The sequence below is a fragment of the Rhipicephalus microplus genome, chromosome 3 (assembly GCF_043290135.1).
Source record: "Rhipicephalus microplus isolate Deutch F79 chromosome 3, USDA_Rmic, whole genome shotgun sequence".
Classification (NCBI taxonomy): Eukaryota; Metazoa; Arthropoda; class Arachnida; order Ixodida; family Ixodidae; genus Rhipicephalus; species Rhipicephalus microplus.
In genome coordinates this window covers 89045087-89189265 of record NC_134702.1, presented here as the reverse complement: position 1 = coordinate 89189265, position 144179 = coordinate 89045087, and the positions used below count along the sequence as shown (strand labels likewise).

General features: G+C 44.8%; 3 protein-coding genes and 1 long non-coding RNA gene across 5 annotated transcripts; 3 read left to right on the top strand and 1 right to left on the bottom strand.

Annotated features, from left to right (window-relative positions):
• The first annotated feature begins 20913 nt into the window (after positions 1 to 20913).
• LOC142803254 (uncharacterized) lies at positions 20914 to 28168 on the top strand. The gene is made up of 3 exons (XM_075888374.1): positions 20914 to 21061; positions 21742 to 21911; positions 27920 to 28168. The coding sequence occupies exons 1-3, from the start codon at positions 20983 to 20985 to the stop codon at positions 28025 to 28027; spliced, it is 357 nt and encodes a 118-aa protein (XP_075744489.1). The 5' UTR covers positions 20914 to 20982; the 3' UTR covers positions 28028 to 28168.
• Positions 28169 to 48613: 20445 nt separating this feature from the next.
• Positions 48614 to 50640, top strand: LOC142803824 (uncharacterized). The gene is made up of 3 exons (XR_012894316.1): positions 48614 to 48707; positions 48776 to 49049; positions 49346 to 50640. It is a non-coding gene; the product is annotated as an uncharacterized LOC142803824 (long non-coding RNA).
• A 36839-nt stretch (positions 50641 to 87479) lies between these two features.
• On the top strand, positions 87480 to 117820 carry LOC119172491 (uncharacterized). Of its 2 annotated transcripts, XM_037423624.2 has the most exons (5): positions 87480 to 88035; positions 90238 to 90352; positions 100208 to 100353; positions 116145 to 116277; positions 117209 to 117820. In XM_037423624.2, exons 1-5 carry the CDS (start codon positions 87611 to 87613, stop codon positions 117419 to 117421), a joined length of 1032 nt encoding a protein of 343 aa, XP_037279521.2. In that variant the 5' UTR covers positions 87480 to 87610; the 3' UTR covers positions 117422 to 117820. The 2 variants fall into 2 exon arrangements, with proteins under 2 accessions (XP_037279521.2, XP_037279511.2); XM_037423614.2 differs by lacking the exons at positions 116145 to 116277; positions 117209 to 117820 and adding an exon at positions 102606 to 102795.
• An 11176-nt stretch (positions 117821 to 128996) lies between these two features.
• LOC119172501 (uncharacterized) lies at positions 128997 to 137865 on the bottom strand. Its single transcript, XM_037423637.2, has 4 exons — positions 137741 to 137865; positions 136971 to 137068; positions 134654 to 134742; positions 128997 to 129493 (listed from the first exon to the last, which is right to left on the bottom strand). Exons 2-4 carry the CDS (start codon positions 137032 to 137034, stop codon positions 129377 to 129379), a joined length of 270 nt encoding a protein of 89 aa, XP_037279534.1. The 5' UTR covers positions 137035 to 137068; positions 137741 to 137865; the 3' UTR covers positions 128997 to 129376.
• Positions 137866 to 144179: the final 6314 nt, after the last annotated feature.

The following is a 144179-nucleotide window of genomic DNA, read 5'->3' as shown; positions in this document are numbered from 1 at the left end:
AAGAAATCGTGCTAATCTCAGCCGCAATGTTTCTTGCGCCCATGTGGAGCCAAGCCAGGGAGTCCGATCATAACAACGCCAGCCGAGCGATGCCTAGCCTTATCTTGTATAGTACCTGAAGCGGGTGGGAAAGTAATCCTAAATTGAAGGACAAAAAAAATTAGGATGAGTAGAAAGCAAACGTGAACGGGAGCGAGTAAAGCGCACCATCGAAATATCAAGGTAGAGAGAAAAACAGAGAGAGAGAACAAAAAATGTCCCCACCTCACCCAAAGGGAATTGTGAGGAAATGGGAATGCATTGCGTAGCGTTCATAATGGCGTTTCGCACGTCTGAACCCCGCGTTAGAATAATATTGTTTTCTTTTATTTTTTCTACACCGTGCAGCCAATAGCATCGTTTGCCACACGTGGTGTTTTTCTGTCGCGAAAAACGCGGTGAGTGTTTCCATCTCCTGTAGCTAGCGTGTAAGATAAAAAAAAAATTGCCCGCAGCTTCCCTCGGGGGAACACTGAGGAGGATGCGGAAATTGGTTAACGGGTGTTAAATTGCGACTTACTTGGGTCTATGGCTAAATTGGTTAACGTGGTTGTGAAATGGGGTGTTAAATGAGTGAACACGTACGGCACGTATGCGAAAGGGCGGTGTTTTATTTATTGCGACGAACTTTGAGGACGATGGCTTAGGGACGTCGATCATTCTGTTTGTGGATTCGTTGGCATTCATTTCACGGCGACTTCGGACGTCGACGCACCGTACAAACCAACGGACGAGCGGCAACTGAGCGAGCGAGCGCCGACCTTGAGTATATATACAGCGCGACGGCGCATGCGCTGTCAGCTGTCGAATGTTCTCGAAGGAGAAGCGCGCGCGGCACAGATGGTGGGCGACGGCGCGACGGCGCATGCGCGCGCGTCAGCTGTCGAATGTTCGAGAAGCGGTGCGGACGGCGCACTACAAGGTGCGAGTATAAGATGCTTCCGCATCTAAAAATAGTATGAAGTAAACAAGCAGTGTTCTCGGTTCAGCGTTGCAGTTTCCCCGCAGCGTCTCGAGCACACATTTCCGTATGTTCTTGAGAGGCGCCCAGCAGCGAACGGTCCAGAGTGAAGTGCGAGCGAACGGGAAGGGCCGTTTCACGTGCTTCCCGCACAGCCGTAACGCACGTGCCGGGTCTCCTGCCGCACGCAAGTGGGGGACAAATAAACCAAGTAGAGACGCTCTTTCACCATCTGCAAGTGCGAGCGAACGGGAAGGGCCGTTTCACGCGCTTCCCGCACAGCCGTAACGCACGTGCCGGGACTCCTGCCGCACGCAAGCGGGAGACAAATAAACCAAGTAGAGACGCTCTTTCACCATCTGCTTGGGTGCGGCAGGTGTGCCAGAACGTGCGTTGCGGCTGTGCGGGAAGCGCGTGGAGTGGCCTGAAAGTGGGGCTCGGGGAGGAGAGAGAGCGCATGGCGAGAGAAGTGGTGAAGCACTACATCTACTCTCTCCCACACTCTCTCGCACCACATGCTACAGTTGTTGAGAGAGAGGATAAGCGCGCGCGCCCGCAGCAGCTGCTATGGGAGAGGGAGTGAGAGTGGAGAGCAAGATGCTTGACGCCGGATGCCTGACATAGTTCCACTAAGAAAGGCCACTGCCGATAGATAAAAAAAACATGCATTTAAGAATATTCGCTAGACACAAAGACCAACGAACCCTACATATAGTCTGCACACCCGCTCACTCCTCCTTACTCGCCAATGAGACTGTACACCAGACAGCTAGAGGACTCACAGACAGAGCCTTTGGATTGCTCTGGTCGAGCTGGGAGGACGATGAGAGATTTGAGCAGATGACCACTTACAGAGATATTATGCTGTATTACAGGCTAAGCAGGAAAATTTATCCTGCTGCACACTCGTCATTGAAGGACAGGCGGTTGCGTGGCGCCTACTTCAGACCGATATGTTCCCTAGACCGGTAAAAATGAACCGCTGCGTGCCAGAACTTTATTTAGACAAGTCTAAGATTTGTAAAGACAGGGCGGACTTGAGCCACATTTTATGGGCATGGCCGCAGGCCCCCGTGAGAGGCAAATTTCTAGACGGGAGTGGATGGAATACCGCTCTCCTCAGCTCTGACTGTCAATTACAAGCCCACTGAATACGTCAGGCCGAAGACGCCACCCGGGCCCACGGGATCATGGCCATCGCCTAGGTTTGGTCCTCTCCCCTCCCCGCGCCTGAAAGGGGAGGAGGGCCTTCCTGCTAATTAAATAAAGTTATTCAACATCATTCGCATTTAAAAGTTCTTAAAAAGTTAGAATACTTGGTACTCTACTATGGGAGAGCAAAAGCCCGTCCCGTGTACCTCACACAGACAAGACAAACAGACCACATTGATTGCATAACAGCGTACAGACGGCGTTATGCAACGCTTCATTCATTTTTTTTGCCCATAGCCACCGCAGCTGCATGTCTGATTTTTTGTCTGCATTATAAAGAAAATATGTTCATGCAAGTCTATGCTTGCGAAGTCTCGCAAATCAACTGGCATGCCTGTTTTCTAACGCATGCAGCATTCAAACAAGTTTTGGTTATACATTAAGATAAGCCCCACTTCACCTCAGTAGTCTCAGTAGGATCACTAGGCCCAATCAGCGGAACAGCCCAGTGCATTGCTTCCCCCTAGGCCAAGTTTGCAATCAGTGTACATCAATGAATTTCCGGTCAATTATCCACCTCTAGAAGCGAAGAAGAAATCTTGCTTTTGAGTTCGAAGTTCTCAGCATAAAGACAAGACTATTTTAGAGTGTTCAATTAAAAAGAATACGCATAAAATTCGAATGCACTTTTTACAGCCTACAGTTTAGCAGAGAATAAAATTTATTTGAAATATTTGCCAAAGCATGAAGAGGTAAGTGTTTAAAAAGTACAAGCTGCTCCGCAAGGCATTTATCTTACCCCCCCCCTCCCCCCTTCATGGGATATTCTGTTATGTCGGTGGTGAACACCGATAACATACGCTTGTTTTACATTCGACACGGCCTTGTGAGCTGTGAGGCCCACGGAACGGCTTCTTGCTCTACCATAGTAGAGTTACAAGTACTCTATATCGTTGGCGACTTTTTCTAAACACAATGATTGTCGAACTTTTAGGACGAAGCTCCTTCAGCCATGGGTCTGTACGCGCATGTCTCTCTTGGTACGTGACCGCCTCGTTACATTACTTACTCAGCAGGTGCGAACAGATAGACGCACTGACATACTGACGGGCAGAGAGACACACAGACAAACGGGAGATTCACGGTTTACCGATAGAACTCTCCGAAGCTTCACCACACTCATCATCATTTGCTCCATCGATATGGTGTAATTTTTTATGCAAAGCTCTTCCACGGCGTAATGTTTGTCGTTGCGCCCTCCCCATCATGTTAGGTTCATGTAACGGCCTTATTTTCTTTTATAATAGGGTATACTTGCACTCTGAATTGTTAACAGCTTTTTCTAAACACACTCCCACTCTAGATTAATCCTGGCATCGTAAGTTACTGGGACACCTTATGTGTCTTCCATAGTACAGTGCCTATAGTGCTCTAGAGCGTTCACAGTTTTTTCTAAACACACCTTGTACGTACTGGGGCGGCAACGCTGTTTAGCGAAAGTACGACACAAGCCCCATAGAGGAGCGCGTCCCACTCTCCGAAACATATGGCTCATTGTATGGAATTATCTCGATGAGCAGCCGGAAACGCATGGCATAAGAGGCTTTACTTCGACGATGGCACAGCCGTTTATTCAGTGGAAGGAAGAGACAGCTGGAGTGCCCAGTTGTTCCGTACTAGCCAAGCGCCCTCTCTAGTATGCATGCATGCGTGGCTTTTTCCGAAATGTGAGCAATTCGCTCCATTTTATTGCTTCTTTAACTTGTCACATTTCGACAAGCCGAGATAAATTATTTTTGTGCTCATTTGCCAGATGCATAGACTGTTTTTACTTATTTTACTTGTTTTCCTTGTTTCGTTTGTGTTTGTACAAGACACGTGTACTATAAAACTTCCTCAACTGTCTATCTTTCAACAATGTAGTCACCAAAGGGTTTCCCGTGCAAAAAGAAGTGAGACAGGGCTGTCCGTTGTGCACAATACTATCCATTTTGTCTTTAGAACCTTTCTAAAGAAAAGTTGTAAACTGCAAGCGTGGAGTGTGTTTTCCGACGCAATGCAGTGAAGCTTTCAAATATGTCGTATACGAAGATGGTATTTCATTTGTTTTTTTTTCTGTAAGTTGTCTAGCAATAGTACATTCTCTGACGTTTCTGTTGATTTGGAGCTATATAAAATACAACCAAATGTAAAGCATAGTGTAACTGGAGCTTTAGATAACTGTTGTCAGGAAACTTCGAATGTTGAAGCTATTAAGGTATTATGTGCTACCTTTGAAGAAGGGGATACCAAAAAAACACCTGGCAAGAATTACTTAGGAAATCCGCCGTCATCATATCACCCAGAAGAAAGTTGAACTTGTCACTAACGGTGAAAGCAACTGTCATCTAGACGCATGTAGTACGCACTTTTGCGTAATACATAGCACACATTGCCTGTCTACCAGACCATGTCACGGCACGCCTGGCCTTCGTTCTGGGAGTCTTCCTCTGGGAAGGGAAACCATCAAAAGTTCAAAAGAAAATTTTACAGCTTCCTGAAAGCCGTGCATGGAGGCCTTGGTCTCTTGAACATACCAACGTTCTTCAGAGCGTTGGCTGCAAAAACAACACTAAACTTATTCGATGATAGCAGTCACCCCGGGTACAGGCTATTCATGCACTGAAGCAGTACACTAAGGTAAGTTTTACGGAAGCTCTGTACATTGGAACGCGAGCATAAATATTAATAAAGTTTTGCAAAGCTGCTAGTGGCTTAAAAAGAACAGTAGAACCAATATGTTCATGCAGTCTGGAAGCTGTTCTATCGCAAGAAATAAGAGAAGTAGTTAAAAGTAGCACACCCGGAAAGGCAAAAGAAAAAATTCGGTATATCCCTAGAACCACTTGAATCGATGTCATGCGAAGCATGTGGAGGGAATGTGAGTGTGGTGTAATTTTTCTTTTTGCCCAACTAAACCTTGCGAAATGGCACTAAAAATATATGCAATTGTTACTCGCACAGAAAAGTACGTCGAGCAGTGGCATATATGCTGCTTAGAGTTTCCTAACGATGCCAGGAGCAACATAGGTTTTACGAGATCATTGAAAGAATGTGGTACAGTCAACAACGGAAGCACTATGCTCGGTACCTGTGGAGGTGGTAGCCCTGTACAGTGCTTCGTATACCGCTGAGCTACAGCTGACGTTGACCTGACAGGATCCCTGTATTATTGGGGCATACATGTAATGTTTATAAAGCTTCCCAGTAACCATATTTCACGTTTCATGAACACTACGTCTGCCAAGAGTACATTTCCAAACTATAGTTCCAAGACCTGGCCTTGCTCTGTGGAAGAATACTTGATAGCCACGCCTACTTCCTGGGTTTGATTCCTACTGCGACTATAACAATTATTCTTTGCATTCGTTGGGCTAACGCTGCTGATATGGCTCCTTCTTAACGCTGTCGCATTCAAATTATCAGTGTCTGTTCTCGCCATTCCATCGTAGACATAAAATGTAAAACACATGCCGCTCATGCCCACATACTCATACTTGCATGCGCAACACGTGTCTGGAGAAGAAGGTTTGACATCGTATGTGACGGCATTTTCACATAATATATGTCACGATCAGCGAGTCGTAATCATCACTCCCTCTTACCCTCCTATACTAATTTCGGTTTACACTAAGATAAGGAGGTGATCACGGGAGCACGTCGATGTAGGCCGCTAGATATACGTAGATAAACGCTCAAAGTGTCTGCCGTACTCAGAGAAATGGTTCGCGCTTAAAAGAATCCATCACGAGAAAATAGAAACCATGGCATGCAATAGCGTTCTTGACGAAGTGCGTGATTTTGTCAGGTTGAAAAGGTGGAGGGCATTGCCTCCGCGTGAGATGTTAGCACAGTGAGGAGTCGTTCCGAATGACCACTGTCGCAACTGCAGCAGAAGTGGGGCGGCTCAGCATGCTATGATCGAGTGATCACTGGCGAAAGGCATCAAATAGTGCAACGTCTCTTTGGATTTCGCACAACCCGCGAGAAACAGAACGGCGGTTGTTCACAAGACTGATATTAACAGTGACCTTTCATGTATTACACGGTGGCGACGCTGTGTAGCAGTACGCCGCAAGCCTCATAAAGGCGCCTAATCCGCCCTCCAGAAAATACGCCTCGTTGTGCGGAATCGCCTCAAAGAGCAGCTGGAAACACACAATGAAGAGGCTCCCCTTCGACGATGGCCCACACGTTTCTTCGGAATAAGGAAGGGACTTCTGGAGTTTCCAGTTGTTTCGTAATAACGAAGCGCCCACAAATAGTACACATGCATGCGTCGCATCCTGTGAAATGTGAACAATTCGATATATTTTGTTGTCCCTTTAACTTGTCACATTCAGATACACAAAGCTAAGCACATCTCTTAGTGTTGATTTGTAAAATATATTGACTGTTCTTACTTATTTTCTTTGTTTCGTTTGTTCAAGTGTAGTTTACATGTAGAATAAAACTTCCCTTTTTTTCCTAGGCTCAGTTGTTGGCAGCGTTGTGGAAGGTATGAATGCCTTTAGCCAATCATATTAGATCGCACTACAATATTACGTCCCTATGCCACGTCGCCTTTATGAATTTCACAGGTGCCCCCATCTCTGTTGAAAAAGAAGTTTACTATAAAAATGAACAATTTATATTTTGTACCAAGCCCTACCTGGCACCTTGACTCTTTTTATAATTATATATAATCACCTTTTTTTCTTCTTAAAAGCCTCTGGGCGCACGCAGGCCCAATGGTTTGTATGTCATAGGCATCTAATCATTCACTCAGCGTTTTCTTACATGAGAAAAAACGTTACACCTATGCCGAAAAGGCGAAACAATCAAAGCGATAGCAACAAACTGGAAGGCCACGCGCCGAATGGCAAGCAGATTGAAACGTGCCCCGCGTCTCTCACCCACAAACGACGCACGAAACGTACTCACAGGTACAGATGAACGCGAATAATCGTCTCAGTTGTTACTTCGCTGTGTCTGAAAAGCGCACCCTTTTCGCGAACGGAGGCTGTGCAAAGATTGCCGTGACCTTTGTGCACCCCGTGACTACAATAGAATCGTTCTAGTGCAAGCCCAGCACCAGCGGAGACGTATGACTCTGCTCCCTGAGAGATAAGAGCGCGCTAGAGGTCGCCCACTCCCCTCCTCTTTGCTGGCCAAAGTACGCGTGAAAGATGAGAGCAGCCGCGCGCTCATTGCGACATCTTGCTGATGATGCTGAAAACACGATAGTTCCCCCCCCCCCGAAATGCCCGCCAACAGCAGTAAGTGGTAGAATAAATAGCTTGCCGTTTGAACGTTGGAGGAGGTGTTCCTCAGTGGCTCAGTGGCTAACGCCTCACATTCACGACGCGGAGGTCCTGTGTTCTATTCCGCGTGCCGGTGTATTATCTTAGATTTTTCTGTCTTGCCTTTTCATATTGTTACTAATAAATATAACGCCTTGAACTATAAAAAACTAGTGATATAGGGTGATCTTGCGCCCGTATAGTAAAAACTAAATAATCGGACAAAACAATTCACGGCAGATCCACGAGGTGAATGATGATGAGATTGGGCGAAGCTCCTGGAAGTAATACCGTGAAATTTTCTTCCGCTAATTCGCCTGGCAATATGCGCACTTCCTCGCCGCTTCCCATTGTCGAACGTTTTCAAGATCTGCTTCGCGACGTTGACGTGCTGCCTCGGCCTCTCGTTCCCGTACGGAAGGATCTTGCCGACGCTGACGTACCGCTGCAGCTTCTTGTTCACGTACGGCAGGATCTTGCCGACGCTGCCTTGTTGATGTGGCTTCTTGTTCCCGTACAGCAGGATCTTGTCGACGCTGACGTGCTGTTGCAGCTTCTTGTTCACGTATGGCGTGATCTTGCCGACGCTGCCTTGCTGATGAGGCTTCTTGTTCCCGTAAAGCAGGATCTTGTCGACGCTGACGTGCCGTTGCAGCTTCTTGTTCCCGTACGGCGGGATCTTGCCGACGCTGCCTTGTTGATGTGGCTTCTCGTTCCCGTACAGCAGGATCTTGTCGACGCTGACGTGCCGTTGCAGCTTCTTGTTCACGTATGGCGTGATCTTGCCGACGCTGCCTTGCTGATGAGGCTTCTTGTTCCCGTACAGCAGGATCTTGCCGACGCTGCCTTGCTGATGTAGCCTCTCGTTCCCGTATGGAAGGATCTTGCCGACGCTGACGTGCCGCTGCAGCTTCTTGTTCACGTACGGCGGAACCTTGATTGATTGATTTGTGGGATTTAACGTCCCAAAACCACCATGTGATTATGAGAGATGCCGTAGTGGAGGGCTCCGGAAAGTTTGACCACCTGGGGTTCTTTAACGTGCCCCCAAATCTGAGTACACGGGCCTACATTTCCGCCTCCATCGGAAATGCAGCCGCCACAGCCGGGATTTGATCCCGCGACCTGCGGGTCAGCAGCCGAGTACCTTAGCCACTAGACCACCGTGGCGGGGCTACGGCGGAACCTTGCCGACGCTGCCTTGCTCATGCGGATTCTTGTTCCCGTACAGCAGGATCTTGGTGGCGACGTCGCGCACCTTCCCGGCGCACTTCTGCCTCGCGTGCTCTCACTTCAGGGTCCTGTCTGCGAGTGCGCGCCGCCGCTGCCCTGCACGCCCGCCTTTCGGCATCCTTATCCATACGAGCACACACCGACGGCAACGAGCTTCGACAACTACAAACCTGTATCGATATGGTTTTGATTATAAAACCATTGCTTTAGAAATCACCTGGCGTCTTTCGTTAAGCAGCTGACGTCTTCTTTTTGTTTTGCTTTAAAACATCTGGCGTCTTTTTGTTTTGCTTTTATAAAACATCTGGTGTCTTTCGTTGGTTTATTTCATCAATCAACGGCGTTTTGAACCAAAATTTTTATTGTTTATTCACGCACAGGAGAAATCTCACCAGGCACTACCTTGGAGGTAAACAATGGCTGCTACTGGGTAGAAGGGACAGCAGAAGTCGGCTTTTAACACTTCTACTTCTACTAATGTTTTCTACTGGAACATGCCAATGGCTGATAATAGGGAATGAGAGACATGAGCATCCGGCTATTAGTTAGCGTGCAGGCCATGAACTTTTTTTTGTTCAACAAAGCACAGGAAATATCTCACACCGGCACCACCTTGGAGGTGAAAGCGTAAGACTGGTTACACACTACTGCTACTACTACTACTACGACTACGAGGGACGAACGGGTGCTCTATAGGGAGCTTCGCCCCTAAAATGTCCCTTGCTCACTGTCTCAAACTTCTTCTGTCTCATCTTCTTCACCCCTCGAGCCTCATACTGGTCTCGTGGCATAGCATCGTGGCGTGTTCGGGACCACGTTCTATGGCACGGTTTTCTTGCCACTTGTTTTGCGGCTTTTACGAACGCGAATTTTTGCACGCGTCTTCTGTGACTGTCGAACTGTTGGATTAGAGTCCCCCTCCTAGCACGCATCGTCTCGATGCGTACAGCCGACTGACAGTTTCCAAACAATGGGACTTGTCTGGTGATATAGGACGTGAGTCAGTTCGGTTGTTCAGTTGTTTTCGTAGTACGGTTTCATATGTACAAATTCCGGAAGATTCTTGCGTCGTGCTGTGCATACTTGACCTTTAGGGATCTTTTGTAGTTTATTGGGCCCAGCTGACAAAGAACCTTGTAAGGGCCAAAATAGCGTTGCATAAGCTTTTCTGATAGCCCACGTGTACGTACGGGTGTCCAGATTACACTTGGTCTCCAAGGGAGCACTGAACGTCCCTTCGTTTTAGATTGTAACGGTGCACGTCGACGTCCTGCTGTTGAATGATGCGGTACCGTGCTAGTTGTTGTGCCTCTCCGGACCTTTATAAATAATCACTGATGTCAGGGTCCTCTTTGTTCATGTAGTTGACAGGCAACATCACGTCTAATGTCATTGTTACCGTCCAACCATAGACAAGTGGAAATTGCGTGAAATGGGTTGTCTCTCGTAGTGCGGTATCGTACGAAATCGTAGCATACGGTAATATGGTGTCCCAAGTCCGATGCTGGGCGTCCACATACATCGTGATCATGTCAACAAGCGTCCTGTTCAGCCTTTCAGTTAAACCATTAGCTTGTGGATGGTACGCTGTTTGCTTGCAGGAATGCCTTGCCCAGAATTGCCTCACGTGAACATTCGGGGAGAACAATGAAGCTGCTGACATACCCGAGGCCTCTTCATCCTACTTTCACTGTGCACAATCCTACGGGGCTGACTAAGTGCCCTCCGGCGGTGCGTATCAGTGGTCCGGTCTAATGAGTGAGCACTTTCGCCGCCTTCTTTCCGAGCATATTACTTATTACTGAGTAGTGTACACCAGTGTCAGTAGTCTGCAACAGTGCCATCATCGACTTGCACAAATCTTAAGTTTCTTTTTCTACCGAGAACGCTGTTGCCGTGTGCCATGTGGAGCAACCAATTGTTTCGCCTCTTCGTATTGTGGATGAAGGTGTGACAGCGCTGCTCTGACAGAAGCGTGACAGTTTCTGTGAAAAGCGATGTTTTTGGCGAGTATGCCAGACTAGCTGATAGAAATATCGGATTGATACTCGAAAAGAGAATATGCGTGGCGAGAGGTCTTGTAAACCTGCGTGATGGATATACGGATGTGCTGTTGTCCAACTTTACCAACAAGGTACAGCATGTGGCAAAGGGAACAGCAAGAGCATCCCTTCATTAGTACGTACAAATCTCGGATGTTTGCACCATAGAAAGAGTACCTCAACTACCTAAATAGTAGACAATGTCCTTCAGAAAACAGATATTGACTGAGGACTGTCATCTCTGCAGAATGATCAGATTGTGGGTGGACTTGATCAAGTAATTTGCTGAGTGTTTTTCCTCTTCGTCGAAAGTCAGACCTACTGCCGTAGCGAGCACCGCATTGTAGTCAAAGGACATGTTAGACCAGTACGTCAGCATCCGTACCGAGTTGCTCCGAAAAAAAGGGAGGCGATAAAGAAGCAAGAACAGGAGATGCTCGACGACAATGCATGCAAAAGCCCAGTGGTAATCACCGGGTGTACTTGTCAAAAAAAAGGACAACATCATGCAGTTCTGTGTTGACTACAGGAAACTGCACCCCGTCACGAAGCGGGACTCCCACGAGTCGATGACACGTTAGGTAAACTGTGAAAGGCTGTTTTTTAGGGGCGAAGCTCCTTAAAGTGACACCCGCCTGTCCCTCGTAGTAGTAGTAGTAGCCGTAGTGTGCAACGAGTCTTACATTTTGACCTCCAAGGTGGTGCCGGTGGGAGATTTCTTCTGTGCGTTGTTGAACAATAAAAAATTCGCAACGTGCGCGTTAACTAAAAGTCGAATTCTCCTGTCTCTCACTCCCCCTTTGCAGCCATTGGCATGTCCATTGAGCACTATCTGACAAAAAAGGGTTGCTACGTTATACTCGCCGGGCGTAACCTCCTTGGTTTTAGAAATGTTTAGCGAGCGTTGGGCCGCAGTGTCACGAATACAGTGAACTAGTATATACCATGAACTCGAGGTGGTTAAAGGTGGGAAGTAGACACGAAGCGCAAGCCGTAAAAAAATGTGCGTGTGTCTCTTCTCGTTCAGTCCTTCGAATATCCGCTCGATGGCGGTGCTTTTATATGAGGAATATATGATAAAAAGATGCGAGATGGTGGTACTTGGAGTGTTCAATAGGTGGACGAACGGACACACACACAGATGCATGGACGGACGCATGAATGCCTGCACGGATGAATTTACGCATGGACGGACGCAGGAGTGGATGCATGAACGAACGCAGGGACGGACGCACAGATGGACGTGCGGACGCACGAACAGACGCACGCTCGGATGGGCGGATGGACACACGGGCGGCCACAGAGACGCACGCATGGACGGACGGAAGCAAGAACGAATGGGTGGACGGATGCTTCTCCCCTCTCTCCATCATTCACTCCGTGGATATGCTGCCATTTTTCATCGTTGCAATTAAAGAGCGGGTACTGGCAAATAAAAGTAGACGGACGAGATCGTGAGAAGACGGCATTCGTGACACCCGACGGACTCAGCGAGTTTAAAGTGTTCCCATTTGGTTTGTGTTTTGCTCCCGCTACCTTCTAGAGGATGATGGACAATGTGCTCTCCGGCCTCAAATGGCAGTCATACTTTGTCTATTTTGATAACGTAGTAATTTTTCCACTACGTTCCAGCAGCGCTTACAAAGATTGAGAACTGTGCTGGACGCCATTCTCGTGGCTGCACTCAAGATCAAACCCGAAAAGTTCCACTTTGGATTCCGTGAGCTTCTGTTTCTAGCGCACGTTGTTAGCTCTCACGGTGTCCGCCCAGACCCGGATAAGATCACTGCGGTTGAAAATTTCCCAAGGCCAAAAGACAAAAAAGCTGTGAGACGTTTCCTTTTCCAACAAGTACGCGAGGGAGACGTAGGGACGGCGGCCGCACCGCCGAACCGAGAAGCGCGTACCAACGCCTCGTCGCTACCTCAAGACTCCCTCAACTTCCGAGGGACACATATCGCATAATCGTAAGGCCCCGAGATGGCCTCAACGTGGCTAAAATCACGCCGGTGCAGTTTGAGCAAGCCCTGGCGATGGCCGCCGCCCTGGCTCCTCAAGACCTCATGGAAGACTCTATATGCCCAAATGTCACCCAGAACATTTTTGTAGTGTGTACCCCAATCGAACGAAACGCACGAGCTTATACCATGGTACAGCAACTACGTCTGCGAGACACTCTGTACCGAGTTGCTGTATATCCGGCTCCACCCGACAACACGTGCAAAGGCGTCATCCGAGGCATTGACATTGACCTCACCGATACCCAGCTCCGAGAACTGATCGTCACAAAGCGCAACCCGAGTGCCCTGGAGGTGAAACGCATCAAGAACACCACAGCCGTCACCATCCTGTTCCAAGGAATGCAAGTTCCCAATTATGTATACTGCGGGGCGAGCATAGTTCGATGCACGCTTTTCCGCAGACACACGGAAGTTTGTTACAACTGCGGCAGCCTCGGCCATCGTGCAGACGTTTGCCCTAATCCTAACACAACGTGGTGCCGAAAGTGCGGACTCAAAACCCCACCCGAAAACCACCAATGTAAGCCCCACTGCACCCTCTGCGGTGGACCACACCCCACTGCCGATAAGGACTGTAAACGTAAATTTCAAGTTCCGTACATCGTACGCCAACGACGACGCCGACGCCGTCGACGCGGTCGTAGCCGCTCCCGAGGATCGAGTGGAGCCAGCTCCCGCGATTCCAGCGCCACCTCGAGCACCTATGCGACATCCAGGCGAAGCCGCTCCCTCACACCGACAGCGAGACGTCGCAGTGCCCAGCGCAGCCACTCCCGCTCCAGGAGACACTCCCCATCTCGCCAGGCTGAGCTGACATGGGCGGACCGAGTCCAAGGGAAGAAACCACCGCTACGGAGCACGCCGCCAGTCACAAAGGTAACGCGGCCCTCATTGCCAGAGCATGAAAGCGAGGTAGTTACAACTCTACGAGAAGAACTAGCAGGTCTTCGGGCAACCATACAACAGCTCACCACACAACTAAATGAGGCGAGGCACCAAATACAAACTCTCACAGCTCCTAAAGATCCCCCCTCATCCACTGTAGATGTTAGCAAACCTAAACGCAGAGCCCCACCACTCCGCGAAGCGGACACGAATGACAGCGACTCACCAGAAGACACTCTAAACGAAATCTTACGTCTCACGCGAGAAAACCACGATAACATCGACACGCTGTCACGCCGGGTGGAAGCACTAGAGCAAAAAGCCACCATAAAAGCTAAAACCAAAGCCAGAACAGTAGTTTCTGTGGATCCTACGGCAAATCTGCCTGGGCCACCAAATTCAATGTAATCATCATGGCTTCCACAACCCAAAACACGTTAGAAATTTGGCAGTGGAATTGCGCTAGCTTCGCGACCCGTAAAACCCCACTGCTGCAGTACATTAAAGCGCAACCCAAGAAGCCTCATGTAATATTACTGCAGGAGACCCTTTGTGATACTCTCACATTATCGGGTTACCACCCCATCTCACAACGAGGGGATACCAAGAGAGGTATAGCCACGCTGATTAGCAAGAAATTTGCTCACATAGTACATGAGGTATTACCCACCCGCAGCCGCCTGGAAGCGATACTCGTCGAACTCGTACCAAACCGTTTTTTAAAACAAAGCGTTTTTATCCTTAACGTTTACAGCTCCCCGTCAGACTACAGACAGTCCTTCCACGCGCTCTTAACTAAAGCCACAACGCTCGCGCGAAACTCTCCGCTTGTTATAGCAGGCGACTTCAATGCCCCCCACCCGTCATGGGGTTACCCCCAGGCAACGGCTAAAGGCACTAACCTCACGCGAGCAATTGACGACTTGTCCCTCACACTCATCACAGATCACCGATTCCCTACGAGACTTGGAACATCGGTACAACGCGACACTACGCCGGACTTGGTATTTACCCGTAACGTCACAGGCCACACCTGGACCAATACGCAGGAAAATCTGGGCAGCGATCACTTCATCATACGAACCGAACTACCCAACGCATCAGCCCCACCCCGTACATTCACGCTGACGGACTGGGATGCCTTCCGCACCCTCCGCAAAAACAACACAAAGGAATACAACACATTCATCGAACTACTCACCTCACTTCAGGAAGACATAGCCAAAACAACGAAAACAATACAAACAGAACTCGAGGTCCCGAGAATGGACCCACACCTCGCACATTTGCTCGAGGCAAAAGCGTCAATACTCGCGCGCTGGAAAACACAACGACTAAACAGACGCTTACGAAAACGTCTATCAATACTGAACCAAGACATTGCCAAATATTGCACGGAGCTCACACGACTCCAATGGCATGAACTCTGCTCGGCGGTCGACGGCCGCATGCGAACTGGGGGTAAATGGAACCTCCTAAAATACATGCTGGACGACTGCGAAACAAAAAACAACCAGAGTCATGCCATAGACCGGCTCCTACACTCGCACAAAAAGATGGGAGGAACAAACTCATCCTTTCTTGAAGAAATCTCCAAACGTCACCTCCCCTTAAACACAGCACAACCCACCGACTACCCAGAAATAGAATGCGAAACGATACCCGAACTCGACGAACCCTTCACGGAGTCAGAAATTCGGGAGGCATTACACAACCTCAACAGCAGATCAGCCCCCGGTCCTGACAAGGTAACCAACCGCCTGTTGCGAAATTTAGACGACCAAGCCATCACACTACTCACAAAAGACATTAATTACATGTGGGAAACTGGCCAGGTACCTGAACAATGGCGCACGGCCACGGTAATCCTTCTCTCAAAGCCAGGTAAACCACTCAACTTTGACAATCTACGCCCGATTTCCCTAACCTCATGCATAGGAAAAGCAGCTGAACATGTCATCCTAAATCGTGTATCGCGCTACATAGAGGATCACGAACTCTTTCCGTTCAACATGGTCGGGTTCCGTCCGCACCTTTCAACACAAGACGTCATGCTATTACTAAAGAAACAGATCTTCGACTCAAAAACGAGAGATGTTCGTGGCATTCTCGCCCTAGACCTCACTAAAGCATTCGACAGCGTCTCACACCGCTTTATACTGGAATCCATTGCCAGCCTTGGTCTCGGTAAAAGATTCCAGGCGTACATTCGTTCTTTTCTGCAAAATCGAACAGCTCAGCTGCATTTATCGCAACTTACATCCGATACTTACACATTAGGTTCCAACGGGACACCACAAGGGGCAGTCATTTCTCCACTCCTTTTTAACATAGTAATGAAGGGACTATCTGACAAACTCCGCGACATCCCAAACATAAACCATGCTATATACGCAGATGACATCACCATCTGGTGCCCAGGAGGCTCATTGGCGGAGTTGGAGCAAGCCCTTCAAACTGCTCTCGATACCACAGAAGCCTACTTAAAAAACACTGGACTTCGTTTGTCGCCCACAAAATCAGAGTTGCTACTGTACCGGCAATCTCGCCAAGGCGTTCGTAACTTAACACCCTTAGGTGATCTACCCATAGCGCTACACGCCAAAGATGGGCAGCGAATACCCCGAGTGGACTCCATACGCATTCTCGGCCTCCTCGTCGAGGCCACTGGCTGTCATGCAAGAACAATTAAACATATCACAGCAAAAACAGAGAACATGCTCCGACTCATTCAGCGAGTCTCGGGTCGTAGACGAGGCCTTGGAGAGGCCAACCTTCTGCGCATATACCACGCGTTCCTAATGAGTCACATCAATTACGTCGCCTCTGCCCACAACTGGACGAAGGTAGAAAAGACGAAACTAAACACACTCATGCGCAAAAGCATTAAACAAGTCCTTGGTTTGCCTCAAAACACGAGCACTTCCCGTCTCGACCAACTAGGCATGCACAACGGCATCGATGAAGTGATCGAGGCCCAGACCACGGCCCAAGTGATCCGCCTCTCCTCCTCCAAGGCAGGCCGCCGACTTCTAAGCGAGGCCGGCATGTCCCCACACCCCTGCCTTGAACGCGCAGTAACCCTCCCCAGAGTTGTCCGAGCTACTTACATGGTAACCCCATTTCCGCGAAATGTCCACCCACAACACAACGAAGGCAGACGGCTGGCCCGCGCTCGCGCGATCCTAAACCGTACCGCCGCGAATCGCAACTCTACCGCATTCGTCGACGCAGCGCAATACGGTAACTCCTCCTCTTTCGCACTCGCGGTAGTAGATGGCGACGGAGCCCTACGCTCAGCCGCCTCGGTTAGGCTATCAACAAGCGCCATAGCCGAACAAGTTGCTATAGCTTTAGCGATGACCGACCCCTCACTCACTAATGTCTTCACAGACTCTCGCGCCGCCATTCGGGCTTACGAAACCGGCAACATCGCTCCAGAAGCAGCCCGCATTTTACAAACACGGAAATATACGGGCTCGCACTACCTCTCTTGGTTCCCTGCCCACATGGGCAAAGACGTTCACCCACAACAACCCAACCTCAACGAAATGGCTCATGATCGAGCACGAGAACTGACCCGCCGTGACGATCAATCAGCCACCGAAGAGCTGGGCCCAGACGTGCAGTTTAATGACCCACTACTCACCTTCCATGAAATTACCTCCCACTACCGACACAACAGAAGCCGATACCCTTTACCCCATTCAAAACTAGAACGCGCGCAAGAAGTAGCCTTTAGAATGTTACAAACGAGATCGTACCCATCACGGGGCCGACTCAGCCATTATAACTCAGACATAAATTCACAGTGCCCAGATTGCACAGAAGTGTACTGTTCACTCGCGCACATGCTCTGGCAATGTCCCGCGTTACCTCAGGGACCTCTCACCAGTGAGTCCGACTGGGAGGAGGCACTCAGGAGCCCCAATCTCCGAAACCAACTTAAGGCAGTCCAGAGGGCCCAAGAACTGGCGGAACGCCACCACGTTCCCGCCCCGACTCGGGCGTCGCCTACGGTAGCGGCTGCTAGGATGTCCCACGTGGGCACCCTGGTGGCTTAAACTCCTCAGGACCATATATTAAAGTTCTTGACTGACTGACGTTTCCTGGGGCTTTGTGCTTACTATAGGCGCTTAGTCAAAAACTTTTCCAAGGTGGCGGAACCCCTGACTCGGCTTACGAAGGAAGGTGTACCATTCACCTGGCCGCAAGAGCAAGAAGACGCCTTCTCTGAGTTACGACGGCATTTGCAGTCACCTCCCATACTTGTTCATTTTGATGAAGATCCCAAAACAAACATTCATACGCATTCCAGCAACGTTGGCCTTGATGCTATTCATGTTCAATGGCAGAATGGGCAAAAAAAGTTAGCCGAACTCTCTCGAAAGCCGAGTATGTCTCGCAGGAATGTCTCGCAGTTATATGGGCCATTGGTAAGTTCCGTTCATATTCATACGGTTGACCATTCCGAGCAATCAGTGACCATCATTGATCGCATTGGCTTGCGAACCTTAACAACCCATCCGGAAGACTTGCTATATGGAGCCTGCGTCTACAGGATTATGACATCACCGTAGTCTACAACTCCGGCCACAAGCACAATGACGTGGATTGCTTGTCACGGGCACTAGTCCAGACCTCGTCTCCTCAGCATGGAGAAGATTCCACATTTTTTGGAGCTGTGAATGTGTCGGAGATAGCTCGTGATCAGCGAATGGACCCAGAATTGCTTCTGCTCATTCAATACTTAGAGGGGCAGCAAGTCAATGTATACCGCGAGTTTTCGTCCGTGGACTACGTTCCTATGTCTTCCGCAACAACGTTCTCTACACGAGAAACTTCGAACACACCAGTGAAACGTTCCTACTTCTGATACCATCGTCACTGCGAGCGGCAATTTTAGAAGCGTGTCATAATCACTCATCGACAGGTCACTTGGGCCTCAGTAGGACTTTTAACTAGAATCCGCCAGAGATATTACTGGCCAAAATTGCTGGATTCAGTACAGCACTATGTCAGATCATGCAGAAAATGCCACAGGCGCAAAGTACCCCGCACCTTCACCAGAATTTTACCAATAAATACAACGTCTGGAACTATAAAAACTATTTATTTAGGGCAAAATTGTGCCCATAAACTCTAAACAGAATGGTCGGCCAAAAATGTCCCTTGCTCGCTTTCTCGAACTTCGTCGGTCTCTTCTTCTTAACCCCTTGCGTCTCGTGCCGGTCTCGTGGCATAGACATCGTGGCGCGTTCGGGACGGCGTTCTATGGCGCGGTTTTCTTGCCACTTGTGTGGCCGATTTTACGAATGCTAATTGCTGCACGCGTCTTCTGCGACTGTATAACTGTGGCAATATGTATAGATACGTATACATATACGGCGAGTGACGCCGACGCCGGCGACAAAATCCAGCCGAGAGAGTTCATATTATTTATACTGCAATAAAAACGTATATATGTGTTCGTGCTGTCACGGGTGTCCTTGAGGGGTCTCTCCCCACTTTTTCGATCTTTATTTGATGAAAAATTAATGTTTACAGACAATTGAATTGAGGCATGCAATTGCGCAGGACTCTATGTTGGCAACTACGGTCAATAAAAATTTTCTGTTTGGTATGCCTAACTGCGGGCATATCTTGTCTAAACAATCATATCTACCGATCGTTTCCAATGAAAAACATTGGCCCCGTATCTGCATGCAATCTGCAAATGTCGTCGAAATACGACAGTCGTGCGTGTGGAGAGAGGGAACAAAACATTAATTTGATGTTCTGTGCAAGAAAATTGGTGAATGGTATTCTGGAGGCGCTGCGATAGAGTGCCTCGAGCGCGCAGTGGAAACGACCGAGCGCAACAAGTGATGCCACACGTGAGACATGAGTGCCATCATGCAGTTTTCTTGGAAAACGAAGTGCGTGGCTCTGAGACGGGCGTGCCTGTCCCAGAGCCACGCACTTCGTTTTCCAAGCCACCACTTAGAGAGCCACCACTTAGCAAAGCGTTGGAAACACTCGCCTTTTCGTGCAAGGGTTGCATGGTAAGCGCAGCATGATAAGCGCTACGGTCCTTAAAATTACTTAAGTATGCCTTTTCTAGTAAACGACGCACATGCAGAAAATATACGTTTTGTTATGGTGTCCCAGACATGCGCAGTGAGTGATTTTTAATTGACAATTGCACAAGTATGAACGCTGAATCTTGAGCAACTTTGGTGGGCGCTGCGGATGGGGTCAACCGTTTCAAATACCCGGTGGTGTTAAGAGTGGACAAACAGACAAATGTACAGACAGACCAAAATATGTGCGTCGAAGGTCCCTAAGAAAGACTATCGTCAAAAAAAACAGCTGCTTTCGGCCATCCACTAGTTACCTTTCATGAGATTATTTCACACTACTGTGGTATAAGACGATTTTCTTTCACCCTCATTGACTTACAAAACTACAGTGTAATACGCTCATGATGGTCCCAGTGGGTTCATGTCTACAGAAGCCTCCTGATTATGATGCGTATGGAGATGGATCCGTCACATTCTCACTGTGGAGAGGTAAACCTGTTTGACACACATGCTCTGGCGATGCCTTGTGTTGGAGAACTGCAGTCAAAAAGCCTGATGGGACGCCACTATCAGTGATCCCTGCTTCAATTCCAGCTCTATAGTTGCCTGTCAGAAATGCCTTTCGACTAAGGCGACTCTAAGGCGAAAGCCATCGGATTTCACTATCTCACGAGAAATCAGGAAAATAAGAAAGTGAGAGATCTCAATTACTTCATAATTGGTTTTTTGTTACTTGCATTACATATCCTTTTTTGTTTGTGTCTAGTTATTTGCGTTTCTGACAGCAATGTTGCCAATGCAAATTTTATATTTACTATTGTTGTAGGTACTATAGTTTTCTGTGTGTTTTTATCATCAACAGAGTTTGAGAAGTTTTTTGAATAGCTGCCACATTCCTATTCAAATTAACGCCATACTAACGCCTATTCTTATTCCCACCAACCCGTTTCGTTCAGTATAGGCTTCAATGGGCCTATACTCTATCATATCCTTCGCCGCGCCAGATTCACCAATTCATGGCATGACAGAATTTCAAAATATTCAGCGCCACCACTTTCCTTCAAAGTACTGGAATCAATAGCATTTTTTTTAAACACCGATGTACTAGTGTCTACATTGCAGGATGTGGCGGCGCTAAATTCTCCCACTGTCGGGATTGTTGTCTCGCACATGCTTGCAGGCCAGATGTTCGAAGAAGACAACGAACAACAGCGCTCGTGGTCTCGTGCTATTCCCTTCAGCCACGTATTTCTCTGCGCCAGGTCGATGTCCTGGGCCCGTTTGGCCGAAATGTTCAACGTTGACCCCAAGGTGAACCAAAGTCAAGAGGAGGGGGCTCAGGAAGGTAAGGTCGCCCACCGTCACTCACATGCGAGTTTCTTATTATTCTCAAAGAGAGCGAGAAAAGACAGGAAGAAGGCGCGACGTATGACGGAGAGCTCCGTCTCCAATTTTTTTCAAGAACTTTTTTGTTGTATCTGAGCATCCCAATGCAAATAATCGAGATAAGCATTCAAGAACTGCTCACAAGGCTTTGTATGTATGTACAGGGAAAGGGGTGAAAAATTCACAGGCTACTATCATGAATTTCTATTCATGTGTGGCTAGTCAACTTCTGAGCAGATGATTGATTGATTGATTGATTGGTCGATTGATTGATTGATTGATTAATTAATTAATTGATTGATCGATTGATTGATTGATTGATTGATTGATTGATTGATTGATTGATTGATTGATTGATTGATTGATTGATTGATTGATATGTGTGGTTTAACGTCCCAAAACCACCATATGATTATGAGAGACGCCGTAGTGGAGGGCTCCGGAAATTTCGACCACCTGGTGTTCTTTAACGTGCACCCAAATCTGAGCACATGGGCCTACAACATTTCCGCCTTCATCGGAAATGCAACCACCGTAGCCGGGATTCGAACCCGCAACCTGCGGGTCAGCAGCCGAGTAGCTTAGCCACTAGACCACTGCGGCGGGGCAACTTATGACCAGGACCGCACCTTATTGCAGGAGGCGTTGATGTGCCGCCTCGTACCGAATCACCTCATCGACTTTCTTCGGTGTACTCGCTTCGTTCCTTCAGCACTGCGCTCGACGACTACCAGGAGTGCCGGAGCCTTTCGCACCTGGACATCCTGATGCCCGTCTACTTAATCCCGCTGCTCGCTCTGGGACTCAAGGTACCGCAACATGCTACCTAGTATACTATAGCAGAGAGTACGTCGACCTTTACTGGATTCGCCCTGTTGGCACGCTAACTTGATTGCCCGCGTTACGGGGAGCTTATTCGATCGCAATGGGGCCAGACTTTAATAAAGCTACCATATGGCTGCTTTCAATCTAGTTACGCTTTCGTTCTCACTGCGATGGCACACACGTGTGATTATGATGTGATGCATAATGGTGCGAAAGTATTACATGCTGCAAGTTTTACACAAATTTTATGCAATACTTACTGCCATACTGTACATCTCACTTTTTTGAGGTGCGGATTTATTTTTCAGTGTTGTATTGTTTTGGTTTTTCTTACATATTAATTCTTCAGTAACATGAGAACTTTTCGCATCGTAAAAAGTTTATGAATCCTCCTACGTAACAACCACAATATGTTATAAATTATACCCCGTGCTCCATCAACGCTATATCGCTCTGTGGGTCTGTGAGATATTGCCTAAGTAAAGAATAAGCACTGCCTATGATGCAAATAGCTACTTTCCGCAGCTTGGCAATGAAGCCAATGTTAACCGAGCAAGTGTATCCCGGTTAGTTCGGGTGCGATAAAAGTGCAATGTGCGACGCATATTGTGATGGATAAGTTAAAAAACGGCTGTAGGGACTTGTCTGTAACAAACCCGCCTGCATGCGCGTGGGCGTCCCGGAAGTCCGGTGTCGCTCAGTAACAATTATCAAGCACAACTCGCGAAGTAACATCGCGTTACCGTTTTTCTTCTTATATTGGTATTCTGTTGCTTGCTTCATAAAGAAAGCAACAGAATACCAATCAAGAAGGGTGTAAGGCAGGGGGATACAATCTGCCCAATGCTATTTACCGCATGCTTACAGGAGGTTTTCAAAGGCCTAGGATGGGAACAGTTGGAGATAAGAATCAATTGAGAGTGCGCTTCACCGATGACATTGCATTCCTGAGTAACTCAGGGGATGAATTGCAACTCATGATTACGAAGTTAGACAAGGAGAACGAAAAGGTGGGTGTTAAAATTAATCGGCAGAAAACAAAAGTAATGCACAACAACCTCGGAATGTAGCAGCGCTTCGAGATATGTAATAGTCCACTTCAAGTTGTAAAACACTATGTCTACTTAGGGCAGGTAATAACCGCGGAGCCGAATCACGAGACTGAAGCAACTAGAAGAATAAGAATGGGGTGGAGCACATTCGGCAAGCACTCATTATGACAGGTAGATTGCCACTATCCTTCAAGAGGAAGGTATATAACAGCTGTATCTTGCCGGTACTTAGCTACGGAGCAGAAACCTGGAGACTTACAAAGAGGATTCAGCCTAAATTGAGGACAACGCCACGAGCAATGGAAAGTAAAATGATAGGTGTAACCTTACGAGACAAGAAAAGAGCAGAGTGGATTAGGGAACAAACGGGGGTTAAAAATATCATAGTTGAAATCAAGAAGAGGAAATGGACATGGGCCGGGCATGTAGCGCGTAGACAGGATAACCGCTGGTCATTAAGGGTAACTAACTAGATTCCCAGAGAAGGCAAGAGGGTTAGGGGGAGACAGAAGGTTAGGTGGACAGATGAGATTAAGAAGTTTGCGGGTATAAATTGACAGCAGCAAGCACAGTATTGGGTTAACTGGCGGAACATGAGAGAGGCCTTTGTCCTGCAGTGGACGTAGTCAGGCTGATGATGATGATGATGATGATGACTATGATGATGATTACGACGACGATGATGATGATGATGATGATGATGATGATGATGATGATGATGATGATGATGATGATGATGATGATGATCCTTTTCCTCGAAAGGCCTCATTAAAAATAATCTTTTGACCCTGTAGCACTGGAACCCCGACCAACCAATGCCACAGTCTATCGCATAGGCTACGCACTTGACAATTAGGCACGAAGTGTTTTTAAATGTATTTGCCTAATATAAATATACAAAAAGCACTGTCTCCTTTTTCCGGTGCATTATCAGCGCTTCCATGGAGGTGAAATGCCAAAGGCCCGTGTATTGTGCGGTGTAAGGGCACGTTGAAACGCATCGGATTTTAAATATTTCCGGACAGCTGGTATTATTATTATTGTTGTTAATATTATTATTATTATTATTATTATTATTATTATTATTATTATTATTATTATTATTATTATTATTATTATTATTATTATTATTATTATTATTATTAATATATTATTATTATTATTATTATTATTATTATTATTATTATTATTATTATTATTATTATTATTATTATTATTATTATTATTATTATTATTATTATTATTTATCAGTGCACAACTAATATATTTCTTTGCCTATACGACTGATTCGGCACTTGAGTCTCACGGCATTCTTTCCGGGCGGAAGCAAACACTCAAGGCTTGTTAATTTTTAAGCCAGAAGGAAAGTAAAATTCGCACCGCTACATATACCATCTTCTTAGAATATATTAACGTTTTGTTTCAATTTTTAACAACTTCTCGCGATTCCTTAAATCAACGTACTAAATTTGCAGCACGGAATGAACGCCAGGGTCTCTCCATGAGTGAATCGAAAATGTTGTTTATGTACGTGAATTAGTGGGCCAACAGCGGCACGCTTGTAAACATGAAACTACTTCTATACACAAGTACAACGACACATATACTCATTGTTTGCCTCTATTTGGACTCCTCCTAGAAATACGGGTAGAAGTCAGTCGTTTTTCAACTATATCATTTGCGCGGGGATTTCAAAATATCATGGTAAAGCACAACTTTAACCTGCTACTAGATAAAGTCAAAAGTCACGTGCCACAGAGGCCTATTGACTCATACATACAATGCTCAGCTGCTGACCCGAAGTTCGAAGGTTTGATCCCGGACGTGGCGGTCGCATTTATGTGAAGGCGAAGTAGTAGATGCCCGTGGACTGTTCGATGTATCTGCGCGTTGAAGAACACCAGATGGTCAAAATTTTCAGAGTCCTTCACTGTGACATCTCTGAACTTAAACTTTATTTTGCATCTATAATTGGTACAGATTACAGGAACACAGCCAAAAAGCCACATAATGGCTTGATTGGATCTGTGTCTCCCCCCCCCCTTTTTTTTTTTGGCAACAAGCAGTAGAAGAGTAATATCAATGGTACAACGCATAAACAGGTTCATGTTCGCAGAAAAAAACTATGTGCCTAAAAGACATGACTCCACATAATTCAATCCAAAGAAACGTGTTTCTGCAGCCTTCGGGAAAAATTTAAGAAACGCAATGTAATAAAAATGATTAAAGAAATACTTGCATCTGAAATATCAAAATTGATTCACATACAAAGTTTGAACATCGTCTCTACATACCTTAACCATGCAGTGCCATGCTAGATTTGGCCAGCCTACCACGCTGAAAAAGAAGCAAGCCGCATGGCGCGTGATGCGCAAGCCACGAGGAATTTAGGACGGCTTAGCTTCTGAACCTGGCTGGACGCTGTAGCCGATAGCGCTTCGCTATGCTCTCGCCCAAATAAAAGCTGCGACCACGGCACGGCCTCACCACCACCGTATCGTCTCGACTCTCATCCTAAACAAACATAATAAACAAATATGCATATCAAACCAAACATCTGCACAATAAACATTCAAGAATAATAGAATTGACTAACGAATCTACAACAGTTCGAGCCCACGTCACCATGTGCTTTAAAGATAAGATGCATGTCTATTAGAAACAATAAGAAGTATGATCGGCACATCCACGGAAAGAATTCTATACGACCATGCTGAAAAGTAGAGATTTGAAAGTTAGTATAGTAGTATGAGTAAGATCTTACAGCACTGAACGGCGCAGGTTACTCTTAGCAATAGAACGCCGCCTTGTCTTTTATCGCGTCGGATAAGGTAATGTGTAACATGACCAGATATTTGCAATACATCCTCGTTACGATGATCACGTTTCGCACAACACTTCTACGTCAAATTCAAAACCAATATAGGGTAGTCCGAAAGGGTAGATAAGAAAAACTTAGACTACCCTCTTTTGAATGGGTTACCAAAAAAGGATCATTCTTATTGCATGTCGATTGCATTTTTAAATGTACGAAAGACGTACATTTATTTCTCTTAGCATAAAATATTTTGCTAACGTCACTAGGTGTGAATATAGTGTATCGGTCATGTTGAGGGCCGCAAAAGGGGAGACGCCTGATTGACAAATAAGACCACTCCATTTCGTCAAGGCCTTGAATGACTGATATGTGAAGTACACGGGAGTTCTCACTTCTCCGCGCGAAAAGTTTACCCTCCCGTGTCTACACGAATACTTCTACTGCATTTCTTTCTCTCACGGTACAGCTTGTCCGAGGAGCTTCGTTAGCGTTGGGCACAAGTGTTCATTTATGAAAACAGAAGTGTGACTGAAGTTAACCAGATCAGTGGCAGATATGCGCCTTTTCCACGCTTTTCCAATGAACCCATCTCGCTTCGTATATGCGAACGAAACTCGATGATGACATTCAGGCATCCGCCATCCTGTCGTGATACATGGTGACAGACATCGACATTGCTGTCACACACGGGTCCACCTACAAGACTACCGATCTTCCCCAAAACTGCAGAAAGGTTGTTCCTTTTTACAAACGAGAAATTTTTATTTCAACGTTTTTTTTTTCATTGAGTACTGCTCTTGGGTTGTCACCCTCTTCCAAACCAGCCATTTGCTGCCTAAGATCTCGACACTCAGCTCTCAAAGCAATGTTCTGCGTTTTTAGAGAAGCGTTTTTTTTTAATTGCTGAACAGCGTGTCACCGTTGCATAAAACTGAGTACTGAAAAAGTCGATACACTGTTTTACATCTTTGAATTCCTTCCTGTGTTTTTTTTTTCCGATAGCGCTTCGCATGTCACGCATTTCTTGCCGGGCATCTTTGAAAAACTTTGTGAGTTCAGCTGACATCTGAGTACTGGGCATCTACACTCTTACTTTGGCAGCAGCGGGGGAGAAAAAGTTCAAGAGGGATACGAAATTCTGCAGATTGATTGATTGATATGTGGGGTTTAACGTTCCAAAACCACCATATGATTATGAGAGACGCCCTAGTGGAGGGCTCCGGAAATTTTGACCACCTGGGGTTCTTTAACGTGCGCCCAAATCTGAGCACACGGGCCTACAACAATTCCGCCTTCATCGGAAATGCAGCCGCCGCGGCCGGGATTCGATCCCGCGACCTGCGGGTCAACAGCCGAGTACCTTAGCCACTAGACCACCGCGGCGGGGCTAGATGAGCTTCCTGCCGTTCACCTTTTGTGATAGTAATTAATAACTACACAAACTGCCAGGAACTCACCCATAATATATCTTCGTGAACATCCCTGTTCTCCGAGGGCCAGTCGCAGCGATAGTCAATTCACTGTAATCGATCATATTCTCTAAAAGCGCCAATTTCTAAGACTTTTCAATTTTCAATTATTTACGGTTCGCTACAATGAGAAGTTGATATTTTTAAGATGCAGTATTTTGAGCGCCTACACGTCCCTAAGCTTGTAATGAGGTAAAATAATACTTCAAGTACTATTTTATACCAAGCTACTCACTAAATATCTTCGCGCGTATACTACGCACTTTAAATACGTGAATATGACCAGGTTAGCTCAGTTAAATATGCACTCTTCCCCGTGTGTTGGTCCTGACTGGAACTGCATAATTAAAGAAAAGTACTTTTTACAGCGGTTCATTTTTATTACTCTATTGAGAAGCTGAACTGAACTGATAATTCCTTTGCGTTTATTTGAGTTGTACCGCAACTGTTGTATCAAGCACCAAGCCTCTCTCTCTCTCTCTCTCTCTCTCTCTATATATATATATATATATATATATATATATATATATATATATATATATATATATATATTGCTTGTCGACATCACTCTCTTACAGTATCACTCATGGGGATTCCATATTTATATACATACAATGAAAAATGCAGCATTATCATGTTCTTTTCTCCCACAGCTCCTACTCGGTCTTTTCCCCAAAATCGTGGTGATGAGCATGGTCATCGTCTCCGTCAACGTGGCGGAGAGGGCTGGCTTCCTAGGCGGGCAGACGGCCGCGCAATGACACGCCTCTACGCGATACTGTGGACATGGTGTGTCTGCGATGAATTGTGCTTCCGATAACGCTTATGCGTTAATCTTATTTGTTACGGGAAGTTCTCGAGAACAAGGCGCTGTTGAAGCACTAAAGCTTTTGGAAACATCTCTTCTCTCTGTGCACCTATTTCGACTGAACGAACTCTTTCCATACATTTTATTCCTCGTGTATTTGATTTAGACAACGAATATTGTGGTGCGCAGCTTGCCTTTCGATACCATTAGTCGACGAATTTCAACATAAAACGCATCAAATGTGTATGCTTTGCCACTGTTGAGATTTCGTTCGGTCCTCGATGATGACCTCTCCTGAATTTCACCTGACGGGCTCCGTGATGTGTTGCAGCAAGAACCGGAAGTGCAATATCCCGTGTGCAACAGTTGCCATAGTAGCCACAGCAAACGTTCACGTGTACAACAACGTTTTCTGTTCAACTTATTTTTTCTGTTCCATTGAACTTATAACCCGTAGGTGTTTTTTTTTAATCTAGACAGAGCTCGATCGTCCGCAGAACAGATTTAGTTCATACGGCATACATGCCCCACGATACCAAGCTACTTTTGTATAAAACGTTGATTCGGCCTATTTTAGAATCTTCACTTTTGGTTTGGTGCGCTCTCAAACAAAGTGACCTCAAGATACTTCACAGCGTCCAACGTAAAGCAATCAGTTTCATATGCCGTAACTAAAGTCAAAACGTCTTACCATCAGAGGCCCTACAATCGCTAAGCATTGCGTCATTGCATTCTCGTTACCTAACTGAATTTTTAAAATTATGATATGCGGTTATTAACTCTTCTACAGTCATCCTTGGCGGTAACAACATAGAATCTATCAAGGAAATTTCCGCCCGCAGCTCCCACAACGTAAACATAAAGCCTATATTTGCTCACACAAACGCATTCAGATTTAGTTTTTTTTTTTTGCGTGCTATAGAGCTTTGCAATCCCCTACCGAGGACCGGGAAGACTGCGCTCACTAACATTAAAAGATTTCATTGATGCCGCTACTAACCACTTAGAACATATGTCAGTTCTTGTTTGTAATATGCAGATTGTTGTTTTCTTGCGTATTGCTCTAATTGATTTTAGTTTTACACTGCTTTTTCTAGGTTGCTTTCGTCCTGTACTACTAATCCACTCTCGCTATAGCCCTGAACTTGGACTGCAGTATATTCAAATAAGTAAATAAATAAATGATTGACGATTGATTGATATGTGGGGTTTAACGTCACAAAACCACCATAAGATTATAAGAGACGCCGTAACGGAGGGCTCCGGAAATTTCGACCACCTGGGGTTTTTTAACACGTACCAAAATCTGAGCACGCGGGCCTACCACATTTCCGCCTCCATCGGATAAATAAATGAATAAATGAAGAGATAAATAAATAAATAAATAAATAAGGCTTGCGGGCCGATTTGTTTTGAAGGTGACTTCGCTTGAATTTTTAACAGCACGCAAACACGTGACCACAAGAATATATGCGCATCTGACATTGTTATCACTTTTCTCGTGAAAGCGTCGAGCCATTATTATTGGGTAGATGTGATTCTCAGATGATAATGCCTCGCTAAAAAAAGAGAACGTCTGCATTGTCTTCGTGGATGCAACTAATGACGGCAAGTCCGCTTGCAGAAACGTTATTTCCATTCACACCGTGTTCGATTTTTTTAGGGGGGGGGGGGAGGCGAAACTCTATATAACGACACTTGATCGTCCCTCGTAGCCGTTGTAGTGTGTAACAAGTATAACAGCCTAACCTCCAAGGTGGTGCCGGTGAGAGATTTCTTCTGTTCGTTCTTGAACAATAAAAGATAGTGTTCAATGTACGTGCCAATGGCTGCTAATGGGGAATGAGTGGCAGGAGCATGCGGCTTTTAGTTAATGCGCACGCTGCAATCCCCATTAGCAGCCATTGGCATGTACATTGAGCACTATCTGACAAGAAAGGGTTGCTACGTTATACTCGCTGGGTGTAACCTCCTTAGTTTTAGAAAAATGACAGCATATCCACGGAGTGAATGATGGGGAGTGGGGCGAAGCATTCGTCCGTCCATTCGTTCTTGCTTCCGTCCGTTCCTGCGTACGTCTGTGTAACCGTCCATGCGTCCATCCACCCGTCCGTGCGTGCGTCTGTTCGTGCGTTCGTTCCTGCGTTCGTCCATACATCCGCGCCTGCGTCCGTTCAAGCGTCCATCCATGCATCGTCTGTGTGTCCGTTCGTCCATCTATTCAACACTCAAAGTACCACCATTTCGCATCTTTTCATCATATATTCTCCATATAGAAGCACCGCCATCCAGCGGACATTTCAAGGACTAAACGGGAGGTGGCACATGCACACTTTCTTACGGCTTGCGCTTCGGGTTTACTTCCCACCTTTAACCACCTCGAGTTCATGGTATATACTAGTTCACTGTATTCATGGCTATGCGGCCCAACGCTCGCTAAACCTTTTTAAAACCAAGGAGGTTACACCCAGCGAGTATAACGTAGCAACCCTTTCTTGTCAGATCGTGCTCAATGTACATGCCAATAGCTGCTAATGGGGATCGCAGCGTGTGCCACTTCTCGTTTAGTCCTTGGAACGTCCGCTGGTTGGCGGTGCTTCTATATGGGGATTATATGATGAAAAGATGCGAGATGGTGGTACTTAAAGTGTTGAATAGATGGGCGAATGGACGCACAGACATATGCATGGATGGACGCATGAACGGACACAGGGGCGGATGCATGGACGAACGCAGGGACATACGCACGAACAGACGCACGCACAGACGGGCGGATGGACGAATGGACGGCCACACAGACGGACGCAAGAACGAATGGACGGACGAATGCTTCGCCCCACTCTCCATCATTCACTCCTTGGATATGCTGCCATTTTTTTCTTCGAGCTCCCATCTTCCCCTGTACATTTGCCGTTTTTATTTATTTTTTGATTACCTTGGTAAGTAACACAAGGAAGGATTATTGCTAGGATGCGAAGTCGGGCTTGCGAAACCAACCTATCAGAAAAGATCGGAGAAAGATGCCGTGCCAACGGCGTTCGTGTACACCGAGCAAAGTCAAGCACATTACTTACCAGGAAAGACTGAAAAGCGCCAAAAAAGCTAGGCGAGTTGTATTCCTACACGAATTCGTCGCTGGCAAGTTCGGACGACCTGGCACATCTTGATTTAATGTCTTAAGACATCGCCAGCTTTCTTTTTAAGCGATAGGACAATCACTTGCGCTATGGTGGCGTGGGGTGTATTTGGTGACGTCATCGCCTACCTAGCATGAAACGCTCTATTTTGGTACCGGTTTTAACGCGACAGTGGTAGAGAGCTCCCTGTGTGCGAAATACGGTGGCGGTGTCAGCGTGGGCGTCGTTGGTTCTGAGCAAAAAACTGATCCTGTCCGTGAGCGAAAACGATACAAAGAACACATCAATTCGGGGACGCTTAAGCTCGCCATCAATAATAGATTACGTATTTGGGCCTCACGCTCATTGCCTTATGAACTGCTACCCCGCTTCGGTTCTTAATGGGTGCCCTGAACCACATCATAAGAAACCGAATGACTGTACGTGTAACATTGGCCGCTTCAAAGTATCATTGATTGACTGTTGCAAGCAAAGCTGTTAGGTTCGCCCTATACGCCCTAATTATCCATTTCGAGAATTAGCGGAGTGCCACTTCACGTCGGCAGGGCAACACGCAAACATAAGCATCTGTTCATATTAATAATGGTTCTGCCGCTGACAAAATATGCGAGCGCTTTGTAATGGGTGCGACTTTAAAAACCCCTACTCGTTGTTCAATTCACATCTTCTGACGCCTGGTGCAATTCTACGTTTCTGCCACGAAATATATGATGTATTAAGGCGACTCATTCTACTGCATGACATTGATATATAGTGTGTTTTTTTTTGTCAAAGCATTTTCAACAAGTTTCTCTGTGATAGAACACCTGCTTGCCACGCAGTGAGCCTACAGGTTGCGTCCTTGAATTCAGCGCCACCTAAAGTACGGTTTCTGCGTAGCTGCGAAGATGGCCACGTTGTAGATTAACAACTTTCCCCCTATACCAGTCGAAAGAAAAAAAAAACGCGTCACGTGTGTTGGCATTTCTCAATTTTGCGGTTGTGCACAAGACTATTTTTCGCTCACAACCAACGACGCCCACGTCGACACCAATGTCTCAATTCCTGCAAAACAAGTTGTTGATTGCCATCGTTTTTCGTTTCCCATAGTAGCATGTTGTTATCAGTGTGTACAATTAAGTCGCCCTTTAACATCTTAGTCAAAATCAATAACAACAAATGGGCAGGACTCGGGATCGCATGCGAACCTGTGCTTCACGACCTGCCCCGAGGCACAGCAAGCCCCCTCCACAGAGACGGAAACCTCGAGCTGACAGCATTGGGTGGTTGCTGCAGCATGCTCATTGTCTTGCCTTTAGTAGTTGCGACAAGCAAATGTATACAGGATGCAAACGTAAAGAATGTTATTCCATGTCAGAAAAAACGTCCACATCGTAGAGAACTCCACGCTAAGCTTCTCTTATGTTAGAATGCCTCTACTCCACTACTTTTGAAAAAAAAAACTAATGTTTTGATAAACGTTCACTTCAGTGTTCGTGATCTCGTTATCACCGTCTTCCAATAATTTTGCAATGTTTTCCAATGCCGATGCGCGCAAACGGCCCAAAATTAGCACCTCGATTGAATTCTCCAGCGTGTCCGCGTTGCTCCGCGACAGTGTGGCGAAAATATGGCGCCATGCGCAACACGCAGGTATGGCGGGCAAAGAGAATTGAGGAAGAAACCCGCACTTGGACGAGACAGAGATCAACTTATAGGCGGCAGCATTGTCACGGCGATAGTGTGGATAAGCGGCCGGCAGCGCGCAACCAACCAACCAACTGGAAATCTATCTGCAGCGGTGCTTTTTTTGTAAGCTGTGTGAGCATCGGTGAATAAACTTGTTGACTGATTGATTGATTTGTGGGGTTTAACGTCCCAAAACCACCATATGATTATGAGAGACGCCGTAGTGGAGGGCTCCGGAAATTTCGACCACCTGGGGTTCTTTAACGTGCGCCCAAATCTGAGCACACGGGCCTATAACATTTCCGCCTCCATCGGAAATGCAGCCGCCGCAGCCGGGAATCGAACCCGCAACCTGCAGGTCAGCAGCCGAGTACCTTAGCCACTAGACCACCGCGTCGGGGCAAAACTTGTTGATTGCAGCCTACTTGTAATATGTATGTCGTTCATCCGAATGAATGCACGAAACTCGCAGAACGTGCGAGAGAAATGCAATCTGCCATTCAGACAGATTTTCAAGCTTCACTGTGGGCGTTTTAGCATCATGTCACGTATCTTGTCTTTTTATTCGTAAGGGTCGCGCTCGTGGCCCACCCACTAAGTACTGCTGCAATGTCACTGAATTCATTATTTGCTTTGTGCATACAAGTCTTGAATATCACAAAAGAGAGAGAGAGAGAAAGCGAGAGGTCTCGTGTTCTAGGGCAACGAGCTAAATTAATTGGTTATACGCATCCGCTTTTCCCTCATTCAGTTTCCCACGAAGTCAATTGAGGACCGTTAATAAGTTTAGTCAAGAAAATTACGTGGATCACAGCACTTTAGCGCAATTGTTCTTACTCCATAAGAATATAAAAAGGTTAAACTTTCGTAATCCTGGGAGTTCGGGACACGGCTACCCCGAGAACCCCTCAGGGAAGAGGCAGAGACAAAGTGGCATCCACGTTTGTTGATCGGAGCGCCGGCCGCAGCTGCCCACTTGCAGTTTAAAATACCACCAATCCGAGATTTATCAGTTGTAGGGGAGCACACCACAAGCTCGCGTGACTTTCTGCGCACATTGTTACAGAATTCATCCACTATAATATCATTGACGAATGATATGCGAGAAAAAGAGGCCCCCTATCAACTGAGAATGCCAGACGATCACATTGAACTAACTATATAATACGTGGCTTCAAAGAACGTCGGTAAGCTGCTATGTGCTCGAGCTGTCACTGAAAGTGCGGCTTGCCTCGTATTTCGTATTTTACATGGAAACTTCACTTCTCGAATGAATGAATCAGATTTCTGGTGTCACGGGTCGCCACGTTTGTCCACTGATACAAGAAACACGCAAAGTCATAATGCTCCTTTTCTGCCAACGCGTTTACAATCAGACTAGCTGTCACACCTGTCCCGTTATTAGGGAGGCGATCGCCGGGCTAATTCCAAGAGCCGAAGTATCGGCCCCCCGAACCGCACCACGAAAGCGTGGACAATTTAGAAGTGGTCCTTATTGGTGCGCCAGCGGACGCCGGCTGTGGTTCAAAGAACAAGACAGAGCCGAGAGTTGATAAACCAACAAAATTATATTCTCATTAACGGCAGATCAAAAATAATACACACGTATGCACACTCCACAATAGTTACATACAATACGTCACCAAACAGACAATGTACTACACAGTACAATCAACCACACTTGAAACAACGGACACAGACAACAATACGCACTACAATGCAGTCGCATGCATTGAACAACCAAGACACTTAAAGACTAAAGAGATATAAAACCTATTCAGTCCAAAGTCCTTGGAACAAAAGTCTGAATGATACTCTTCCGAGAATCACTCACTCAAAGTCCAGCGTTGTTGTCGTTCCGCAGCTCTCGAAGTCTCTTCCAGGAAACCTCCCGTCTTCAATTGGCCACTCTTCAAACTTCAACTTCTTCGCCCGAACACGTCGGCTTCACACACGCAGCTGTTGCCACGCGTCCTCGCTCAATAGCGGTAAACCCACGCTCTTGCCTGTAGCTCGAGCCTTCACCCACAGGTGGAATTCCTCTCTATCTCCTGCTTCGTCACTACGAACGAAACCTTCGCCGACTACACGGCGGAATCCCTACGCGCTCTGGCGTTAACTTCCGTCACCTCCTGCTTCGTCACTACGAACGAAACCTTCGCCGACTACACGGCGGAATCCCTACGCGCTCCGGCGTTAACTTCCGTCACCTCCTGATTTCTCGTCTCGGCTGCTCGGTTAAATACCTTGCGCGCGACTTTCCAGATCTTTCTCGTCATTTCGTCGGCGCGATACGCAGCGAAGGCTGGGGAGAGGCGAGACGGTTTGTCTGCCCTCCGCGTCGGATGACTCAGCTCGGTCTGACCCCGCCCCGTTCGTTCGAGAGAAATCGCGGTCTTGCTGGGCCGCAGATGTGGGGTGAGGAGGATCGTCTGCGAAGCCGTGCTTCTGCGGGGAGAGCGCGCGCCCGGGAGCCCTGGATGTTTGCTTTCTTTTTTTTTTCTTTTTACCTCGCGGCGTTTCTGCCGCCCGTTGTCGCAAGGATTTGGCGGCGCGCTCTTGTTTAGCGCTCGTTCTGTGACACTGCCCCCCACTTTAAGAATATTATCTCATAATATTCAAAAACCACACAGACGAGCGCGAACAGTCACCACACATTCTCACAGACTGTAACACAATCCGTCGCTCATGACACTTCACATTCACAATATATCACTCAATACAAACGTACATTGTAGTTCAATTCCACAACACATGAAATATAACCACAGGTACATGCCTACAACACTTCATCACACATTCTAAACAATACAAACGTACAAAGTTCTGTCTATCCAACAGTTATACAACACTATACATCACACCATCGCACAGAACACTGACTCACTCGACATACACTTGAGACACAGGATAACAAGAACATTAACTCAACATATGTCACTCAGCCCTGCCGAACACATTCTGATTCCACCTCAGCACCTATCTTGAGTACTTCGAACAGCGCTTGCGCCCCTTTTTGCGGTGCTCACTCGATCTATTCTTGTGTTTCCACGTTCTTTTTCGGCGAGCCCTTTCCCACGACGATATCTGAGGCGTCGTCTCAGCCATCGTTGTCTCTTCCGACACCGTTAACGCGTCATTACATTCGACGGGTCCTGTCTGTTTATTTACCCGCTTGATCATGCCTCTACATCTCGCCCGGCTGGCCCACTGCGTCTCCTTTACGCTGTCGGTCGGTTGAGGTCGTGTCGACGTAAGTCCGGTTGCTCGGCCCGTGAACTTATTCGACACGATCGTCTTCTCCTTCGCTGTCTCTTGCGCCGCGGCTTCGCCTTGGGCTCTAGTGAGATCCGTCACGGGATGCTCCTCCACTGTATTTCGCGGCCGCTGTGTTGGCGAGGGCTCTATCTTCGGGTCTTCTCCCAAACATTCTGGATCACTTGGCCCTCGCGCCCCGTCGATGTTTCCGATGACAAGGTCATACAGGGGGGTCGTCATGCATAACGCAGTAACCTTCCCGCTGAAGTACGGGGTTTCAACCTCAATTTCTGCTTCGGGAAGCATACGGACCGTACGGTCAATTAGGCAAACCGGTTTCGTTCTGCCTGTCAACTCTCTTTCCCGTACCAAATTTCTCCTCACGATAACCGTGGAGCTACCGGTGTCTCTTAGAACCGTAATCTTGCCTGCAATCTTTCCAGGAAGCGTTGGCATTCCCTTCGTAACACCGGTTGGCTGTTTTGACATTACAGCCCCCACAATAGGAATTTTCTCCCCATTCTTCAACTCTACGAATCCATCAGTGACGGCATTATTATCAGATTTCGGTGCTGCTTGCACACAGGATACCTGGTGAGTTTGACTCACTCCGTTCCGACATGCATCTGCTTTGTGCCCAGTCTGACCACACTTGAAACATTTTACTGCCGTAGGGCTCGTAAAGATCGTTCGACAATTTTTCGCGCGATGACCTACTCGGTTGCACAGAAAACATCGCTGCATGCTCTCTGGTGCACGCTTCTTTTCTTCAGGAGCCAATTTCTTCGAATCATCGGGACAATCCTTCTTGACCTTGGCCAAATTAGTTCCTCCTTGCGCTTCTAAGAATTGATCAGCCAATTCAAGCATTCCTTCAAATGACTCCGCCTTCCTCTCTTTCAAATACAGCGACAGGCTTGGGTGGCAACTAGTAAGAAATTGTTCTTTAATTAGCAGCTCTCTAAGTTCATCGTACTCCTGTGCTGTCCCTGAAAGTTCAATCCATCTGTCGAAATAATGGCAAAGTCGGGCGGCATACTGCGTAGCCGTCTCACCATCAGCTGGCTTTCCTGTCCGAAATCTGTCCCGGAATCCTTCCACAGTGAATCTAAATCGCTTCAGCAAAGCAGCTTTCACCTTTGCATAGTTGGCTGCATCGGTCGGCGTCAGCCTACCGTACACACTGAGCGCTTCACCACTCAAGCAAGTACTCAAAGCAGTTGCCCATTGATGTTCCGGCCAATTCTGGCTCTTCGCAATCGTCTCAAATCGGTGAAGGTACGCGTCAAGGTTGTCCTTCCTTTCATCAAACGCTACGAGCAGCTTGCTTGGGTTCAAGCGGAAGCCATGGTCTTCCCGTTCGCTGCTTTCAACTGTAGCTTGGACGGGAGTTTCGTTTCGCTGTTGCAAACGGAGCCGCTCGAGTTCAATTTCGTGCTGCCGCTGCCGTTCCCTTTCAGCCATCTCCGCTTCCCTTTCTTCTTTCAGCTGGCGCTCCCTCGCTTCTCTTTCTTCTCTCGCCCTTTCGGCTGCCAACTTCTCTCTCTCCAACTCAGCTGCCTTTTCTTCCTTGGCCCTCTCTTTTTCTTCTTTTTCCTTCTGGGTGACCCACTTCCGTAGTTCGGTGCCAGAAAGACCCATCTTTTCACCAAGAGCAACTAACTTTTCGAGATCCATTGTGTCTCGCAACTCGCAACTAAAACCTTGCCGCGTGCAAAAAGTATCTGCCTAAATCAGTCTATCGGAACACTCCCCTGCACTCGTTAACGAGAACACTGAACAACACACAAAATCGTTCCGATAGCACTATCAACAACTCGAGGCTCTTTCTCACTACTTTGGACACACTGTGCACCAAAAGGTCCTGTATCGCGGACGCCAGATTAATTGTCACACCTGTCCCGTTATTAGGGAGGCGATCGCCGGGCTAATTCCAAGAGCCGAAGTATCGGCCCCCCGAACCGCACCACGAAAGCGTGGACAATTTAGAAGTGGTCCTTATTGGTGCGCCAGCGGACGCCGGCTGTGGTTCAAAGAACAAGACAGAGCCGAGAGTTGATAAACCAACAAAATTATATTCTCATTAACGGCAGATCAAAAATAATACACACGTATGCACACTCCACAATAGTTACATACAATACGTCACCAAACAGACAATGTACTACACAGTACAATCAACCACACTTGAAACAACGGACACAGACAACAATACGCACTACAATGCAGTCGCATGCATTGAACAACCAAGACACTTAAAGACTAAAGAGATATAAAACCTATTCAGTCCAAAGTCCTTGGAACAAAAGTCTGAATGATACTCTTCCGAGAATCACTCACTCAAAGTCCAGCGTTGTTGTCGTTCCGCAGCTCTCGAAGTCTCTTCCAGGAAACCTCCCGTCTTCAATTGGCCACTCTTCAAACTTCAACTTCTTCGCCCGAACACGTCGGCTTCACACACGCAGCTGTTGCCACGCGTCCTCGCTCAATAGCGGTAAACCCACGCTCTTGCCTGTAGCTCGAGCCTTCACCCACAGGTGGAATTCCTCTCTATCTCCTGCTTCGTCACTACGAACGAAACCTTCGCCGACTACACGGCGGAATCCCTACGCGCTCTGGCGTTAACTTCCGTCACCTCCTGTTTCGTCACTACGAACGAAACGTTCGCCGACTACACGGCGGAATCCCTGCGCGCTCCGGCGTTAACTTCCGTCACCTCCTGATTTCTCGTCTCGGCTGCTCGGTTAAATACCTTGCGCGCGACTTTCCAGATCTTTCTCGTCATTTCGTCGGCGCGATACGCAGCGAAGGCTGGGGAGAGGCGAGACGGTTTGTCTGCCCTCCGCGTCGGATGACTCAGCTCGGTCTGACCCCGCCCCGTTCGTTCGAGAGAAATCGCGGTCTTGCTGGGCCGCAGATGTGGGGTGAGGAGGATCGTCTGCGAAGCCGTGCTTCTGCGGGGAGAGCGCGCGCCCGGGAGCCCTGGATGTTTGCTTTCTTTTTTTTTTCTTTTTACCTCGCGGCGTTTCTGCCGCCCGTTGTCGCAAGGATTTGGCGGCGCGCTCTTGTTTAGCGCTCGTTCTGTGACACTGCCCCCCACTTTAAGAATATTATCTCATAATATTCAAAAACCACACAGACGAGCGCGAACAGTCACCACACATTCTCACAGACTGTAACACAATCCGTCGCTCATGACACTTCACATTCACAATATATCACTCAATACAAACGTACATTGTAGTTCAATTCCACAACACATGAAATATAACCACAGGTACATGCCTACAACACTTCATCACACATTCTAAACAATACAAACGTACAAAGTTCTGTCTATCCAACAGTTATACAACACTATACATCACACCATCGCACAGAACACTGACTCACTCGACATACACTTGAGACACAGGATAACAAGAACATTAACTCAACATATGTCACTCAGCCCTGCCGAACACATTCTGATTCCACCTCAGCACCTATCTTGAGTACTTCGAACAGCGCTTGCGCCCCTTTTTGCGGTGCTCACTCGATCTATTCTTGTGTTTCCACGTTCTTTTTCGGCGAGCCCTTTCCCACGACGATATCTGAGGCGTCGTCTCAGCCATCGTTGTCTCTTCCGACACCGTTAACGCGTCATTACATTCGACGGGTCCTGTCTGTTTATTTACCCGCTTGATCATGCCTCTACATCTCGCCCGGCTGGCCCACTGCGTCTCCTTTACGCTGTCGGTCGGTTGAGGTCGTGTCGACGTAAGTCCGGTTGCTCGGCCCGTGAACTTATTCGACACGATCGTCTTCTCCTTCGCTGTCTCTTGCGCCGCGGCTTCGCCTTGGGCTCTAGTGAGATCCGTCACGGGATGCTCCTCCACTGTATTTCGCGGCCGCTGTGTTGGCGAGGGCTCTATCTTCGGGTCTTCTCCCAAACATTCTGGATCACTTGGCCCTCGCGCCCCGTCGATGTTTCCGATGACAAGGTCATACAGGAGGGTCGTCATGCATAACGCAGTAACCTTCCCGCTGAAGTACGGGGTTTCAACCTCAATTTCTGCTTCGGGAAGCATACGGACCGTACGGTCAATTAGGCAAACCGGTTTCGTTCTGCCTGTCAACTCTCTTTCCCGTACCAAATTTCTCCTCACGATAACCGTGGAGCTACCGGTGTCTCTTAGAACCGTAATCTTGCCTGCAATCTTTCCAGGAAGCGTTGGCATTCCCTTCGTAACACCGGTTGGCTGTTTTGACATTACAGCCCCCACAATAGGAATTTTCTCCCCATTCTTCAACTCTACGAATCCATCAGTGACGGCATTATTATCAGATTTCGGTGCTGCTTGCACACAGGATACCTGGTGAGTTTGACTCACTCCGTTCCGACATGCATCTGCTTTGTGCCCAGTCTGACCACACTTGAAACATTTTACTGCCGTAGGGCTCGTAAAGATCGTTCGACAATTTTTCGCGCGATGACCTACTCGGTTGCACAGAAAACATCGCTGCATGCTCTCTGGTGCACGCTTCTTTTCTTCAGGAGCCAATTTCTTCGAATCATCGGGACAATCCTTCTTGACCTTGGCCAAATTAGTTCCTCCTTGCGCTTCTAAGAATTGATCAGCCAATTCAAGCATTCCTTCAAATGACTCCGCCTTCCTCTCTTTCAAATACAGCGACAGGCTTGGGTGGCAACTAGTAAGAAATTGTTCTTTAATTAGCAGCTCTCTAAGTTCATCGTACTCCTGTGCTGTCCCTGAAAGTTCAATCCATCTGTCGAAATAATGGCAAAGTCGGGCGGCATACTGCGTAGCCGTCTCACCATCAGCTGGCTTTCCTGTCCGAAATCTGTCCCGGAATCCTTCCACAGTGAATCTAAATCGCTTCAGCAAAGCAGCTTTCACCTTTGCATAGTTGGCTGCATCGGTCGGCGTCAGCCTACCGTACACACTGAGCGCTTCACCACTCAAGCAAGTACTCAAAGCAGTTGCCCATTGATGTTCCGGCCAATTCTGGCTCTTCGCAATCGTCTCAAATCGGTGAAGGTACGCGTCAAGGTTGTCCTTCCTTTCATCAAACGCTACGAGCAGCTTGCTTGGGTTCAAGCGGAAGCCATGGTCTTCCCGTTCGCTGCTTTCAACTGTACCTTGGACGGGAGTTTCGTTTCGCTGTTGCAAACGGAGCCGCTCGAGTTCAATTTCGTGCTGCCGCTGCCGTTCCCTTTCAGCCATCTCCGCTTCCCTTTCTTCTTTCAGCTGGCGCTCCCTCGCTTCTCTTTCTTCTCTCGCCCTTTCGGCTGCCAACTTCTCTCTCTCCAACTCAGCTGCCTTTTCTTCCTTGGCCCTCTCTTTTTCTTCTTTTTCCTTCTGGGTGACCCACTTCCGTAGTTCGGTGCCAGAAAGACCCATCTTTTCACCAAGAGCAACTAACTTTTCGAGATCCATTGTGTCTCGCAACTCGCAACTAAAACCTTGCCGCGTGCAAAAAGTATCTGCCTAAATCAGTCTATCGGAACACTCCCCTGCACTCGTTAACGAGAACACTGAACAACACACAAAATCGTTCCGATAGCACTATCAACAACTCGAGGCTCTTTCTCACTACTTTGGACACACTGTGCACCAAAAGGTCCTGTATCGCGGACGCCAGATTAATTGTCACACCTGTCCCGTTATTAGGGAGGCGATCGCCGGGCTAATTCCAAGAGCCGAAGTATCGGCCCCCCGAACCGCACCACGAAAGCGTGGACAATTTAGAAGTGGTCCTTATTGGTGCGCCAGCGGACGCCGGCTGTGGTTCAAAGAACAAGACAGAGCCGAGAGTTGATAAACCAACAAAATTATATTCTCATTAACGGCAGATCAAAAATAATACACACGTATGCACACTCCACAATAGTTACATACAATACGTCACCAAACAGACAATGTACTACACAGTACAATCAACCACACTTGAAACAACGGACACAGACAACAATACGCACTACAATGCAGTCGCATGCATTGAACAACCAAGACACTTAAAGACTAAAGAGATATAAAACCTATTCAGTCCAAAGTCCTTGGAACAAAAGTCTGAATGATACTCTTCCGAGAATCACTCACTCAAAGTCCAGCGTTGTTGTCGTTCCGCAGCTCTCGAAGTCTCTTCCAGGAAACCTCCCGTCTTCAATTGGCCACTCTTCAAACTTCAACTTCTTCGCCCGAACACGTCGGCTTCACACACGCAGCTGTTGCCACGCGTCCTCGCTCAATAGCGGTAAACCCACGCTCTTGCCTGTAGCTCGAGCCTTCACCCACAGGTGGAATTCCTCTCTATCTCCTGCTTCGTCACTACGAACGAAACCTTCGCCGACTACACGGCGGAATCCCTACGCGCTCTGGCGTTAACTTCCGTCACCTCCTGTTTCGTCACTACGAACGAAACGTTCGCCGACTACACGGCGGAATCCCTGCGCGCTCCGGCGTTAACTTCCGTCACCTCCTGATTTCTCGTCTCGGCTGCTCGGTTAAATACCTTGCGCGCGACTTTCCAGATCTTTCTCGTCATTTCGTCGGCGCGATACGCAGCGAAGGCTGGGGAGAGGCGAGACGGTTTGTCTGCCCTCCGCGTCGGATGACTCAGCTCGGTCTGACCCCGCCCCGTTCGTTCGAGAGAAATCGCGGTCTTGCTGGGCCGCAGATGTGGGGTGAGGAGGATCGTCTGCGAAGCCGTGCTTCTGCGGGGAGAGCGCGCGCCCGGGAGCCCTGGATGTTTGCTTTCTTTTTTTTTTCTTTTTACCTCGCGGCGTTTCTGCCGCCCGTTGTCGCAAGGATTTGGCGGCGCGCTCTTGTTTAGCGCTCGTTCTGTGACACTAGCACAGATGAACAACGGGATAGTTGGCATTGCTAGAGTTACAGTATATACCCAACGATCGCATATTCAGCAACTCTAGGCTTTGTGCATTGGGCGAGTCAGTCAGGTTTACTAATCGCACCGACGCGTCCCACATAGTTTCGCGTTCGGTCAAGATTCAACCACGAACAAGAAACTGTCATATTTAACGGTTTCAGATTTGGGTGCACGTTAAAGAACCCCAGGTGGTCAAAATTTTCGGAGTCCTCCACTACGGCGTCTCTCATAATCATATGGTGGTTTTGGGACGTTAAACCCCACAAATCAATCAATATTTAACGGTTTGATTACAAAATAGCTAAACAGTTCCAGTAGTGGTGACGAAAAATCGGGCGCACCTAATTTCACTTACCGAAAGAAGTGCGTTATCGGAACGTGCGACGTTCCTAGCTTCAACGAAGGTGGCGAGCAGTTCCAGTCATTGTTGTAACGAACCATCAGTGAAAAGACACAGTAGAGTTGGTTTCACGATAGACGTACTGTTGAAAATTACGCGGCATACAGTATCAGCAAAGTTACTCAATTGGTGTGAAGATAACATCCAGTAAGTCACCGGAAAATCTGGCCGCCAAGCTGCTGCCAGCACAAAAGAGGCCTCCGCAATCTTCGCCGCATGATAACATGACTATCACCACAGATGATTGCACGCAGTTCATCGTGCACGGTGTGCAAGGCTGTGTGTTTGTATTTTGCTCTTCACAGTCGTGCTGCGTGATCATGCCGCTAGTGGCATCGTTATCACATGAGCGTCTTGGCGTACCATGGCTTGAAAATAGTCTTACCGCACCATTGACAGTAATGTACAGGACTACTCTCGTTGCTCTGTGAAACAAATTGATATGTACTTCTTATTCGCGTCACGTCACTTCATTAAGTAAAACCGACTGTCAACGTTCATCTGACGGGCCATTTCGGCATGACGCTTCTCGACATTATATTCAAGGAATCATTGAGTTAGTCGTGCGCTAACACTTTCGTACGAATTGTCTAAAAATATCTCGAACTAGACCTTATTGACTTGTACGGCACAAGAGACACTGGTTATGTCATAGTTCAGGGGTTCTCAAACTTAGCGGCCTTGTGGAACGCCATACGCGACAATCTGGAAAAGTTTCCAGATGGTCGTGGAACTCAAAACTTTGTTTTGACAATGAATACAATCGAAAACAATGCGGGGGGCGGAGTGGTGTGCACTGTGCTAGATTATAACGCCTCTCAACGAGCCCCAGCACAGCAAAGGAGTATGCACCAACGTTTTTTTTTTTGTTTTGTTTTTTTGGGGGGGGGGGCATCTTTTCAATCTGAGCGGAGAGGGGGGCAGAAGGCGAGTAACTATATTCAGTTTCAATTTGTTTATTTCAGTCAAAAAAGCGCAATTCAGGGTATCAAAATATGCCCACGTTGTGATGCAAAAGGAGACTCGTAAGTCTTCGGACGCCTTCACCCCGGACTTAGATGTCTGACAACAGGAACTAAACCAGTGAAGCCATGTGAATTATAAAAAAAATATATGCACTGCTCATTACACAGTATACCAGAAAGAATAGAAATAGAAACACTATGGCGCCATGTATGCCATGGCCAAAAAAACGTTGAGAGCAGGGGAGGGGGGGGGGGTCACAGGCTTGGTGTGCCACCCTCTGGCTACGCCACTGAGGCATCAACATTGCTCCCGTTGGTCAATATCCCCGATCATGCAGACCGAAATATTAATACATAGAATGTTGCATAAAGTTCCCGGCAGATCTCACACAGCGTGCTTCGGCTACAGCGAAGTGTGAGCAATGTGTTCACGCAAGCAAACAGGCGGACGTACAGAGGCCCACTTTATTTTTTAGCAATACGAGAGGCACGCCACTCGCACAGTAAAACCGCCGTCCACCGATACACCGCTGTGAAGCTAGGCCTAAATGTTCGTGTGTATGCATACGTATGTAGCGCACCACGAGGCACCCCGCCATCTCGCTCCAATCAAAGCGGTCGTTGCACGTCTTAATCACAGAACCCAGAAAAAGTAGGGACTATGGTAGTGACAAATCACCGAGTACCAAACTGTGCCAAGTGATAGCCGACGTGCTCATTACTGTAGTTAACTCACTAGTGTGAATTACTAGCATCCTCTCTAGTGTGAATCACTAGTGTGAGTGCTAGAGGTTTCTTCTTCTAACCACTGCCAGCCTCCTGGATCGTCGCCGTGCGTGTCAGATCGTTGGTGGGGCATCGATGAAGCGGAGCGGTGAGCGCGAAGGGGCGCAGCGGCTCGTGCTTGCGTCAGATGGACAAATGCCCGGGTGTGCGGGGAACAATTAACTGCCTCTCTGTCTCCTGCATCGTCGCTGTATGTGTCAGATCGTTGGTGGGGCTTTTACGAAGAGGACAGACAGACGGACGGATAGACGGGCAGATGGGCGCACGCATGGACAAACGCACGGATGGATGGATGGATCGACGCTTCATCTAAAAACGTTGACTTCTACCCACTCATCATCATTCACTCCGTGGATATGCAATGATTTTTTTTAATTCATGCACTTACTTAATTCTCCTCTGTGAAAGAAATCATTGCCTTCCTGTGCAGCTACATAAGCAGTTATAACTTTCATTCCTCACTATAGTTACCTGCAATGGCGCTTTGTGACAAAATAAAACACAATTTACTCCACCTTTGTGGTGCATCTCTCGATGTTCCGCCATTTGCTTTTGTTACATGTGTTGCGTTATCGTGGGTTATTTAGACTCATCCTATGAATTCGCGATGGTGTAAAAATTGAACCCTTAGGTCACGTGTAAGTTCATTATCACCACCTACTGCGCCCACTACGTAGGGCAAAGGCCAGTGGCGTAGCCAGGAGTGGCACTTTGGGCACGGGCCACCCTCTCCTTTTTTTTTTTTTGCCATATGGCATCAAGTTCTCAAAATAGCACTCGACCACATTTGCCTGCCCAGACCCCTTCTTCAGATGAAAAGAGTGCCCACTTCACCGAAAAAAAATTCTGCCTGCGCTCCCAGAGAAAAGCGCATTGCCTCAAAACAGAAGTGTGTATGTGAACGTTCTCGCGCGCACAGAAATCTTATATTGAAATCGCTTAGGACTCAAATGATGGTAGCCGCAATCTCTTTTGCTAGGCATGGCCCGAAACACGGAGGAAGGAAAAAGGTAAGGAGAGGGCATGCCCAGCCGGCGCAGGGCGTAAAAAATGTGGCGGAAATGACATCATGGCGGCCATATACAGTAGGCAATATGGCGGCGTTGTTATGGTTACGTGTTGCGCAGTGAAGTTGGTCTAGCAGTGAGCGGCCGCGGCTGGTGGCGGAACATAGAGAAAGAAGAAGACAAGAGAGGACACTCCGCAAAACCTGGCCTTAGGAAGTGCGTCACGATTACGTAACCAACTAGTGCTCTCATCAAACGTCAGAGGGCGCAAGCGCAAAAAAAAACAGTTATAATCAATGCAACAGAATTGTTTTCACAAAATAATAATTACACGCCCAAATTAAGTATGTTCTTTATACATAAAACAATTTATTTAACACACCTTACGCGATTATTTTTCTTCAGCCGTACTGTCATAAACACCATCTACCCAGCGACAAGCCCATGCATAACTGACAGCGAGAAGCTTTCGTCGCTTTCGTCAACGTCAGCGTTTTCAAGCGTGAGATAACAGGTGAGGCACGTTTTCAAGCGAAGCTTGTTGAATGACATGTTGTTGGTCTTGTTCGGTCATTTTTTTCAGAAAACGGTTACACCTGTGCGAATAAGACACCATGCAACAAACATAGAAAGATGCACACACACACACGTTGCGCTTCGTGTGTGCGAGTTTGTTTCTTACGTGGCGTCTCACTCACGCAGTTGTAACCTTTTTCTGAAGCTTGTAAGGACTGGGAGGTTCGCTAAAAAGAAAGTTTGTGGCTCTATGCGGCGGCTAGACGGGAACATTGTGCAACGTATGCAGTACAGCAAAGGCGGCACGGCGTCAAGCCGAGGCGACGCGTGCTGCGTCTGCCACGGACGCGAGCGTCTGTGCGCTGAGCATAGCTGGGCAGCTAGGTCATAGGCTCGGTGGCTCGGTGCAAAATATTGAGAAGCGTTCGCTGGGCCTCGCATGCTTCACGACGCGTTTCCCGAAGGCTCGCAACACGAATAATTCTTGGTGTGCCGGAGGCAAATCTGGACTAGCCAAGTGGCCATCATCTTCGTTTCTTCGCTAGCCTTGTGCCACTAGTGCAAGCTGCCCGCAAATTTTTTTAACGTTTCCAATCTAATTTTACCGCACAAATTTCAACTACGATTTTTCTTCCCAATGTACTGTGCCGATACTGCGTACGCACGAAGGTGTTCTAAAGTTCCCAGGCCGCGATACCATTGCATTACAAGGGATAGCGGCCTGGAAACTTCTGAAGATCTTTGTACGTGGTCTTGACGTCTATCTTTGTAAGTCAGAGTTTTATGGGTCAGAGATGTATCACTGGTTTTGTATTGTGCATCGATTAGCTAATCATTCAAAGGGGTTTGTTGGTACACTTATAACGTGCACATATCTTTTTCGTAATTTGACAGCGAAGCATCCACTTACTAACATTTTAAGACCGCGCTGATGCCATGCCGTCCGGCGGTCCAAGCTACGGCAGCTACTGCTGTGTATCGTGGTGCTTCAACAATGGCAGAACCTACAAGAAGACTGGGACGAGTTTCTTCCGCATACCACGAGACGGCAGGTGTGTTAAAGCTTTTGTATGGTTTGCATGTCTTTAGGCTTACTGTTCGTACTTGCTCCGTGAGGGTAACAATAAAAAATCACTATTCAAGCACTTCCCCTTTCAGCTGGTAGTTCATTGCCAATGCAGGATGAAAGCATGGATGCAGTATGCTGGACGCGATGATCTCCTTAGTAAGCCGGCCAGCCTATTGTACGCAACGTACAGGGTTTGTAGCGACCATTTTACTGCTCAGAGTTTCATGGACCCTGGGCACACAAGGCTTACAAGAATGTCTGTTCCCAGTGTGCAACCAGCTGCCCCATGTAAGTGATTGACTGAAACTCAAATATGTGTAATAGCATACACTTGTATTGAATCAGTGGCGACAGTTAACCGCGAAGATCTTTGTAGCCGGTGGAGAAACCTCACTGTAGAAGTAACACTTGGAAAGTCTTAAATTTTGTGAACTATGGGCTATTACCTTCCTAACAGCAGCCTTACGTTTCTGTCGTTTTTTGATGCTCTTAACCAGCGCAACTTGTTTTGAAAGACTTTCAAGGTCTATTTCACGTTATCTTCAAGCCTGAGTGCACATGTACATATACCTTTCATCGGTGAAAGCTGGCACTGTTGATAATTCCAAAAATCACAAATTACTTGTTTCCTAGTTGGTGCCTTCTCTTTTCCTCCACGTTCGACCAATTTGCGCATTTGAAAGAGCTGTTTAAGTTTCCCCATGCTACAAGCTTTGTAACTTGTACCAACTGCACATATATGCACGTTCTCCGAGCGTCGCTTCAAATAGTGACTGTGACATGACTGCAGAAGCTGCACTGCAAGGTGCGGATGAGCTTCAGTTTGTGTTATTTTAAGCCTCTTACTGACACATCATCGTAATTTCATTTCTTCAGTACCTGCGGTAGAGGCTTCAAAAAGCGGCTTCCACACATTGAGGTGCCCCGATGAACAGGGTGCGTTCAGTGTCGCGATTTCTTTTTTTTTTTTTTACCCAAATTGACTGTTTACCAAACCTCTGCAGGTGGCAGCTCCCTTGTAGCTGGTGAAAGAATTTCTGTTGACTTCGTCTTGCCGGAGAAAACCTTAACCAGTCGTTCAGCTGTCACAAAAGGAACTTGTGTGACCGGTAAGTTGTATGTTCACTTCAACACCAGAGTGGATTGATATTGAGACTTCCGCAGGCCGCTCGCAAGATTGTTCCGACAGCACTGTCCGAGACACTGAACAAGCTTCACAAGACCCTCCAGAAGATGTCTCCGCCAACAGCTCCACGTCTGAGTGCCCTAGAGAAAATGGTGACTATGCTTTTATTGCAGCTGTTTTTAATGTGCTATTTTATATTTAGGACATTCTGAGGAAACTATCCTCAAAAGGGCACTACGTGTGCACTTACAAAATGTAAGGGTGGGCTCTCAGTGATTTTAATTTTTTTTGTGCGTTGTCAACATTGTGAATGGTTTGTTTTTAGGTAGTGGAATCGAAAACTTTGCACCACAGAAAGTTGTGCACCTTGGGTCTGAAAGAGCGAGGAAAGTGCTCGTATGGGATTAGTTGTTCTTCGCTTTTACATCCATGTTTTTGTTTATTGCAGTGCGTTCCTGTGTGCCAGCGACAATGTCTCCATCAATGAAGTACAAGCAAACCATTAAACATCTGCAAGCCAAAGTGCAGCGTATCAGCACAGCGGAAAACTATCAAAAGACTGCGGAGACAGCCTCACCAAACTAACCATTCATTCGTTGCATACATTGTTTTGGTTACCCGCTATGAGGAGTAGGGACACTGTGTATTCGCTTGAAGTGATTTGCATAACCTTAAAAAGAATGTTGGTTATCCTGTCGGTATTTTTGTAGCAAATGCGGGCAAACTGTACACTTTACTGTGGGTCGCTTGATCACTGTGTATGCTTTATCTCTCCAGCTCAAGTAATATATCGATAACAAAACCGCTTGTTGAAATGTCTTCGAGCGGGTAAGGAACACAGTATGAAGTGGGCACAGTTCACGTTATCACGCTTTTTGTATTTTAGCTTCTCATCAACCTCCTCATCTCGCCCATCAAAATTTTCAAAAGAATACCCAAACTTGTAGCGTTTGATGGGGCTGTGGACGCTGCCATTTTATTTTTATATAGCTTGTGAGTGATAACGTACGATGTAGAGCCTTTGTGAAAAATAATGAGCCAGTGGTCTCCTTCTGCTATTTATTAGCCCTGTAATACCGCTCTCGTAACACCAATTAAGGTCCACAATTCGGGATAAGTGATGACTACAATCTATTTTAGCTCGCAAGCGTCATAGCAACACCCAGACGCAAATCACTTAGGATCTTAAGTTTTTGATGATAAGAAGAGCCACAAGACCTGCCAGTGTTGTAGCATAAAGTTTGTCTTTCACGTAGTGAGCAAGCTGCAAAGCTCTACCTTTCTGAGGACAAGCAGGCATCAAGTCTGCTTTTTTTTTTCATTTTGGGCTAGCTGTTCTTAAGCACAGCCAGTACAGTGCAGGTTTGCCTTTCTGCTATATTGTGTCGTGTGGTTTCTGTGCACTCTTTTTTTCTATGCATTATTTTGGTTAACCCCAGGCGTGATTCGCGACTTCATTGCTGTGTATATGTCACTTCTTCCTTCTTCTTCAGCATTGTGCGCTGTGTTTTTGCCATAGATCCTTACTTACCCACGGGCCCGGTGTGTCATACTTGACCAGCTTCTCGGCTTCTGCCAACTCTAGCGATGTGTGCGTTGTCTGTGTTCTCTCTGTATTTGTTACAATATTTGTTACAATTTATTTGTAAGGCGAGATGCATTTGTTGTCTACCTTTGTCATATTGTGCTTTTTATATTCTCAGACTCTACCTTGCCTTTGAATAAAACATTGCGGATACTCTGTCTCTTTGACTGATATATACATTGATCACTTGTTCCAAAAGAACAAGTGATCAACAAGTGAACAAAAGAACAAGAACAAGCGCGATGAATAAAATCGTAGTGAATTATCACTACCTGCACCTCTCTTTATTATAACTTAATCGAAATAAAAATAAAAACTCAAAATTTGCGCCAGTGAAACCGAAACAGGAAGCGCACGCCACTTGCTCTCACCAACCACCAGGTGTGCTAGGGTCGAATGGGCCGCTGGGGTCTACGGGAGTGTCCACTCTTCACCTTTTTTTATTGGCATATGTTGGCAGCGTCTCGTGCGCCGCGCGGCGCAGCAGCCATCCCCACACAGAACTGGCTGCTGCGCCGCACGGAAGTGACGTCACTTTAAAAAAATTAACGTAAAGCTATTTAAATGTGCAAATAATTACTTTATAATGCAATAAACTTACAAAATTGTCACTAAACAAGTGTGTAACGTGTTTTTTATAGTGCATAAATTAGTTGTTAACGCATTGTATGAAAATATTTGTTTTGTATACTGTTTTTGTAATATTAGTATATATTGCTCAATTTAACAACCTACTAATTTATTTGTTGGTTTATAAGTATTATTAAAAGGAAAATAAGTTGATTGTTTGTTCTGTGCTCGAGGGTGCAGCGGGTTTGCCCCTGGTTTCGGTTTGGAGCACATTTTGATCCTACGACTACCCTAACACAGTACATGTGTACAGTATTGTACACATACAGTACACATACGTACAGTATCGCACACAATATTGTACAGTACATGTGTACGTTCTACATCGCAATGTGCCATGCCAACAGCATTCGCCGAACACCGTGTGATAAATCTGCATCGCAACGTCAACAGAGTGTTTCTTTGATGGACCGAGAGGAAATCGGTGGTCCGGCGTCAAATTAATGTGCATCCTTGCCTTTCGTTCGCGAAATCTATGCGTACAGTAACGCTGTTCTGGTACCACGTCTACTGCGGCGCGTTTTTCTGTCATCAGAGCCTCAATAAATAGCGTGAACAGCATTGCTTACCCAGTGGCGGAGGAAACGATGCAGTCAGTTGCATCGTTTTCGCTTACGGGCCTGGAGTTTTGTATGTCCTTGTACGTCTCGGCAAGAAAGTGCATCCATTGTTGAACAAGCGTATAAATGTCCTATTCTGCGAGGATAATCAAACATTCGAAATCAAAGGAGGCGGCATTCAGGAAGATCAGTCCAATATGTGCTTAGGAGAAACTTGTTAACTTGTGTCGCAGACAGTACATTATTGTTATTGATTTCAGCAGTGCTCTGAGGGACGAGGATCTTTCAGTGCGCTGCTAAAATCAAGAATGCGATCCAACTTGCGTATGCAATTTTCAGTTTTCAGGCAGCACATTATTGATCGCCTTATATGAAAAAGTTAACAAAAAAGTCATTTATGTACGTGCTATGCATGCCACGTTAAGCTTCTGTGCTAACTATACCCTTGCACTGGATATTAAAATGTTTACATGCTTACACTCTCAGGAAGAGATGGTACGCTTATTTCTTTTAAACAAATCTGGAATGTTGGACATGTTGTCGCTTGTGCCTCTAGACCAGGTAGTCGTGTCTGGACCACCAAGCAAACCAGCTTGACCTCCCTCATGCCCAGGGTCACACATCTTAATTCATGCGGCTACGATGTGCTGCTGCACTTCCACTAAGTATGAGTTGAATATGTTCGCAAATAGACTGTCATATAAAGCACTTGCAGGTGCTCTTCGGTTTTCTTTTCTTTTTTAGCGCGTTATAGTGCAGCGATTGGTTCGCAGTTAGGACTTGCAAACCTTGTACAGCTATGGACAGGGCTGACTATTGTAGCTTCGTATGCATGTAGAAACCTTTTCCAAGTAGAAAGGTTATTATCATCAACATAAGAGACAGGTATGCAAGCTGTTTTCATCCAACCTTTCTTCACAAATGAGATAAAAATGACTAACCCATTACTACTTGAATTACTAGCCATACTGTACAGGTTGCCATCAATTTAATTAATGCAATACTCAACATTAAAACCACACTAATTCATTAATTTCACCTGTGACGACAATGTTAGTACAGTCAGCATTAGGCTGGCAATCCTGGCACTGCACGAGAGCCTCTTTTAATGTTGCCTATAGCAGCTAGATAACAAAAGCACTACAATTTTGTCGAAAAACTCACATGATCTACGAAGTCTTCACGTCTCGCTATTGAGGTGACCAGGGCATGGTTGGAAGTGCTGCGATCATATGTCTGACTAGGGAGCTGAAGTGCTTGGTTCATGTGTGATGCCTGTATTGCGTTGATTTGCTTGCATCGGATCCATGCATTCATTGTGCACGATGACCTAAACTGATACGACACATGCATTTAATTCTCTCATAACATAGACAGATTAAGAGATGCCCTTCTTGGCTACTTAGTTCATAACTGAAGCTCAACAGTGGCAGGACAAAAACATGTGGGTCTAAAGGACCGGGCAAAATCCTCCTGACCTTATATGATGGTCTACTGACAAATTTTGTCGCCTCCTCACCTACGCCAAATTTAGTGTTAGTTATAAACGTTCGGCGATTTTAAACTTCCAGGCTTCACTTTTGTCACTTTATCTATCTCGGCTAGTGATAAGGTAGCCCATGCCTTACTATGAAGCTTGTTAAGACTTTCGCCTAACTCAGTTTATTACGAAACGTATACAAATTGTAGGTTCTGATTTTGATGAGATAAACCTTGAAACTTCTTTTTCTGAGAGCCTTTTAGCTCTATGTTCTCCCTATTTTTTTGAACAAAATTAGACGCCGCTCAAAACTACCCGAACTCATGATATGACACATACCTGTTACAAAAGTACGGCGTAGTAAATGTGCATTTTTGCTTCAAAGAGCCAATAAAAAGAAGAAACAAAATGTCTGTGTAGGTCTACACTGTACCCTATTAATCCTTGGGAATTCAACAGCAAGTGATATGGATTACAGAAAAATGCTCAAAGCCTCAAGCCGTCAGTTGAGGTGCTGTCCACTATCATCATCAGCCTGACTACGTTCACTGCAGGACAAAGGCCTCTCCCATGTTCCGCCAGTTAACTCGATCCTGTGCTTGCTGCTGCCACTTTACACCCACAAACTTCTTGATCTCATCTGCCCACCTAACCTTCTGTCTCCCCCTAACTCTCATGCCTTCTCTGGGAATCCTGTTAGTTACCCTTAACGACCAGCAATTGTCCTGTCTATGCACTACATGCCCAGCCCATGTCCATTTCCTCTTCTTGATTTCAACTATGATACGCTTAACCCCGTTTTGTTCCCTGATCCACTCTGCTCTCTTTTTGTCTCTTAAAGTTACACCTACCATTTTTCTTTCCATTGCTCATTGCGTCATCCTCTATTCAAGCTGAACCCTCTTTGTAAGTCTTCAGGTTTCTGCTCCATAGCTAAGTACCAGCAAGATACAGCTGTTATATATCTTCTTCTTGAGGGATAGTGGCAATCTACCTGTCATAACTTGAGAGTGCTTGCCAAATGTGCTCCACCCCATTCTTATTCTTCTAGTTACTTCAATCTCTTGGTTCGGCTCCGTGGTTATTACCTGCACTAAGTAGACATAGTCTTTTACTAAAAACTCGCGCTCAGCTTGACGACTTCACTCATCGCCGCAGAACTGCCTGCCTTTCGCTTCTCCACAAGCTCTATCATTACCCATACCTTCACCACATTTTCGAAGCACCAACAGTCATCTTTCCACGCACAGACCATATCTTCAAGATAAAATGTATAACTTGTCGCTCAGCTCATTACGCTAATTCCTTCATTCCCCGAACAATAGTTGCATGAAATAGCTTGCCATCCCACATTGCCACTCAAGCAGATTTCCCAACATTTAACGAACTTTTACTCAACATTTCCGACTAGATATCCACCGCACGTACTCTCATTAAGCTTCTTCATATGTACATCAGTGTTTATTTTTCTTGTTATCATGTGTTAATGTTTTTCACGACCATTGTACACGCTTGATTTGTATTATTTATGTGTTAATTGCGAACTTTTGTATCTTAAGATCATGCCATCATTTTAGTTTTTTTCCTTGTATACTGTATTTGTTAGTGCCCTTAATTTATGTTTCCAGTATTCAATATTTCATCTCTACTTAATTTTTCTTTTTTTCATAGTATCTGATTTTGGTTGTTGTTGTTGCTTTTTCTGTTTAGCTCGCTTTCATTATTTTGTTTAATCTTGTTTTTAGACTGTATAAGCGTACAAAAATTTGTTTCATGTGTCCGTTCCCCTATGTAATACCCCTTCGGGGGCCTTTAGGGGTATTATGAAATAAAAATAAATAAACAACTTGAAGTGCACTATTAACTATCTTGAAGCACTGCTGTCTTCCGAGGTTGTTGTACATTACTTTTGTTTTCTGCAGATCAATTCTAAGACCTACCTTTCTGCTCTCCTTGTCTAATTCTTTAATCATGAGTTGGAATTAGTCCCCTGAGTTACTCAGCAATGAAATGTCATCGGCAAAGCGAAGGTTACTAAGGTACTCTCCATTAACTCTTATCCCTAACTGTTCCCATTCTAGGCTTCTGAAAACCTTTTGTAAGCACGTGGTAAATAGCATTGGGGAGATTTTATCCCCCTGCCTTACACCCTTCTTGATTGGTATTCTGTTGCTTTCTTTATGAAGCATTAGGACAGCAGTTGATCTCCTGTAGATTTCTTCCAGGATCTTTGTATATGCTTCATCGACGCTCTGATTCCGCAGTGTCTGCATGACATGATATTTCTACTGAATAAAACGCCTTCTCGTAATCCATGAAGGGTATGAATAGTGGTTGGTTATATTCTGAGCATTTCTCTATTATTTGATTGATAGTATGAATGTGGTCGATTGTTGAGTATCCTGTTCGAAATCCGGCTTGTTCCTTTGGTTGATCGAATTCTAATGTTTTAATAACTCTGTTAGCAAGTACCTTTGTAAATAACTTGTATACTACGGACAGCAACCTGGTCGGCCTGTAATTCTTTTAGTCCTTGTCATCTCCTTTCTTATGTATTAAGATGATGTTAGCATTCTTCCAAGACTCTGGTACCCTTCCCGTCAGGAGACACCTTGTAAATAGGGTGGCTAGTTTTTCTAACACAATTTGTTCTCCATCTTTCAGCAGATCTGATGTTACCTAATCCTCACCAGCAGCTTTGCCTCTTTGCATGCTCTCCATAGCTTTTCTGACTCCTTCTATCATTACTGGTGGGGTGTCATCTGGGTTACTGCAAGTTCTTATAGTATTAAGGTCGTGGTTGTCCTGGCTACTGTACAGATCTCTGTAAAACTCCTCCGTTATTTTACTATCCTATCAACATTGGTAGTTATTTTGCCTTCTTTGTCCCTTAGTGCATATATCCAATTTTTCCCTATTCCAAGTTTCCTCTTCACTGTTTTGACGCTTCCTCCATTTTTCAGAACATGTTCAATTCCCTCCATGTTATACCTTCTTACATCGAATACCTTACGCCTATTAATCAACTTCGAAAGTTCTGCCAGTTCTATTTTGTCTGTTGTACTTGAGACTTCCATGCTTTGACGCTCTTTAATGAGGTTATTCGTTTCCTGGGACAGCTTGGCAGTGTCCTGTCTAAGTACCGTACCTCCAACTTCCACTGTACACTCCATAATGATACTCTTCAGATTATTATTCATTGCGTCAACGCTAAGGCTGGTTTCCTCGATAAGAGCCGAGCACCTGTACTGAAGGGAGACTCTAAATTCCTCTACTTTCCCTCACAGTGCTAGCTAATTGATTGGCTTCTTGCGTATCAGTTTCTGTCGTTCCTTCTTCAAGTCTAGGTAAAATCGAGACCGTACCATCCTATGGTCACTGCATCACACCCTGCCAACCACTTCCACATCCTGCACGATGCCTGGGTGTGTACTCATCATAAAGTCTATTCCGTTCTTACTTTCCCCATTAGGGCTCCTCCATGTCCACTTACGGTTCCCTCATTTTTGGTAGAAGGTATTCAAAATACGTAAATTATTGCGTTCTGCAAATTCTACTAGTAGCTCTCCTTCGGCATTTCTAGTACCGATGCCATAATCTCCTACTGCCTGGTCTCCAGCCTATATTTGCATTAAAGTCTGCCATCAGTATAGTATAGTGTGTTTTTACCTTACTCATTGCTGATTCCACGTCCGTCTTCATAGAAGCTTTCAACTGATGCGTCATCGTGGCTGGATGTAGGCGCGTAAGGTTGTATCCTTCATCTTGTATCTCTTATTGAGTTTAATTACGATACCTACCACCCTTTCATTATTGCTATAGTATTCCTATATGTTGCCAGCTATGTTTCTGTGAATTGGGAACCCCACTCCCAGTTCTCTTCTGTCAGCCAAGCCTCGATAGCAAAGGAGGTGCCCATTCTATAGCACCGTATAGGCCTCATCTGTCCTCCTAACCTCACTGAGTTTTATTATATCCCCTTTAACACCCTCTAGCTCCTCGAGTAGTACAGCTAGGCTTCCCTCACTAGATAAGGTTCTAGTGTTAAACGTTGCCAAGTTCAGGTTCCAATGGTGGCCTGTCTGGATCCAGAGATTCTTAGCACCCTCTGCTGCATTGCAGATCTGACCGCCACCGGGGTCAGTTGCTTCGCAGCTGCTGGGGACTGAGGGCCGTGAGTTATTCGACGTATGCATGTGGGAGGTAGTGACCAGATACTGCACCCGGGTGACCAATCCATCTCTGGTGAGAACCCCCCCCACCCCCCTTAGCTCGGGTCCGTGGTGTCACTACACACTAAACGCCTGCTTATGCAGACGCCCCTGCGTGTCCACTGTGCTATGTAATAAACCCTGGAGATTTTGGAATGTAATATAAGCCGCATTTATATCCTGATCCATCTGAACATTGACTAGCTGAATGGCGTCTATTCTGCCTATCTTATTATAAAAGCGTTCTCATCTGTTTTCACTCTTGAAATGGTTACTCGTTTTCGAATCTTTAGTTCATTTCATGATTTCTCTATTCTATGCAATAAATTTGTAGTCGTCAGTAAAGATGGTATTTTTTCTTTATTTACAAACAATAAAAATGCTGCAAATATAGATGTCCTTGTTTTTAGCCACGATATATTAAAATATATTTGGGAGCATTTTTGAAGCCTTTGCTGCACTTTTTTTATTGATCATTATCCTTTTGCTGCATTCCTCATCACTGGTGTGAAGCCAAGTTATGCAATGTTCTAATCAGGCACCTGCCCTGATTCTCTAAACTACAGACTCATTCCTTTCACTTACACTTTTTTCAAGCTCCTCGAAGGCATCATTCAAACTCAGATAAATAATTATTTCAAAGATTACATCATGTTTAAATAGCACAGTTTCTGTAAGGAATTTCCTTGTGATCATCAGCTGACATAATTTACTCATGGCTTATTAATAGACACTGGCTTTCAAGTTGAAACCTTGTTTCCCAGTTTTTTCAGTGCACTGATTGGGTCTCCGACCATAGGCCTGTATTCACTAACCATCCTCGGTGTTACCTCAAGTTTTTGTTATCGGTTGTAAGCCTTTATTGCGCTTGATGTACAAAGTTGGCCAGTATTCGTGAACCAGTCTTGTTGTAGTTTTTTACCTCCTTACCATTTTTGTGCCTTTATAACACAAGTAGAGGGTACAAAAGCTTGAGGAGAACTCGAGGAAAGGCCAAGGTTGGTTTGTGAATACGGGCCATAGACTCTGTAGTTAACACAACTGAACATTCACACACACATCTTAGTATACAAGGGTTCCTCTGATATAGCAGTCAATTCACCTCTGTTAATGGCTCTAACTCTTCGACAGCTCAAGTAACATTCGGCACTCCACAGGGAAGTTTCCTTGGTCCCCTGTTCTTTTCTAATATTTGTTAATGATTTGCCTAAATGTATTTTTTCTCAAACTAGACTTTTTCACTGATGACCTCATTTGTAGTGTACTGAGCCATGAAAAGTAACTCTGGCTATCAGTTATTATAAAGCAACTTCTGCTCAATTACAACTTGGTGCTCATCATGGCTACATTTCTAAATAAGTGTAAGGCTAAACTTGTCACGTTTACAAAAAGTTTCATGCTGCTTTCTGAACTTCACATACTCCAAATACATAAATGTTGATTAAGCTTGCACTGACAACTATTTAAATGTTCATTCTATGTTTGACCTGACATGGAGCTGTCATACCTATTTCGCTTTGTAGTTGCCACTACCTCTCTGCCTCTCAAATTGTAATCTACAACATGCTCCTGCACAGGTGCTTAATCTCACCCACTTTACTTTAATTCATCCTAAAATATAGAGTATACTTCATAGATGTGGCACCTGGATTAGGCCTCCATCATAGGTAACATCGATCTCTCCAAAAAAATGCAACAGATTTTTTTTTCTGATTACTACCATTTCATTGGTGTGTCAGTCCTAAAGGCTTGTGCTGGTCTTGATAACCTTTACCATCATTGTACACTAGTTTGTTTACCTCTTTTTTGTAAAATATACTGCCACTGATTACTTCATTTTTTTTCCAATCATATTTCCACATCACTATTGTCCTTTCAAAATTAAACACATAGCTTGCTGCACTTCCATCTTTGCTAAATCATTCATCCCTAAAACCATTATCGAGTTGAACTGGCTGCCTCCTTATATTGCAACTAAAATTAATACACTTAAATTTAATAAAGTTATTAAAAATATTACCCATTTGTAGGCTGTCTCACTAGAGCTTTTCTATTTTCAGAATTGCATTTTTGTATATTTTGTTTGTTATGTCACACTTTTTTAGGTGTTTGTTTGATGAGTATTGTTGTTCTGCTGTTTATTGATGCTACAGCCTATCTGTTTTTCCCTCCTCTTTATGTAATATATCCCTACAAGTAAGGGCCTTGAGGCATTTCCTGCAAGAAAATCAGTAAATGACAATTCTAATGTACCAAAGTCTCCTTCCCTTTTAAATGAAACCGCTTTATGAATTTTTAGGCTGGTTAGTCATTATCAATAAAGTTTGTGAATGTCTTTTTTATGCCATTTCTAAGCCTGAAGAAAAAAATAGCAAGAAAATACTTTAGCCACAAAAAATCATTTTTTATTCAAGAGAAGCATTTGCATGTATAGGCTGGTGCACATGTATGCACTTATATTTTCAGAGGTGGTGCCGCTTCAGTGGCTCATACAGTACTCGCCTACTCACCCAATAGATGCAGCTTTGATTAATCCAGGCACCATGGTTGCATTTCTGTAGAAGTGGAATCCCAGAGAACCACGTCAGGTGGAATACTAGGGCACAATAAAGAACCCAATGGGGTTCAAATTGTCTGGAGCCTTCCAATACACTGTCTCGAAAAGGTCGTACTACTTTGTTAAAGTCTGTAAACTTAAATTTAGAGGCAAAACTCTAAAGTAAATGATAACAGTACACTGATGAAGTCATGCAATAAAAGTTTGGACACAGCATGGTAGAGTTGACGTGTCAGAATTAATGGTGTGAAAGTATTTGAAAAGTGCAAGTAATATTGTGCAGTACCATTCAATTTGGTCTTTTGTTTGAATAACTCTAGGGGAATATTTTTTGATTGTTTAAAATTACAGCAAAATCTCAATAGTATCAAACAAACATGAGATAAAGGTATGATAAATATAATCCAAAATGCCAGAATTTGTTAGATATAGACAACAATCACTTATACTTTTTAAGGAGAGTCACCAGATATTTTAGGCCCATGGCAAAGTAGCTCCAGTGCGTTACATGCCACAAAAGTGCTACTGACATTCTTTTGGGCCCCAAATCTGAACGAAACATCGTAAATAGTGTAGTGCACATGTGTGAAAGTATGTGTTATGTGTTTATCACTGCATATATTATAGTTATCACCCAGTATCTGGAGTAACATGTCAGGCGAAAAGCCAGACAAACATCTACAACTCTCCACTAAAATGATACTCACTCTTCAACAGCTTTTTGCAAAATCTGGCTAAAAAATCACCAAATTTTTCTTTGTGTTTAAAACTTGCTCTGCTTGCTAATTTCTGTAGACGAAAATTTTCTTGCCTGTTCGTGCTAGTTTATAGCTTTTCGCCGACTCAGCTAGAGAGTATCAAACAACAATTTTAATTCAAAGGATGTCTATAGGATGCACTCGATAAAATGGTGTTTATGGCAAGCTAATGAGATAATGTAACTGTAAATAAATTACTTTTTTATGTATATAAACTCATTAAGGAATTTTGGCACGAGCCAAATTAAATAAATTTGTGAAATTCGATATTCACTGTAGAAGCATGTCAAAATAAAACGGCACAAATAATATGTCATAGCAGCCTGTTCAACATGCTATGAAGTAAAAACGATTAAGGTGCTCAAGATATATCGACTGAAAAATAAATTCCAATTTCGCTTTTTTTTTTTAGAAGAAAGCTCAGTGTTCATTGAAAGCCAACTTTGCTGGTCACTTAGTGGACTAAAAGTATTCATAAAGTTATATATATTACCTAAAGATATGTGAAGTTACAGGGAAGTATTGTTTTTTGAACTCAAGAAATGCTTTATTTTTTTTTTCAATTTTGTAACACTGTAAACTTTTTGACGATGTAATGCAAGTGGCAACACGCGTTCGCAACTGCAGCCTTCAGCCCAAGCCCACTGATCTGGGATGTAGGTAGTAAGCTTGGCACTGTCTATGAGTGAAATGGGGTGATCATTGGCGTTTTATTGCCAACAGAGGCAATACAAGCAATGTGGTAAGAGAGTGACAACATCTCAATGAGCCATCCAGCAATTACAGATTTACGATCATAACATGCTACTTTCTTCAGAGGATTCTGCAAATGAAATAGGTGTGTTTTTTATATTTATATAACAATAAATTAAATAATATGCATTTATAAGCCAGATAGAGCACTGGTGCCATTCACGCAATATACTAATAAAAGCTGACCTTTTACAATTGTTTAACTTCAAGTGCAATGCATTTCTTAGTGAACTTCTGTGACTCTGAATCAATCAATCATACAATCAAACGATCTCTCTCTCTCTCTCTCTCAATATATATATATATATATATATATATAAATATATATATATATATATATATATATATATATATATATATATATATATATATATATATATATATATATATATATATATATATATATATATATATATACACCTATCTATCTAGCCGCCTACGACCTTGTGCACTCCTTAGCATATCATTAAAGGGATGTACACACCAAAATTGGTATACATACCGTTATACATTTATTGGTACACTCGCAGCCGTTTCATTACATAGATATATGCCAAATATGATATGACGAGATATTTTTGTGCAAATAACATAAATTAATGGTGTGGTAATGGAAAAACCATGACATGCATGTCACGAATGGGCTCACATGCATGTCACGTTCATGGTGTGCTTGCGGTTATTTTGCTATAGCTTGGTTTATACCAAAATTAATATGACGTGACCATAGGTCAGCAAAACTTATGCAGCTCATTCAGACTGAGGCTCACAGCTTGATCTGAGTTTGATTGAGTCGACTCGTGGGTGAGTTCGTCAACCTATGGACGTGACTGCATGATGAACATAAAGAGCAAATGGTAACATGTAAATTATGACATACAATCATGCACCACGTGATTTACATGCCGGGCTCTTGGTGTGCTTGCGGCAATTTCGCTAACTTAATATACAGCAAAATTTGCATTGCATACCACTGTATGATGACCATAAATGACATTTCCTAACATGCAAATCATAATATCCACGTCTTAATTGTACAGCATGGTTTCCTCCTTCCTGGCTGCTTCGCATTATGCATCGATTCCTGTATACTGTGCATGGGATCTGCCTTTTCTTTTTCTTTTCAAGAAAAGCATCCTGCTCCTTGGGAGCCAAAGAATGTCATAAAACTAAAATATAGTCTAGCCTTATGACGCTGTTTATGTTACAGTAACATGATGCACTGCGAGTGTCAAGGAAAGCTACTGTGCATGCTCCTCATAGCAGCCAACCCATGAGTGGGGCCATGTGTATATGTCAGGTTGTTAGGATGGCGTGTATGAATTGCTGTGTGAATATATATATATATATATATATATATGCACCTGCAGCAATGTTTTTCAGTGTTCTGCTGTAACAATGCTTCAGAAACAGGCGGGGGAACTCTTGATTAGTGTCCACCGTGTAAATTTACAGGTGATTTTGCGGGCACATTTATAAAGTACATGTAGCTACAGTTTGTAGTATGCTCCATGTAAATTAACTGATACTTTTATTGTGCTGAACCGAATGGCAGCCGGTAATGTGATCTAGAGTCTGCAGCCTACATTTATTTGGCGGAAAATCTTCGACTGCAGATCCAGCAATTTTCTCTCATACACTGGGGCCCCTTTAGATGCCAAGCGTGTTATGGTCGAGTTCAATGCTGTGTGCGGCGTTACCACCCTTGCTGCGCATGCGCGTCCCCTCCCCGTCTCTCTTTTCTCCTACACTCCCCCTTCTCTCGACTCGCACCACCGACGCAAGCAGCATCTGATAGCGAGTTCCTTGATAAAAAAAAAAATGACTGCTAGCACTGCCCAACCGTTAACTGGCCACCCCGTATTAGGCACTGGATATTGACCTCCAAGGTAGTGCTGGTGATAGATTTCTCTTGTGCGTTGTTGAACAATGAAAATGAGCAGAGTGCGCATTATACTTAGTTAAAAATGTACTGAGGGTCTCTGCATTTAATAAGAGTCTTGTGTCTCTCACCCATTAGCAGTGATTGGCATGTTACAGAAAGAAACACCGGTGCATCACTGCGTGCTTAGCGCCTCGTCCCCAGGTTGATCTCCTGCGCAACGCCACGATGAGAGCCAGCGTCCACGGCGCCGCCTGTGTAAGCGTTAGCGCCCGCTGCTTCACACGTATGCATGGTTCCCTTTAGTGGGAGAGAGCAATTTTTCTTCCACCATCAGTTTGTCTATCGGCGCAGATCGCAGACTGCGCAGCTCGTAAGCAGGAGCCGTACATTAGGAATAAGCCCTGCATGCCTTACCAAATGCATCGCGTACCACGAGATTTTAAATATTTATTCCCCATCTGCAGCAGTTAACCTAAACAGCACTGCGCGCGCAATCAAAGCCACGCCACGTCAATCTATCTATATAACTCGGTGACAGCTAAGACATCATGTGCGAAGATGGCACGTGGCTAAGTTACTCAAGGACTCATGCAAATTCAACTTGCGATCAACCAGCTATAGTTCTCAAAGTGAGCAATTAAAGAAATGTAACAGCTATTATCACATCAGGTATTGCCTCTCACTCACATAATAGCCTGTCAAATGTGAGCAGCTTTAATACACCAACAGGTGCGTACGACGAATAAGGCATATATCCTTTGATTGCTGCACATCATTTACTTATAGGCTTTACCGCAATGCTTTCGCAATGCAGTGAAGCTTAATCATCTTTTGGTAATTGTCTTTTTGTCTGTTTGAAAAGGACTCGCCAAGATGCATACTTGGCCTGAGCAGTCGCAAATGCTTATTTTTGTTTGATGCACAAGTGGCCTGTGCATGCGTTCATTTCGTATCATGTAATGCTCTTCTGCTCACGCTGGCTTTACCACAGTGCTTTTTCCATGCAGTGAAGCTTGATCATTGTTTAGTATTTGTCCTTTTGTTTGCCTGAAACGGACGTGCCAAGATGCATACTTGGCCTGAGCAGTCACAAATGCTTATATTTGTTTGATGCACAAGTGGCCTGTGCATGCGTTCATTTCGTATCATGTAATGCTCTTCTGCTCACGCTGGCTTTACCACAGTGCTTTTTCCATGCAGTGAAGCTTGATCATCTTTTGGTAATTGTCTTTTTGTCTGTTTGAAAAGGACTCGCCAAGATGCATACTTGGCCTGAGCAGTCGCAAATGCTTATTTTTGTTTGATGCACAAGTGGCCTGTGCATGCGTTCATTTCGTATCATGTAATGCTCTTCTGCTCACGCTGGCTTTACCACAGTGCTTTTTCCATGCAGTGAAGCTTGATCATTGTTTAGTATTTGTCCTTTTGTTTGCCTGAAACGGACGTGCCAAGATGCATATTTGGCCTGAGCAGTCGCAAATGCTTATATTTGTTTGATGCACAAGTGGCCTGTGCATGCGTTCATTTCTTATCATGTAATGCTCTTCTGCTCACGCTGGCTTTACCACAGTGCTTTTTTCATGCAGTGAAGCTTGATCATAGTTCGGTATTTGTCCTTTTGTTTGCCTGAAACGGACGGGCCAAGATGCATATTTGGCCTGAGCAGTCGCAAATGCTTATATTTGTTTGATGCACAAGTGGCCTGTGCATGCGTTCATTTCGTATCATGTAATGCTCTTCTGCTCACGCTGGCTTTACCGCAGTGCTTTCACAAGGCAGTGAAGCTTGACCATACTTGCTTTTACGTGTATTGCGACTTATCAAAGTTTTGTAATAGCTCAACTGTTGACGCTAGAAGTGATGCACTCTATGTGAAAGTTTTATACTTAACTTCGGGGATTCATGTTTTCATAAAGTTTTCACAATATATCAGTAAGGTCGAGTTGGAAACTATGCCTTTTTGGAAAACGCCCACGAACACGACGGAGACACGAGATTAGAAAGACTCAATACTTCGCCTTTGTCTTGTCCCTCCGTCGTTTTCACGTTCATTTTCAAAGTATCTATCAAAATGCTGACAACGCTGTTTCACTGCCAGCAACCTTTGGCGTGTAAGAAAGGGAGCTAAATTTTCTCTCAGCCTGTAAACCAAGCAATTGCGGCTACTCGATGTGCGATAAATAAAAGACCAAAATTAAGAATGACCAGCTGATGTTGATAACAGGTGCTCATAGCAGCACTTTTTTGCTGTGCACTTGAATTCCTGTCTTATGTAATGTTATGGTCCGTGAGTACACAATGACACTACTACAACCAAGAAAAATTTTACTAGCATTTATTTGTAAAATAACTGCTACAAAATAGAATTCTGATCCCCTTCTTAGTAGTTGCATAATTTAGCTAGAAGAAGACAGCATCATCCAACTTCCTGACGACTTGACAACAGGGTGAGTCCACAATGTACTGGACCTGTACAAGATGAAGGAAACAGACGAAAAAAACAACAGACAAATCAAAGAGTTTAAAAAATGGCACCTGAAACTTTCAACTTTCCCACCACAGCAGTGAAAAGACTCCTGTTGTCATATGCATTTTCTGCCTGTTGGTCCAGGGGCACAAGTGCCAGTCTTGTTTATTAATAGAAGCTGCTTAGCATCACTTCATTGCAAGACTTTTCTCTATCCGCCACCCGAGAACGCGCTCTGTAGCGGTCAGGCTCCGCCTAGAGACTTGTGGCAGTGTGACGTTAATGTGGGCAATATATACACAGACTTTGGTTGCTTAATTTGTAGCAAACTCATTGTGAGCAAATTTCATAGTTGAATTCATAAAATATTTGAATGTTATATTGTAATATAACACTAAAATGCTGAGGCTTTAGAACATTACAAACTCAGCCTGCCTACATTAACAATCCCAGTGCCACAGGCATGCAAGAACTGCTTGCATAATCATGAATCAACTAAACCATTTTGATATATTGACAGGTTTTCAAAAATGACTATTTTTGAAAATTTGATATTCATATTTTTCTCTTAAAGGGCAAGTTACTGTTGCTGAAAAGAAAAAAAAAGCAAATCATATACAATATATGATACTTTTTGTTTGCAGTTTACAGCTGCACATGGTAAAAGGCTGTATGCATGAGTGTTTGTTGTGTGCCATTCATGGTATTATTTCCGAAATCCTTATTCAATTGACATTTAGTGATCAGCCTATAAATTTTCTTGTTTTTTATTTTTCATTCCGTGCATTAGATATGAATATATTTTAGTTCAGGAAAATTTGCTCAACGAAGGGAAGTTTTTCTACTTTTGGCAAAAAAACAAAACAAAGCAAGAACTAGTTCTAGAACTTTTATGAAAGAGGCAGGTTTGAGGTTTAACGTGATGAGAAGTCAATAAAGAAGGAATGCCACAGAAAGGATTGCCTCAACAAAGGAATTTGGTTCGTTGGGGTAATATACATTTGGCAATGTTTTTATGTACTTCTAGTTAACGCTCCACCACTAGCTTACAACAAGGAAAAAAAAATAAGGTGGTGCATGCAGAAAGTTAACTCATCACATAATGTGAAAATTTGACCCAGAACAAGAGAAGGAACAAAGACGAGTGCTCACCTCCAACAAGATTTATCTTGAAGAGCAAACATATATACTCTTGAAATGCAAAAAATAGACAAATCATTCAAAAAGCCCACAACTGCCATGCACGAAAACCTTACATCCTCAGGAAAGACAATTCGTTTTGACAAATCCCTAGAGACAGAGTGAGAGAAAATACTGATGCAGTTCAGCTCTAGTCTACAAATCTTTTTCGCCACGACAATTTCTCTTGTAGTTTTTTTTTCCCAATGATAATGGTGTCACACAAAAGTGGTTTGGAGCCACACCTGCTGCAGTGCAAGGCCAAGAAACGATTGCGACCATTCTTGAGGTTACAAGGGTGTTCATTGCAGCACGTGTGGCTGCAAAATGATTTTGCGGGACATCATTATTGCTGGAAGAAAAAACAACAAATAAAATGACAAGAGAAATTATCGAGGCAAAGAGGATTTGTAGACTAGAGCTGAACTGCATCAGCACTCTGTCTCAGGCTTTGTCAAATGTCTTTTTTGAAAATGTAAGATATTTGCGCATGGAAGTTGTGGGCGTCTTGAATGATTTGCCTGATTTTCACATTTCAGGAGTATATATGTGTTTGCTCTTCAAGATAAATCTTCTTGGAAGTGAGCACTCGTGTTTGTTCCTTCTCTTGTCCTGGGTCAAATTTTTGTGCTATGTGATCCGTTATGCATTACCAACACGCCTAACTTCATACTTTCGATCCCTGAAGTCAGTCCTTAAAGGGCCACTCACCAGGTCCCATAACAAACTGTGGAAGTTGTGCATCTAACGGAGAGCATTATACCACAAAAAGTTTTTCAATCGGTTCATTACGAGCTGAGAAAACAGTTTCTTCTTTTTTTAACAGCAGGAAACAAGGATGAAAGGAGGCAGGTCACGTGCACATGACGTGCTCAAACAAGCCCAACCCTCGAGCGGTGTTGTTTTGTTGACCAGCATTGTATTGTGTCTACTGCCTGTTTTTGCGACATTGTTTGGAAACGCTGGCTTTGATGCGGTTGAAAAGATGAGCATAATGAGTGCTCGAATGCGCAGGACCATTAATTTCTTTTCCAGGACAGGAGTCTGCTTGATGCAGTAACCGCGGAGACACAAACACATGCGAAACGCCAGCACATTAGCTCGGCCTCTCGTTGCAACTCACGGGGAAAAAATGCAAAAGACAAACACATTCTTCTATTGCGTCTCAATATGTATCCCAAGTTTTATTAATCTCTTCAAGCAACAAATTACATTAACTACGCATGTCACGTTAAATAATTTCCGTCATGTCACGTGCCACTGTTGGCAGCGTCAGAGCACAGTCGTATACATATAGGACCAACGTCACTGCACTGCTGTGTATGTAGGGCGATTCATACTTGCACATCATAACCTCCTTCTCTGGGAGCGCGACCCAAAAAAAAAGGGGGAGAAGCGTTCGTTTTGAAATTTGACCCATTTCCGCGTCGCATAGAGTTGCAATGTTTGGCAGACGTGACCATAAACTCCCGATGTACGCATTGCACTTGTCAGCTCAAAATCGCCAAACCCGGTGAGTGGCCCTTTAAAGAAAAGCAAAAATTAGAGGAGGAGACATGAAGAATGCTTAGAAATTTTGCCATATGTCTACACCAAAATGGAATGCTATTATTAATTAGAAAAATGTATCTTTTCCTTGGCAACCAGCAAACATGACTGAGAACACACGAATACTTTTTTGTCGAAGTTAGCTGCTAAAGAGCCGAGACAAGCTCCGTGAAATCCTCTTGAACAACTTGCACAAGTAATGTCCAATACTACCCCACTATATTGTGGTTGCCGGCAGACACAATGTAACTTGTAAATACTATCTCTTGGCTGTACGCGAGCAGCCATGGAGTTTATGAGGGGAAAGTCTTCGATCATACCATTCTGTATGCATTGCAGCAAATGTTTGCGTAGCATAACTTGGTTAAGGTTCAAAGTTTCTGGTTTTCTGCCTGACGCTATATAATACATGTTGGCAATTGCAAACAAGCCATAGTCAAGTGTGTTGCACTGGTTTTGTGCCTTCATTGTTTGAATGGTTAATGTGGGCGATTGTAATTTTAGAATATGACAGATTTGCCTAACAGCGTCAGGAGGGGTATCTTGATCAATTGAATCATATATGAAGACTGTTTTTGTCCGCACCAACATTTGTTACTGTAAGCCAATGATTGGGGTTCTGAACATGCAAGATTTGAACGAAAGGGCCTTTGATTTGAGTGAACTGTAAACATCGGCCCAGTAAGACATCTTGAAAGCCGACACAAGTAGGATACTTTTTCTGAATTAAATACTGTGCGACATTGATTACGCTATCTGATATGGAGGTGCCCTGTACCAAAACATTTAAATCTGCATCTGAAAGAGAATACCGTTTGTAGACATTTAGCATGTCTACTTTAACAGTTGCAAGGCCGACCTTTTTTACTTGATTTGGGAAAAATTTACGCTTGACAGCTCACTTTTTTTGGCCGCCCCCTTCTTGCTTTAACCAAAGGTACCACAAGTTTTGTACTGTTAGAATGCCCAAGATAACTTGTGGCAGTAGTTTGTGCTAACTGAGCTGGTGCAGCCTTTATGGCTGCTGAAGTTTGGTTACGAGGAAATGTGGTTAAATTTCTGAAGAAAGCCTCGCAGGACGAAAGTTTTTCCATTAACTCCTTCTCACCACAATTAGATAATACGTTAGCCACGGTTTTTGACATTTCGCAAAGACTCCTATAAGCATAAGTATACTTCTCTTGTGCAGTGTCAAGCTTCACACAGGGTGGTGACTGAATGCTGCTTGTTACCACTGGTGTGGCACTAGTGGTTGTGCAGCTGTCCCTCAGGAAATGATCCTTGCACCACCTGTCTGGTATGCAAGCCTTGTCGAAAAGATCTTGCTTAGTAAAGTCACGCACTGCTAAAATATGTGCACAAGGCAGAGTGTACTGGTTATAAAAAGCACATGTGCAAGAAGCCAAGTACAATGAAACACTGTACTGTGATCTTGGTGAAACTACAACATAAAAATTAGGAGTGGAAGTGACTTGATAACTTACATTTTTAAACTTCTCATACTGCTCTAGTACTTTACTTGTAGCCTCAGAAGTGCAATTACGGGACAATTCTAGCTGAAATGGGTCATTGAAATCATTTATGTTAAGGTTCAGCTTCATTTCTTTAAGCTTATAGAACTGTAGAGATAAAGAATCATTATCAATGTAACCTACCAATGCTTCTATTGCTTGAACCAAATGCATGCTTGAAGAGAGATAATTTTTAATCTTTTGATTGTGGCACTCAATGCGATTATTAGTAATATTACCAAATGTAGGAAGGGCTTGCCGATATGCATGTACCCACATTTCCTTACACAAGTGCCAGTTATGCATATAGTAAGAAATGAAATCTGTGCAAGTCATAGCTTGGAGGTTAGCAAGCTTATCGAAGTAGTCTTGCTCAGTGGGAGAATAAACTAAGCTTTTTAAGAGAGGAAGCAACTGATCACGTTGCTGTCTAGCTTTTTCATTAACCTTTTGCTGGAAACAATGGAACACATGCCACGTACACAAAAGTATGTTAGAATTAGGAAGAATACTGGTTAAAATGCGCAGTTCATTGAGATCTTTATCAACCATCACTACTTTGCAAGCAGACACAACAAATGGGTTGAAATCTACAAACTTTGTGAACATGGGCTCAACAATTTCAGTCGTCTCATTTTGTAAGAAGGCATAACACACAGGTCTCCCACGACCATCTTGAACTAATATAGAGTAAAGAATATAACCCTCAATATTCACTTTATGCGTTCCATCAATAAATAGAATCTCTGGATACTTTTCCAAAATCTCACGCATGTGCGTTGTTTGACGAAGTATGAATTGCAGGTTATTATTTTGATTCATTTCATAGTGAATAACCCACTTTGGATTATTTTTTAGCAAGGTCTCTACCTTCTCTAAAACCATTTCACCATGAGCCTGCTCATTGCGGATAGGAATAGAAAATCGTTGCTTGTAATTATTAATGTCCTTTGTAGTTAACTTCTTACCAGTTTTTTGCTCGACCAAGTTTTTAAAATTCTTTGCGCCAATATTACATTTAGCTAAGTCAAAGAATTATTTTTCTCCATGATTCAGGAGCCTCTTCTGAGGATACAAATCATAATATTCTGTGGGATGGTTATGCTTAGCTTGTAGTTTAGTTATCTTGTAGTGCAGAGTAGGCGATTTACATAGGCTTACCGATACTGTCATTTCACAGCCAGTACCATTGTAAGCTTGCTTTGGTCGCTTTCCTATCCCCCTGGGATTTATTGTGTGACCGTGAATGCAGCTATATTTAATCCTAATATACTCGAAGTCCTTATCTTCTGATGTGAATGGACTTTTATTACTCTTATTTATCATGACTACATGCCTGCCCTCCCTGCACCACTCATCAAAGCTTTTCTTAAAAGAAGGAAAGTTATCAAATGTTGCATTTAAATAAACTTTGCTACCCCCACCATATAGTGTATTTACTGGGTTATTGAGGACAGTTGGGTTGGCACCAGTGTTTACACAAATAGCCTGGGCACCAGGGCTGGCAGGCCTGCTTCTGGATGTCAAAGCAGCGTCACAATACTTGTACTGCACAGCTGCAGTGCACCCAGCTTCCATAGGGTCACCAGCCTCTGTGCCAGGATCGCGCTCAATTTGCATGCAATCCCGAGTCAGTGCTGGTAGATGGCTTTTGCAGATAGAAACCTCGTTCACAGCGTCATTCGCGACAGATTCACAGTGAGTCGCGGAACTAACTGAGCAGTCTTTCAACTGCTTGCTAGGAACACGCTGCACCTTTTTAAAACTATCACGAATGACGTTGTGCGAGACACTGGCTCGTCCTTCAGGCTTTCTACCACAGACAGCGGAAGAAGCAGACTGAATCTGTTTCTGGCTCACAACTGCTGTCATAGGTGAAGTGGACCTGATGGACTTGGCAGCTGTCACAGCAAGAACTTTGCCTTCACTGTCTGCACACAGTTTAGAGCTCTGTTCTTGCTTGTGCAGTGCCACAGCCTTCCGCCGGCTCTTCTTTGACTGCACCAGTTTCCACTCACTGTCGCCACAATGGCCGACAGCCTGTGGCACAGCTGCTTTTCCAGCACTGGCCTCCTCTTCCCCCACAGAAGAGCGCACAAGAGCACTCTCATGCTCCTGTGAGGCTCTCCTTATTTTCCTGTCACAAGTGGTGCTTGCACCTCGACTAGGGATCATTGGCTGAATAGGCCTCTCCCCAGTGTTTCCCTTGCATGGTACACTTGTGCCATGGAAAATGGGGGAAGGCAGGCTGTCCCAGGTCCAACAAGCCTTGCTTCCCTTGCAGCGAACACGGACACCGCCAACGAGCGTAAAGCCAATACCATGAATGGTACTGGCCAGTTGGTCAGTCTCGTGTCTCTACATGAGAGCACTGCTGGTTTTCCAGACAGGAGCTGGTGCAGCGGAAGGTCCACCTACTGCTGGAGAATATTGAACTGCATGCATACCAAGTGCTGGAAAATCGACTTCCAAGTTGATGGAAAAGTGCTCCTGCCGAGCCCACCCACTCCATGCAGATGCCTTGGACTCCTTGTAGGACTGTTGGATGTGTCTCCTCTCTAGATGGGTGGACAAGGCACAGGCCTCACGGTGCAGGAAGTCTGCCAGCACCTTGTTGCCAAGCCGGCTGGGGTGGACACCATCCCTGCTCAGGAATCCAGGTCAGCTGTCCACAAGACTATTCAGGATAGTGAAGCCCCTCTCCAGGCAAAGCTGTGCGAGAGCGGCGTTCACATTCCTGTAGTGGTCATTTAAATGACAAACATCACACAACTGTTCTTCCCCTTGGCGGTACCGATTCTGCCCCCGAGGAAGAATGGCAGAAAAAGCTACATGCAACGTGGGATTGCTTTCGATGATTCCCTGAGCGAGCTGGCGATATTTGTCCATGCACATGTTGACACTGTCAACAGTGTTGTTCGTGCCAACATGTACAATGACAACATCAAAACTGGCCAGCTTGTCAGCAATCATTGAGAGCAAGTGCTCAATCCTTATTCCTCTGTGTGCGGCAACGCTAACAGACAAGCCACGGCGCGATGGGAAATACTGGTCAACGTATTTCACCATTGAATCGCCCGCTACCAACACACGCGTCATGTTGCGCACACTTTCAATTCAGAATTACGCCATGAAAAAAAAAGAAACAAGAAAGTGAATATTTAATCTAAAACACGGCTGTCAACTACGCAAATGCACTACGACACAGATACGAAGCACGTTAACACGGATGACCAAAGAAAGGGCCACGCACAGATGCTGCTAAATCAGCCTATATGCGAAAAATCACAAAAATACCTATTGGGATGGATATAAACAACGTTAGTAAATATAAAATAGCAGTGAAAATAAGCGGTTGAGCTTAGATGAAGATGATGTTCGAGGCTTGCGAATATGTAGCAGAACAAGGCCCGTAGACAGCTCGCAGAAGCAGCAACCAGCCGTACTCCAGCAGCAGCAGCAGCAGCAAGTGAGCGTCTGCTGGCCAGCTGAGCCACGTTCCGATTCGGTAAATTCGAACAACGCGCTAAATCGAAAACGACGTATGTCATATGACAATTTTTGTGACGTCACTTCTGTGTGGTGCAGAAACCGTCTCTGTGTGGGGATGGCTACAGCGCCGCGCGGCGCAGCAGCCATTGCCTTTTTTATTTCTCTATGGGCGGAATGTGTGCCTCCCCAGGTCTCGTGCTGAGCCGTTGCGGACAATATCTGTGCTCTGCGCCGCGTTATTGGTTACGCAGTGTTCGTCTGGCTGTTACATTACTCTTAGCAACGTTTACAAATCTATTTGTCCATCACGGGGTTTCAACAGTGCGTAGAACAAGTGCATATATCCATGTGTCGTGCGGCGGATGACGCGGATGAAGCAGTTAGTGTTCAGCGAAATGGCGTTGGGCACCATGACGAAGCTGAATGACGACGAACGCCTTGCAGGTCAGTGACGGTTGAGCAGTGCTCCTGCTTGTGACAACGGACGACGCTGTTGAGCCCAGCAAGACGCCGCGAGGACCATGTGCACATACGTAGTTTCGTGTTGTGTGTGTACAGTAACAACTTGCATGTGCGTATTAAAACACCTTTTCTGTTCCGCTTGGTACACTCTCCACCAGCATTGCATGTAATCTCAACGTAACAGCAACCACGTTCAACTGTCACTAGCACCGTGCTCAAAGTCACCACGGTCGCAGAATGCTGACGCAGGTGAGTTTCACGCGGAACACGGACACGGTGGCAGGACGCTGCGTCAGTCGCGTGGCGGAATGCAACCGTAGAAGGCGCACGACCGATCGTGTTGTCTGTACAGTTGCTGAATTAATGACGTGAAAGCACTCGCCGTTGTCAGTGCATCTAGCGCGCGCTCTTTCGTATTGCTTCGTTGTCCGCGAGCTGTTACTCTTTGTTATTACTCGAACGAAGCGATTTCGCTGAAGGTGTCCCGCTGGCTCTGAGTGATGAGCCCAGTTCAATTAGTTTCGGATCGTCACGACACACGCGTTGCGCAGCCCACGTGCTTTCCGAGCCGGAGAGGGAGTCGCGCCTTCTGCTTCGCATTCATATGTAAACAAGAGAGGAGAATTTGCCTACTCAATATGGCCGACTTCCGGCTTCATCGCGGCTTCACAACGAGTGACGTCAGGGCCTCTCCTTACCTTTTCCTTCCTCCGTGGTGGCCCGAAACCATGACCTACTACACTCCTGACCTGCCCAGAGAGCACCTCTTCCAGCGCCCACGTTCTAGTTCATACCTTCTGCCGCTAGGGCCGTCACCTACGAGCGGCGTGGCGCTAGGCAGCACCTGTTCGCTGTCGTCTGCTTCAGCCATCGCTGTGGCAGTGCAAATCGTTCTTATTGTGCATGAATTGTGTATGAATGTGTAAAATATGGCAAATAAAGCGATATGATTCCTCGTCAGAGTTGGCTGCATTCGTGTGGACGTTTGAAGCAGAAATAGAACCGTAAAAAAAGCACACAAAGGGTCACAGTGGCAAGCAGACGGGAACTTTTCTACAAATGAAGGAAAATTTATTATGAAAATATTTCTTGAATGAAAACGTAGTCCAACGAGATAAAAAAACTATTGTTAGGCATTCATTGTTCACACTGAATCACGATGGTTCCAGACGATACGCATACACAAATTGCAGAAGATACGCAGAAACACAGTAGGTCGTGTGCAGAAACTTGCAGACGGCAGATAGCTGCAGTAGTCAGCTCTAATAGTGGCCGCGTGCAGTTTTTTTTTTTTTTAGATGAGCTGACACCTCAAATGTAAGTATGGTGTATTGCTGCGTGCCATATTGCAAATCGGAACAAGGCAAACAAAGTAAAGTAAGTTTTCACGAGTTTCCTGCCACAGACATACGGGAAGAATGGATCGAGGCAATTGGAAGAAAAGGTGAGTCTTGTGTTTTTGAGAGTCGTTTCAATTCAGAACGAGTTGCAAGCTAGCAAGAAGCACCAGGGTGCTTTAGTAAACTTTATTTCCGTGTGTTATGCTAATTCACTGAGCTAAAAAACATGAAAGCTTTTTTAAAGTACCGCGGCTAATATGGCAGGCTCCACAAATAGTGCCAAGAAATTTAAATATAGCACACAAGAAAAAAGTAAATATACGAAATCTGTAAATTATGTAAAAATGCGTAGCGGTGGGTTGCGAGGGGTTCGAGCACCCTTCCCGAAGGCTGCCTCAACAAATGCCGCCGAAATCCATAAAAAAATTAATGATATGAAATATTTACGTGCTGCCTCCACAGTTTGTCTCTCTGTGTGTGTGTGTGTGTGTGTGTGTGTGTGTGTGTGTGTGTGTGTGTGTGTGTGTGTGTGTGTGTGTGTGTGTGTGTGTTTAGCGATGGACAACTCTTGAACACTGGGTGTCACTGAAGTTAGCGACCGAATTTGGTCAAATGTATTTCTCATCTCAAACCTCTATCTTCCCATACAGCTTTGTTCGTTTCTGTATAAGCTTACTTAAGGTAATTAGAAACGTTACGCCGGTAACGAAATGTGGCGATTAACTGTTCACTCTATATAGGGCTGGCAGGCGGTCGGGTATAATGACATAATTGAAGTCCTTCGTGCAATGAGCCCATCGGCTCTGTGAGGGTTAAGAGACCCAGCCGGTGAAACCGAAATGAGGAACCTGGAATAATCAGCGACAGATACTCTATTTATGTGCGTGCTGCATCTGAGATTACATCATGCATGACAAAGATTCGTTTTGGAGAATGCAAAAGAACAAAAACCACTGAAGTCATCGTCGTCAACGGCGGAGTCATTGTACAGGTTAGAGGTTTGCGCTCTAAACCAAGACCAAGGCGCTCAAGTGCGCCTCGGTTTCGGCTCTGTCGTATTGGGTCGCGCTTCGTTACTGAGCAGCCATTAGGAAATTCAGCTTTGTTATGAAACCTTGTATAGCCAATGAGCTCTTCGAATAAAGGGCTTCAAGTATGCCACTGGACTCGACCACGTACCATCACTAAACATCAATCGACGAATGTAGTCATCTAAAAAGACATTTACAAAGGCTGCGAGAAAATATGAAAATGCACTAAATGGGTATACAGGTACTTCCCCAGAATAAAATCGTGGCTATGCTTTTTCTTAACCTCCCCATTTGGCTTGTTACATTTTGGAAAAATTAATTACAAAAAAGGTGTTATGGACTGTTATTTTGCAATCTTGCTAGCCATGCGTATACGCCTTTACCTTTGATGAAGGTTCAGGAAAGCATCGCTGGGAGCCCAGCGACCGGTCGAAGGTATGCAGCCTGCATTTTACCGCTGAAGATTACAGAACAGTGACGAAAAGGAAGATGTTGAAGCCCACAGCCGTGCCTTCCTTATTTCCCGCTTCTCCTGATCCACGTGGGCAAGATCCAATGCCGCGGAAAAAGCGGCTAAAACGAACGCAGGGGGAAACAACGCTGGCACCCATACAAGTAAAAATACTGTAAGTAAAACTTGAAGTCTAACACAACAACGGATAAGAATAATGTTAGCAGTATTCCCTTATGCGTTTAGCGGGACAATATATCTGTCATGCTTCGCTATTTTTTCGGCTTAACAGGGGAACGTCCAACGCAGATTCTTCTCAAGAAGAGCGAGCATCAGCGGAGCCTGGGGAAGTATATAGTTCTGAAAACCCAATTGAAACTGCACAAGAGGCCGAGTGGTTGCATTTTCCATCAAGTCAGGACAACATGGAGGACTGTAGTTCAGTTATACAAGGGGAACACCAGAAGAGGCCAGTGCGGCGCTCCATGACGTCGCAAACGTCGATCGGTTTGAAGAAGATGCGCTCCCTGGTCGCGGCAACTAAGACGTTGCGGCGGAAGTGCAGCAGGCTGAAAGAAATGAACAGTAATTTGCATTCACAGCTAGAGAAGCTAAAGAAAGATTTTTTCGAGATGAAAGCCCTCGCCGAGGCGAATGGCGCTCTAACGCTGCAGGTACGCAGTTACGTCAGTGGACGAATGTTATATTAATCCTTTTATATTCGCACTTAATTTTAAATGACTCTGAACATAATAACAATTTAGGAGTAAGTCAATTCTATCAACATCACCCGTACTACGAGAGGACGTCCGGTGAGCGAAGGAATTCTCGAAACTATAAGAGATTGTAAAGGTGGCGATGCTACCCTTAAGTTCTCGCGCATCGGCTAGCAGTGACGTCATACTTTGACGGCCTCAGGTAATGTCTAAGACTGCTGTGTTAGTAGATGCAAGGTCTGAAGTAGCAAGTTTCAAAGAAATGTTCTCAGCCAATGCGGCCAAGTACACAAGGAGCGACGCAACATAAAGCGACGTGCACGTGTCGAAGATTGTTCGCCAAACTCAGAACATTAAACCTAGTCTTAATTTTTTCTGTTCTAATAGTCGTATGATCGGAACAGGAACGATAGAGAATTATCAGGTACTCATTTATCAGTCTATTAACTTAGTGTCCCTATACTTTTTTGTAAGAAACGTCAGAAAGGGGAGGATGGAAGCTTGCAGTAAAAAACCTGTGAACAGGGGTTGTTCCCATTCTTTAATCGCTGTTTACACACACACAAACACTGAAAATAATCATGAACCAACTCGCTTAATCAGTAGTTTTAGCAAAGTTGTTTCGAGGCGGCGTTTCGACAAGCAGGCTTGTTTTCTGAAAGACTGAAATACAATTATAGCCTTAAGGATGACAAGTCCGCTGTCATGATGTCTGCTCGAGAGAAACTCTGTTTATAGATTTTCTTCTTCATATAAATTTACGTGACATTTTAGTGTACGCCGATGCTGGCAATCTTTCTGGTCATACGAAGGTGTAGGCCTGACATAAGGACACGGAATAAAAGAAGGTTGGTGGGTAAGCGCGCACATGAGCAAGTGTTTAAGATACGAAGGTCGGTGTGTACCCCCTTGCGTGATTGGCGCACCCCGAGTTTATTCCTTTATCCTGCGAACAACGAGTTCAAATTTCTGTCGTCGCAAACAATTAGGGACATTGGACTGACAACTGGAAAGACAGTAATTTGCAAGCTGTGTTGTGTTGGTGCTATGGGCCGATCGGTTTATGCTCGTACAGGAAGCCACGCTTGACGCACATGTGATGTCTGCCTTATAAACTTGAGCGAGCAGCATTGCATTCAAAAAGGAAGGAATGGTTTGGAAAGTGTAAGTGAACAGTTTCCGCTAGTCCGTATGTGTGAGTCGGTGGCCGGTTACTGAACATGACGCAAGTCTGAAGTTGCGCAATTCATTAATGTAGCATAGCTGCAATTGAATGTCCACGTGGTGACATGAAACATCTATTATTGTCTTAAGAGTAAACGCATATCTTTTCTCGCGATTATGAATTGTTGAATAAGGAATGATGCCAAATGCAAGGTTTCGACAATCAGGTGCACTATTCTTTGTCAGGACAGCAACAGCCTCCTTTAGTAGCGTGTGTGTGAACGTTTGCTCACTCTCCCACAACATCTAAACTTGTCTTGACAAGGGCAAGTCCAGTACGTAAATGTCGAATTGTTGGATGCGCCGGCATTCCCTGCTCTACGATGTTTCAGCGGGTCAAGCTTCCATTCTCCCCTGCACTTCCGCTTTCTTCCAGTATGTTATCTTGCGCGTGATTTACGCATTTCAACTGCCCTTTCATCATCAGGAAATGCTGGACGAGAACGACAAGAAGGCTGAATTTTTGAAGGAGCAATTGCAATGCCTGCGTGAGAAAAATCACCGTTGGAAAGAGGTGACCATCAGGCAGGCCATAATGTGGCAAGCTAAATCACCCTGCGGGTACGAAATGTTGCGGAGGTCTGGGTGCCTCACCCTTCCAAGTCGCATGACACTGAAGCGTTACATTGGCTACTGTACTGGAGCAGTTGTTTCGTCGCTAATGAAGCAAAGGCTGCACACGGAAAGCACACACTTGTCCGAACGGGTACGTTACTTCGATCAGAATTATTTACAATATGCACGCGAATAACGAAGGAAGCAGCGCACGCGGCAGTGTTTGACTGATCAAAATACATGCTAGTATAGCCGAATGAAAAGTGATTTAAAGTGAATAAACAGGGACCAGACCTGTGGCAAGGATTACTCGAACGTAAGATGTATTGTTTAAGAGTATACGGCAGTGCGCTATGTTTGCTCTAAACCCTAATCATTTCTGTTAAATTATGGGTCATGTACGGAACAACAAAGAAGGTTATTTATATAATTAACTGTCTCCGCCGATATATAACGCATGTCTGTTAACAGTGAATTCCCCCCCCCCATTTTTTTTGTTAGGAAAAAATGGGCTCTTTGATTGTGGATGAAATGTCTTTAAAGCAAGCACTGACGTACGAAAAAAAAGGAGACAAAGTCCATGGCCTAGTCGAAATGGGAGGCCTAGAAAAAGAAGTGGGCATTCAGAACGAGCTGGCCACACACCTTCTCGCCTTTGTATTTGTAGGCTTATCAACGCACTACACGTAAGTGAATCATCACTTTGTCTATCACTATACGTTTCGCTGTGACTGAAAGACTAACCCCACCTATAGATATAAAAAGAAAACGTTGTCTTTAATTAACCAATGATGTGCTATTCCGCGACCAGGGCTGAAAGTCTGGGGAGGGGCAGGGGGAGTCGTCTTCTATTTTTTAAGGAGGGCTCCCCCCCCCCTTTCCCCCGGCAAGTCAACTTTAGCATTGTGCACTTATTTGACAAGCACTCGAGATGAGCAATTGGCTCTCCTCCTCTCTCCAACGGAGTGAGATTTTAAGCCCAGCTGACACCGACGCTACAGAATACTGCTAATTTTTATCTTTTTCAGGCTACCCGTGGGATATTATTTCACGCAGTCAGTAAAAGGAGACCACCTGCATCAACTAACACTTGAAGTAATTAAGTCCATCGAAGAAGCAGGATTCCAAGTGGTCCGACTTGTAGCTGACAACCACGCTTCGAACAAAAAGATGTTCACCATGTTAGGGAATGGTCGTATGATGCCAGTTGTGCCGTAAGTTGCTAAGTATATATTTTTGCTCTCAGCTCGCATTAAGCTGTGCGCAATGCCTAGTGTAAATATTTTTTTATATGTATTCGCAGTGTGCCCTCAATGTATGCATGGATCGAATCCCAGCTGCGGCTGCTGCTTTTCCGATGGAGGCGGAAATGTTGTAGGCCCGCGTTCTCAGATTTGGGTGCACGTTAAAGAACCCCAGGTGGTCGAAATTTCCGGAGCCCTCCACTACGGCGTCTCTCAAAATCATATGGTGGTTTTGGGACGTTAAACCCCACATATCTATCAATCAATGTATGCACGCGCATGCATGCCGTGTTTGAGTGAAAAAAAAAACAAAAGACTTGGTCGCACAAAAAAAAAAGCCTGTATCAGCATCAGAGCCCCCCCCCCCTTCTTTTTTTTTAATCAGCGCTGCCATATAAGAAAGCCGTGTCCATAACAAGATTGCTATCAACAGTACAATCGCTGTAAATAGCCCGTCTTTACAAATCAATTGACGTTACGCGTTTGCGTAATGTATGCGCACCTGCATGCGACTGTATGAATGGGTGAGTATACTTAAAGTTTCGGAAGATTTAAGGTGTAGGTAATCTCAATAAAACACACACACAGACCTGCAGGATCATGGCATGAGTGGAGAAATTTTATAATAAGGTAATAATTAACAACGCACACGTCCTTCGAATGGCTAACATTTACATTACTTTGGTAAAAAACAGAAAACCGTATATGCAACTAATTATTCACACCGCAAACGCCGCCTTTCTCCAATTTATTTATTCATTTTTTTTGTTGTTGTTGCAGACATCCAATGGATATGAATCGGAGGCTCTTCCTTTCTTTTGACCACTGCCACATCCTGAAAAATCTCCGCAACCAGATGTTGTCCACCAAACGCGTTCTGTTCAACAATGGGCATTACTACAGCCCCACGTATTTGAGAAAGTTGCTGGACATAACAGAAAAACAGTCGTCGTTCAAGCTTGTTCGGAACCTTACGCAGAAGCACGTTTACCCGACGAACTTCGAGAAATTAAGCGTGAAGAGGGCCGTTGAAGTGTTCTCTCCACAGGCATGTATAAGAAAAGGTGTAAACCCATTTAGCGTTAGTGTCACACACTCCCAGATTCTCTGTATTCCTTGTAGACATCACAATGCGTGACGCACACAGGTCATGCAGGAAATGCCTTTTCGTTAGCTGTAAATTATGTATGCTTCCTGCAACCTGTATTACACAAAAAAATACATCTAATTGAGCTAGAATCATGCTCGCAGTTTTCTATCAGTAGTGACGTTTATACTTCTCAAATTCTTTGGCGCGCTCGGGCAAACTTTTATGCGCTAATATTACGCCACAACTCATTTTACATCATATTACGTCAAGTGAATGTTCATGCAGAAGCAGAAAAAATTTTGCAGCTTTTCGTTCAAATGAAGCAGTACAAAAACTGCCTTTTAATAGTAATTCACCGCAAACGATACGTGAATATTCATGTTAGTTTCTGGTTTATTTGTTTGTAGAACCCAAACGGAAGCAAATGGTGAAAATGTAATTCAATACGTATATAACTGCTAACATATTTATCAGTATGGTCACATAAAAACATGCACATGAGCTGCTGCTACTGCTGCTGCTAACAGCGCATGGTTATCTGAACATACAATTTCCCTTTCTTAACGAATGTACCTGCGCGTATTGCTTACCACACAATAATTACGTATCATTAGAGCTTCTATAAATATATGTTCACTAACACAAACTCACTTAAAAGTGCACGTTATTGATGACTGCAGTGCCACTTGTAACTCGTCTCACTTGCTGTATACGAACGTCCAAGCTTAGAAACCTCTCTCTAAATAATTCCGATCATTTTTAATATGTCGCGTCTCCTTGGTTTCTAGGTGACATCGGCCTTACGATACCTCTTACAATACGGCCGCAGATTTGGCATTTTCGGGTTTGAAGACTGCCTGCCAACCATCGAGCTGATGGAAATGATATTTAAATGGTTCACCATACACAACATAAGAAATACAACCTTCCACGTAGTAAGCCGGGACCAAAACAGGATGCCGTTCAGTTCCCCAGATGATGACAGGTACATTCCATTTATCCCGCTAGGTTTCATATTTTCTACAATAAACTGCTTTATTTTCAGGTTGATATGGCTGGAGCAGGAATTTCTGCCCTTTTTCGCAGCATGGAAAGCCGCGGCACCACATAAGAGGGCATTCATATCTCTTGAAACATACGAAGCTCTCCAACTGACCACAATGTCCACAGTACAGTGCACACAATTTCTCATACGTTCAGGTTTCCTATACGTGTTGACTGCCAAATTCTCCAGTGACCCTGTCGAAGCACTTTTTTCCACCATCAGACAGCTTCAAGGAAGCAACGATCAGACAGACGCCCGTGCTGCGCTTTCATCACTGCAGAAAGTCCTCGTGATGGGAATGATGCACTCATCACCAAGCGGCAGTACAGAGCAAACAACGTCTCCTCTTGGATCGCCCAGTGCAAGGCAGGCGTCGTGCTCCACAGCAGTAAAGCAAGCCGGACAACCTCTGGAAATGCACTCGCTAGTAAACCAGAATCAAGGGTCGTCAGGCGAGTGCGCGGCATCGACATCTGCTACTATAACCCAGACGATGCGGCCACATCTAGAAGCCCTGCAGACTTGCCGTGGTGCGCTTTTCATATCTCGTTGATTCCGTGTAATGGAATGATTTACATTATTTAAAAATTATTACACACCGTCCAACAATTCCCCACTATACGATATTATGCATATATTATAAACTCTGCGCTGCTTACTGTGTTACATGCAAGCCGCGTGAGGCAGCGTTTGCGTCAGTGCACGATGTAGATGAAAACATGCTTCTCAATCAGTTATACTGTGTATGTATGTAACGATAAGTCCATGGTACAAGCAGGTACTATGGCTTACATTTAAAAATATAACATGCTTTCACCAGGCGCCCACACAACTCGACTAACCGACGTCCCTTTCCCGCAATCGGGGAAGAAATTTTCGGCGGTTTTGAATCGCTGTCATAACTGGCACACAGATGATGGCATGGCTCGTTTGCGTTCGCCTTACTCTCTTGAGATGCTGTCCCTTCCTAATCCCGTCGTCTTTCTCTTGCTTCTTCTCCTAGATTTTTTTTTATTTTTAAACGTTTCTCCCTCAGTTTTTTTTATGTTGTTGTTTATACTATTCTCCGGACTTCTTCCCTCCTGTCGTGACAAGCTATAAATCGACGCGGAAAATGTGTAAATATTATTATACCTTGAAAAAGACGGGGCTCTCCCGACGCAAACGTCGGCTGAATGAACAGTTATCTTGATGATATGTGGGGTTTAACGTTCCAAGACCACCATATTATTATGAGAGACACCGTAGTGAAGGGCTCCAGAAATTTCGACCACCTGGGGTTCTTTAACGTGCGCCCAAATCTGAGAACGCGGGCCTACGGCATTTTCACCTCCATCGAAAGTGCAGCCGCCGAAGCCGGGATTCGGTCCCGCGACCTGCGGGTCAGCAGCCGAGTACCTTAGCCACTAGACCACCGCGGTGGGGCAACAGTTGTTATCTGAAAGCGCATTAACATCCATATATATATATATATATATATATATATATATATATATATATATATATATATATATACATATATATATATATATATATATATATATATTTCTCATATTTTGTATACGGACACGTGTCGGTTTAATCATGCATGCTTATCTATATACTGATAAAATTCTTGCACACTTTTCATTTCTACCTTCCCACAGGTGCCCCACAGCCAGGCATAAGGGCCAGCACGCTTGGCCTTATAGCGGGCTTCCTGGTGAAAGCAGCTGAGGATTGCATTACTTGCGACGACTGCATCGGCAAAATCAAGGCTCCCAGCTCATCTGGACCAGCTACTGCTGTGATATTTAATTTAGACAGGGGAGGGCTTTCATACCCAACGATCTCATTTCTTTCCTTTGTGAGCACTCTAGAAAGGGCCGCGGAAGCATTTGCGCCATTGGCCATTTCCAAAAAGAGGCCGATGGCACTTTTTGTGCAAACTGTGCTACCTGCAGTGGCCTTGAACCCTCTTTTCAGCCATAAAGGCGCTACTAGCGAGCACCGAGAAGCCATGGCGCGGCTAGTGTTGCAAAAATTTAGCCGTCCTTTCTTCTCAAACTACGTGCGGGACAAAACAGCCAAAGAAGGAAAGAGAAAGAGAATAGCCGAAAAGCCAAAATCTCGCAAGATTTTAAAAGTTTAGTTGCATGCCTCCATTGTATCATGTACGCGCCCAGAACCTTGCTAGCACATTTTATTGAACTATGACCCAAATGCACGCAGCTCTGTACGCGTACATATGTTTTTCTTTATTGCAGACACAAGCCGTCACTGTGTGCCAGCAAGTAGGATATTCTTCGAAAGTGCAGAAACTTTGTTTGAAACATCAGCTTTAACTGGCATATTGTGGCACGCATAAGTAAAGCGACAAATGTGTTTTGTTTCATTTTGAAGTGCTGTAACATTGCTCGAATCACACGCATACACTCGCCAAATTCTTTTAGCAGAAACCTTGATATCACTTTGAGGGATCTGCTTTTCATTGACAAACGAGTATAATGGCACATTTTCAGCATGTGTACGCGCCCCAACTGCGGGTGTCGCCCTTGGGCGCTATCAATCAAACATAACCACTAGTACAACAAAGGCGGTACTATTCCGCCCTAAAAATAAGTCTGTTAATGAAAACATACATTTCAAGTATGGCGATACTATTATTGAGTTAGTAAATTGTATAAAAATTCTTGGAGTTACATTTTCGAGCAATATGCTTTGAAACGATCGCATTTACAGTGTGCTGGGTCAGTTATCTCGCGTAGAGGGCACGGTGTACAGTGGCAAAACTGTTCTACTATACAAGGTAAAATTCTTACTTTATAAATGACTGTTCTGTTGGCATCTTGCTTATTGTTTCTTGGTATGAAGGACTACGACTAACACGCGCTTACAAAAACTGTACCTGATGCAAAAGACGTATATTAGAATAATTTTTTACTGGTCGTATGATGCTCGCAGAAGTGAATTGTTTCAACAGGCTGGAATACCACCCCTACATCGTCTCTACGATTTTAAGTTAGCATTGGTGGTCAGGCGTCAATTTCAAGAAAGTCGACATTATTTGTACGACCTCTCGAAACTGCAGCCAAATAATTTGTTCGAAACATGACATAAAGAAACATGGAAAATAAAAACTTCGAGAACAAACTACTCCACAGATAGGTTGTTCTACACAGTTTCTACGTTAATTGATAAATATGTGAAAGCTGGCATAGATTTCTTACTCTGTACCCGAACTCAATTGCACGATATACACATGTATAGTTTTCAAGATTTCTTTGCAGTTGCTACATTGTTATCATGGTTGCTATTTTTATTTTTAGAATTTGAACTTGATATTTTTGTAATTGTTGCTTAGATAACATTGCTAACTGTTTGCCAGTGCTGTCGTGCTAAAGGCGTCTGTGGGCCTATGTCAAGCTGCCTCTTTCGAAGAGCAGCTTTTACCTGCCGCTGTCCTTCATCAAACTATTGATGAAAAATAAAACATTATTATTATTATTATTATTATTATTATTATTATTATTATTATTATTATTATTATTATTATTATTATTATTATTATTATTATTATTATTATTATTATTATTATTATTATTATTATTATTATTATTATTATTATTAACTATGCTCGACAAGATGATGATAATGATGACGATAAAAACTTTATTGGGGTCGCAATGTGTTGCCCTCGATAGGCACATCACTGCCTTTACCATATCGTCTCATCGCACGGACATATAAAATCATAGAAACGCGCATCGGCCAGCGCTCCCCGTTCCAGCAGACAAACTCCCGTAGCGAAATTTGACGCACAATTTTTGTTGTGTAGGTCACAGTAAGAGTTAAAGCTTCAATTCCTGTGTCTCTCCTTGATATGCGTCCGTGGGCGTATGTGCATTATTCTCTTCTATCAATTGACTACAAGTGTAACACCTGTCCAGGGCGAGTGTCCAAGGTAAGTGCTCAACAGGGGCACTGCGTTTCACCTGACGCGTCCTAAACAACCTAAAATCAGTTTGATATTCTATTACCAATGAGTACATTATTAGTCAAAAGCTTTATGAATACTAAATTGAAGTTTTTTTAGGCTGGAATGGCAAAAACAACCATGCAGCAAGACATTTCTACGCAAATATACAGCTTTAGAAGTCAATCAACCAGTATAGCCTAACTACTAAAATGTAACACATAGCACACGTTAGCCTTTTCAGCAAAAAACAATCACACGTATAGGCAGTTTGTCACAGAAGCAGACGCATGGTATCAGTCCGTCGCCCTCCTGCCGGCCGCACAGTAGCAGACGAACAGGTTATAGGTAGCGCCACCTACGGCGAGCGATTGAACGAGAGCGGGGACACGCGCTCCCATAGGAACCCCGCTATCTGAACAGGTCAGGAGTGTAGTAGGTCATGCCCGAAACAACGCCTCCTAGATTTCCCGTGCCTGCCGTATTATTGGCGGTCACTTGGGAAGCGGCGGTCATCAGAACTATGGTAGTGGCGCCACTCAAGTAGGGGTTTCTTCAAATAGGTTTTTACGTTTTTGAAACTTATATGCAACAAAAAAAAACGTTTTAAAAAGGCGTAACCGTAATTATAATTAACCATACGTAAGTGACGTCGTCATTCAACAAGCAACTTTTTAATACAAGGCATCCTTTAAAATTAGTAGCAAACGCCAAAAGTGCCAATCTCAAAAGCTAAGTACAAAAACTTTTATTCCTACGTAGGCAGCGCCACTATAAATGACCGGCGTTTCGCGCTTATCTGGCAGGCACAGGAAATATAGGAGGCGTCGCCCAAAAAGAAGAGCGGTAAGGCAACCTTGACATAACAACAATGGCGCTCCCCATGTAGCCGGCCTGTCTCCACGGTCGCGGACATCGCCGTGCGACCACAAAATTATGCACCGTCAGCCTCTAGTCAACGTAGAAATTAATTTCTAGTTGGCCATGGAAGAGTCGAGTGGCAAGACGGAATCGCCACAATCCGTCGAATTGTGCCTCGCTTCGAACGGTGACACATTCCTCGTCACTCGAGATTCGATCGCCGCTGTTGACAAGCTGTCCCTCAGACTGGACTGTGCTCTTAGTTTGGATCAAAGCACCAAGGACTCGGTAACACATTTCTTGGCTGGCACCAACCCCTTCGATTCGGTCGTCGAGGCACGGATATCGGCTGCGGTAGACGAGCGGCTGTTCTGGAGTATCATTGTAGAGCTTTCGAGATCTCACAATTACCGTCGGCTTTGCCTCGACAAATTTCGAAGAAGGTGTCAAAAGTGCCGGTGGACGAAACGTACGAGAAAAAGCCACCCGGTGACTGTAAGCGTTGTTGTGCGTCTTGTGCCATGGAAACCTGTGATGGACAGGTCTTGGTGGGTACTTGCGCTCAATCAGAATTCTTCCTTTTATTGAAACTCATGGGTCTTGTTAGCTTCGGTTTCATGAACGTAGACGCAATGAGTTTTCGTTAGTGCCTGCTGGAGTCTTACGCCGCTTTTCTCAAGGATACTGATCAGCGTGAAAGACGAAACCAAAAGCTGACAATGGGCAGGATGTCTCGTAGGTGACTAATTGAGCTCTGTATTTCGGAGACTTTAATACATTGCGACAAAGTCAACAGTTGGTTTTAGTTTGCCATAACAAAGCGTTGTTCACAATGCGCATCTAACTTGCCTTAAATAAATAGATCAAGAGGTTTAGTAACCAATGCAGACCAATGCTGTTTCTGGTCAAGTGCAGAGGCAGCAGCCAGTAATCTCGGCTTGCTCTGTGCTCTTCCTTTTTTTTTTACTTTTTCGAGTTTGCCGATAAAATAAACCTGTTCGCTTATTGTTCATGAGTGTCCTCCAAAGGTTTCGCCCAATCCACTTCGCAGAGTATTTAGGCCGGTGAAATGAGGAAATCAAGAGTGACATAATGAGACCTTAAATTCTAAAAGAAGCTGATAGAGTCACCTCACGCTGTGTCACTTCAGAGAAATTATAGCTTTTGCAGAACAAATGAGCGACACCATGTACTGTCATTTTTCAGCACTCTAGTAGCCGTATCCAAAATGTGCTTTGTTGTTTCGGGGTTCCGTTTCATTCTGCTATATTATGCGTTTAAGTCGGAAACCAACTAGGCTCAAATTTCAGCTTTTAACTGCAACTCTTAGTTCCAGCTTGACCCAAAGTGAGCACATGCAAAGGTCTCCAAGGCCCCTATTCGAAAACTCCCATTCAAAGAATGTCCAGCGATTGTGTAGAATGCTGATGGTTATGACAGCCAAACTTGTAATCTGATGGCAAATGACATATTGTTTTCTTAATTACGTTATTGAAACAACATACCACTGCATAAATATACAAATGTAGAGTATCTTGCAGAAATGTAAGGGTGCATTTGCCCTTCCAACAAAGGAACATTGGTCTAGTTTGTTTGAATTATGTAAGCATAACTTCATAAACAACACCAGTTTTGGCCAAGGTACCACAACATGCAGGCATTTAGGTTGGAATGGACAGCTTGTGGGACTCGGTAGCCAACCGTTATCGTTAAAGGAACGCATACATAAAGCACTATGCATTAGCTTAGACTGATAAATTATTATTTGAAAATAACTGTTGTTCAACTGGGCTGGTAGCTTAGATTTTAAAACTAGAGAAGGTGTCGAACGTTGCACTCATTGAAGTTCAAAATGAGAACCAAAGGCTGGCATGTCAATATGACCTCACAAGCTTCTAAATGCCTTCTTTCGTCTTTTCACCATTTCATCCTCATTAAAGCCCTCAAAACTTGCCACCTCAATTCTCTTGCTTCATAAGTGCATAATGCGGTTCATATATATGAATGTTAGGTTATATAGGCATTATTAGTTACCAAAATCTGACACAAGGGTAAGCTTATGTGACAGCTTCAAGGCTAGGTTGCCACCTGTCTCTTTGCACTTTTTCTAGCTTACTGAATGCCTTTTTGTAATAAGCGTACTGTTTTCTATATCAAGGAAGGGTATTCAACATATACAGGTGGCATCATTTTTATCTTCTTCGGCTTTTAATTATGCCAAAGAAAAGACACGCACAGCCTTTAGAATCCCCTGGCCTAGGTTAATGCTGTTTCTGGTCAAGCATTTATAATCGCTTATTTGCAGCGCTTCATTGTTGTCAGAAGATGGCCTCTTATTTGGTTCCTTTCTCGCATTAAAGTAGGGATTCCTCAGTTGAATGCGCAATGGTTGTTGCCAGTCAACTTAACTGTTCTGGACACATACTGCATGCATATTTTACTACATAACACGCAACATTGCATTGTCAAACAGTATAGCTGTAATTATAGCACTTCACGATTGCTATTCATGGCTGCATTGATGATTTGGGTAGCCCTGTTGCCACAGTTGCTGAAATATGCACTTTTATTGGAGTCTTATTAGGACTGCGGTGTCGGCATCCTTAATACATTGCGAAGAAATAGTGTAGCCTCAAGGATTACTCCCACCATGTTAGACATTTTTAATTGTACTGAACGCTAAAAGCGAGTCGGGGTCTAGGATGCTATTTGTTATCTTTTAGTGACCATTTTTTTCATTATCTTTCTAGGGAAGCCAAGATTGGCCGCTTAGTGGTGGAACAACTCGAATTGGAAAACACAATGGCCTGGTTGTCAACCCTTGGTGGAGCTTTCTCCGCACTCGGCGATTACTGCTCCAGATTTGTGAGTTTTCTTTATTGCTTCGCTAGTAAGTCGTATAGTGGTCATTTTGTCGCAGGTGCATCATCATGTAAACATACCTGAGCTGTTCTTGCATACTGAGGATGAACAGTGTATTTGTTGTGACATTCTAGTGTTCTGGATTTTAATCAGGCGGACAAACATACCAATTTTAATACTAGAACGAGGACGAGCAAGGCTAGCTGTTTCACAAGAAGTGAAATGTCCAGCCCTGCGTGAAACACACAGCACAGTCACATCGTGAGCTGCAGGAATATCCTCGTTGCCTGTCGCAAACTCTAAAAGGCGATGTCTCTTGGGATCATTTTCCTGAGAACAAACGGCACCATACGATCGGCATGTTGCTGCTTCTGCTGCTGTCTGCCCAGTGAAGGCAGTACAGAGGCAGCAGCCAGTAATCTTAGCTTGCTCTGCGCTTGCCGTAGATTACCTGCAACAGTGGGCACACCAGCCAAGAGCATGCGCTTCACTTAGACCCTACAATTGTCACTGCACTGAGCACGAGTGGCCAACTTGACTACAGAAGGAGGTACATGCCCCTTTGTACTCTCCCCCCAATTCCGGTAAATGTTAACCCTCTCCCTCACCTCATTCGCCATCTATCACATATGCACAAGGATGGCATGACGGCAAGGGTACTGCTTCTTTAAAAAAGCACACTAATGCCTACACCAGTGCGTCAAATCGCACAAGTGTTCAAAGGCTACATAGAAAGGGATTCTGCTTAGTTCTGGAAGATGAAAGGGACTTTTTCTAGTTCTGTTTCCATTTCCTTCTAACAAATTACTGGTTCACCTTAAATTTGAGCTATGTTTTATTGCACAAGCCGGCCCAGGATGTACAAACAAAAATGTAATCATGCTTGTGTTACCTACATAGTGGTATCTGAATCGTAGTGACAGTGATGTGTTTTCGGCTTCTTGAAATTGCCATGGCCTTGACAGATTGGATTCTCTTACTTTAAAAGCCATTACTGTGGTGTAAGTCTTGGCTCTGCTTACTGAGCACTCAATATGCCCTTGGTTGTGTGAACTGCTTGTGTTACCCGACTGCTGTATGGCTTACCTGCAATGGCTAAGCAGACTTTTTTTTTTTTATACAAGCTTTCAGCTGGTGGTCAAAATTTCTGGAGCCCTCCACTACGGTGCCTCTCATAATCATATGGTGGTTTTGGGACGTTAAACCCCACACACCAATCAATCAAACTTTCAGCTGCACCGTGCGTACCCATATTTTACCGGCTTTCTGTGGAGCACTTACACTTTTAAACGTGATGTGCTTTTCAAGCTCATAATTTCCTCAAACCCAAGAACTCGTCATTCTCTTCTTTTTTGCTTGGCCCTCTTAATTCGTTCTGCGCTTGCTGTAGATTACCGGCAACAGTGGGCACACTGTTGCACTGCAGTCACACCGCAGTCCTTTCACATCAAATTGAGTCCAGTGGCCTTTTAGGAATATAGTATTTTCAACAAGGAGCACTCAAGTAGGCTTAATAAGGCTGCAATAACAACATTCAAAGCTTACTTTTTTTCCCCCTATTTTATCTATTCCCCTCAGCGTAGAAAGCACCATTAGCTTCTGTCCCACTTTTTCTTTTTTTCTCGTTTCTTCTTTGACCTGCTCTTTGTCATCATAGAATGCATTGAAGGCATTCTACACAATAAGGTACTATAAGCTTGAAATTCCCTGAAAATTCCTGGAGGGCAGTAACACCTGCCATCTCTGCTGAACTTTTTACAAAGCTTACATAAAGCTGGCATTCCAAGAAATAGTGAGTAGGAGCCCTCTCTTTGAGATAAAAGCAAAATGAGCTATTGTGTCGTCCAATCTTTGGAGCTCTGCACATTTTGCTTAACTACAAAACTTGGCTGAGAAATTCATCGCTTTATGCTCTAACTGCATAATTATATACTTGTCACCCTCATGATGTGGCTGAAAGCATTTTTAAAAGTTCTCTCTCGGTGTTTTGGCATTACAAACTGATCGGCCTCGTGTGCAGATTACATGCTGACGATCCTGTTGCAAACTTTCAAACAACCGTGTGGCCTCAAAGCAGATGAGTGAGCTTACGTTTACGCACCATTTATCTCACAGAATTCTTGTTTTGAGAATCGAAGCCATGTATATACGCATTTCTACATCAGCCTGTAAGTTCATCAATAGTGACGTATGATTTCAGTAGTACATCCAATGTGGAATAAGCAATGCTGCTTGTATGAATGGGCAGCGCAGCTGAAGTTGGCAAGAATAAGAGACTAATGAGAAGTAACAGACAAAATTGTATATTCTCAGTAACATTGACTCTAACAAAAAAAACTATCCCTTATCTCTTTCAATACCATTTCTATTCAAATCAGTCACCAGCGATCGACGCTATGGATCATTAGTTTTTGCATGTTGAACTTGTTTCTGGTGTCCAGAGCATTTCTTAGTAGTTAGTCCCGCCACTCAACTTTCGGAATCAATTTGAATTTGCTCATTTTGGCAACATGGTGATTTTTGACAGACGTTTGCGCAAACCAATGTGCGTGTATTGTTGAGAAAATGCACTTGGCTGGCTAACTTATGCTACATTAACATCTATAGTTACGCTACAGTAACATCACTGTTCTATAATCACTAGAACGTTTGCAAGTCAAATGTCAAATTAGGATGTCAGATTCATAATCTGACAGTGTTGAGCAATAATAATTGCCAAAAATTCATGCCAACTATTCGATAGAGAGCTGTTGCTAGGGGTCAGGGAAAATTTATTCTACAAAAAAATATTTTGGAAGGGCCACCGCATGTATAAAGTAGCCGTCTCAGTCAGTTTCCAGTAGCTTTGGTTTTGCTTGTATTGTTATATCAGCCATAGGGTATCATCTAGTGTCACGAGTCGCTCCTATACTATTGTCGTCACACGCTCATGGGTGTGCACCTGCATTTGAAAAAACACGTACCACTTGAAACTGTCTTGCAACTATGCCTGAACTGAGTGAGAATGAGTTTAGAAAGTCCGAGGGTCAGGTCACAGCACCTCAGCTTCGAGTTTCGTGATCACAATGTTTTGCGTCAGCCTGAGGCATTCGCAGTCATTCATGGGTTTGTTTTGTGTACGGCCTTAATTTGACTCCTCCGCCACAAGTGCATAGCTGCTGAACTTTGTGCACAAGCTTACAGCTACTCTGGTTATGTGCGAAGTCCACACGTCGTCGTCGTTGGGGCGCGGTGTGCTGGCGCCGGGTGCATAGCTTCTCCTCACGTTAACGAGGCCACCAGGGCTTATCTTAGGCCTGACTACGGAGCAGAAAGAAACAATTTAGAACTGCACGCAATGTTGTTCTTTTTTTAATATGATGTGCTAAAATGCAAAGAAATATGCCTAGATGCAAATATCGGAGTGCGAACCGATGCGAATTGAGGTGGCGCATGGAAACAAGTGACGCTAGACGAAATAGCGATGTTCATTGGACTTCTCATTTATAGAAGAAATATTTACATCATGGGAATCCATCTATATTGTAACACTGGCAGGCTTTTGTTACAGAAAACTAAAATTTACTGAGAAAAAGTGTACCAATTCACTTGTGTCTCACAAAAAGCCAAGCAATGATTTACCACATGACATGAGGATGATGATGATGAAAAACATTTATTATAAAAGAGAGAGGTACGGGCCAAAGCATGACCCCGCTACATGGTCGGCGTCCTTAGTCCGGGACACCGCATGACGAGGCCCCTACTCGCGCCCGTCTCACCAGAGCCCGTTGAGACTCTAGTGATAAGCAGTTGAGGAGGGCAGTCTCCCATGCCTCTCGGGAAGGGGTGGGGGAAGGGGGTAGGTGGAGATTTTTCGGACATGCCCATACCATGTGGAAGATATCACACGTCTCCCCACAGTGTGGGCACCGCCCATCTGTGTTCGCATTGAAATGTTTTAGGATTGCAGGACAGAGTAGAGTACCTGTCTGCAGGCGCCTTAGAGTTCGCTCTTCCGCCTTACTCAGCCCCTTTGCAGGAGCCGGGTAAAGGCGGTGAGTGTCGCGATAATAGGTCAGAATTTCTTTGAACCGCAGCAGCGGTGTATTGGCCTCCGAGTCATAAGAGCCAAGGTGAGGAGCCCGGTGGGTAAGTGCACGGGCGGCCGCGTCAGCGGCCTCATTACCTCGTAAGCCCTGATGGCCAGGAGCTCATACGATGCGTTTCGGGGCTGGATCAGCAAGAGCCCGTTTTAGAATTTGGCTGGCTAGGGGGGATATCTCTCCTACCAAGTAATGAGCACATGCTTTCCGGGAGTCCGTGATGATAACTTTCGAGTTGGGGTCCGCAGCAGCAAGCGCTATCGCGACTTCCTCAGCGCGCTCTGGATTTTGTGCTCGGAACGAGAGCCCATTGACATGCTTTTCCCGGTGAACTACACAGGCCGTGTAAAATCCCGTGGGCGAAGGCCCTGCTATATCTACGTAGAAAACACCAGGTCGGGAGCCGTGTTGCCTCTCAAGCGTCCGAGCCCGCGCCTGTCTTCTGCTTTCGTGCGTGTGCTTATCCATGTTACTGGGGAGTGGAGAGACCGAGAGCATATGCCGCCACTGTTCCGGAATACGCTCCGCCTTCTCTGCAGTGCAAGTGTGCTTTATATGTAAGCGGTTCAGCAGGCGGCGCCCGGGAGCCGTCTGCACGAGCCGCGTATATTGATTCATAAGGTGGGCCTCCCGCAACTCCTGGTAGGAGTTTAGCACACCTAACGCCCTCAGTTTGGCGTTGGAAGTGGCCACCGGGAGATCCAGAGCTCGTTTAGTAGCTTTACGAATGATGGCACCTATTCTTTCGTCTTCTTGCTTGTTAGTGCGAAGGTATGGGACGGCGTAGATGATCCGGCTAGTCACGAAGGCATGGGCGAGCCGAAGCGCGTCCCTGCCCCGCAGACCACCCCGCTTGTTGGAAACGCGGTGGATCATGCGCCCTACCTGTTCGCCTATTCTCTTGAGTTTCGCTATAGTGGAGTCCGGTCTGAGTCTGTGGTGAATGAACAGGCCCAGTATCCGGAGCTCCTCCACCTCTCTGATGGGAACCCCAGACAAGGAGATGTGTATGGCTGACTTATCTCTTGGCTTCGCTCTAACGTGCAGAAGCTCTGATTTGTTTGGAGCACATTGGAGTCCACAATCGTTGGCATACGCCTCGACTATGGATGCGGCCTGCTGAAGGCGTTCCTGCATTTCACCAAGGCTCCCTTCAGTGGTCGAGATTGTGATATCATCGGCATATACTGCGTGTTGTGTGCCTTTCACCCTGGCCAATTCGCTTGGAAGGCGCATCATAGCAATGTTGAAAAGGAGCGGTGATAACACTGCTCCCTGTGGGGTACCCCGTGTTTCCATAATGTACGGGCCATATTCCTCGTCCTGGATCCGAAGAAGTGCCTGGCGTTTAGAGAGAAAATCTCTGACATATGCAAAGGCCTTAGCCCCGCAATCGGTGGAACTCAAGTTAGCCAGGATGCTGCTGTGTTTAACATTGTCGAAAGCCCCCTTCAGATCAAGGGCGAGGATGGCTTTATCATTGTGTTGCATAGTTATGGGCTGTATGACGGCCCTATGGAGCTGGAGAAGGACGTCCTGTGCAGACATGTGTGGGCGAAAGCCAAACATGGTGTCTGCAAAGAAGCCCTTGCCCTCAAGGTATGGGGAGAGGCGATCCCGTACCAACGTCTCCATAAGCTCGCCAGCGCACAAAGTCAGTGATATGGGCCTCAGATTTTCCGTATTCACGGCCTTGCCTGCTTTGGGGATAAAAGTCACAAGTGACGTTTTCCATTCGGAAGGGAGCGCACGGCCGTCCCAGATCTCGTTCATGTATTCCAATAAATGGAGGTAGGATGTGTCAGGGAGGTTTGCCAACAGCTTTACTGTTATGCGGTCCAGCCCCGGAGCTGTACCCCTGCGCATTTTAGCTAAAGCCGCTTTAAGGTCATGCAACTCAAAACGGGCATCGAGTTGGTGATTAGGCTTACCAGAGTATGTGTACGCCGGCCCAGGCAGGTCCTCCGTACGACAGAGATACCTATCGCACAGAGCATCCGCAAGTTGTGCCGGAGTGCCTTGGTACCCTTGCAGAGCTCGCCGGAGCTGCTTCTGCGCCTCCCCTCTCGTTTGAGAGGGGTCTATGAGACTGCGAAAGAGACGCCATGTCCCCTTCGAGCTCATCTAACGAGCTGCGGCGTCGCAGCGGGCTATCCAATTTGAATCTGAGAGTTGAGCAGCATATGCTGCAGCCTGTTCTGTGAGTTGGGCTATGTGGATACGTAATTTGCGATTAGTCTTCTGCTTTTTCCAACGTTTTGTTAAGCTTCGGCGCGCCTCCCACAAGTGTAGGAGGTGAATGTCAACTGCGGGGATATTTTCGTTGGTTTGGAGGGTAGTAACAAGTCTTTTCTGAATGTTGTTTACGTGTTCAGCCCATTCTGCATAGCCTCCAGAAAATAGTACGGGAGGGATAGTCTGATTGCAAAATTGGGTCCAATCGGTCAACTTGGCTTGACCGCATTTTTTATGAGCTGACTTATCCAGGAGTGTGACCCGGAGAAGGCAGTGATCACTGCCTAGAGAATCGCCCAAGTTCTCCCAGGTAGCATCCTTAGCATTTTTTACGAGAGAGAAGTCCGGACACGTGTCACGGGTCACCGAGTTCCCCACTCGAGTGGGGTACGCCGGATCCGTGAGCAGCGTGAGGCGAAGGGTGGAGATAAGTTCCGCCAGCTTACGTCCTCTGGCCTTCTCGTAGTGATAGCCCCAGTGAAGGCTGGGAGCATTGAAGTCTCCCACGATCACTAAGGGGTCCTTGTCTGCCAACTTGATCGCCCAGAGGAAGATTTCGCTAAAAGTTACACGTGGCTTATGCGGGGGGCTGTATATATTTAGGATGTGTATTGACTGGTCGCGACGTCTGAGAGGCAGTACTCTGACCATTGGGTATTCTTGTTCAGTACTTAAGTTTAAATCGACCTGAATCGCGGTATATGCCTTGTTCACCAGGATGCATGACTAGGCCCCCCCCCCCCTGGAAAGTGCTATAGCCAGAGAATTTAACGTCCAAACCGGGCTCCTGCGAAGCAAGCAAGGCGGGCATGTTTCCGAGGGACTGCAAGTAGAGCTGGAAGTGTGACCGTTTTTTCCAGGCTCTAAAACCCCTGCAGTTCCATTGTATAATCTCAAATTTTTGTAGATATTTAGCTTGTTTATTAGATCGGCTAGCCATATTTTAGTATTTATTTACGGTGCAGAGGACCGGTCCGGACCTGGAGCCGGCCCCAAAAAGCCTTCTTCTGCTGCCTGACGGGAGGCCGGCTTGTGTTTAACCTGCGGGGAGTCGCTCTGAGTGGTGTTTTTAATTTGGGCGATAACCCAGGGCTGCACGGCTTTAAGGACTGAGTTAGAGACCTGCGCCACAATTTTGGGAAGTGCTTGCGTTAAGGCTGCCGTGAACATGTCCTGAAAGGACTCGCGGACTGCCGACATGATTTGAGTGGGGAGGGCTGCCACGCTCGCCTCTAATTGCTCGGATTTACGCTCTAGGGACTCGATGCGACCAATGGATCCGGTAATGGAAGCTGGTCCAACTACCGTGTCCGCGTCCTGCCGCGAGACGCGAGTGAGGTGGGATGTGACGGAAGAGCCGTCATCCCCGTCCTCTGCCTTGGCTTCCTGCACGGGCTCGGATGACCCAACCTGCTTGGCTTCTAATTCCTGAATTTTGCGTGCAAGAATTTGGTTCTGGCGCCTGAGCTCCCCTATCTGCTGCTGTATGGCGGTTTCGGTAGGGGAGGGAAAAGAGGAAGGTCCGGAGACTGTCTCACCCCAACAGCTCACTTGTGCTTGGACGGGTGTCAAGGGTGGGAAGTCCTTGACCAAGACGGGAGGCTCCGACGGGGTCCCAGACTTCACATTGGTGGAGTGCCCGGTGTTGGTCTTCTTGGGTTCTGGCTTATTCGACTTGGCGGCTGGTGCTTTCTTGGGGCCAGTCTTGGGAGTCTGAGCCTGTTTGTTCCCCCCTCTTCCCCCGTTGTCCTCGGCTTGGATCCGCGTGGGGATCCCGACTTGACCGGCTGCCGGAACCGTCCAGCACAACCGGGAGCTCCAGTCTTGTGGCCACCGCCGCAGAGGAGGCAGCTCGGAACGCACTGGTGTTCTGTGGGGCCGTCAGAAGTAGCAGCAGGTACCTGAACGCCGCAGCTTGTGCAGCGGCCGGGCTGCGGGCGTTGGCAAGTATTTGCTCGATGGTCCACTGTGCCACAAAGTGGGCATGCAGGCACTGTCTTCTTATACAAGCGAACAGGGAGCCGCTTGCAGTTGTATAACACCGTCCGTGGCACCTTGGTCCCCACGAAGGTGATCACCGCAACCGGGGTGTCCCCAAGCTTGCGCACAGACACTATATTTGGCTCAGCACTGAGCTTGCTTTTCACAGTTTCGGACGTTTCGTCTTGAGAGACATGCACGACGCCCCGACAGAACTGGGATGGGATGTCCCCGGAATGTTAGCTGGCGGCCCCCGACTGGCAGCTTAATGTCCCGGAGGAGTCTCTCGGCGGCGTCCACTGATTTGAGCGTGCACACAAGTACATTTTGATCCCAGAGGGGCCACACCGCAAGTCCCACACTTGCGTCGGCTCCGAGGATGCTGCGGACTGCAGCGCCGGCTTGTCCAGGACCAAACGTGGCCTTGAGGTCGAGCGTCTCACGCGGTTTCAGCACCACTATGATGTCGTATTCTTCGATGCGCGGCTTGTTCTTCGGCCGCCACTGGAGTTGCTTGGCGCGCTGCGAGGTGACGCTCGGCGCGTTCTTGCCCTGTGCTTGCTGAGGGCGAGACGCTGCTTGTTGTTTGGCTGCAGCAGCCCTGGCGTCTCTCGACACCACTGCTGTGTTCTTCCTTCCACGCCAGACGCGGAGCATATCCTTGAGGTACTCTTGCTCGGTTGGTAGAGGTGTCTCGGTTTGAGCGATATTCATCTGTATGATCTGTAGGGACTCCGGATCGTAGCCGGTGACTTGATTTGGAGTCGCCATTACCGGGGAAACCCCGGGCAGGGCCAGAGCGGCCCTTACTGTGGTTAGGCTTAACTCCACGGTGGTTTGGCGAAAGCTTCAAGTGACCGAAAAAGGGTCAGAAGACGGCCCACCTTGGCAAGACGTGATGTCTACGGTTGCGGCTGACGTTCTTGGAGACGGTGGTAGAAGGCTTGCAGGAGAAGGACTTGATGTGACGCAAATAATTGCGATATTTCACAGAGGCGACGTGGTATGCGACCGCTCCCGTCGATCGGCGCCAGCGCCCCCCATGACATGAGGAATGAAGCATGACCTCCGTTCGAATTTTCTGTCTATGTGAATAGAAGCGTTTTGTACAATATTCATTATTTTTTCATGCTGTTCCCGGATTAGTTATATTTAAAATGTATGTACTGTTTTCTCAGTTTTAAATATTTTTGAATATATAGTGCTTTTATTGTATTGTTTACCAGCTCGTCCCCAAAAATTATGCAGTTTTTACATTTTTTATTTCTTACAAAATGTTAGTGCTGCTCTACAACATATATTTTTTGTAAAGATAATTTTGTGCAAAATTTGGTATGCTGCAATGTGTGCAGGAGTACTTCTCAACCTGGCAAAAACTATTTTTGCTAGACACGTGAAAAATAATCATTCTTGTGCAGTAACGAAAGAGTTAAATTGACACTTATTTCCGTCAAAGATGAAAGACGAAAAATGTTTTGCAATTGATTCCTTGCTTTTCGAAAGATTATTCCTTTCTTCATATTACTACTATGTCCCACTCAGTGCAGCTTTTCTGCAGGCTGAGGCAGCAGGACAAGTCTCGGTGAAGCAGTTGAAGCTGGCTCTGCGCATTGGTGACCCAGTGACTGTGTGCCGGTGCCACGTCTACCTCGCCATGAGTTTGCTCCAGAGGGGTTACTTCCGCTCATGCCGTCGAATGCTGAGGTGAGCCCTTAGAGAACTACCGCAGAAAGGTTGAGGAGACAGAATGGCTGTTTGTACAATCACACGGGGAAAAGCAGTTCTCAGGGAGAACTTGTTAAAGCATCGGCCTCGCAGTAAACAATTTCATCTGTTGGAAAAGCATCTGTCAGGTTCAATATCTCCCATTGAAAATTTGTCTTTTTTTGTCAATGAATCCAGGTTTTTTCGACCTCAGCATCACAATGTGTCAGCTCTGTTATATACCTAAACAACTGGTGACGCAGTTTTTTTTTGCTTTTCGAGATCACTTGGAAGATACTAGAAGTGGCCTTGTTGATGTCATGTACTTCCTAAGCGATTAGGGTCACTTGCAACAGAATGAAGAGGCTAGGCTTCTGCGAATATTTGAGTTCTTCTAAAATTCAGACAAATCTTTATGTATTATAATTCGCTTCCGTTTGAATATACATTGTTGGAAATTTCTGAACGAATAGGTGTATATTAGTCATCATGCAATCCCCCCGTAAAGTGGTTTTGCTGCAGTGTAGCGATGCTGTCTCCTGAATACATTTATGCAGGGGAAATCTGCCCCACCGCAAAGCCCCACTTCAATATTGGATGAACATATTTCACTCACATTGATTCTTCCTTTTTTTAGGTTTATGTTATGCTGCCTTATATGCCCAAAGTATAATAAATCCTAAAATGTAACATATTCTACAGGTTACGTATTGCATTTTCTTGAAAGTCAAATCCTACTACTATTCAAAGTTCTTCCACTTCCTTTAAACCAAAAAGAATGACATTTGCACCCTCCTTAGTTCAATAAAAAAAAATATTATGCAGGTTAGTTAGGTCATGACAAATATGTTTTTTTTATACTGTGATATACAATATATTCAAATTCAATGCAAAATTAGTTGAATTAAATTGCTATCTGTTTCGAATTTGCTCTGAACCTAAAATTTACTATTCAGACAAGCCTAGAATCTCACCTCAGCTACTGGGTCTCAGTCTTCAAATTTAGTCCCACAAGGACCGAGACATTGAAGATGGTGGAGGTAGTCCGAATGACATGTCGGCTAACGTTACCATTTGAAAGAAGACATATTGCATATGTACGGGTGATTTATGAGGGGCGTTTGACTTCAAAAGAATCAAGACACATCTGATTGCCAGAATGACTAAACTCTGGACACCAATTCTGAAATACTGAATTATAGAATTTCTGTTGAGGGGCGGGAGGGGGGGGGGGGGCAATGATGTTTGAACACGTAGTGGTCGCTTGGAGAGCCCTACGAAAAAAAAAATGCTTGTGGCCACTAGCATTCATGTAGCTTACTCAAAACACAGCCTTATTAGTCATGGTGAGTGAGAAATTAAAGTGAGTACTGTTAAGCAATGACAAAAAATTTCACTCATGAAGCCATTAAAAATTATGGAACAAAGACAGTCATATGCAAGCCGGACCGTTGGGTGTTTCAGTCCCTCGTAGCGTGTCCACAAGCTTTCTTCCTCTCTTGGGGGGAGAGAATTCAACACATTTCAATTATAAGCAGTACGAATGATTGGGTGATTTGGTTCAGATTCGTGTTTATGAAATGGTGTGACAGAACAGGACGAAAATACTCTGTTCCTGTGTTATTCAATATTCTCACCCTGTTCTGTGGTGTCGTTTCAAAATAGTGGTACGTGTGCCTCCCTGTGGTTCTGATCGACACCATACTTATTATCGCATGGCCTTCGACATCTGGTGGTCGCGCATGTTGCAATCCACACGATGCTGTTGACCTGTGGATGTGATTCTGTTGTGGCACAGCGCAGGGACGTGATGCACCAGGCGGTGTGCATTCTAATCTAAACATACGTGCTGGCTAATATTGCTCGTGCATCACGTGGGAATTAACATGTCTCTCTGCTATCTCGTAAGTAACAGGTACTGCCAGGTTTCGTCCTACACACCAGACTGCAAAGGGGCTTTACTGTTGCTTTGGGTGCCACCATCTTGGGCTGTTAAGCCGATGTTTTCTTGTAATTGAATGTTGCTACGTGAAATAGTAAGGCCATGAAACACCGTATGCACAAGCCCGACTGTTTTCACGCGTATGGGTCTACCGCATCTCTGTTCGTTTAGCTGTTAAAGACGCAATACACTAATGTTCACAGCCCAATATCATGGCACTGAAACCCGTCAGTAAAATAGTCTATAGCAAGAAGTGCTTCTCGGGTTTGTTTCTGCTTTATTTTAAGCAAAACCTCAATCTCTATTGCAGGCAGCAGTACTCTTTTGCGACATCGAAAGAAGGCTTGCGGGACCCAAAACTGCTGAAGATGTGCCAAGCGGTGTGGATTCGTATGCGTTACCTGCAATCACTGCAAAACAAGCAACCGCAGCTCGAAGCTGCCACTCCTTAAGTAGGCACAGGCGCATAGGATGCAATAAATTATTTTATACTTTTGTTATCACTGATCGACTGTCTGTGCAACCGTCTGCTTCGCCTTCTGAGAGAGCCATTTGTTAGAGTCTCAGGCATCAATGAATGCACTTGTCAAATGGTAAAATACCATTGCATGTTGTCATATGGCTTGAATGTGTTGCTCGCGGGATTGAATCTCAGCTACGGCGGCTGCACTTTCAGTGGAGGCGAAAGTGCTGTAGGCCCGTGTGCCTAGATTTGGGTGCAATTTTAACCAAAAGTGGTTGAAATTTCCCGAGCCCTTCACTCCGGCGTCTCTCCTAATAATATGGTGGTTTTTGGTCTTTAAACTCCACATATCAATCAATGGATGTGCTGATCCGAAATGTGGTTATGATTGTGCAGTTAGTGGTGCTCATCAGCTAGTATCCTATAATTATATAAATATCTGCAGCTACCAATTTTTTAAACCTGAAAGCACGTGCATTGATCAGCCAGTCAACCAGCGGTGTATAAAGGAGCACAGCAGTGAAATGAATGAGAATATGTGTATGCATCCAATGACTGGTCCTGTGCAGCTGTCTTCTGCAAAGTTGTTTTGGGATCTAGACACCAGGAACAAGTGCTAATCGAATTGGTGATCGATGTTCGGGTGAAAAAAATGGGCAACTGTACATCATGAAGCTGTATCGATCTTTTATGTAGCTTCATGCCACGCTCTAATGAACAGCAGCTGATGCCTTTCATAAATGTTCAACCACCTGGCCATCCCAAAGCTACCTGATTAGCAAAGCCTATTACAATGTTGGCATTAACTCTGTTTGTGCTTTCTTTAACATGAACCAATGTTATTGACAGTTGGAGTTGCCAATGCAAAAAGTGGTCGCAAACTCTTCTATGCCAAAATTAATAGATGTGCAGTCAGCCGTTACTACTGGTAAACATGCATTTCAGCATTATGTGTAGTTCCTTGGACATGGTTGAAGAAAGTATCATTTAACCAACAATGCATGCAATGGAACTGGCATTAACAAATTCTTAGAAAGTACAGAGCTTGTCTATAAAGTAGGACTGAACGTTGAAAAATCTTATTGAAGTTTTTGATGCATCTACATAGGTTGTTTCCAAATTATGCCTCTTGTGTAGTAACACAGTATGTCCGAATGCTTTGGAGCTCCCTTCAATGGCCTTGACCAAATCTTGGTGCTGTCCTTTCATGAGCCTTTTCAATCGGGGTAAGCGAAAGAAGTTTGAAGGAGTGACATCTGGGCTACGCGGTGGCTGGTGAAACTGCGTGATGCCATCAAAGACAGTGTGCTGCAGTGTTTTGTCGCGACTTCTAGCCATTGAAGGGCGTCCTGATCAATGCTCGTCTCATTTATTTATTTTATTTATTGATATTGCAGTCTCAAGCAGAAACTATAGCAGGTGCGAAATATTGATATATAATATTCAAAAAAAGGCATAGTAGTATACAAAGAAAATACATGGAAGTGAAATATACAATGCGTACAGGTAAAACAATAAGGCTAAGAAAATGAACAAGAAACCCAATGAAATTAAGCAGTCAAAATTAACTGTAAAATGCAAAAATACAAGAACAAGCTGAATAAATCCAGAAGAAAATAAAATTTTAAGAAGAAAATTTATGTCAAATTGCTCTCTCCCTTCCCAAAACAATTTGTTGCATGCTAAAACACTCTCACTTCATTTATTTTACCTTTATTCGTGCAAAGCTTTATGAAAGGGAGTAGGACACATATTTATTTATTTATTTATTTATTAGAATACCCTCAGGGCCCGTAGGGCATTACAGAGGGGGTGGGTACATCATATATAACACACAAGAAAAAAAGACAAAATAAAGAAACAAGTATCAGATGCGCAAATCAGGAAGGCAACAGAAGTCAACTAAAAATGTATAAGAATTCAAGCACATACAAGACAAAGATAGATCATGGAAACTGCGTATAGTTACAAGCATTGCTGAGAAATTGCAGTCTTGAATAACAAAGGGTCTGTTATTGATACAACGGAAGAGGGAAGGTGGTTCCAATCGGCGGCTGTTTTCGGTAAGAAGGCTGCTGAAAAGAATTTGGTGCGGCAAAACGGAATGGCAACCTTATGCTGATGATCAATGCGCGATGAGTGGTATGACAATTGTGAAATGAAATGAAAACATAAAATGACAAAGCAAATCAAACAAAACATCAACAAGTAAATTAAATACGAGGATACTATGTTAGACTTAAACAACTGAATGCAAATGTAGCTACAATAGGAAATACAGAACAAACAAAGCAGAAACTATATAGTATGTTGTGACTGATCCATGGCATCACCTCTACTAGCATTCTGGGTCGCTAATTATTTTACCCAATTTGATGGAAAACTTCCCTCATAGCACTACCTTAACAAATGGTTTAGTGTGGATTTCACAAGGCACCTTGAAGGATTCACTTGTAACTGGATCTACACTCTATAGAGGCTGAGATGACTGGCGAATGGCGCACTGGTAGCTAGGACCCCACCACCACCCAACCAACACAGCAACATCCCTTGTTTTCACCACATTTCGGCAGGAAATAATCAGACAAACTAAGACCAGGGCACACCCTGCATGGCATTGAGAACATAGTGACTTTTGGGGTGTTATTGAACACCTGAGAAAGAGGGAAATCAAGAAATAATCAAAGTTGCTGTGTAATCTATACATTTTCCATTTGATAAGATGGTGGTCGAATAAATTTTCCTCTAGGAGTTTCTCTTTCTTTTTTTTTTTGTTCCGTTGCAGGGAAGTGTTTTTTTAGACTAGAAAAGGACAAGGTGAAACTAGCTTATCGGTCATATAACAAACACCTAAACGAGACTTCAAAAATATTTATTAGTGTACAGTACTTACACAATCTTTGTAGGAAATTTAGTGTTGTAACTAGGCAGGTTGAGATATGTCTCAGGGCATTGATATTGTGCACTTTTTTACCAGTAATTTCAGGTCTAGAAGGCATGTATTTCAGCTCGACATATAGGGCTCCCTCTAGGAAAGCCATTAAGTCTTTGTATCTTTTAGTATGCGCGATTGACGCAGAGACGAAGCATGCTGATGAGAGAATCGATATCACCCAACCTTATTGTTCTTTTAACTTCGTAGACTTGGGGACTGGTTCGACCGGTTACTCTTTCCTCTCCTTCTCCGCACCTTTGTAGCTGGTGTAGAGGGAGGGAAAAGAATGTCGGTCTGCAACACGCTGGCAGCGCTTCCTGCAGCGCCGTGGCGGGCGTCGTAGAGTTCACCATATATCTTATTGACCACATAGGTGGACAAGACATATGAGAAGTGCAATTAGGAAATGTTGGTATTGCTTAAAATTTCACAAAAACATGTAAATGTGTGGACTTCTGAGAACAAACATGAGTACGTCCACAGAGAAAAGCAGAATTTTTCACAAATTACCTAGGTGTGTGCCTATATTTTTAAAAAATAGGATCACCCTAAGTTCGTAACAGTTTTATGGGCGGAGCTCCTCCTCGTCTAATCTTGTTATGCGTTACGCGTATTCGAGGGATGAAAGCTTGAGAAAGAAAAGAAGGCAGTATCTCTCGAGCAGTATAATACATGGCGCTGTCTCATAGAAGTACATACAAACTGCAATTGAGTGGGGATATTCTAGATGGCGCTGTACCGTTACTCTCTGATTGGCTGCTGCGCGAGCTCTGTCTGGGTACGCGGGGAAGGAGCGCCTATCTCAGTCTCCTGAATAGTCGCGGCGGGTCGTTGGTAGAGCATGGACGAAGCAGAGCGGCGGGCGCGTTTGCGCTCGGCTTTCTTGGCTACCGTCTCATCGGTATTACCCGCGCGCCGTCTGCATTCTCCAATGCGATCGGACGCATGGACACATGCACGGACGGACGGATGGACGGATAGATAGATGGACTCTTCACACCACTAGTCATCATTCACTTTGTGGATATTTTGTGATTTCTTAAAGAAAGCAATTGATTTTATTCTAGAAAAGAAAGAGGTCATCTTGTTTTTCTGTGTGAGTTTTGTTTCACTGCGAAGTATCTAAGTTTTGTCGATTGAGTTGCCGCTGCGGCGTTCCCGTTCGTAGACGCCGCAGCACCAACTAAGCTTTATCAAAACTTAAATATGCATGACGATAGTTATAGCGCGAGAACAGATCGACGGCAAAAAGACAAGAAGGACACTTTGTCATCGTTCCGTTCTCGCACTGTGACTATCGTCATGTCATAGGATGGATGGATGGATATGGCTGTACCCTTTAGATCGGGTGGTGGCTAGCGCTACCAAGCCGTAATGCTTAATAAACCAAAAACTAGATTTTTTTTTTCTTAAATAGTTAGGTTGAGGATTTGTACTTTGCCGTGAAGGGTTTAATTTTCACTCGTGCCTTGACTTTAACCACGAATCAGATAACCTCCTTCTAGTTAATTCTACCCGCTTAAAGCCTATTTTGCCCTCCCTGTCCCTAAACCTTAGTGCTTTGAAAAACTGCGCCATCATCCTGAACTATAGGGTCAATCCCTTTACAGAACATTATCAAGTGTTCAACAGTTTCTTCTTCCTCTCCACACACACTGCATACCGTTCTACCCCTTCGTATTTGGCCCGATATGTCCTGGTTCACAATACTCCCGTCCTGGCCTCAAACAGTAGAGAACTACCCCGAGTATTATCATAGATCCTTTCCTTGGCAATTTCCTGCTTAAAAGTTCGATAGATCTCTAGTGCGGACTTCTTAATCATGCCCATTCTCCACATGTCAGTCTCTGTTTCCTTCACTTTCTTCTTAACCGATAGTTCTTTTTGGTTTGGCCACCTGCTGTTTTCCAAGTATTTACCAGTCAACTTCCTGGTTCGCTTCCTCTATTTTGTATCGACATTCTTCATGTACAAGTAGCTGAAAACTTTCCTAGCCCAACGCTCCTCCCCCATTTCTCTCAATCACTTCTCAAATTTTATCTTGCTGCTAGCTTCCCTGCCCTCAAATGATGTCCATCCCATATCACCTTGTACTCCCTAATTTGGTGTATTCCTGTGAGCTCCTAAAATAAGCCTACCTATTCCACGTTGCTTAATTTCTAATCTTGCTTGAACCTCTGATCTCATGCACAAGACCGCATTGCCGAACGTCAGACCAGGAACCATGACCCCTTTCCATATTTCTCCCATAACATCATACCTATTGTATTTCCACAGTGCCCTGTTTTCATTACCGTTGCATTCCTGTTACCTTTAGTCGACACGTATATTTCGTGTTCCCTTAGGTACTCGACCCCATTACTTATCCATACGCCCAGATATTTGTATTTATCTGTTATCTCTAGCGTGACCTCCTGTATTCTAAGCCCACTACGTTCAATATCATTAAAAATCATGACTGCAGATTTTTCCTTACTGAATCTGAAATCTAGCCTATCTCCCTCATTACCGCAGATGTTCACCAATCTCTGCAAATCTTCCTTGTTGTCGGCCATTAGCACTATATCATCTATGTACATCAATGCTGGCAGTGCGCCTGTTCAATGAGTCTTCCTTGTTTGACGAAAGGGATGTTGAAGCCCAGTTTACTTCCCTCTAATTTGGCCTCTAATCCTTGTAGGTACATCACAAGTAATAAGGGTGACAGGGGACACCCCTGCCTAAGCCCCCGTTTTACCTCTACAGGCTTGGATACCTGTTTTTCCCACTTTATAATTACCTTGTTACCTTTATAGATATTCTTTAAAAGAATAGTGACTACATCTTCCACGCCTAGTGTGTCCAGTATTCCCCACAATTCCTCTTGAACCACGCTATCCTACGCTCCCTTGATATCCAAAAATGCTAGCCGTAGGGGCCTGTGTTCCTTTTCTGCTATTTCGATGCACTGCGTCAGTGAGAACAGATTGTCTTCCAACCTCCTGTGTTTCTGAAACCCATTCTGCAGTTCCCCCAACACCCCCTCATCCTCTATCCATGCCTGTAGTCTTTCCTTTATAAGCTGCATCGCCAGCCTATAGACCACTGATGTCACTGTTATAGGATGGTAGTTGTTTATGTCAGCTTTGCCCCCCTTTCCTTTATAGATCATGCTCATCCTGCTAAGTTTCCATCCATCGGGAACTTCTCCATCGATTATTATTTTGCTCACTGCCTCTCTCAAAGCCTGCTTAGACTTCGGACCTAATGTCTTTATCTGCATAATTGTAATGCCATCTGGGCCTGTTGATATACTACTAGGAACCCTTTTCTCAGCCCTTTCCCACTCTTGTTGGGAAAATGGAGCCATTGCGCCACTTGATTTATTCTTGTCTATTGTGGTGCATAAAGCTCTTCTTTGTTGAAAATTTTCGGTCACCCTTGTTCTTATATATTCAATAGCTTCGTCCCCTTCTAGCCTAGCACCTTGAGCTGTAGTTATAAACCTCTGCTCTAGGCTTGTCTCATTTCTTAGGGAGTTTAGATGGTTCCGAAATTTCGCAGCTGCCTTTCTATCTTTTTATGTACTTCTGCCAGCCACTGAGCTCCCTTTCTTCTAATCTTTTCATTGATCAGAAGGGATGCATTCCTTCTACAGCTTAGAAAGATTTCCCATTTTTCTTTCAACATCATCTGTCGGTTCACTCCGCTGCTTAGCATGTCTGTGTTCCCTAGAGGCTTCCTGACGTTTTGCTATGGCTCTCTTAACTTCCTCATCGCACCAGCTTTTGGGTTTGTGTCTTCTTTTCCGGGGTGACTTGTCACGTGCCTTAGCAAGCTCTAGCTGAAACAGCCTAATTAGATTTGTGTATGTCCACACTGTTTTATTATACTCAGTGATTACTTTCTCAATTTGTTTAGTGGCTATTTCAATTTGCCTTTCTGAATAAAAATTTTCTTGTATTTGTTCATCTTGTCTTCTTCCCACCTTCACTGCTCTTCCAATTGCTTAGCTTGATACGTTTGTGATCACTACCCAGACTTCTGGAGCCACCTTCATCTATATGCATTCCCCTGAGCTTATCATACATCCTATGTGATATCAGTGCGTAATCCATCGTCGACTACAGCCTTCCTACCTCCCATGTTATTTGCCCTTCACACTTCTCGGTACTGTTGCAAATGATCAAATCAAGCCTTTCACACATATCCATGATCATTTTGCCTGTTGGGTCGGTATATCCATCTATATCTTCTATGTGTGCATTCGTATCTCCTAGTATAATTATCTCGCACTCTCCTCCTAACTCCTGGATGTCATTTCATATACACTCTACCATTGCCTGGTTTTCCTCTCTGGCCTTTGCTCCCGTCCATATTTACCCATCCCGTCCATATTTGCCCCCGTCCGTATACCAACTAGCCCAAACTGCCACACTTTCAAGTTAAAAATGCAACAAAGAAAAATGCAGCAGTGACTAAATATATTATTATAGTCTTTATCGGGGCTAGAGCATAACAACAAGAGGGCAAAGCACTCGCGATAGGTTATTTTGCACGGAAGAAACCAACTGTTTGAATTCTCGGTGGATTGAATTGTTTAGAAAACGAAAACAAGAACTGCAATTGCTATCATCATCATGGCGTGTAGGCGGGCGAATGGAAGCCTGCAAGCTGTTCTGGCGGCAAACTTTTCCTTGGCGTTTTAAGTAGTCGCGGTAGCGATTTTACGTATCGTAATCATGTACGAAAGCCGTACATGACCACATTTACTGACGGAGGAGATCTTCAAGAGGTTCCTTGACGAGTGGTGACGTTCGCTATGGTGCAGCTGTTTGTAAAAGTGTGAGTAACTGCGTGTACGGCAACTGCTCGCTCAAATCGTGAAAGAGCTCTTGTTCTTTACGATTGCCTCCCAATCGTTCTGGTCTGTCTGTGAAGCGTAAACGTCGTGCGCATAATCTGTTAGCGGCTGTTTTATTTTGCACTACTTTTGTTTGGTTACGTGCACTGTCCAGCCTTGTAAAACACCCGGTTTCGCTATCGTGTTGTGTGTATTCAGACAAGCATACTTATATCACATATCGCAGGTTTACTGCCATTTTGTGAGCTTTGTTATAACGTTTATTTGCAAATGTGGCATGTTCTGGACAAACAACTGAGTATGGCAATTTGCGCCTTTGGGTCTTGGCTGTCAGTCACGAGAATGAAAGCAAATACTTCGTCCCGCCTTCGGCACTCATCATAGCCTCTGGAGCGATTCAGTGATCAACTTTTTTACAGAAAGCATTCTTACAAGTACAGAAATGCTTCCCGTTCATTTTCTGTTAACGTATGCGATTTGCAACTAAGAATGTCGCGGTGAAGGTTGGTATAAGTCGAAGCTGTGACCGTTCACTGGGGAATCTAAGCTTAGAGTGAGTGATGACAGTTGGACAATAAATACCCCATACTGAAGCAGCCTTTTGGAAAAAGTGATCTGTCAGACAAGATATTTCGACAAAACGTCTTCAGCCCACGTAAGCTCTTGTTAGGCCATTGTTTTTTTTTATTCATCAGATACCCGCAGCGCCCGAAGGTGTTATAGCAGGGGGGTTACATCAATAAATGACGTACATCTCCGTTCACAAACACAATACAACTTTGTTCACACATAAATAACTGAAATACATTTTCGTTCACACACATAGTAGAATTTTGTTCACACATCAATACATCTTCGTTCTGGTTACAACACGGGTTTACAGCAGTGAATAAAATACACCTTCGTTCCCACTATGTACTTGCATTTCAGTTAGCCTGTTCCACTGTTTAATCGTTATAGGAAAAAATGAATTGGCATACATGTTCGTTTTAGCTGGGTATTCCCGAATTTTGCAACTATGATCAAAACGTTTTGAAGTGTAATGAGGGTTGTGTAGGTATATTTCTCTAATAATTCCAGTTTTATTGTAGTAAATGCAGTAAAGAAATTTTAATCTCTGCTTCTGGCGGCGGTCAGAAAGACACTCCGATCCTAGCTCAGCCTTCATTGCAGTGCAGCTCTCCCTCCTTCCGTACCGTCCCAAGACGAACCTGGCAGCACAATTTTGTAATTGTTTCAGAGCAGCAATGAAGGTTACCTCGGCGGCGTCCCACACGACACAACCGTATTCTAATGTATGTCTGATACAAGTAGTGTATGCCATACGTTTTAAATTCACATGCGAACATCGCAGGTTTCTTTTAATTAAATTTAAGGCCTTACCAGCTTTGGCTATGAGAGCGTCAACCTGAGGCCTCCATGAACATTCAGATGATAGTATTACACCTAGGTACTTATATGTACTCTGTTGTTTCAACTGTACATTGTTCAGATGGTACTGTGACTGAAATGGTTTCATCTTTTTGGTAAATGAAATATGTACACACTTTGTTATATTCAAATTCATTTTCCATTTGGTACAGCACCTATGAATGAGTGATAAGTCTTTCTGAAGTTCTAATACATCATTGTGATCAAAAATTTTTCTGTACACAACACAGTCATCCGCAAACAACCGTATATAAGATGAAATTCCTGCAGAGATATCATTAACATAAATTAAAAACAATAGCGGACCCAGGACGGAGCCTTGTGGGACCCCTGAGGTAACATCCGTGTATTTGGAGCATTTTCCATTCAGTACTACGGTTTGTGTTCTTTGGGAAAGGTAACATTCGATCCACTTAAAAACAGTCTTATCAATGTTCAGGGTGGTAAGCTTAAACAGTAAGAGTGAATGTGACACAGTGTCAAACGCTTTCCGAAAATCCACGAACACACCGTCAACCTGTCCTACAGTATCTACGCCCGATATTACATCATGATAAAATTCGACTAATTGTGTTGTGCAAGACAGCCCTCTGCGAAATCCATGCTGCTCGTTGATTAGTACCTTATGCTTGTTTAAATGAGTTATTATTTCTTTGTATAAAATATGTTCGAGGATTTTACACGGGATAGACGTAAGCGATATTGGTCTATAATTACTGACGTCTTTTTTGGACCCACCTTTATGTATCGGTACCACGTGCGCAATTTTCCAGTCATGTGGTAAGGTACCTGTCGCTAAAGATCTTTCAAAAGTTGCATAAAGATACATAGAAATTGGCCCCGCACAACGCTTGAGTACATGCGAAGAAATTTCATCTGGACCACTAGATTTACTCTCATCAACGTCCTTCAATAGTTTTTCAATTCCATTAACACTAAGCTCGACAGGAAGCATAGGCGAAATGCTCATAATAGTTGGATGATAATTACAGCTGTGTTTGGGTAAGAATACCGAGTGGAAACAGTTGTTTAGGCATGCAGCCTTATCCTCCTCCTTGCCGTTATAATTTAACTCCTGTATTCCAAAGGAATCTGAGTCACACTGTTTTAAGTACTTCCAAAACATTTTAGGATTTGATTTCATTTTGTTGCTCAGCTCAGTGAAGTAATAATCTTTAGCTTTTTCTATCTTTAGCTTATATTCGTGGGTAATCGACTTCAGTTTTTCAAAGTGAGCAACTGATTTGCTTTTCTTGAATGCGCCTAATGCCCTCTTCCTTTTGTTGATAAGTTTTAATATATGTGCTGTTACCCATGGTTGTTTGTGCTTTTTTAGCCGTGATGAATGAACACTGGAGATATGTCTGTTTGTTAACACGGAAAATATATTCTTAAATTTGTCCCACGTATCATGCACATTGCCCTCCTCAAAAAGACATTCGAAAACAGGGAACGAATTTCGAAGTTTTTTAGAAATTGCATCGTAGTCACCCTTGTCATAAAAGTAGATCCTTCTACGCGTAGGTAACTTCGCACACACTTTTTTCTTTCGGATACAAGCAACAACAGCAAGATGGTCACTAATTCCTGGAATCGCAGTCACGTCATTTACGAAATTTGGCGAGTTACAAAACAACAAGTCTAACACAGCGTCATTGCGTGTAGGGGTGGCAACGTACTGCGTCAAACCAAATGTGTCGACGATATTTTTCATCGGAAGGTTCATGCTTCCGCTTATACTTATACAGGAACCAATACCCCAGGATAAGCCAGGCAGATTAAAATCCCCCCCTAGGAGTAGTGTCTGGGCTGACGCTTCAGAAAGAATTTCATCTAATGTTTGCATTATGCTGATATCTGTGCTCGGCGAGCGATAAACCACTCCGACCAAAAACGCAAAGTTATCAGGCAGTATTATCTTGCACCATACAGACTCCAGTGCGTCGCACTTATAATCAACTTCAAATGACTGTAAGCAAGAACGAACAAGTAAAAAAATGCCACCACCTGCTGTGAGCCTATCGTTGCGATAGACGACGTAATTTTGCGGAAACACCTCACTATCAGCAATCGAGGGCTTTAGCCAAGATTCTGTGCCAAGGACTACATCTGCGTTAACACTCTCAATTAAGCCCAAGAGCTCAGCAACTTTATTAACTACGCTTCAGCAGTTCACGATGACTGCAACAAGTTCTTGACATCGGTATTTCTCCTTTTTTCTAGTTTGTCATTGCCTGCGTACTGGGACGACCTCTTCTTTTTCGTCATCCCACCTGAAAGCCCTGCCGTTAATAATCAGTTTGTCAAAATTCAGCTTCACTTTATTGTTCTTATCCTTTCTTTTTGTCTTAGCATATTCCCACAGCTTATTCCTGATACTTCTTGTCTCATGTGAGTAATCTTCGCTAACGCTGTACTGGGAATTCTTGAATCTTTTGGCATTGAGAAGCGCTGCCTGACGCTCTTTGTACAATGAGAATTTGATAATAATTGGCCTCTTCTTATTCTCATTATAGCGTCCTAAGCGATGTGCCCTTTCCACAGACTCGAGTTCCATTCCAAGGCTCGTTTTGCAAATATTCTTCATTATAGCTTCGGATTCATCCCAGGATTCTGAGGTTTTATCATCAACGCCATAGAAAACAAGGTTTTTCCGACGACTTCTGGTTTCGAGGTCATTTGTTTTCTTTTGCAGATCTTTCACCTGTTGCATGAGTTGCCGTATTATAGCTGCCTGTTCCGTTACAGTCTTGCTGATGTCCCTTATCTGGTTCTGAGTTTGGCTAAGATTATCTTTTACTTCCATCAGTATGTTCTCATTTTTTTCAAACATGGATTCAATGCCGTTTAACTTTGAAATTAAAGTTTCCTGCTCACTCTGCAAACATTTCAGCACTTTCATCTCCGGTGTCTTAGCAGGACCTGGGTTCAGTTCAACATCCCCCGCGAGTATTAACAACAAAATCAAATACAGCACTCTGTTAGAAAATAATCGGAGTCTCTTCAGACGCGACGTATGCAGCGTGCATCCGTGGTTTTTGTTACGAACAGTTAGCAACGTGGGAGGAGCCGGCAATGCATATACAAGTCTCCGCGATTGAGATGGGTAGTAATGACTAGCCTGCACCAGCAAAAGTTGCATCAGCGACATGTCGGCAAGTGTGCCGGCTCCAAATCCCACGAAGCCATCGTGCTGAGTGCCTATATACGCCTGATCGGCACCACGTGAGTTCTGTTGGCCCAAATTGATTGGTTGATCCTCGCTGATCAATCCGTGGCTCGGGCCACACGTGCCTCTGACGACAGATGATGACCCATGCACACGTGTGGATGATAGTCGAAATACTGTAGATGCTGACCAGGTATCAGACAAAAAGGGCTGTGTCCTGCGTTCTGCTGCATCGAAGTGGGTCGCAGAAACCAGCAACAGAGGTACCTGCACCAGCAACAATTGCATCAGCGACATGTCGGCAAGTGTGCCGGCTCCAAATCCCCATAACTTGTGCAAATGCTGTGCTCAAGTTAAAACACACTGACCTGTAGTATGTTGCTTTCTGTGCGGCAACTTTTTTTTGTTTGTGCTATGTAGAGCTTTATCGTGACCACTCCGTTGAATACCTTGTATCACCTCTTTGCACCCCTTATTCACCCCTGGCCCTAGAGCCATTAGCCCCTTGCAGCTGATATGAATAAGTGAAGTCTTCACGCATGAACTGCGGTGTCCAAATGTTAAATATTACTATATCCCGTGTATTAAATATCATAGCATGAAGTGATGTTGGCATTGATGTATGCTGTAGGTCTGAGCTTCTAGTGTTTTTCTCAAGAAACTGATATCTGGAATTTCAAACTAGAAGTGGCCCTCATGAAGTTATCTGAGTGCTTATTTGGTTTCAAATGCTGATGACTGCATGTAATGAATGTTTTCATTTTGTTTTTTGTATGCTTTTTTTGCGCAAGATCTGTGTACTGCGACTGTGTGACGCTGGACTGTAACAGGTTGGGAAGCCTAGTGAAGCTCTACTGAGTATTTCTTTTTATTCTGTCTGCTCTGTGAAGTAGTAAATAAATGAAAATGAAACCTTATTAGCTGATTCATCCTAATCTTCAGTGTAATGGTGATTGCTCAATGACTTTACTCTGTGTGATTAATGAGAGCTATCTCCGTCATCCACAGACCAACACTGCCTGGCACTGCCAACAAGTCCAGCATCCCCGAATGGCGTATTGTTGAGCTCCAGGGTGACCTGATGACAAATGACAAAGGCATGGCTGGCCAATACATCGGTGATCTCCATTACACCAAAGCGGTATGAAGTGTTAAAGGGACACTAAAGGCAACTATTAAGTCGATGTTGGTTGTTGAATTAGTGGTCCAGAAACCTCGTAGTGTTACATTTGTGCCAAAAAAGTGCTTATTTTTAAATAAAATTACGTTTTAGTGGTCCACATCGAGTTAGTGCAGCTCAAAGTACCCAGCTGAAGCAGAACGCGTCACGCCACTGTTGCCGTGCACAACGTTGCTTGGTTTTACAGCGCGGCCATCGACATTAGTAGCAGCAGAACTAAAACAGAGGGAGCCGCAGCAGCAATAACAACCATCAAACAATTTCTGCCATAGCCTGAGATATAGCAGACATGCTGGGTATAACTGGGTCCCGCTAGATGGCACGACCTGTCCAGTCAAGCTAGGCAAAAATTGAACTTTTGAACCACTCGCACCATTTCTCATAGTAACGTCGAGCGGTTCTTTTTTCCATGGGTAAAACAGAAACCAACAAGAAGCATTTCATTACGTCTCCTTATGCACGGAAAGTTCTATATTTAGTGCAGCTAGATCGATTACTAGTGATTCATCATACCTCTGACTTAATCGGTATCAGTTTGCGAATGCCCTATCGTAGCGCATGTGTTCTCATGCATCTACCTAAATCTATTGGTGACTAAGGCACTGCTGTTAATAATATTGTCGTTTTAGACGTTGTGGTACATAGAGCTTTCACTCTGACATAAATTGTTATTGCATTGTTTTTGTATTGGAGATGCTGTATTTGCAGATATAGAACTCAGTGACACTTTTCAAGCACTTTTCACTCATAATTAGTCTTAGATTGGTGTTTCAGTGGTCTTACTGAAGAATGCATCCCATTGAGGCTCTCGTACAATAACTGCCCTAGGAAGGGTAGCACCATGACACCTTTCAAATACCATGCATTTGCTCTCTCTTTTCGTCAATTACAGGGCATTCCGGTGCTGCTTGTTGGCCACCACATCTTGTATGGGAAAGAGCAGGACGTGGAAAAACCATTTCTCGTAATTGAAAAGTCTGGCGGAAAAGAAGGGGAAACACGAGGCATTACGAAAGAGTACCTCGTTCGCGGTGTCGTCACAAAAAAGGTCATCTTTCGGTCTCGTCCTAAGCCCATTGTCAGCAACGTACCGACGAAAGTCTGAAGAGAAACTGCAGAGCTGTAGGTGTGCCACGATAATCATGACGTGTTGCTGTGACCGTAGATTTCTCCTTTTCTTCCGAGATGTGCCCGCTAAACAACATTGAAAAGTTAGCATTGTGCGCCTAAGAAGTTGAAAGTGATCGTGAAAACATAAGGTTTAATGATATGATGGTGCCTGTTTCATTTACATTGTTGCAGTGACTCTAAAAAATGTTTAGCTAGAGTGTTCTTACATTGTACATTATAGCTCGCTGTTTGATAATGCTCTTCGAGTACTTTTATTTCTCCATAAAATGCTGCTGTTTTGTTGTCTAATGCACAAACTATGCCGTTATGAACATACAGGTGCTTTATTTGCTAGTTTTACAGACTATATAAAAACATTGAATATTGTAAATAAGTTGGTGTCTATTGCTTATTCATTTCTGAGCAAAGTTGGGGGCAGAATACTAAATATAATATATTGTCACGGGGTCGTGACGTGGTTGAAGGCAGGAGACGGAATGGTCAGAATAAACTGTTTATTTGGGCGAACTTGTGCCCACTAAACGAAAAGTCGGGTTACGGTAGCACACTTTCACTGATAGCGGTGCATGCAGTGTCGGCCGTCGATCAACTGACAAACGGCATAGCGCCTCGGCATTTATACACTTGCCATCGAATGTTCTAGCGTCGTCGCTAGCTGTGACGTAGGTTCCAGAATAATCTGTACAGTTCGCGGAGTTGGTGTGATCTTATCGAAATGATCTACTACAGGCCTGAAGCTTTTCAAAAACTGCAGGTGCGGTTTGCGCTGAGAATTGTGTAGTGTATTGGGGTGATAACAAAACTTGAGAAAAGGAACGTGGCATTGCCCCCTCTGAAGAAGGGATTGTCCCGATTCTTTAACGGAAGATGAAGGTACAACAATAATGCAAGAAAGTACAAGGAATAAATTACGATACAGCAATAATATAAAAAACACTGTTTCAGTTCATTAACGCACATGAAACGGCTTGAGGCGCGCGACATGGACGACTTCAGGTCGCGATCGGCGTCGTTGAGAGTTCGTGATGCTGTCGGGGACAAGCTCGTAATCGAGTGGGCCGAGACGTCGAACCACCCTGTGTGGTCCGAAGTACCGTTGAAGAAGCTTTCCACTGAGACCACGTCGGCGTATCAGCGTCCACACCCAAACACTTTGACCGAGCTGGTATTCCACGAAGCCTACTCGAAGATTGTCACGGTGGCTGTCGATCGTCTGTTGGTTCTTAATACGGAGGGGCGCCAGTTGTTGGGCTTCTTCGGCGCGTTGAAGGTACTCACTCACATAGAGGGTGTCTTCGTCAGTGACGTTGGGTAACATGGGGTCGAGCTTTGTTGCCGTGCTCCTTCCATAGACCAATTTGTATGGAGATATCTGCGTGGTGTCCTGCACCGCCATGTTGTATGCGTAGGTCACATACGGTAAAATGGCGTCCCACATCTTGTGTTCGACATTGACGTACATTGCCAGCATGTTGGCGATCGTCTTGTTTAGCCGCTCAGTGAGGCCGTTGGTCTGTGGGTGGTACGCTGTTGTCCAGCGGTGGTTTGTCTGGCTGTATGTCAAGATCACTTGAGTTAGGTTAGCAGCAAACAACGTTCCTCTGTCGGTGATGAGGACCTTCGGGGCGCCGTGATGTAGGATGATATTTTCGACAAAGAACTTAGCTACCTCGGATGCACCGCCTTCTTGTCAGTGGGCAATGGGAAGTCGGCGATGGCGGCTGTTTTCCGTGGATCGGGACGAACTCCAGACTTGCTAATCATGTGCCTCAGGAACAAGAGCTCCTCGTACGCAAATCTGCACTTTTGTGGCTTCAGTGTGAGTCCGGACGTCTTGATGGCTTGAAGAACAGCTTCAAGATCCCGAAGATGCTCGTCGAAACTCGAGGAGAACACGAGGATGTCGTCCAAGTACACAAGGCAAGTCTGCCACTTCAATCCTTACAGTACTGTATCCATAACGCGTTGAAAAGTTGCAGGCGCTGAGCAAAGACCGAAGGGCATCACCCTAAACTCAAAGAGGCCGTCCGGTGTTATAAACGCCGTCTTCTCTCGGTCTCTTTCGTCCACTTCGATTTGCCAATAGCCAGTCTTGAGGTCCATTCACGAAAAGTACTTGGCGTTATGAAGCCGATCAAGTGCTTCGTCTATTCATGGGAGAGGATACACGTCCTTTCTTGTGATTTTGTTCAGGCAGCGATAATCGATGCAGAAACGCAAGGTTCTATCTTTTTTTCTTCACTAACACCACGGGGGACACCCATGGACTCTTGGACGGCTGGATGATGTCATCCCGCAGCATTTCATCAACTTGTCTCTTCATGGTCTTGCATTCTCGCATCGAAATCCTGTACAAACTCTGATGGAGTGGTCTGGCATTTTCGTCTGTTAGGATGCGATGTTTCATGATTGGGGTCTGCCGAATTTTTCGTGATGACGAAAAGCAATTTTCGTATTGCAGGTGCAGGGTCTTGAGCTGTTCTTGCTTATGGTCCGGAAGGCTAGGATTGTCGTCAAAAGCTGAGGGAGGGGCTTGGTTCCTCTGAGCAGGTTCCACAGAATCGGTGAGGGTGAAAGCACTGGTGGCTTCCACAATTTCTTTGATTATGCGACCGCCGTTTCTTTGTTCACGTGTTTGTATTCATTGCTGAAATTCATGAGCATAACCGTTGCTTTGCTTCCCCATAGCTCTGGAATTCCTCTTGCGACGCAAGTATTGCGTGTGACCAACAGATGCTGACTGTCTTCAACGACGCCTTCCAAGTCACGTGATTAGGAGTGCCAACTGAAATAATGTCGCTGGAGCGAGGCAGAATGGTGACTTGTTCTTCGAGCACATTCAAGGCGTGGTTTTTCGACGGCGTGCGCGGCGGTAGTGCTTCTTCTGTGGATGAAGTTATCGACTTTGTTCTTAGGTTGATGGCTGCACCATGGAGGCATAAGAAGTCCATGCCAAGGATGACATCTCTCGAGCAATGCTGTAGGACTACAAAGTATGCAGGATAAATACGGCCGTTAATGGCGACTCTCGCTGTGCAGGTTCCTGTCGGTGTTACAAGATGACCTCGAGCTGTGCGGATTTTGGGGCCTTTTGAAGCTGTCCTAACTTTCTTCAACTTCGAGGCGAACGACTCACTGATGAGGGAATAGTTGGCTCCAGTATCGACGAGAGCGGTCACACTATGGCCGTCGATAAGAACGTCGAGGTCGCTAGTTCGCTGTCTCGCGTTGCAGTTAGGGCGTGACGTCGGGTCATGGCTGCATCGGCTTGTTCCGCTGCTTCTATGTTGCATCGTCAGGTCACCTTCAGTAAGTGAGGTTTCGTCATCAGGACTTTGCTTGGTTGGCGTCGTGTTCGGAAAGCTCTGTCGCGGCGTTAGAGGATCTTCGGTAGTTTTTCGCACAGCAACCGCACCTCCGTTGGTTGCTGCCCTTAGTTTCCCGGATACTCTGGCCCCGCATCGGGCCAGAGTGCTGTCGTTGGTGCGCTGACCTCCGGCGGTTGGACGACGGCGAACGGGAAGGACTTCGTGGTGTCCATTGAGTTCCTGTCAGGAAGTCAGCGATGTTATGTGGCTGTTTCCCTGGCTGCAGACGTGGTGCATTGACGGCGAAGCCACGCAGTCCCATCTGTCAGTACTGGCAACGGCGGTAGGTGTGCCCGGCCTCGCCTCAGTGGTAGCAGTGCGAGCAGTTGTCAGGTGCACCCCAAACGTCGGTTTTCCTCGGCGCAATGCGCTGGCCCGCTGGCGATTGGTAGGACGTAAATGGGGGTGGTGGCGTCTGGCGACGGAAGTGTGACGGGGTCGAGTTTTGGCGTGGATGGGGAGGAGAGTTGTGGCGCACTGCAGCGGCATAGCTCATAGCTTCCGGCTCGGGCAGCGGTGCTTGGGGAATTGGAAGCGATTGCCGAACTTCTTCTTGCACAATGTCGGCGATCAAATCCACTTGAGGCTGTGCCGAAGGCAACAGCTTGCGCAGCTCTTCTCGCACAATCGCTCAGATTGTTGCACGCAGGTCTTCCGAGTCAATGGCTTGAGCAACAGTGCAGTCAGGAGTCAGGCGACGATTATGTAGTCTGGTGCACACGTCCAAAGTCTTTTTGATAGTGGTCGCCTGTGATACGAATTCTTGGACAGTGTTCGGTGCTACCGTAACCCGACTAAACGAAAAGTCGGGTTACGGTAGCACACTTTCACTGATAGCGGTGCATGCAGTGTCGGCCGTCGATCAACTGACAAGCGGCAAAGCGCCTCGGCATTTATACACTTGCCATCGAATGTTCTAGCGTCGTCGCTAGCTGTGACGTAGGTTCCAGAATAATCTGTACAGTTCGCGGAGTTGGCGTGACCTTATCGAAATGATCTACCACAGTCCTGAAGCTTCTCGAAAACTGCAGGCGCGGTTTGCTCTGAGAATTGTGTAGTGTATTGGGGCGATAACAAGACTTGAGAAAAGGAACGTGGCAATATTCTGTTCTTGCTAAGTCTCTTCAATAAGTAGACTTAAAGTCATAAATAGTGGTTGACCAAGCCGACATTTCGGCATGAAGCTTTATCGAGTCTAGAGCAGTAGCTGCATCGATGAAAGCGAGTTTTCTTGTAAAATTGCAAGCTTTGGCATTGTGCTGCTGATCTGCTACCCAAAGTTCTAAAATGAAACTGCTTCCTTCGAAGTCGTCTGGCCCAGCGTGGGTCATCGCCTCAAAACACTTTGTAACTGGTGCTGGTACTCTCGAAGCGGCTGTGGTCCAGGATGGCAGGGAGAACTTGGATGCACCCCTGCTAGATGCCGATCTGCGTTTTGGGGGACTAGATACTGATCTGCGTTTTGGGGAATTGGCTACAGAGCCGAACGATTGTTGAAGTTCGAATGGCTACAGCCACAGTTTCAAGAGAGCCCGACGTATTGGGATCGATTCGGTTCCTTCTTCACAGGCTGACTGTAATCATCAAGGAAGCATCGTTGTTGTGTCTAAAGAGCTGAGAGATTGCACACGCACTAATGCATCAATATTCTGAGGTCCACAGAGCAGACATCGCTAATAGTGAAGGCCTCAGTAGTAAATGGAACAACCACAGCAGATGGAGTTCCTCAACAACCACAGCCATGGAGCAGATGTTCAGGAACACCAGACTGCCCAGCAGCGTAACCAGTTGTTCATGAACACTCCGACCTCTAGTTACGCAAGTTCTGAGCTGATCGGTTTACGGAAGTTCTTCAGCCAAAGAGACCTCCCCTCTATGAGACTCACTAAATTTGATTACTGTCCTGCTAACTTTCGAGCATGGAAATCATAATTTAGAGCAACAAGGCATTGCTTTGAGCTTTCTTCTCAAGAAGAGCTTGATTTACTTATTGCTTGGTTAGGTCCAAAGTCATCAGCAGTGTTCAGGAGTTTTCGGTACAGTGTTGTGCGCGAGTTTGTTTAGTACACACAAAATCCCACTGCCAGAGGGCCAAGCAGCTGCACATGCACAGAGGGCACGCTACCCTCTCCCGAAAACAGACCCATTGTTTTTATATAGTCCCAGTGTGTTTCTAATAAAGGAATCTAATAGACTTATAGCATCATGCACATCTTGTGGTGTTCTCCCAACAGTCAACAACTTTGTATGACCCAGTTGGCTTCATAGCTGTGGTAATGGCTCAAACCAAACATGTTCTGTGCAAGATCACAGCCGATGCATATAACTGGGGCAAACCATCATCACTTCAGGGTGCAAGAACGGGAAGACTGGAAAAGCTCTTTTCAAGCACCTTCAAATCGGAAGATCCTATGCATCGGTAGGCTTCAGAAGCTGAAGTGAAGGAAATACAGATTTTATGTGATGCATCAACGCAAGCCGTCACACAAGCTTCACGTATGCGGTGGCGTCCTTAAAGGTCACCGTCAATACAGAAAGCCACCTTGTGGAATTCCTAATGGGGAAGGTAAAATTGGCCCCTCTAGTAGAACTTACCATTCTAAGATTGAAACTTTGTGAGCTGGTACTCGCAGTTGAATTGGCTGAACTCATTCAGTGGGGAGTGGATCTGCAACCAGACTTTCTGAATTTTTACGTCAGCAGCAAGGTTGCATTAGGCTACATATATACAATGAAAAAAAAAAAAAAATTCTACATGTATGTAGTAAATTGGATCCTGCAGGCTGTCTCAGTGCAAAACTTGGATACACATTGTTGTTTAATGGTCCTGACTTTCTATAGCAAAATGAAGAAACTGTGTTGCAGTCACCGACTTTTTTCGTAGTGTCTCGAGGTGAAGATAAAGATGTATGCCCAGAAGTTAAGAATTTGTCTGCATCAGTTGTGACAAAACAGAGACTTGAGCCTGAACAACCTAGGTTTTCAAACTGGGAGAAATTTGTCTACCTTATGGGAACTGCTTGCCATGTTAAAGGTGATGCCGAGTGAAAGAACACGATTGAAGATCTTTCCACAACAAGAGAGAGTGTGCTTCATGCCGTTCAGCAAGATTCCTTATCCGATGAGATAAGCCCCCGTAAAGACAATAGCTGTTTCCAAGACAAGCGTACTTCAGAATTTAAACCCCCTTTCTTGAATAGAAAAAGCTTCGACGCTTTGGTGGCCGCTTCCATTAAATAAAGTGAACTGCCAGAAGATTGAAAACATCCTTTCATCTTTCCAGGCCAATAGCACGTTACCACGCTTCTGATACGACTCTTTCTCAGGCAAGTACAACATAAGAGCAGACATTTAACGGAAGGAGCACTGAGATCAGCTAGGCTGTAGCTAATGGCTGGCAAAGGATGCATCACTTCTATCGAAAGAAAATACATCTTGAGCAAAAGACGGAGAGGTAGACCATAAGAAGAGAAGATGGCAGATCTGCCGAAGGACCAACTGACCACCGATTTTCTGTTCACCAGTGTTGCAGTCGACGTATTTGGTTCATGTACGGTCGCTGCCCACCACACTAGAGGCCCGATACCCAACAACAAGCACTGGGTGGCATTTTTCACATGTCTGAGCATTCGTGCAGACCACATCAAAGTCATAAAAAGCATGAACACATGTCCAGTTTCATGTACACATTGCAATGTTTTCTCAGAATACAAGGGCCTATCAAGTGAATTCGCTCCGACTGCAGCACATAGTTTTTGAGAACTTGCAGGATGTTAGACATCAACCCACAGAGCAGGGATCGTTTATTGCTAGGGAAGTTTCTATAACGAAGTTTTTCAACCCACTACGTAGCTCTCACATAGGCAGAGTATGTGAAAGGATGATAGGGATCGCATGTTTCATAAAAACTCCAGCTTCGGTGTTGTTGGTTGAGCAAAGAAAGATCATCTTGTATATGACTGAAAAATCGGAAAATATCCAAATAAAATAAATACTAATAAAAATTTTCAGGTCGAAGTGACGACGAACCTTGGCCTAAAACAGGTGTTCTACCACACAGCCACACATCTGCTTGGAAATAGTAGAATTAAAATAAGTTCCTCTGCAAATAAATGCAGTGAAAATAACATTTATGCTTTACAAACACGCACATCCTATATGCAGGTTTCACACTTCAACAAGTAATATTGCAGTAATATTGCTGTTGCATGGTACAAGCATGCATTGCCATCGGACATCAGAACATATTATTATACGGCCTTGTCATATACTAAAGCCAGCCACCCATTACAAAACGCACACATGTTACTGTACGTATTCCCTTAAAAAAAACACATAGTGGGGGCACAGCGAGTTTGCAGGGACTTCACACGCATAATTGTTCATGGTTTAAAGCATCCTACTCATTTCAAGAGAATGCAGCCATGTACGAAAGCTTCACTGACACAAGCCACTTTCAACATTATCGATGACATTATAGCAATCAATAGTTTAAATTTTTCAAGAAGCATCATACAATAATAAAGTATGCACCAAGCGGTTGAAGTATGTATTATGGACAGGATATCGCAGTCATATTTAACTCATAAATACAAAGCTTAAGGGTCCCCCAATTTTACATTTTCCTATTTTGGAGCTCGAGAGAATTCTAACATGCAATAATGAATTTTCAATTGAAATTTGAGCAGTATGTCAGCCTACAATTGTGTAAGAAATGCACTTGAACAAAAAATGAAGCCAATTTCTTACTTAGCCAAACTACATAATGTGCACATACAACTGCTTTTTCTAGTTTGATGTGCGTTATTGCATAGCAAAACAGCACATCATTACCGAGAAGGCCCTCAAGTTCGTTTATTCTTTCTTCACCACTAACAGAGCAATGGCAATGAGACCAAAAGCTGTGGCTAAGATGCTGTTTCTCAAATTGAGAGCCAAAGAAAAGAATGACAAAGATCGGACACGGACTCGCAGTCCGCTTTTAGTCAACGTTTGAGCTGCAAATTTTTATTGTTCAATAACGCACAGTAAAAATTTCTCTCCGGCACCACCTTCGTGGTCATGATCTAGTGCCTGCCCCGCCGCGGTGGTATAGTGGCTAAGGTACTCGGCTGCTGACCCGCAGGTCGCGGGATCAAATCCCGGCTGCTGCGGCTGCATTTCCGATGGAGGCGGAAATGTTGTAGGCCCGTGTGCTCAGATTTGGGTGCACGTTGAAGAACCCCAGGTAGTCGAAATTTCCGAAGCCCTTTACTATGGCGCCTCTCATAAACATACGGTAGCTTTGGGACGTTAAACCTCACAAATTAATCAATGAATGATCCAGTGCCTATATATACAGGTTGGCCATGAATGGTTGTGCAGCACGAGCAGCCAGTTTGTTCAATCAAAAAACTCGCTAGCAGACGCTGTCTGCGTCGGCGAGAGAGGGGGAGGGGACGTGAATGCACAACAGGGTGTAAATGCCCCACGGAAGGATGTTCAGAGGAGAGAGGGAGCGCAAAAGGCTAGCAAGCGCTGCCTGTGTCGCTCTTGTGTGGTGAACGAGGGGGGAGCACAGAAAAGGAGGGGACACGCATGAGCAATGGAGGGCGAATGCAACAATATCAAGCAAACTCATAAGATGCTTTGCATCTGAAAAATTGAGGCACTAGATATACACCTCAGGTACTATGTGTGTATTCTGACCTTCATGCCCAATAGACCTTTTTAATAGAGGGGAGCATCCCTCCTTACTGGGCTGTTGCGCGGGAGTACAAATGCCAACGTCACAGCTTTGGCCCTGCATTTTCCGGGGGGGGGGGGGGTCACGGATGTTAACAACAGTTTAAAGAGCCTTATGGCTGCGCACAGGGAGCCTTCAGTGACAAGCTGTATTGAGTGAGCAGTGTCTTCAAGGAGTCGCACACACCACCATATTGTGGCCATGCTCAGGAACACTGCACTGACAGAATTCACCTTAAAGGGTTTAAAGTAACAACTGAGCATGTTAATTACTCTGGGTGTGTACGCTGCAATTGTGTTACGGGCTGGGTTTTCTTTCAAAAGTTCTTTTGATTTGGTAATGCCCAATGCGGTGATTTACTGCCTGCTTCAGGCAAAGCCACATTTGGGACAAAGCCTCACATCTTCAGTTCTCGACTTTAACCAATATTGCACAGTGCCTCTCGAAAATCGCATAGATAATAGAGCCACATTCTCTTCAAGAAACTTGTGCCTACAAATGAGTCACTCCTATTGATGGAGCAGTTAGTTAAATGGTCAAACCACATGAAAGTATATTGAAATGCTGTTAACCGCAGAGAAAGTCAATTGTCAGCTCAAACTACAGGCTAAAAATGGCTGTAGATTTCCTTGCTGAAAAAGTAGCCCCTCAGGCTGTTACAATCAAAGAAATGGTTCTGTTGTTGAGACGATTGACGTCAGCAGTGCTCTCAAGAGTAGTTGCCATGAAGCCAAGGCAGCAATACTCGCATATTTTTTTTAATTACTATTCTCCCATTTTTTTACTACTCTACTGAGACACACTGCACAACATTTGGGCAAACATTAATTCCATACCTCTAGTGTAATCACCATTCATAGGTAACCATAAATACCGAGCAACACTTTAAAAAAAGCTTTTATTCATATGAATGTACACTAAAACATTGCAGGCTGAGTGTGGCCATTTTACAAATCATTCTCAACCGGCTAGCATGTACATTAAACATTTCAGACAAGGTTGTTTGAACACACAGGTAGATAAATCTGGAACAAAGAGTATTGCATTAAAGGTGAAGCTTATATAACAATGTAACCGCAAATGTACTGGTGTAAAATGCCTGGGGTCCCACAAGATGTGTGTTAATGCCACAAGGTGCAACACAGTGATATGTGAGAAAGTGTCCAGTTTGTGAGGTGTCGCTTGCATTGTCATGCCGCATTTGTTATAAACTTTCAGTGGTCCCTTTGCAGCATGTAAGAGTTATTTTGAGTGAATAAGCAGCGCAATACAATTGGCTTTCGTCGGAATAATCAAACTTGACTTCTACGCGTTTGTCAGCTGCACACTTTCAATCATCATTCAAGTTGACCTGCATTAAAACTGAGAAAGACAGAAATGCGAAAAGTGGCTGACTATAACGGGAAAAAAGACAAGTACATTAGAAAGTGCTTGTGCAGCACTTTTATGTCTTCAGTGGTTCACCAATGAATGTGTTATTCATTTGCATACTTTAAATTGCGGAGCTTCCGCATCACATTCGGCTTTTGCCGATACCAAGCCATAAGGGTGAAGCATTCGATGTCTTGGCACATTTTTTGGCACATTTTTCAGCACAGAAAGCAAGGTACACTGCACTCAATTCACCGGGGAGCCATTGTAGAGATCTATCAGACTTGCGTTCAGGTGACAGGAGCTCTAAAAAAGGAAAGCCTGAAGACATCGAAATGTACACAAGTGTGCACGTCCTTGACTTTGTAACTAGAAAGCTACAGGTCATTTTGCAGTACATGACAAGGAAAGGGAATAAAATCCTGAAATACAGTTGGATTAAACGTCAGAAATGCAGCTTACTGCTTTCTAAAAGGACAAACAACAAAAGGACAAACAATGAACATTTCTAAAACCTTGTACTAACTACTTTCACGCCGTTTCAGCTTAAAGAGGAGAAACACTACCAGATGGTAAAATCACGAAAAGACTTCTAGGCCTCAATAAGTGGCTTCACAGACAAAACGAAAAACAATAATATAGTCTTAACAGAAACACAATAAAACTATATCGTATAAAATAGAAAAGGCTTGAATAGGAGATGACCCTGTCATTGAAAGTAACTGTGACACCAGAGCACTAAGTAAAAGTTCATTTAAGCTTACTAGATTTTGTGGAAGCAGAAAGAGCACTCGGAGAGCTCAACATGCTACAAACCAACACAACTAGATTCTTCGAAGTTCGACTTCTATAGCAATATATACCAGCCAACTTGCATTTTGTAGCAAAGGAAAGAACTGCAAACTAGACTGCAGAACACCTGATACCAGTGAATGCAAAATGGAAGGCTTCTTCTTGCTATTCCATTTAGAATGTCGCATACATCGATGAACAGATAACACTTTGCACATAAATGTGGGGTAAGTGCATTTAGCAAACTTCTCACGCGAAACCTCATCCAAGTTTTTTCTGTGGGGCAAACACACCGCATCAATTGAAACAGCAAGTTTACATTACTAGTTATTTAAAAGTAATACAAAATGCATATTGCTTATCTGTAACAACATTAAAATATGGCAGGTACTCAGACTTCGTCAATAACATTTGTGCTTTGAGCGATTTGTGTTCTAAAGATACTTGCCCCAGTACATTAGAAGATATGTACAGTCACGTGCACAATCAGGTACATCACATTAAATTAAGATGAAAACAATATACATACATATAAATGCCCTAAAAAGAAAGATAGTCAGAGCACTACAGTTTGTAATGCTCGAAAGCAAAGATATTAAAATAAAGGTGCTTTTGACATCGCAATCATGTGGTGCACAGGGGGGGGGGGGGGGGGGGGGGTCCGAGGTTCTCATCAATTTTTCATCACCGAGGCCCAAAGGGACGGAATGCTGCCAGTGAGCAAAACGTATGACAGCGTGTATCCTCCGAATAGCAGAGCGATCAGGAAGCCCAGGATGGTGGCAATTTCCTGCATTGAAATGACAGTAAATGGAGTAATGCTAAATGCAATAATATATCAAGTGATGCTGAAGTTTTCCAGGATAAAACATAACCAACTCATGCAAGATAACCCAAACTGCTGATCACTGGGAGAGACCTTCACACCCCTGCAGACACACATACTCGCAATAAAAAGCTGCTGATGATGGTGATGTGGTCGTTGTGGCTTACTTTAACAACTAAGAAATGCACTGTTCGAGTCGTGAAGAAGTTAGAAATGAGCGAAACACAGGAAAATCAAGAAAAGGTGTTCTTTAGTTGAACTAGTCCCCCCCAGAGGGATCGCTGACAGCGCCAAGCATGTGCTGATAGTATTGTCTCGAAAAAGGTATGTTGACGATTTCTGTTGCGTCATGTCCAGCTTTGGCAGCTTCATCAGCCCAGACGTTGCCTGCTGCAGTGGGCAGGTATACACTACAGAACAATGCGGCGATAGAGGTCGCAGGCTTTGTTGTATGTATAAGTATGACGGGTTGGCCGTCTGTGCACGGAGAATTCAGTGACTGCAGCGCTGCTCTTGAGTCAGTAAAGATGACCCAGGGCTCAGCTGTATAGTGAGCAATGTAGTTAAAAGCAGCCCATAGTGCAGCCAGTTTAGTGGCTGTAGATGAGGTGCAGTGACAGAGTGGCAGGTATGGTGACATTGGTAAATAGAATCCAGACATCAATGATGGATGATGTAGACGTGACCAAGCCGTCAGTGTAAATATGACGGTGAGCTTTATAATTTCCATGTGCTCTAAAGTTAAGTAGGTGAATGCTTCTCCGAGTGTGCATCTATTGCTCTTGAACCCAGGCACAAAGGTGATTACGGTCCATGAAAAAGTTTTCTCACGATGGCTCCGTATGCATTGAGGCACTTTGATAGTGTGGCGTGAGCAAGCTCCGCACCACCGGACCACTGTCTGAAGCAAACGGACTTGAAGAAACCCCTGCTACAGAATCGCGGGATAGGCACCTACTTTCAACAAGGGTTTCGATGATTGATGTATTCTTTGGTAGGCCAAAGTACACCCTCAGGGCCTTTGTTTGAGCTCCAGTCAGTGCTTGTATATTGTTGAAAAGCGCCGTGTAGCGCATGAAGGCTGTAACATGGAAGACCTACACAGAAAGCTGTATACATTTGCAACAGGGCATTAAGGAGCAGCCAATGGCATTGCTTGATAACAAGCGGAGGATGCTCGCGTACGATGCAACTGTTTCTTTTAATATCCGAACGTGGGGAGTCCACGCCATTAGCCAGTAGATTGTCACTCCTAGAAACTGGTGACTTGTCGCGTACCGAATGCGAGAATGCGCTACCTTTAACGTATAGCGTGAGACATCATTCCTCGTAGAAGCAACAGCAGCACACTTTTCTGGTGACATCGTTAGACCTTGAGCAAGTAAAAGTTTCGCTACTGAATTAAGAGCTTGCTGCAATATTGCTTGTAGAACACGTGTGTTGCAACCACTACTCCATATACAAATGCCATTTGTGTGGAGTGAAATTTCAACCGATGCAGCGATGCACTTCTCTAGTCCAATGAGAGAGATGTTGAATAAGGTTGTGCATTGAACACCACCCTGGGGAACTCCATCAATGCACTGGGCAAGAGGCTGTGTCACCTTCTTTTGTGGACATGTAGATTGACCTCTCTGTGAGATAGTCCAAGATCCAGCTGTACACACGACTTTCTACTCAAAAAGACTTCAGGGCGTGTAGAATAGACTCATGAGTCACGTTATCAAATGCTCCCTTGATGTCGTGCAATAGGTCGACAGTGATGTTGCCAGTCGCTTTGTTGAATTTTATGCAGTTAATGACACTAATAACATCGTCAATGCTGCTGTGGCCCTTTGTAAACCCTCACATTTGTAGAGGGTGTGCATTCTTGTTCATAAGCAATCAGTCTAGGCATATGAACAACATCCCCTTCATGAGCTTCCCTACACAGCTGAGAAGAGCAATGGGACGATAGGAGTTGAGTTGTATGGGAGACTAGCCGGGCTTCAGAATAGGAACAGCATGAGCTCGTCTCCAGTAAGGTTCAAGACGCCCACTCTAGCAGCTGGCATTGAATATAGCAAGTATATGCATCTTATCTTCGCCTTGTCCCCCACATGAGTTAACTCAGCGTAGCTGACACAGTCAGGTCCAGGAGACGACGCCTTGTTCACCAATGCCAAAGCACCCAGCGAGTCCCGTGATAAAAAAAGGCTCATCCAGCTCAATGGTGCTTGGCAGCGTCAAAACCTGTTGTGATGCACGAGGTAAAGGTGCTATTACCGCTACTGCAGTGATTTTAGAGCAGAAAGGCTCCACCATGTCCAACTCGTTACTGTCATAGAACAAAGCAACTGAACCGACGGGATGCAGTTGGGTCGACGGGGTTTTTAGGCCACGAAAATTACCTCATATTAAGAGTAGCTTTTCGGGTAAAGTTTTGAACCGAATAGCCGCAATTGCCACCTATCTAGCTTGTCCATGTGACGTTTAATTCACTTTTGCATTCTCCTAGCTTCAAGAATGCCATCTGCAGAAAATGTTCGACGAGCGCCTCTTTCAGATCTGCGACGAATTGCCCAGAGCCTCTCATACTCCACGTCGGCCATTGAGTGAGTTCAAGGTAGTTATAGATGTTTAGTGCTGCTTTATTTTGCTCGATTTAGCACAGCCATAAATTTAGCACACCCACACAAAACATTCCTTGATGTGAAAAGAATTCGCCTTGTGGGATGTGCGTGAATGGATCAACAAGGGATGGCGCAGCTCGCTGCCGCGAAAGTGCGCATCAGAGCTTACCTGAGGCAAACTGAGAAGTGCGTAAGTCTACTCCACCGTTGTCACAAGTGAAGATTGGCATGAACACAACAGCGCTTCGTGCCTCTTTGTTTCGCCTTTAACCACCTTTAAACTACCACTGCATTAGCTGCATATTTTTGAAACCCGTAGTCTTTATTGATAATCGCGTCTTAGTGACTGCAGTTTCACTCGCGGCGGTTGCTCCAAATGATTCTGCTTGCACTGGTCGCGCACATGCCTTTAATACTGTGCGGCTTTTTGCTATCAATGATACAATGATTCGCGGTTCTGCCATCAAAGAGGCGTTGCTTTGACTGGGCGAGTGTTCGAGTGTGTTGGACGCGTGTGCACTTTCACTGTTCTTTCAGACTGCATGGAGTACCGTATTTCCTCGATTCTACTGCGCCCTCGATTGCAACGCGCACCCGATTTCCACCACGAAAAAAAAAAAAAAAAGTAAGACATCGTTTGCAACGCGCACCCATTTTTCTCGCTGGCCCGCACGATCACACCACTCGAAAAAACGACTCCTTTTGGGAGTGTATTCCATTTAAATATGAGGTACGGATGAAGCTTGTGCCCATCTGACGTGTAACAGAGCATTGCTGTCACTGTAGCTTTACTGTGGACCTATGTCAGCACGCGAACTTGCTTCGCCCCCTTCTTCTCGACGGTTGTGGTGCCAGGCATGTCGAAGTAAAGAAGCATCTGATCGGCATTCATATAGCTGTTGTTGCGCCGCAAGTTTAGGACGAACCTCTGAAAACTGTGAAGCTTTTCATCGTACTCCTCCGCAAAGCTTTTCGCATATGCATGTTACCCTTCGGAGGGAAAAGCCTTTCCTCTTCATAAAGTTAGCCAGCACCTGCTCGCTTTAAACTGGCACCGCATTAGACCTTTTTCTAAGACTAATTGCATAGCCCGCACTTGGAGCAGTTCTGTCGTCACGGGCCGCTGTGCCGCTCGCTGCTCAAGCACATGCTCGCCGAGCAGCTCTTTAATTTGCGGAAACCGACCCTGCTGTGGTCCACTGAAGCCTTTGTGTGAAGCTTCGCTGTCGACAATCTTCTGCTTTTGTTTCTGCCGGTCCCGCACGCACGTTTCGGGAACTCCGAACGACCGCGATGCGGCCCGATTTCCGTCCGTTTCTGCACACGCGATGACTTTTCTTTTAAAAGCGGCATCGTGGTGCACTCGAGTTTTTGGAGTCGACCCTTCCACGGCGTCGGTGCTAATGCACTACTAGATGACGAACTCCTCAGCACACGTACGAAGTGCCGCACATGGGAAACACATAGGCAGAAATGGCCGACGCGCCATGCCGACGCACGTAGGGGGCGGCCATTTTGGATTTGCCGATGGCAATAGAGTGACCGTAATTTTTTTGTTCGTACTCGATTCTAACGCGCATGCGATTTATGAACTCGCTTAACCGGAAAAAAGGTGCACGTTAGATTCGAGTAATTACGGTAACTGCGGTTTCGTTGGCCGCATGTGTTCTTTTGAAGCTTCCAGTACGTTAGTATCGGCTATTGCTCGATGGTTTGTTACCACAGTTCATACCACACAGTGCGATGCGCCAAAGTGTTCAGAAGATCCAAAGTTCGGCCCAATAGAGATTCGGCTGGACAATTTTGTGAATTCGTATAACCGAGACACTTATATCAACACCCCCCCAAGTCATTTGAATCATGCGATAATCCAAAAGTTTCGCGAAATGCCTGGATCCCATTGGGTTGGAATTTTCGCATTGTTGTTAATGCAAACAGATCATGGAAAAAAATTTGGATTTCCAGGAGATTTCACATCTAACTATACAGACGTAAGAAATTGCTGAAATCCGGGAATCTCCCGGAAAATCAGGGAGACTTGGCAGGTATACAATTTAAGCACCACATTGTGCAACAATGCTGGATACAGGCTTCTGTTCTTGAGAAGTCAACACTGAGATTATTATCCCCTACTTATTAGCTCTATATGGAAGCAGTACTGGAGTGTTACTGTCCCCAAGCTATGGGGCAATATTGTCCAGCTTTGCTCAATTCTTTGCTACTGCTATCATTTTCAATTGATGGCCACCAAATTCCAGTGATAATTAGGTTGTAGTGTTGCCCAGATAAATGGAGCGCGAAAAGGAGTATTATCAGAAAAGGTACTGCAAGGAATTGTAAACGCTGCTTCCAGATAAGAACCAAGGACTTGGATTACATTATCACTCAGCTATATATTTAAGATGAGCTGATCAAATTAGGACCTCGTATTACTGCAGAGCTGCTTGTTGGCTTTGAGAACAGAGCCGTGGCCTTCAAATGTAGAATGAGGGTGAAAAATGAAATGGCTCGCCTTGTATGTCTTAGACTTCACATTCTTGCTTTGCACACGTTTCTTTGACTCCTTGATATCAGACTTGGACTTCTTATTCTCGTGTTTCCCTGTTGCACAGAAAAGTACCAGGAGAAACATAGCAGTAACTGCTTCATCACATGGCAAGTGTCAAACTCTACAATTGACATCGTAAAGGGTGCATAAGAGTTAAGTCCAGGAGCATTACATTACACACAACGTGATCATATACAATTAAATTGCACTGCTGATCCACAGGTCGCAAGATCAAATCCCGGCTGCGGCGGCTGCATTTCCGATGGAGGCGGAAATGTTGTAGGCCCGTGTGCTCAGATTTGGGCGCACGTTAAAGAACCCCAGGTGGTCGAAATTTCCGGAGCCCTCCACTACGGCGTCTCTCATAATCATATGGTGGTTTTGGGACGTTAAGCCCCACAAATCATCATCATACAATTAAATTGCGGATGTTGCTTTTATTAAATAATGTCCAGAATAACATGAACAACACAAGCTGCAGAGAAGCGCAAGCGGTGTTTCTCAAAACCATCGAATACAAATGAGATATGGCATACCTTCAATATCTTCTAAGTAGAAATCAATTGAAAAACGTTATTACTGGGCTGATTGAGCTTAAAATACGTCTGGATGCATTTAGGTGCTCGAACAACTGTATAGTGAAATATTTCCGGGTTGTTTTTTATGAGTCTGGCAAACATGCATACATGCCAAGGAAATTGTTTGGTCTGTAGAAGTGAAAAAAAAAAAAAAGGAAGCCTCACATGTCATCACATAAAAGCTTGTAGCACAATAAGCACAAAAATAAGATTTTTGTGCATATTGCCAAGGAGTCTGATCTCACATGCCGTTCTGGGCAACCATCTCTGAATGCATGTATAAAAGCCAGAATATTGCCGTAAGGCCACTGAAAAATGCCAGTCTGGAAGTGTTAAAGCATGCAAGGCAAAAGTATTACAGTAGAACAGCTACACTGCAAGACAAAGCTTCACCTTTGTAGCATTGTTTAACCAGTTGTATTTTTGTTAGCATATTTTAATCAAAGTTCCTTTGACATTAAAAAGAAAACATAGTTCTCAGCAAAATTTTTTCAGCTCAATAGCCCATGAAAGTTAGTAACAAATAACTCCACTGCCAAACAATGCCATGTTAACACAGTACTTCCTTTCTGGCAGCAACGATTTCAACTGCAGCTGCTGGTCTGCAACTGAGACAGTGACCCTGGGGCTTCTAATATTTTTGCTCAATGTTTTATTTCCTTTGTCTATAATGGACAATGGAAAGAGTTTACGAATCATAAAAATGTGCCCTATTCCTGGCGACAAAACAATGCAATCAACAGCAGGGGGAAAAAATACAGCCTGTAATTTATGCTTCCAGCGATGTCAGGCTCTTAGAAGGCAGCAACATAGGTTGAGCTGACCTAACAGTAAAAATTTTGATCCTGCCCTTTAGTGAAATGTATACGTGGTCCATATTGAGACAGCACAGAGACAAATAACGAAGAAAGACTAAACAACACGAGTCTTCCTTTCGTGGTTTCCTCTGCGCTGTTCCAATATCAGCACAAGCCAACTAGCCCAACTCTCCCTTTTGCTGCAGTACGCGTGATGCAGTATACACCTGCCACGATAGAAGAAATGGCCGAGACGAGCATCCAAACATCATGTAGAACTGCTTCTGCAGGGGTACAGATTCAACAGATGTTTCACAAACAGAGAAATGGCTATTTGGCCTCGATAACTGAATATTTAGCACACAGCACTCGATATGCAGCTAAAACAACTATTCAAATGCCTCAAATATAATTGTTTTGCCTTTGAAACGACAACAATTGATACCATGGCTTTTTTTGTCACTGATAGCTGCACAGTTCTGCATGTAACGAATATACCATTAATTGTGCTTGCATATCTCCACCAATGTTTATTCCAGTACAAACAGAAACTGTGAAAAGCTTAAACAATAGACCTAGCCTGCTACGATTGACATTACTATGTCAAAGTGCAACAAACACACACAAGTGGTACTCAGCATGGTAGCCTATTGAGCACATAGCCTGAAGTTCATAGGTTTCGAATAAATTATTTAGAATGCTTACAGTAGATGTCTTCTATGGGTTTGGAACAACAAAGAAATCTAGGAGTGGTGTATCTTTACATGTGATAGACAGTATACAAATTAGGTGGGTGGCACCTTTTTCACACAGACTAGACAGAGCTATATTGTGTCTATTGGTGAGGTCAGTGCTAGTTTTGCCATAATATTCTGACCCAAAATATTCCATTAAAAAAATACGTGCCTATTTTCTTGCGGTATGTATCAACGGGTGGTTGATTGAATGAGTCCTTCCGTGCTCTTCCCATACTTGTAGATGGTTTTCCAAAGCAATGTCGAAGACTGGAAGAGAAAAACAAAACGAGATATAAAAAAAGGCTCCATAATTATGATACACCTAGCCACACATGCCGCTTAGACATTGCGAACGGTAGAAAACTAAATCAGCGGGCAGCTTAAATTTTATATTCATGCAGAAGCTGATACTCGCGAAAGAAAGCTGCGAGACTAAATGAGATTAGTACTTGTAACACCAAGATATGTGAAATCCACGTTTTACACCGTAGAAAGCACAGAATTGCCACAAATATTTGCACAAGAAGCAACATTTTCGTTGATACGAAAGTTCGCATACACGATAAACAAACAAGATCAACAAGGACCACTTGATCGTGAAACCAGGGGGTCGTTCTTGGTTTCTTGTAAATAATAAAAAGAATATCACTGGCGCCGCTGAGGCGCTTCTGCACAGGAGAAGTCGCGCGATTCTAGGAAAGCTGCGAGATAGTCGGTCGTGGCCGCGACTCAGCACATCTCACACTGAAGAAGTCGTTATCTTCTCCGCGACGTTGCCGCGTCAGTTAATTCCACTTAGAAACTGCCCACTCTCCGCACACGTCGCAACCGAGAAAAAATTGCCACAGGTATTTCGCGAGCAATCTCTACGAAGCGAGACGAACAAATTCTCGTGGACTTGAGCAATGACATAAATAAAATTAGCACAATACCGCGCACCTGTTCGCAGACCATACCGCGAACAATTGCAAAAATCTTGTGTGCGAGCAAGACAGATGAAGAACGGAGTGAGGTGCGCACTCGCGCTCTAAGAGGGCGCTGGTTACAAATTCACTCCTACTTGGTTGTTTTAACGTAGCTCTCCTTCGTGAATCAGTAAACAAACGGTAAACGCAATACTAGTGACACAATTCCATGCTCATAACTTATTTGCTCTGTGAGAGGGAGTAATGGACTTCAGTTTTGCAAGAGCACTCACACACACAAAAAAAAAAGCGTTTTTGTGCCACCTCAAGTAGTTTTGCATAAGTTAGGTGCAAGAAGATTTCGAAGTGCGCTGTCAGAAGAAACTGAACAGCGTCTTTTTGACGTAGGAATCGTCTTAGGTGAAGCCTTATATTATATGAATAGTCTAGTTGTCGGCGTTCATCACGCTCCACAATACCGAAACCGAAACTGGACACCGCGCAATGAAAAAGCACCAGGGCTGAGCGAAACACACAGCTCAGTCACAGCGAAAACTGGAAGCGTAGCCTTTCAGGGCTTTTTTTTTATAACGATAGCAATTATATGGACACGCTCCACTAGATTTTCCCGTGGGCGTTGCCGTCACTCACCGTACGCACACACACACACACACACACACACACACACACACACACACACACACACACTTACATATATATATATATATATATATATATATATATATATATATATATATATATATATATATATATATATATATATATATATATACATATATATATATATATATATATATATATATATATATATATATATATATAAGGGAAAGAAGTGTATACCTAAGGGCTCGTTTTTCCGTGTTTTAACACAATATTAATGACAATATTAATATATCTCATATATATATATATATATATATATATATATATATATATATATATATATATATATATATATATATATATATATATATATATGAAAACGCAAGAAAGACAAAAAATCCTGGAAAAATACGGCAAATGCCTGTGCGTACCACGGGGGGGGGGGGGAGATAAAGATGCAAGGAAAGGCAGGGAGGTTAACCAGACGCACATCCGGTTTGCTACCCTGCACTGGGGAAGGGATGAAAGGGATAAAAGAGGTTGCAGAGAGATAAGAAGGTACACACAATCACGAGCACACTCGGAGGAGTACACACAGTCTACAGGCGGTCGCTTAGGTTTGTTGACATGTTGACATGCGTACCAGGGAATCGACATTATGCGAAGCATGTGGAGGGAAGGCAACCGAGTTGCATTTTTTAGGGGCAAAACTCCTTACAGCGGCACCCGTTCGTTCTTCGTAGTATGTAACAAGTATAACATTTTGACCTCCAAGGTGGTGCCGGTGAGAGACTTCTTCTGTGCGTTGTTGAACAATAAAAAATAGTGCTCAATGTACATGTCAATGGCTGTTAATGGGAAATGAAAGACAGGAGCATTCGGCTTTTAGTTAACGCGCAAGCTGCGATCACCATTTGCAGCCATTGGCATGTACATTGAGCACTATCTGACAAGAAAGGGTGGCTACGTTATACTCGCTGGGTGTAACCTCCTTAGCTTTAGAAAGGTTTAGCGAGCGTTGAGCCGCAGTGCCACGAATACAATGAACTTGTATATACCATGAATGAACTCGAGGTGGTTAAAAATGGGAATTAGATACGAAGCGCAAGCCGTAAGAAAGTAAAAGCCGAATTCTCCGCCTCTCATTTCCCATTAGCAGCCATTGGCATGTACATTGAGCACTATCTGACTGAAAAAGGTTTGCTACGTCATACTCGCTGGGCGTAACCTCCTTGGTTTTCGAAAGGTTTAGCGAGCGTTCGGCCGCAGTGCCATGAACACAGTGAACTAGTACATACCATGAACTCGAGGTGGTTAAAGGTGGGAAGTGGACCCGAAGCGCAAGCCGTAAGAAAGTGTGCGTGTGCCACCTCTCGTTTAGTACTTGGAATGTCCGCTGGATGGCGGTGCTTCTATATGGGGAATATATGATGAAAAGACGCGAGATGGTGGTACGTGGAGTGTTGAATAGATGGACGAACGGACACATACACAGATGCATGGATGGAGGCATGAACGGACGCAAGGGTGGCTGCATGGACAAACGCACGAACAGACGCACGCACGGACGGGCTGATGGACGCATGGACGGTCACACTGACGGACGCATGGACGGACGGAAGCAAGAACGAATGGACGGACGAATTCTTCGCCCCACTCTCCATCATTCACTCCATGGATATGCTGCCATTTTTTTTTTCGTTGAGTGACATGCCATGAAATGACGCTACAAATGGGTATAAATATCGCACGCACAGACATATGTTGAAGAGTTTCAGATGTTTACATAACCAGTTCTTTGCAAATGCACAATGATGTCAACAGGAACATGGGTATTAGTAACACCAGAAGCTGATATGAAGCACTGATGCTCGCGAAGATGCTGGCCCTGGGCACTTCATGATAAAGCAACTTTAGTGCATGGCACGCAACTACAATTGACGTTAACCTGGCGTGACGGCTGTATCGAAGGAGTACATATGTAATGTTTATAAAACTGGCAGGCAGCACTGCAACCCCCATTGGCGTTTCACGAAGACTAGCGAAAAGTAGTTCCGATAGCTGGCGTGGCTCTGTGGTAGAATGCTTGACTGCCACGCAGAATCCTTAGGGTCGATTCCGGCTGGAATCCTGAAATTTCTTATTTGCATTCGTCGGGGGGGGGGGGGGGGGGGTCAGCGCTGCCTATGCCAGGTTTCTCTTAACACTGACATTTATTCTATGCCTTCGTTGGGTCGATGCTACCTATGTCGGGTATTGCGTAACGCTGACGCGTTAAAATTGCCCATGTGTGTTCTCATCGTTCCTGGGTAGGGTAGATACTTAAGTCAATCACGTGTGGTGGCACATGCCCGAATACCAGCGGCACATACCCGCCCGTGGGTATGTGCCACTGTCTGGCGGGAAGTGTCTGACGACGTACGCGACGGGATTGTGACATTATTCATGGCTTGACCAGCGCATCATATTCGTCAAAACATCTTACCCTCCAATGCTAATTTTTTTTTTTGTTTACGCCATATTAAGGGGTCGACCACAAGAGAACGCAAACGTAAGCGGCAGGATAGATCGATACGCTCAAAGTCGCCGAAGCTCGCTAAGAAATGATTCGTATGTAAAAGACTCCGGCGCGCGGAATCGAACGTGGAACCACTGAGCCACCGAGCAGCACGTCCTTCAACGTTCAAACGGCAAGCTATTTATATCCACCACGTACCGCTGGTGATAGGCATCTAGGGGTGGGGGTAGGGGTCTATCGCGTTTTCAGCATTACCAGCAAGATGGCGCACTGAGCGCTATGCAGCGCGCGTTCTCATCTCCTACGCGTTCTTCGCCCCCTTGTTCGCACGCCCTTATCTCGCGGTGGGGACGATCATACGTCTTGGCTGGCGTTGTACTTTCACTAGAACGTTTCTGTTGTAGTTTGTTGATAACTTAATTTTCTCCGTGCATGGTTGTTGAAAACTTGATTTAAAAGTTACTTAGGACAATTAAACAGTAGCTCAAAGCGCGTGGCTGTCATTGTTTATCTACATAAGATTTCTCACAAATTGAAAAAGATGGGTGATAAGGTTGATGAGAAGGTTGTTTTCTCTGCCCCAGAAAAGCTTTCAGTGCTCTGTAAACGTGCGCATGTGCAGTCCGCACGATGGAGCTGCTGCACAATCAAACATATAGGAGGCTATTCGTAGCACGTGTGATTGTCGTCGTTTACTTGCGCCCGTTGTCATGCGGCAAGATTTACCTTGGACAAACGGGTAAGTGTCTGAATGAGCGTTTAAAGGAACTTCATTACCTTTGTTGAGGTGGGTTGCTCCCAACAGGTGGGGCCGAAAGTGGGGACGATTTTTCAATCACATTGCAGAGATGACGCGACAGTTTCCCTGCTTCTTTCGCTCGTCTTCTAGAGGTGCAGATAAACTTCTACAGACGCTGTTCAGAACAAATGTTCGACAATTTCAAGTACGACGTACTGTACTATGGGAGAATTATGGGCGAGCGGTTGATGTTGGTGTGTTTAGAAAACTGGTTTAACAATTTAGAGTACTTGATACTCTACTGTTGCATCCAATAACATTTACTCATTTTGGTGACGTGTGTTTAGAAAAAAAATGTTTAACAATTTCGAGTGCTTCGTACTCAACTATAGGAGAGCACTGAGCCGTCCCGCTAAAATACTAAACAAAAATGGTAGCATATCCACGGAGTGAATGATGGATAGTGGGGCGAAGCATCCGTCCGTCCATTCGTTCTTGCTTCCGTCCATCCATGCGTTCGTCTGTGTGGCCACCCGTGCGTCCATCCGCCCGCCCGTGTATGCGTCTGTTCGTGCGTCCGCCCGTTCATCTGTGCGTCCGTCCCTGCTTTTGTCCATGCATCCACTCCTGCGTCCGTCCTTGCGTCCATCCGTCCGTGCAGCCATCCGTGCGTCCGCCCATGCATCTGTCTGTGTGTCGTTCGCCCACCTATTCAACACTCCAAGTACCACCATCTCGCATCTTTTCATCATATATTTCTCATATAGAAGCACCGCCATCCAGCGTACATTCCAAGGACTGAACGAGAGGAGGCACACGCACACTTTCTTACGGCTTGCGCTTTGTGTCTACTTCCTACCTTTAACCAGCTCGAGTTCATGGTATATACTAGTTCACTGTATTCATGGCACTGTGGCCCAACGCTCGCTAAACCTTTCTAAAACTAAGGAGGTTACACCCAGCGAGTATAACGTAGCAGCCCTTTCTTGTCAGATAGTGCTCAATGTACGTGCCAATGGCTTCCAATGGGGATCAGAGCGTGCGCGTTAGCTAAAAGCGGAATGCTCCTGTCTCTCATTTCCCTTTAGCAGCCATTGGCATGTACAGTGAGTACTATATTTATTGTTCAACAACGCACACAAGAAATTTCTGACTGGCTCAACCTTGGAGGTCAAAATGTTATACTTGTTACACTCTACAACAGCTACAAGGGACGAATAGGTGCTGCTTTAAGGAGCTTCGCCCCTACAAATTGCGTGTGGCTAGCAGCAGTGCGACGCAGATGCTATCCTGTTCACCGAACCAACCCACTCTTCCTTCCAATCGCGTCGATGAACATGCAGCGTCGATAAATGTCGGACACTTTAGTTAAATCATAACAAAAGAATTGAAACCTAGAAGGAAATTTCTAATTTGGTTCTATTTGTGAATTAGAACATAATCGGGCCAGTTAGACAAATTAGTATTGTAACACATAAACAATTAGGTCAATTGGTTGAATTGCAATTGGGTGAAATGGGGCAGTCAGGACATGACCAATTGGTTGTAGTCCAAGTGGTTGAAAAGGCACAGTTAGCACGTCAGTGTGTACAAGTGTTGAAGCTAGACACCTTGGTGGTGAGCGATACCCTGGCGAAATTCTATGATTATTCGCTATGTTGAATTTAGATTGGCCAGAACTTGCACAGATCTCAGCTGGCTGCTATCGCAGCGCCAGAGGAGCTGCGTTATAAAATGGCTTAAAAGTGATCGCGTCAACATGAATTCCTTACCATTTTACACTGGTTCCAGTAAACGTATTTTACTCAGCAGTAGAAGTGAAATTTCATTATACCGAAAATACGATGGAAGCGCTTCGTTATATTGAGGTTAAGTATACATGGTCTTCTGGGGACATGAAGTTGCGAGAAGTGCAAATATTTGTTATATCAAGAATGTCTTTATATTGGATTCCGAAGTTAAGTTTATTAAATAAGTACACGCCGTGTTTAAGTTGCTTGAACATATGAATTTTTTAATGCCCTGCATGTTTTTGCTGGGATTTCAAAGGTTTGTGTCGTTACGATTGGTTGCTTATCTTTCTAAATTTGAAAGCCGTCGCTTTTTCTCTGAACACACCAAGTGCATGTATTATCGTCTTGCATGCGCAGTTTTGGTAAATCACTGCAATAATAACCAATGGCGGAAATCCTGAAAAAAATATCATATGGGGAACGCCTCTTTATGCTATGGCAGCCAGATTGTTATACGCAAATATGCCGTTTATCTTTATTAATATTAACTTAAATACGCGTTTTTATGTAAAGTAAAAACTAGCAGTGATTTGAGTACTGGTCCATTCTATTTTTAAATTGTTTTTTTGGGGGGGAGAGAGAAATAAATATAGCACCACCACCACCATTGGTTGGGAAAGTCTGTTTCTAAGTGCCACTCGTAGGTATATGCTGTAGAATATTATTATTATTATTATTATTATTATTATTATTATTATTATTATTATTATTATTATATTATTATACAATTATACAAAGTACAGTAAACACAAGTAAGGGGCAGGGTTGGCAAAAAGGCAGATTGATGCCTGACAAGGTG

What these genes read in the sequence shown, in the direction of transcription:
- LOC142803254 (XM_075888374.1), top strand. Translation starts at nt 20,983, where the DNA reads ATGTCCTGGGCCCGTTTGGCCGAAATGTTCAACGTTGACCCCAAGGTG. An exon ending in AGAGGAGGGGGCTCAGGAAG is followed by an intron (nt 21,062 to 21,741) that starts GTAAGGTCGCCC and finishes ACCTTATTGCAG; the next exon opens with GAGGCGTTGATGTGCCGCCT. An exon ending in TGCTCGCTCTGGGACTCAAG is followed by an intron (nt 21,912 to 27,919) that starts GTACCGCAACAT and finishes TTTCTCCCACAG; the next exon opens with CTCCTACTCGGTCTTTTCCC.
- LOC119172491 (XM_037423624.2), top strand. Translation starts at nt 87,611, where the DNA reads ATGGAAGAGTCGAGTGGCAAGACGGAATCGCCACAATCCGTCGAATTG. An exon ending in GCGATTACTGCTCCAGATTT is followed by an intron (nt 90,353 to 100,207) that starts GTGAGTTTTCTT and finishes GCTTTTCTGCAG; the next exon opens with GCTGAGGCAGCAGGACAAGT. An exon ending in TCATGCCGTCGAATGCTGAG is followed by an intron (nt 100,354 to 116,144) that starts GTGAGCCCTTAG and finishes CGTCATCCACAG; the next exon opens with ACCAACACTGCCTGGCACTG.
- LOC119172501 (XM_037423637.2), bottom strand. Translation starts at nt 137,034, where the DNA reads ATGGGAAGAGCACGGAAGGACTCATTCAATCAACCACCCGTTGATACA. An exon ending in TACATACCGCAAGAAAATAG is followed by an intron (nt 134,743 to 136,970) that starts GCACGTATTTTT and finishes TCTGTGCAACAG; the next exon opens with GGAAACACGAGAATAAGAAG. An exon ending in TGAAGTCTAAGACATACAAG is followed by an intron (nt 129,494 to 134,653) that starts GCGAGCCATTTC and finishes ATTTCAATGCAG; the next exon opens with GAAATTGCCACCATCCTGGG.